This window comes from Varanus komodoensis, unplaced genomic scaffold (genome assembly GCF_004798865.1).
Source record: "Varanus komodoensis strain SLA01 unplaced genomic scaffold, ASM479886v1 scaffold19, whole genome shotgun sequence".
Taxonomy (NCBI): Eukaryota; Metazoa; Chordata; class Lepidosauria; order Squamata; family Varanidae; genus Varanus; species Varanus komodoensis.
Window position 1 is genome coordinate 3,823,558 of NW_025335550.1, and position 142,416 is coordinate 3,965,973.

The window sequence follows — 142,416 nt, forward strand, 5'->3', positions numbered from 1 at the left end:
ATGATGGCAGCCTGGAACCACTCCCCTGTGAGGAAAGGACCACAGCTGGAATGGTCTTGCTTAGAGAAACGGGGAGGTACGAAGCAGGTGTACGAAAATTGCGCATGATGCCGAGAAAGCGAGTCCTAGAATTCAGGGTCCGTCCCATGCAGCTGATTGGTGGGGAAGGCAAGGCAGATAAAAGGAAAGAATTCTTCACACAGCTAGTCTATGGAATTCATTTCCACAAGATGGCACCCGATTTGGTGGTCTTTAAAGGAGGAGTGGATAAAGTCTTGGAAGAGATGGCGAACAATGGATACCAGTCCAGATGGCTGCAGACCACCTGCTGCAACAGACACACTCTGCCTACGCACACCAGTGGCTGGGGACACACCAGCAGGGGGGGGGTGCCCCTGCCCTCTGCTTGTGGGTTTCCCGTGAGCAGCCAGTTGGCCAGCACTGGAGGAGAGGGGGCCTTGGGGTGATCCAGCAGCACATCTCCTGTCCTTGCCTTAGCCATTCTTTTCCCAGTGGCATTGTTTATTCTGCTCTTTGCAAATGGGTGGCACTCTGAGCGAGAGAGAGAGAGAGCGCGAGAGCAAAGAGGACAAGCTCACACATCAGCGCGTGTCCCCATTAGGACATTTGGCAGCCGGACTGGAACAAACCGGGCGTAGCCGGCCTCCTTCCATTAGCAGCTCTAAATAGAGACCTGGAGCGTAAAAGGACTCTCTCGCCCACTGCATCATCTTAAGTGAGGATCATAAAGTTGATCTTCACGAGGCAAGAAGATCACTCCGTGATCACCCAGCTTCCTCTTTGGTAAGCAATACGCCTTCTATTCCTGTTGGCATTTTGCAGATAGAATTCTGAAACGAGCTTGTTGTGAGTGTTGCCACTACTTTGCCTCCAAGGGCAGCTAAAAAATCAGGCAGCTGTCTCTCTCTCTCTCTCTCTCTCTCTCTCTCTCTCTCTCTCTCTCTCTCTGTTTTTTGCAACGGGTCTTCAAAGCCCCACAAAACCAAGGCAACTCAAAATAACCTGCATTACAACAGCGATATCTCCCCACAACTTTCTACTGCTTGGAAAATCTGCCTTATTTTCCCACCCACTGCTGGAACAGTTGCAGCTAGACCCAGAAAGAGGGGCAGCTGTCGGCATCCTCCTCATCCCACCCATACAGCAGTCCCGGGGCTTCGTCCCCCATGCCCTGGCACCCCAATTTTCAGAGCGAGGTAGGAAGCAACTACATTCGGGGTTTCCACATCTCTGCCTCGGTTTGTGCTGAGACTTCCTTCTTGTTTTGCATTAGGAATCTGTCAGCCTCCTTGCTCCCAGGAAATGCTAAGAGTCAGTGTGGCTTCAGTGGCTCATGTGATGAACTCGGAGGCAAGAGCTCTCAGTCTTCATCTGCACGTGGCCGTGAGCCTTGCTCCATGATTTGGGGCCAGTCACTGAGTTGCAGTCTAGCCTACCATAAAGGGTTGTGGCGAGGAAAAGAGGGAGGAGGACTCCCGTGAGAACCATGCTCGGTTCCTTGCAAGATGCAGAAAGGCAGGAGAGATGGTCAGTATTATTATATTAATGATATATTCAATGACTCTCATTATTAGTATTATGCTTATTATAATATTGGAGGTGGGCAATCACAAGAAAAGAGGATTTCTCCAATGTAAAGTTGGGGCACCAATATTAAATTATCACCTTGTTCTACCTCCTGAGCTCTAACAAAGGTAAAGCCCTAGGTGCCACCAACTAGAAGCTCTTGTCGTTCCCTCCAGAGGTTTTGGGCTACTGCTCCCAGGATTCCTGACCATTGCTATGCTGGCTGGGGCTGATGGGAGCTGAAGTCCAAAACATCTGGAGAACAGCTGGTTGGAGCAGGCTGAGCTGCTCTGCCTTTCTCTGCTTAACAGATTTCCTGCAGTATGAGACACAGACAGGGGGAAATGTGGGAAAGGGTTATGAGCATGAGATGAAGTCCTGCAGATGCCTGCAAAAGACGGTACGATAAAATCCTTTTCTGGAAGCAGCCATAAAGGCCATTATTGACCCAGAACAGCTCAGTTCTTAAATATATTTTTATAAAATGCCCTGCTCCCCCATACATATGCTTTGCCATTCTGTTCCGGAGAGCCACCCACATTCTGGAAGAATGGGTCATCACTTCCCCACCCTTGGCAGGAGCAAACAGCACCTATTCTATGAGCAAAGCTCCCCCCATGGGCCTCAGGAGCCAACCCATTGATTTATGGCCCAGATGGGACAAGCAACCACCAGAAAACCAGGACATAATTGGTTACTTGGCGCATAGCATGGGGAATGGGATGTATAAGCCCAGGCCTCCACCCTGACTTGCTCTTATACCTCTAAGCCCACGATGGACAGAAGGTAAATCCACAGGTGTGCCAGAGTTCAGTTCCCAGGAGTCCCTGCCAGCATGTGCAAGACCAGGAAAGCTGGGAGCTGGAGTCTAAAACATCTGATGAATTTGCCTCCTGCCTGCCCTGGCACTAGCGCTGCCCTTTGGCATTCTGGCTGAGCTGAGCCAGCCAAATAATGCAAAACCAGGCTTGCAGAACTGGGCACACACTTCAGTCTTCCCAGCAACTGGCAAGATATGATCGAACAATACGATGCAGTCAAACAAGCCACAGTTGTACTCTAAGGGTGCAACCCAAGGGATTCAAGAGATCGGATTTAAGAAACCTTCTCTCTCATTCTTTCTCTCTCATTTTCTCTCTCTCTCTCTCTCTCTCTCTCTCTCTCTCTCTCTCTCTCTCTCTCTCTCTCACACACACACACACACACACACACACAAACGGTCATGACAGTTCAACATTTATGTCCCCTGCGCCTGTGACCATTCTGGTTTTGTCTTTATCCAGTCCCATTAGGATCAGCTAAAGACAATGCCTAAAGACATGGTCCTTGCTAAACTTCCCAGGATGATCCAATCATTTGTATCCACCATGATTTCATTTGGCTTCATGAGAGGAGGAGGAGGAGGAGGAAGAGGAGGAGAAGGAGAAGGAGAAGGAGAAGGAGAAGGAGAAGGAGAAGGAGAAGGAGTCATCTATTTTTAACACATTTCCTAAATCCATCCTGATTTTGTTTGGAATGTTAATTCTGTGCAAAACATAAAGAAAACTAGGAAAAGGAGAGGATTTCCCATTTCCTTCTTCCCCCATTTCCGTGGCTGCACTTCAAATTGCATTTCATTTCATTCCCAGTTCTGCAAGGCTGTGATGGAACATCCATCCTTCCAAGCAGATTTGCCAGAAAACGCCACAACACCAGAATTCACCTACCTGATCTTTTATCTTCCAGCCAGGAACCAAAGTCGAATTGGATACCAACATATAGCAGTTCCGTAGGAAGGGCTCCAGGAAAAGGAGCTGTAGCATAAACCTGCAAAGAAAGGAGGGTGGGCTAAAATCTGTTTTAAAAGGATGAACAACCAGTAAAAGCTCCGTGCAGAGGGAGAGAGAGAAGGGGAAATTAACACTTCAGGATCTGTGGCCGTCTTCTGCAGGACGGCAGCCGGTGTGTCCCTGGCTGTGCTGCCTTCGCACAAATATATTTCGGTAGGGGCTTCACTCCAAGTGGATTAGAGGAAAAGGTCAGAGTCCGGCAAGTCTCCCCCAGAATTCGTGTATATTTATTTAGTGTACTATGACGCTTAGTCCAAGCAGGGAGGAAATCTCCAGGGCTAGGACGTTCCCAACTTGAAATCTCCCTCAATCTGTTGACAGCTCCCCAATCCCATGAAGATTTTGCTAATTTTTGCTGGCTACTTCTATTTAGGGGCATGGAATGGCTTTCTGGTAAATTCTGTATTCTGCTCATTGGTCGGGAGCCTGTTTCTCCAACATGCAATGGTACAGAAACACACTTACCACTGAAATCCTAGGAGTCACCTCAGTTTCTCCTGCACATTCCTAGTCAGAACCAGCATGGAAAGTCCACGGTCCATTCAAGGGATCCATGCTGCTCCTCTCTCCTTGCTCCACGCAGGCTGGTTGCTGGTGCACAGAAACATGTGGACTAGAACCACGCCTCATCCATAAACATGCATTCAGAGTGAGGTGAAGGCACTCTCTTATTTGTCTGACAGGCTGGCTGAAAGAAGTCAGTCACTCTGGCCAGGAAATGGGTGGAAATTGCAAGGAAGGCAATTCTGGCTGAATATGAGGAAGACCTCTCTGATGGTGGAAGAGGCTTCCAGCATCACACGCAGCCCTCAGGGCCAAAATGGCTGCCCAACCCCGGAGAATATCCGATCAATTTCAGGGTGCCCCTAAGAAGTCCTGATATCAACTGACCCTGCCCAGATGCCTAAACCTGCCACAAAGACATCTTTAATGTTTCCATGTTGATTAAACTATAAAATGCAGCTTGTCAATCCTTGGTAAACCACAGATTAGCTAAATGAAATCAATCACAGCACTGGCTTATATTCAGCGAGTGGTCTTCTCAGACAGTGCAGTCTAAAGTACGCTGTCTCTTAGCTTTGGTGTCTCCATTGCTAGACTGCATAGATTCACAGTCATGTGTAGTCATAAGAGTCCAGTTTTTGCTTGCTTGCTTGCTTGTTTCCATGCTTATTCGCTCTGGTAGAATGAGATTTGGTTCCTTGCACACAATATTTTGTGTAATATAGTTTAAACCAATCTTTCCCTCCAGACACATTGGGCTAGAAGAGTGGGCTAAATGGTAAACAGTGAGATGAAAAGGGTTTTCACAAGGATCATATTTAAAGGTGCTTCACAGCTGCCTTCCACTGCTGCAATTCAGTAGAATCTAACCCACAGATTTCAATACAGATGAATCTCTAATGAATGAGCGGATAATGTAATTATACAGTTTCATCACTAGATGGCACTAGACTTTACCTGGAAGGAATTGTACATTTCCTGTTAGTGTTTGTTCTTCTTGTGGGGAGACAATAACATTCTTGCTACCGTTTCTGGCACGTGTCTCCTTTAAACCTTCCATGAACATTCTTTAGATTTATAACATTTACATGTCATTTTTCCTTTGGGGAGGTATACATTGTTTTCATCTTGCCCCCCATCCCCATTTTTTCCCCAAAAAAACCAACAAAGGATGTTACACTGAGAAACAGATTAGACTGATTACTGAAAAGGTTGCATGGCCAAGAGAAATCTGGGTCTTCTAATCCAGGAACAACGTTTTACCCACTCATGAGCAACCAGATGTTCTCCAGATGTTTAGGCTACAGTTCCCATAATCCCTAGTCACTGGCTATTGTGTGTGTGTGTGTGCGGGGGGGGGGGGTGTAAATCATAGCCCCTGAAACCTGGAGGACAGCAACCCACACTCAACCCATATCAGCCTGAGTGTGGGCTATTGTGTTGTTGGAACCCAGTCGCTGTCCCTCAGTTGGGCATGGAAGGAGAACCTCTTTCAGCCCATGGGCCAAGTTCTTTTCCAGAGAAGCTTTAGGGGCTCGTTCCAACAGTGGGCAGTGCCAAAGACAAAAACGCAAACAAGTCCAGCAGCATCTTTTAGCATAATGTTGCTCCAGCCAGAAGCTAAGCCATAGGAGATATATTTCTGCCTTGTAGAATTGTGTGGGTGGGCAGCTGCATAAAGGGAGTGGAATTGATGGTTGGGGGGAAGAATGCGGCCACAAAAAATGGTGTGAAGCCCACTGGGACTGATGGGACTCTCAAGAGCTGAGCTTCCCCAGCCCTGCAATAGCGGCAAGGGCTGACAATGAAATGCAAAGCGAAGCGTATGGTCCATTTATAGCAGAGAGAACGTCAGCGTAATTGTCTAGACTGTGTGTGTGTGTTTTCAAAAGATCTCATTTCCCCAAACTATATGCAGTGGCTGATCCATTTATATCATAAGCTGAGATTTAGAGACGTTAGAGACCAAGGAATGTGAACACAGTTTTTGATCTGGCTGACATTCTTATCGCGTTACAGTCTCTTCTTGGAAAATAGTAATATAAAAAACCCCATACCGATGCAATTTCTACTTTTCTCCTGCTAGGCTAAGAAGTCCTTTGATAAGCCATCAGCTCATTTCCTCTGCCCTGCATTCACAGGCAGATGTGTCCACAACATGGAAAGAAAGTATAACAGAAAAGTGCCACAGCTGGATTGGCAGCAGAATGTAAAGAAAAGGCTATTTGATAACAAGATCTTGTGGTGATGAAATGACAAACTGCATTTTCATATTAGGCCCATGTCAACATGGACAACGATAAACCCCACGCAGATGGCACCATATTCATCCAAATGTGAAGTGGAAGAAAATATTGCAGGACGCAATGTGCCTGATCAGAGGGGAAGAGGTTGCTGTTAGTTGCAAAGTCATGTCCGACCCATCGCGACCCCATGGACAACATTCCTCCAGGCCTTCCACCATCCCCCAGAGTCCACTCAAGCTCACACCAACTGCCTCAGTGACTCCACCTATCCACCTCATCCTCTGCCGTCCCCTTCTTCTTTTGCCATCAGTTGTTCCCAGCATTAGGCTCTTCTCCAGGGAGTCCTTCCTTCTCACTAGGTGGCCAAAGTATTTGAGTTTCATCTTCAGGATCTGCCTTCTAAAGAGCAGTCAGGGTTGATCTCCTCTAGGACTGACTGGTTTGATCGCCTTGCAGTCCAAGGGACTCACAGGAATCTTCTCCAGCACCACAATTCAAAGGCCTCAGTTCTCTGGCATGCAAGGGGAAGAGGGCCAGGTGTCAATTTCCAGCTTCTCCCAGTAGCACCAGCAAAGAATTCTGCCCGAAACTACGGAAAGCTGCAGATTACTACAGACAATTCTGGGCTAAATAGATAGGGCTGACTCTGCATGGGGAACCTGGGGCTTCTCTACAGGAATTTATTGCATGTTTGTGATTCCTAGCAGCAATTTATGGGTGCTTTATCCAACACCCTCCTCCTCCAGGACCTCTCCCATGCTTTGCAAGCATTTCCGCAGCTTATCTCAGATCAAGGAAAGTCAGGTATTATTTGGAAATTGCATGATGAGAACTTCGCAAGTTGTTGCAAGCATGCTGCACGGCATCGCCACCTTGTGGTTGTGTGATGGAATATGCAAAAAGACCAGGTAAGAAAAATCCAGGGGAAGAAACACGTGCAAAGGACTACATTCCTATGCACGCTCGTTATATTCCCCCTTCGGCCTTCATTTCGGTCTCCCCGCTGTCAGCAAAGATTTCACAGCTACTGCGCATACTGTTTCGGGTGTTGACACTTTTGTGCAGGGGGAGGGATGTTTGGTTCCACCACACCCCTCATCCACAGCCTCTCGTGCACAAATGGTGCCCATTTAACTACGCCAAGATTAGGACTTGGAGAACTAAGCCCTTGTTTAGTATATAGGATAGAGAGAGACCTTTGTAGAGCCAACGCTGGGTTATAGATGTTTTAATAAAATACAAAGCATCACGTGCACAGTATTGTCTGCATTCAATATCAGCATTTATTCTTTGAATATACAGGCTATCATACTGCTGTGGATGGAATCGTGTTGGCAGAAAGCCTCCCAGGTCCAGCAAAAATCACATGCAATAACTCTCAAGCTGCATTCTCCAAAACAAGCCTTTGCTTCTCATTATAGTTGACACGTAAACACACGTGGGTCCAAATGTCCAATGCTCATCACAGAAACTGGCCATTCTTACACTCACCCTTAAAGCCATGCTCAAGCATCATCATATGGCACAGATGCTGTTGGACTGCAATTCCCATCAGCGTAGCAATGGTGAGGGATGATGGGAGGTATGGTCCAACACTTGGAAGGCTTTGTGTTCTCTGTCCCTGTTTGTTTACTGCTAACACTAAAATGAAGTGACTAGACTAAAAGAACTCAACAAACAAGAAGAACCCCCAAACAAATCTAGTTAAACAGATGTTCGAAGAAAAGACAGGTTCTCCAGAAAACGAATAGAAAATTCAAATTTAAGCTGACAGCCTTTGGGGGGTTTTGGCCTCATCAGTATTGTCCTCAAACTCCTCTGAGGGGCAAGGAGTTGAGAAGGAGTTGGGAAACTTCTGTGAACTTTCCCTGATCCAATTTCCTCTGCCCAAGGATGTGTTGAAAAGGATAGCAAAGCAACTGAGCTGCAGTAGGACATGTACTTTGCTCTTCAGAGTAATCACGCCGGATTGCACAGAATATGGGTTTCCATTTCCCTGGGATTGCGGTGCCACCTAGTCCTCAAAGCGGGGATGGCAAACTTGCAGGTTTAGAAGTTGGGGGCTGCCTTGACCGATGACGTCCATCCGACATTTGGGAAAAGAGTGGCAGGAGGGGAGGATTCCAGGCCCTCTTTGGGGTCTCCCATGGGAGATGCTTCCCCCAGAGCACCAGGGGCAGGGCCGGCCTCACCCGAAGCAGCTGGTGGCGTGGTGCGGGCATTTGGGAGCCGGGCCGAAATGGTCTGGTGTGCAGGGGAAGGACAGCACAGCTGGAAGCCTTGCTGCAGCGGTGAGGAGCAGGCAGTGTTTCCCTGCTCCTCGTCTCCTTCTCCTCGTCTCCTTCGCCGCAAGGAAAGAGGAACAGCAGGCTGCAATTTGTGCTTATTTTGCTTCCAGGGAGAAAAAAAGAAGCACATGTTTCAGGGGCACCGAATCAGCTTTCCCAAAGCTTCTACCATCCTCGCCCTCCTACCACTTGGACAGGTCTTTGCATGTTGTTTCTTCTTTCTTTGATCCAAATTCCCTCCTCACTCCCCAGCATGGTCAATTCTACAGAGCTGGTGGTGGGGAGGAAATAAGTGGAATGCCCCACTAGCCTGGAGCAGGGAAAGTTGCACAGGACACCCCTCTGGGAAACCACCTTCTCACCCCCATCCTCCTCCTCCTCCTCCTCCTCGTTGCTTGATTGTTTGGCAAGGAGGAGCCAAGAGACTGGGCATCTCCTGTGGCTTCTCACCTCCCCACTGCCTTCACCAGCCTGAGCTGCAGGTTGGTAAGCAGGGGAGCAATCCGAGCTTGCAGGTGGGTCCCTCATGGGGCTGTGCACCTTTGGCAGGTGACCAACCATCTCCAGCTAAATATCCCATAGGCCCAGAGGAGCTGCTTTGGATCAAAAGGGGAAATAAATAATCAGGGGATTATAGATCTTTGGCATCAGATCCGTGCTGGCCCTTGTCTCTTTTGGCATTGAAAACAAATAGCCCAAATTATATCCTCTTGCATCTTTCCCCTTTTCCTCTGTTAAGGAACAAAAGGAGTGTCTCTACAAGGATTTCCAACTAAACATTATCTGGAAGCAAAGATGACTTGGCAGCAAGCACCCATGAGAGAATCGCTGTCGGCCAAACAAACTGGTATTTCAGAGCCCTGCTTTGAGTCTTGGTCTTGTCCCTAGTTGAAATTCAGGGCTGATCTGGGGCAAAGCAGCTGTTTAAGGCACAGCCCTATGCACGCTTAGACAGAAAGAAGTCCTAGCCAGATTGGCTGGGGAATACTGGGAGTGGATGGATTTCTCATCTCGTTCTAAGCATGCCTTGCATGGTATCCTTACATGACTTAAGGTACACCATCAGACCGATGTAAACCTAACCAGCCCGCCCAGAGGACTGGAAACTATGTGGCACCCGCCTTCAGCATACCACAAACCCTACACATAGTGTGAGACAAAACGGCACACGTGGGACCGCAGCAAAATGTTGTGGTGCACAGTGATCCTGCCAGCACCCCAGCCAGCTATGTATGCCCTTTCCTGAGCCACGCCGCACCATTTCAACACCAGTGTTTTATTTCTCTTCTCAACACTCGATATTCTATGGCTACTGGACTCACTCAGGCCTTGCTGGCCTGCTTTGGGCTCATGTGAGAAATATCCTGAATATTTTGCAAACTGGCTTTCCCCAAGCCCGCCCATGCTGTCTTCTTCTGCATGGGCAGTGCTGCTTTGGCTAACATTTCCAAGGCTGGGTTTGTCACACGCCTGCCTTGCTCCCGGTGGTGTCCTCCAGAGTGGAGGACCACTGTCATGATGCCTGCTGGCTGGGGGTGATGGACATTGCACTCCAAAAACACATCTAGAGTGTGTCAGCCTGGAATGCAATCTGGAGTGGATCCTGTTCTCTTACTTGGGAATAGCAAATTCCCAAGTAAGCAAATTTGCAAGTGTTGGGAAAATGTGGATAAATCCTGCCTGGAAAGCATTACTTCTGTGTCCTTTTGCATTGTGGGATCAAATCCTGTTCTCCTCAAACCAAGCTGTCACTGTTTAAAATGGCCTTCATCCCCCGCTCCTTTCTCTCACCTTTAGCTGTAAACTACAGTAGACAGCCCATTCAGTCCAAATATACATTGTAAATAGTCATTGTTGGAATTCAGTTTACAAGGAATTATCTTTTGATAGCCCAGAGGCTCCAATTCAGAATGTCTAGAGTCTAGATAAGAGTCTTGAGCTTATCATGCATAGTTTCTCAGTAGCTTGAATTTACATGTCTAAGCAGACCTGGAGATGGGTTCAAGCTATTGAACTAAAGTGTCAATACAGGCAATTAGAAATATTGTAATCTCATTGTTACCGTATGATTGACTGACATTCCTTTATCTGTTCTGTATGTGACGACCTCAGAATCTTATTGTAATCTCTGCATTCTGTCATCAATTGCCCTGTACCTGGGAGTGCATAAAAACTCTGTAATGGTATTGAAGCTGCACAGCAGAGTTCAGCTCTGCCTGCCCGGTAATGCATGCATTATCATGAGTACTGTGGGAACCCTGGGTTAACACAATAAAGCCTAGATGGTCTGGACACTTGATCTTTCCCACAAACCCGAGTTTTATTCCCTCTTCTCAAATTGAGATTTCCGGATTCTGACACAAGTAAGTTTGCAGCAAATTATATTCAAAGAACATTTCGATTTCTGCTGATCACAGACCAGAAAATACAGTGGTAATACATCTTGCAGTGCTTGTCCAAGGTTTTCAACGGGGTTCAAGTCTACAGTATTAATGGGGGGGGGCGGGGGAGAGGCAGGGAGAACATGCGCTTCTCAGCCTGCAACATAATTGAAGGTTTTCATTTTTCTTAATTTCCTCTCTCATTCTTGTAAGAAAGAGTCCAGTGGGCAAAGCTCAAACACATGATCCCAGCTTTAAAGGTGTCACATGCAGTTCTCCATAAAGGGTATAAAGAATTAAAAGCACAGGGAATCACAATTAATTTTAGGAGGAAAAATACTGCATAGGAAGGTGAAGGCAGGAAAATAGACCACAGAACAAGACTACCTGATTTCAGACATTCTGAACTACAGTGCCCATAATCCTCAGTCTTGCCAATGGTTGTATATTATGGGATCTGTAGCTCAGCACATCTGGGATACCAGATCACCCTCTTCTGTTCTAAATTACAAGCATTGCTCAAAGAATGCTCAGGGAATTTTTGGTGAAGGCAAAGGTGACTTTAAATCACATTCAAAATCAGAGGCAGCAGCTTCCTTGACTCTAGGAGATCCCCCCCCCCCCCCAGTTTCTTCCTAGGGGAGCTAGGAAGATCCTGTCCTGAAAGCACTGCTGAAAAGCAGGATTTATGTTTACCAAATAAATATTTCCTTATTTTTAAAATTGGAAAGAACAACATTCTGAAAATCAGAACTCTTTTCTCCATACAACTGGCAGCATTTAGTGCAGCTTCTGCTCCTCTTTATTATATAATTCTTCAAGGCACTTGTTTTATTATTCAGTCACAAGAATATTCCCTGCTAGAAAGGCTTCTTGCCTGTTCAGAAAAGCCAAGCATTTCAAAAAAAAAGCTCACTAGCTTTATCAGGAATCGCCAGCAGGTGGCCCATTACCCCAAAGCATCCCACATTTTAACGCTTTTCCAACCTGAATAGACAACTTGCTTCTAAAAGTGCAGGTCTTTTGTAGCCGAAACTCCAGTAGGCAAACCCAGGGAGGTGGTATTGCTCTATAATGCTATTCCTAGGCTGCTTAACCATGTGCTTCTCAATGCTAGGTCATACAAATATTTCTGAGCCTCATCAGTTTTTGATGGACTCCTATTAGGCACGAAAATGCATTTTGTGACCACTGTCTGGAAACACAGGGGCTCTTGTGAACAGGGAAATAAAAAATAAAAAATAAAAAATAAAATAACCACCGTTATTTAAGGGTGTACTAAATTTTCACACTTCTGAATTTTGGAAAACCTTCAAGAGAACCTTGTAATATCACATTTCCCTTAAATTTCCAAACTGTACTGCTGCCTTTTCCCTCACTTCCTTGTCAGCACAAATTGCATGTTCTTGAAGTGAAGAAAGACAGTTATGAGGAAATGACTGCTAGTTTTAGTTTTCAAATATACGAAAGTGCATGGCCTTGTCACATTGAAACTCCCTCTCTAAAAATTTCCTAGCAGAACATCATGGCTTTCCATGTTAAAAACTGAAACAAGACAACAAAATAGAATTGCTAATGGGGAGGGGAGACATAACAGACCTTGGAATCAGTTTTGCTTTTTCTAGTAAACGGCAGGGCAATTATGCTGGGTTCCATTACATGTGAGCTTCTAACACTTGGAGACTGAATTGCTCAGTTCAATTAGTCAGTTATAGATTATGCAAGTTATAGATTATGCAAGGGCTTCTGACAGGGAAAAGCACTTTTTTGCAACAGTAAATCCATCTGTGCGTCATTGCGACCTTGTTCCCCTTCGATTCACATAAAGCAGAAGTGGGTAATCAATAACCCTCTAGATAGAGGGGTTCCAATGAACTTTAGCCCGTAAGTCCAACATGTGGAAGCAACAGGTTCCCCAACCCCTAACAGAGGTTTCGTTTTCCCACCAAGGCAGGGAAATTTTATAAGGCATTTTGCATTTGAAGTCACATACCCAGTTTGCACATCATGGCCAATTACGCATTAAAAGCCCAGCTAGTCAAGGCTGCACGGGCATTACAAAGCGCACTGCCTCCTGCCTGCTTGCCACTTTATTTCCACTTATGCAAACAACTCGAAAGAATTGTGGTGCGCATGCCTGAAGCCTGGACAAACCAGTTTCCATCCTGCAATTCATGGTGGGCAACCCAAGAGCAAACACTGACAAACACGGAAGTGTGAGTGAACGGGAGGCAGTCTTACCATTTACTCCCAACAACCAATTAGTAGTTGTTACATGTGACCCAAGTCCCTGACACGACTAAACCTGTTGACCTGTCACAGGTCTGCATCGCAAGGATAGAAATACACTTCACTCACCTTGATTACTCGTTTTCTTCTTGATGCTGTTTGTAATCCACCCTGAGAACATTGGTCAGTGGGCAGGCTGAATAGGTAACAAGAAATTATCCTCCTTTTGAGGATGAAGGGCATGGTGCTCAAACTACGGCCTGTGGGCTGGATCTGGCCCACCATGCACATTTATCTGGCCCACCTCTGAGGTTTTGGACTCCCCACGCTCGTGCCCACACCCGCCACTGCTGCCTTTCAACTGCCCCCGTTGAAAAAGTTTGAGGACGCCTGATGGTGGATTACCCCAAAACTAGAACAGGACTGGCTAAGGATGGACAAACTGGTCAATTTCAGTTTTGTTCAGCTCCAGTTTTTCCAATTTTAAATTCTGCTCTTCTCAAACTTTGAGGATTTTTTTCACTCAGAGTGAAATTCATATGTATTTTAGTGAATCCATATGAATTCACATCCTTTTTTGACACAACCTTGTTTAGTATAGTTTTGCAAACCATTTTCTAATACATTGTTGAACGTTCTTTTCACTAATAATAGTATCCATATCCACATGTACTATTTCTACTAGAAAATTCTAGTGCAAAATTAAATTCTCCAAATTTTGAAGGATCACTGCTTTCTAGTTGGTTCAAAAGCATGAAGTTGGCAAGTCTGCATTGAAATGTGAACCTTCGGATCTGTTACCCAATGCGAGTCTGACGTACAAAATGCATGTTTCATTCATCCCCACATCTACTGCACACACCGCTTACATGGGCTGCTTCCATCAGTTCACTGTACCACCCACAGGAACATGTCAAATGTCGAATCAAACTCTTCACCCATCCACTCCAGTGTCATCTCCTCGACTTGAGTTTTGCAGAATTCCAGGCTGGTGCATTTCCCACCACTTGCTACCTTCATCTTCCTTGCACAAGGTCTGTGCTTGCCCACTGTTAGGGTCCCAGTAAGCAAGTTACCATTACATATTAAGTGTGCCACTGCATTTTCAATGCTCCTCTGAATGAAATAAGCATTTTATCCAATAAAATTATCAGTTAAATTGATTAAAAATGTTAATAGCCCAAACTGATATTCCCACTTAATCTGGCAACTTTGTAAACAGAATGGATTCAGATTTAGTGTATAATCCTATGCAAGTTTAGAAAGAAAATAATCCTAAATGTCAAGAGTAATCTTTCGCAACAGGAATAGGATTGTGCTTAGAGTAGACCTACTGAAATTAATTTAGTCATGACCAATTTAAGAGTAGATCCACTGAAATAACTGGAATGTTAAGTCATGGCTAACTCAACTCCCATTGATTATATCAGCTTTTTATCTGCTCTGAGTGTGACTAAGTTTGGACTGAACCCATTATTTCAAGTACAAGAACTTACAGTAAGTTTGGAAAACAAAATGTCATCTTAGAAAATAAATCTTCCATTCACTTACATGGAATAGGGCATGGCTCTTCAGACAACCTACGTCAGCCTTCTCACCCTGATGACCTCCAGCTATCCAAGTATCTGGAAGGAGCCAGGTTACAGAAAACTGATGTATACAGAGGCCACCGTAAGCCTCACCAAAAACCGAATATATGTTTTTTCTTTTCTTTCCCTTTGTTCACAATGCAGAAGCATATATATTCACATCACAGTTAGTTTGATTGATCCATTAACCTTTCTTTAAGGCCAAGTACAGTCGTGCTTCTGTGAAAAGACTGTTGCTTCGTTTTATTGCTCACATGTGGTACTGCAAGCACCCTGTACGCTTCCCTGGGAGCAGATCTTATTGAGTTCAACAGGATTTATGCTCTTTTAAGTGCATGTAGGACCACAGTCTTTGTTATATATTTATTGACTCTAGAACAGCATATATACCAACACTTAAGTCAAAAGTGTAAAAAGAACCCTCTCCACCTCCCCTCTCATTCTGTCGCGTTTTGCAATGAGCAGACTGCAACAAAGTAACAGAATATCCATTTATTAAAATGTTAGGTTAACTTATATACACACATAAAAGCTTCAAGATAGCTGAAAAATCTGGAATCTATGTTGTGAAAGACATTTAAATTAAAATATTGCATTTTCATTGCAGAAACGTCCAAAGAAACAGTGTGGTGTGTTTTGTTTTCAAAAACTGGAGTTCTTCGAGAAGCGGTCTTTGCAGGAATAAAGATTTTTTGCTTTTGATTTGTTTCCTCCCCAAAAGCAAAGCGTTGGTCATTTTGCTTCTTGACAATTAACAGTAACAAAGAGTCAGCAGGCTCCAAAAACAGCAACAGTGGCAGAGGATTCAGCCAGTCAAAACATCTGGTCTTCTTTGACACAGGTGGCTAGAACTGCCACTTGAAAGGCCTCCGAACGTTCAAAATCCACTACCTGGCTTAAATAGCATGGCATGCAAAGGTCCCACCCAGTTAATCAAAGAATAAGTCTCTGGTTGATAATTTTTCTGTTTATCTCTGCCAAGGCCACAGAGAATACAAAGGCCTTTTCATCAGACAGGTTTGCGTACATGTCAACTTCTTTGTCTTGTTTTTCTGTAGAAGAAGAAAGGGCACCACATAAACATTTTAGTTCCTTTTAAAGCAGAAAGATGGTGGGGAACAGGTCATGTGGACATAACACACAATAGCCCTGCTGGATCAGTTCCATCTTGCCCAAGCGATGAGCCGAAGAAAACGAAGGCACTGTTAGATTGGACCACATGCCCATTGAGCCCAGCATCTTTCTGCACACCAATCGGACGCCCACTGGAACCCTGCAAGTGGGACACGAGACAAACGCTCCCGTAGAGAGCGTCCCGAGGCCTGGATACAGCAAAGAGGCGCCACTGCTCTCCCTTCCAAGGACAGGTTTCCCCACCCAACTTTTGCTCCCTGCAGGAGCAACCCTGCTTCCGCCACATCTCCACAGTGGCTGCGTTTCAGTTCCAAAACCAATGAAATGGCAGACAGGAGGTTGACGCCATTTTGCTCCTTTGCCTTCTCCATGTTGTCCCAAGTTTTCTTTAAGGGACACTTGCCTTTTCACCTCATTCTCTTTGCCTGCACTTTCTTTCGGAAGTCATGTGGTGTGACCTCATTACATGATTTCGGCAGAAGAGGAAAGCTGATTTCCTAAAACTGAACAACTAGGTTATGTTCCAAGGGACTGCTGGTTGAAAAAAAAATCTAAAGATATCCAAGATGTTTTAATAAGTGGTTTCTGAATGACACAAAGATGACCTATTTGCTTGCCATTTGAGACAGAATGTATAAAGGATGTGGTCTTTATCGGCACAAGCACCGGTTGTTCCATAACACAATACATTATCCTTATCAGTCTGAGTAAGACTATCCCAAAAACAGTCATGCATCCATAGAGACTAGTTAGGTTTGACGCTACATCATCCCTCTGAGATCCTCCATCGCCATTCAGCTGTGCCTTTGGCTGTTTAGGTTTGTGATGAAGATTATACATGATCTAATTTGCTAGTACACAGAAATGCTATTTTGGGGCTCTGCCTTTGGTCCCACCCATCACTGGGCCCTTGGGCTGAAAGGACTTGGCATTCCTGCTATAAAAGAATCAAAGTCAAATGGTAATTAGCAACAATGATCTAGGGTCCTTTCTAGAGATATACGACCTTCTTTCATACAGACAAACAAAACTTAATTTTATTTACAAATATATTTTCTATTAAAATTGAGGCTTTTACCATTAAGAACTGTTAATATGTAACAAATATATAGCAAACTGGAAGGAACCTTGAAATGTTCAGACAAGTATACAAGCACAAAGAAAAACTAGGAGGTCTGGTTTGGGGGGGCGTGTGCACGAGAGAGAGAGAGAGAGCGCACTCAAAAACTCACTCTGGAGTAAAAAGCTTTAAAATACTGGATCTGAACTTTGCTTAACAGTTTTTTAAAAAAATATGCAGCTCACAGAACAGACCACAAATATTCTCAAAGTCCAGTTTCAGATAACGGGGGATGTCCTGATTTTATAATGACTGTACTGTTCAAGTTTAAAAATCAGTGCTCACAATTTTTGTCTGGCCCTGATATTAGGAAAGTCATCGCTCAGATCCTGTGCTGCCCCACATTTGTGCTGTGCCTCTGGACAAGGTTGGGGACAATGCCCCTTCTCTCCCATTCAGGCCTGAAACTGTACAAGCTGTACAGCTTAAGGGTTTGCCCTATTTCATTCACCATACACTCAAACCTCCAACACTGCACAGTCAAAACAAGAGTCTCAGAAACAGATCTTAAAGATCAGTCAATTTTTCCAAGCTAGTTCTTTAAATATAGCTTATAAAAGCAGTTCTAGTTTCCTCAGAGAAATTAAATTTGCCTTTTCCTATCACTATACTCCTCCAGTCAGTCTGACCAGGGCAAGAAGATAATCACAAAAGAAAAATGGAGGTCCTGTTTTCATGCTTAGGCTGGAGGAATCACACACGTGCACACACACACACACAGAATATGAGAGAGAGAGAGAGACAGAGAGAGAGAGACAGAGAGAGAGAGAGAGAGAGAGAGAGAGACAGAGATTCTTCCAAGCTTGCAGACTCTGCATTATACTAAAACCAGCTGTATTTTGTATACCTCTCTCTTCTTCATGCTTTTTGGCTGAGGCAGTCTTTGGTCTCCCTCGTCCTCTTCTGTTGTGATCCGAATGGCTGTTGGATCTGGATCTTCTCCTATTTTCTAAGTCTTTATTTACCACAGAGTTTATCTTCTCTCTTCTGACTCTCTCTGTCCGTCTTCTCTTAGCCTCACTTCTACTTTCTGTTTCAACACATTATCAACATCGTAATTATTTAAGTGCACGTTGTAAGAGATGGTTCTCTGACTGGAGATTTTATTCCATCCCCACCCCCTACCATGCACAAAACAGACTGGTCCCAAAATAAAATTCTCTCTAAAACATTTCCCTCCTTTCCATTAAAGAACCTTCCATTTCCCCAAAGTTGCTGTAATAACCCAAACAGATTCTAAAAAAGAAAAAGGACAACCACCTAGAAGAATCTCCAGACAGCCAAAACCAAGAAAGAAAAAAAAATAAAACACAGGAAAATCCACTCTGGGAGATTTCTATGGCTTCTTCATCTGAGCAGAGGAGAAGAGTCACTTTGTTCAACTAGGAGGGCTGATTTATTGATCAGAAACTACTGATCTACCAACTATCCATACCTGGCTTAAACAAATTCTTAAAATGATATTGCACATGTACAGCCACCTCAACACTTTTTTTTTAAGGAAGGCAGTGGCAGGACATTGTCCTCAAGGATATTGGGGGGAGGGGAGCTCCTAGAGAGAAACTGGGAATTGTAGTCTAACACACCTGGAGAGCACCCCCTGCACTCCTAAAAGGGAGAAAGCAACCTTCATTACAATCTGGAGGTAAAGGAATACCTGCGGAGGATGGAAGTCTTTCAGAACGCTTAGCATGCAAGAGTTTTCGACTAATAAATATATATCCACATGGACAGGATTTGCATGCAACAGGAACCTGAAAGAGATACCAAAAAAACAAAATAAAAAGTGAGCCAAGGATGTTTTGTCAGGCAGTGAACACAGTATCCCATGAGAAAGCAGCGCAAAATGGAAAACACATGCCTGGTCTACACAGACCTCAGATTATGTGATAAAACTGGCCTTCTTCACACACAAGTATGTGTGGCATTTCTGCACACTTTCCTCCCCTCACAGGGCAGCAAAATCCCTCTACATTAAAAGAAAAACACACAAAAAAGGAGGGGGGAAACTGGATTAGAGTCCTTCCCAATAAAATTTCTCTTTTTTTTTTTTTAAATGAGAAGCTGGGGGTGGGTGGTCTGCGGATATATGAGAACACTTACACATTCACCCACATACACACAATTAAGGAAATTTTACCCTGTGCTAAGTTCTGTAGTTCAGGCACTCATCACTCCAGTCCCCATAAACCCCAAGGAACACCCCAAAATTTGGCCAGCTGTGCTGATATATTTGTCATTATATATTATACATGCATTTTGTTATGCATATATGTTATGTTATGCCCATTCAAGATCAAGTCACTCCAAAATACATTGTGGTACAACAGGTAACGCTCACAGCTGTCTCCCGTTGCTTGGAAAGTCCAGTTCCCTCCCAATTATTGTGAGAATAGCAGCAAACGTCAGAGAGAGTCCATGGATGGAGGAATGGCCAACAACATCCTTGCTTCTAATCAAGATCCCTGTGATCTTTGGTTCCACTACACCACTGATTCCACAGTGCCAGCTACTGTTTAACTACTTGGTGATTGCCTTGAAAGCCGGAGATTGCAGCTGAAACCCTGTGACCACTTACTTGGGAGTAAGTCCGAACAAGCTGAATGGGACTTGCTTCCCAGTCAACAAGTACGTAATCACACTCCACGTCATCTGTGCAACCCATGTTGATTTTTAATATTCTTATCATCAGCTGTGTGATGAGGCAGCCTATGCAGATAGCATGAAGTAGAAACAGTAACCACTGCTATTATTTTGACCCGTTATGCACTGATTAAATAAGGAGCCGCAACCATGTTGCAAACCTGTTGGCAGTTCTCAGAACTCTCAGCACTGTAACTGCAGCTAGCTTTAAATCCATATTTAGCAATGCTAGCATAAGCCACAAGAACGGAGTTGTAGCTAATGAAAAGAAGCTTCAGTTCATGAGCCAGTGCTGGCAGGACAAATGCTATTCAACATTCATTTGAAGGAGGGGAAATTCTACCGAGTGTGCATTCTACTGAGTTTGCTGGTGCTAGAGCCCAGAGCTCTACTTCCTGTGCAACACTTTACACAGATGCATTGTTTATGTGTGGCCAACAGCAGATTTGGCTTATCTGCCAAAATCATGTTACTCACAATGCAGCTCATTCATTATGGATCTGAAGGTGATTAACTGGACCAAGACCCAAAAGCAATTTGCATTAGAAATCCTATCTGCACACATATATATTTATATTTAGCCAAAAGGTTTAGAGAGCCATTATTATAGAACATCCCTATTGTAACATTTATTGCTGCCTTTCCCCCTGCAAAAGCAGAAACTGGGAATTCTGCAGCCGGAGAAACACACAGGAAGAGGTATTTCAGAAAGAGCTTCTGGGGCAGCACAGAGCTGCTATTCAAAAAGCAGTAAATTCCTTTGCTCACACACAAATCTGGGTTTGCATGCAAAAGACTCCCTCCATTGGAAATGCCAATGCTTAGTCAACCATAATCTATGCTACCGTTTCTAGGAAAACAGAAGTATTCAGCAACTCCTTAGGTCACATTCCACGGCTTGCTACTTTTGATGATAGCCTAGTCTGTGCTACAGTTTAGCAGTGTGACTAGTATCAGGCCTTAATGGAACAAAATACTGTACATATGTTGCGATGTTTCAGGAGGTTCCTGTGTGTGAACAACCCTCTACATGTTTTGCGGTGTGGGTACACACTAACACTTGGCTTCATCTGCATTTCTTGGATATGACTGTGTTTAAACAATGGTATTTGTGCATTCATACCTGGCTGCGTCAATTCTTACCATGACTGAGGTTACGACCGATTACCTGGGCGGAAGTCCTACTAAACTCAACAAAACTTGCTTTTGAATAGATGCGTATAGGGTTGTTTTAATCCAGCCATGCCTGAAGTCGGATTTGGAGCATTATTTGCCAAGAAAACATCTTATTAATTTTATTGTTGACATTAAATTGGAGTCCAATATAGAACACTGGGCCTTAAAATGTTGCAACTCAGTAGAGGTCTATTTGACCCCAATTACCTAGGGTGTGTCCAGAGGGAGAGTTGCTAGTTCTCGAACACTGAAGGCATTGTCTTTTTTTCCTTTATAAATATTCTCTACTAAGAAAGAAGTCAGAAGAAGTGGTGGGGAAACATGAGGAAGTTAAAAGAGGAAGACAATGGGCCTCCGTTATTTCTGTCAGAGAAACAAAGCGACAGGACAAGAAAAACCTCTGCTGGAGTAGCAAAGTGTTTTGTACATGCATTGGAGGAGTCAAACCAGTTATTACATGTTAAAATTTTCTGATTTGTACATGTTCTCTGATGAAGCCGATGTATTTATGCCAGGGAAAACACCAAGAGATGAAGACACTTCCCACTTTAATAAGTACCCCAAAAGTTTCCACCCAGGCACCTAGAAATCATCTGAAGCCCTCAAGACACTTAAGAACAGCATAAACTGCTTGCAAAAATTAACCTGCAAAGCACAGAACCACATGCCTACTGATTAAGGATAAAGAAAACACCAGCTCAATACCAATGTTATGTCTCAACAAAAGTGTTCCTGTTTTGGTTTTCTTTGGTCATCACCCAAGACCCCAACATCGGCTATTTAGTTTGGGTTGTTGAATTTCATGACCAGCTGAATTTGTCAGCATCAAAAACAGTGTGCACTGTTATAAGCATTAAGGAGCAACCTCAAAGGTTAAATGTACAAAATCAAAAATATAAGCTCCTAACAATGCAGACCAAGCCATGGCTGTTTGGAAGCAAGACTCTCTGTTTTGCACAGCAGCTACTCTCATTTAAAGCAATGTTTAGGACGTGCAGCCTTGAGGATTAGTACTGGATCCATTAACACAAAAATCAAAAGGAAACTTCCACTTAGGTCAAACCTATGCTGAACCCTAGCCTCAACATAAAAATGAACTTACTGGGGATACGAGCCTAACAACTTCCAGACAAGAGTGAAATGTCACGGTTAAAAAGATATGAAGGTCACATTTCTTTCTGGTCACAAATCCAGGTAACCAGTTATACTTTAGCTTAGAATCCTGCACTGAGCAGGACTGGACCTAACAGCCCTATTAGCCTCTCCCAACCCAATCTGGAGTCAGCTCAATCTAATTTCAGACCCTGACTGATGAGTCATACAAGAATGACAGAGCAAATGTGATGTTCATTGTCCTGCAACTGAGACACTTTTGATACTATCAAACATGGCATCCTTTTCTGCAGGTTGGCCAGACTGGAAGCACACCATGATTTCGCAGTTCTACTCCGAGCTGGAGAGCCTGTTACTTCCCGTGACTTTTATGCTACAGGGGCCCACAGCACTGCATTTTTTCCCTTATGCTTGCACCATCTATTCAGGAAAGCCTTTCGGTGGGGTGTCATCCAGGGTTAAACACTGTCAAATATACAGATGACTTTCAGCATTCTTTCATCATATTCTCCTTGCATCAGATGAGGCAGGAGTAAGTAATACACTGAATGAGGACCAACAAATTTGCCAACAAGTGATAAGACAGAAGTTCTGTTGGTAGGTAATACCTCTGCTCAGGGAGATGAAAGTTAACCTGTCCCGCAATGGTTTAAACTTCCCCTAAAGGATAAAAAACACCAAAGCATGTGTTACTTAGTTACTGGAACCCAAAGCATCATATGCCTTTATTAACCATTATCTGAGATTATGCATGTAGCAACTGCAGTAGTGTCTTCTCAGCTGCGGCACCCCACTTCTGAAACTCCCCCAGGTGAGGCTTGACTGGTTTCTATATTGGTTTCCTTGAGTCATTAGACCGAGAGCTCCTTACATTCTTCCAGGTCTTTAATCTCCAACTTTTTAACTTCTTGTGGGACGCTTTTAATATGTTTTTAAATAGTTGTTCACTTTGAACAATGTTATTTTAACATGTGTCCTGTCCTTGCTGTAAATGTCACTATTTTTTAAACTGAAGATAAATACAGACATTTTATAAACAAAATAAACAAGTTTCCAGTAACAGGAAAAATACTAGCACAACCCACAAACCTACACCCCATACCTTAGCATATGTAAACACTTAGCATTCTAACCGATGTTTGGAAGTAGCACAAGAAATTCTCTCCCTGGGCAAAACTGCCAGTCTAGTTTCATTCTCATTATTTCATTGAGCCAAAAATGATTGTCTTACTATTTCTTTTTAAAAACTGCAGTGGCAACATATAAGACATGCCTACATTTCAAATGCTTATGGAATGACTTGCCGTCAACCTTATGGGATCCTCCTTTGACTTTACAATCTGTTGAGATATATACAATCTGTTTTTCCTTTTTCTCCGAAGCGCCCTTAAAGATTGTAGCTCTACCTTGGATCAACCTTAGATAAGGTAGCAGCCCAGATGCTACCAGCTGGAGGCTAATCACATGGTGCCACAAAGGTCACATTAACTTTTATTTACCTGGATTTGTTCTTCCTCTTTCTCCTAGATTCCCTTCAAAATCATGGCTCATTTGTGGCCCATTTTAGATAAAGAAGCAACCAGACACATGCCATTTATTTATTTCAGTTTATAAGCCCCCTGCCCACTAGTCATAGGCTCTCTGGGCAGCTTACAATGTACGCCATAACCTACAAGCTAGTCTATTCTGGTAACTATAATGAAATTCTGATGAAGTGTAAAAAGGTTATATAACCGGATGAGGGCGTAAGTAGAGAAATAAGAAAATAACTATGGGGGACAATTATTAATATCTATCTTAATACTAATATTATACTTTTAAAACCCTAAGGGTTTTTACCAATCCCACAGTAGGGAAATACCCTTTTTCAGGTCCAAATGAAATGGCACAACATAGTGAGTAAATTTTAACACACTCTAGAAGTATTCATCATGATGAAAAACAGAAGGGGCTCAGAAAAAAGCTAGCAAAGTGCCAAAGCCAAAAAGTTTGCATTACTAACAGTCTTGACATGAAATCCAGAAAGAGGTAGCGGAATGAATTGCACTAAGTTGTCCTCTGGATGCCTGCTTTCGGGTAACCTGAAACCTACATAGCACCAAGCAGAGTTTAATCCACCCATGCATCAATGACCTCTCAATGCAGTCCATCTTAAGACCAATCCATACAGACATTATAGCTTCAATTTCTCTCTCTCTCCCCACATCCCCGTCATTCTGCTTTGCTTTACATCCAGTCTAACAAAGAGTTCTGCAGACCTCAAAAGTTTGCTCACTATTTTAGGATGTTTTGCTTGGTCCTGATAAAAAATGTTGCCCTTTGGTGGCTTTTTCTTATGGGTCAACATATGGAATTTTGCTTATGTAACATTAGGATTCCCAATGCTTTCAACTTAATGAATATTTCTATCATGAGAGGAGGGAGGGGAGAAAAGGTTAATTATTGTTGCTGATAGTGGGAGGGGGCTTCAATCAATCAAGATTTCATTTCCTTCCCTCTTTCTTATGTATGCAAGCGCACACACACACACACACAGAGAGAGAGAGAGAGAGAGTTCACTACTGTAGGAACACAAAATACATTTTACATTTCCCAAAACACAAGTTCCTTGCTTCTAGCTCTTTATTAGGCTATTAACAAAGCACAGGAAGTACCAAACATTTTAAAGTTACAACTGTGAAATGACTAAGCAGTAAGTTGACCAGCTGGTATTTTCAAATGCTAAATATTAAACACAGTTCTTTTTTTAAGTTTTCCGACTCTTGCAGCTGTGTGCCAGCAGCCCTCATAAGAGCAGTGATCTATACAAGGCCATCTGCCAACTCCGCAAGACCATTTATCATAAATCCAAGCCTGGAATAGTAAACATTCACCCCTGAAAATATGAAAGTCAACATAGCCTATGTAAGGAAGAGGAGTTTAAGCAGGAACCAGCAGATGCAAAATTCACTGCGTATAAGGCAGGCTCTTCTTGAGCAATAAGAGCAGATGACAGAGAAGGAGTTCTTTTAAAATGCCAGCTTCGGGAGGCAAGAGGAAGCGATCTGGCCTCATTTCACAAGGATCAAGACACAAACACAAGAGGCAGTTCCAAGCTTCAGCTCAGAACAGCCATTTTTGATGCAGGAGCCTTGAAAGATAAACTCTGAACTGATCCTCATTGGGAACAAACGCAACAAGATGTCAGAGGACCACAAGCCAAGACAAAACCAACTCTGTGCCCCCCCCCCCCCAGAATAACTTTATCCATGCTGGGTGAAATAACCAAAAATGGGACACACTCTAGAGTGCATAGTGCTGAGAAGTTATGTAAAGAAAATGCAACAGATAAATAAAAGCTGCACCATGCATTAAATGGAAGAGGCGCATTCAAGAGCAGATACATAAAACTTGGGTGACACACAGCATACAGCCATCCGGGAAATGCGATCGAGACAAGTTTCCCCAAACATGCACATACAGGTGTTTGAAGGTGCATATGAGTCATTCACCCATTTCCTGTAGAAGTGTTTAGCACCAGTGTGCATGCAACAACACACTTGCCACATAAAACGTGGAGGCAAAAGCACTGGAGGTATCATACTTCTACATGGTGAATAGTAAGAGCTCTCTCAGCTAAAGCCATAAAATGCAGCACACTAAAACATGTAAAACCTTTTTAAAAATACAGCAAAAAACTAAAATTAAAAGCAGAGGCAGTAGAAAGGTTTCAAAATAGCAGTATTAAAAACAACAGAAAATAGAAATCAAAGCCTGGAGGACCAAGATCTTCAGCTGGTTCCAAGAAAATAATTTGCCTCTAGGTGAGCTTCCCTAAAAAGGGCATTCCACAAGTGAGGTGCCAAAACTGAAAAGGTTCTCATTTTAGTATCCACTACATTCACTTTGTCTAGCAAGGAAACCCGAGGGCCTGATTTTCCAGTAGGGATATAATCAGAAAGAGATTATCCTTTAGGCAGACATCCATGCTTTTCAAAACTAACTTAAAACATTCAGCACGGTGAGTAAACTACTAAAACCAACAGATCTGAATTTGAGCAGTACTGGCCCTTGGTTTTAAAAATGTTAAATATTGTATCCATCCCATTAACAATGGTTAAGTAAGATGTGGGAGACCTTGCTTCAGTTACTGATCAGTTACTGATTCTCAATCTAGCCTAGTTTGCACAGTTGTTGGAAGGAAGAAATAACAGAACAGAATTGGGTACAACATTCTTAACTCCCTGATGAAAATGAAAGGCAGAAATGGAACATACAAAAACCAGGGCTGAAGCTCTGCTCAAGGATTTTTTTTTTAATGTGACCACTAAAAGCAGTTTCTACCATTGTTTATATACTATTGTAAACAGAAAAGAATGGTAAGGACTCACAAACAAAAAGGGTGAGATTAACTACAAGAGAAAATGACAGTATAATAGATGAGCAACGAGAGGAAAAAGAATACCTTGCGTTCTCAGTATAATAAAGTTTCAACATTATTACAACTTATGAAATACATATTTTGCTGTGAATAAACAGCCAACATGCTGCAGTAGTTGGAACACTGGATTAGGGACCCAGGAGATCTGGATTCAAGTCACCATTTGGCCGTGAAACGCACTGAGTGGCTTTGGGATCCTCTGGCTCTCAGCCTAACCTACCTCACAGGGTTGCTGTGAGGATAAAACAGAGAGGAAGTGTACCACCATGCAAGACCCACTTTGGGTTCCTTGCAAGAGGAAAAGAAAGGTATGATATCAGTGTAAATAAGCTTTTTATGTTAAACATCAGACAGAATAAACAGATTACTTACTCTCAGTGATAGCAAAGACTTTCACATTTAAGTATATTGAATAGCCAGACAGATTTCAGAGGATTTGGGCTATAACACCCATAAGTCCCTGCTCTTTGTGCTGAATTTAGCTATAGTTCAAAATATCTGGAGTTCCATCTGAAGACAAGCAGTCTGATTTGCTCACAGCAATATATTTCCCCTACCTCAAATGCCTGATAAACTGGACAAGGGTGAGCTATGTGCATTTGCAATACCTCAAATGCTGACCTACATCTCTTTAAGGCAATGAAAGGAAATCTGAACTTGATTGCTAGGAGTACAAAAAGTCCTAGCAAAAATCCCCAGCATTTAGAGATTGTGGCAGTAACTATCAAGACACAGAGTGCACAACGTATCAAGCCATAAGTTATTTTAAATTCTAATGATCAGCTACTGAAACTGAAATCCCACACATGCATCTGAAAGCAAGCCCCGCAGACCCCAAGGGGGCTTACTCCTGACTAGAGCAGATCATCCCAAGGCTGTGCTGCTAGCCCATAACCTTGCTCATCTGGAAGTATTAACACTGCAAACTGGGTGGTCTCTTTATTTCCAGCGCTGCTCTTTCAGAGAACACTTCCAAGAGCACACACTGGATGCTTTTATTCGGAATTACTCCCAGTCCTGCAAACCTCTACAGAGCCTGCGCTAACACCAACACACACATATTTGCTCTCCTATATTTAAAGCTTTACGGTCCTCGCTTTCCCCTGCCAGGCAATTGCAACTGTCAGCACTCCAAGACAATGGCGTTCCAACAAAACAAAACAAAACAAAAAGTAAAGCGCACGCACCTTTTAAGTACCCCCTGCAATAAAAACAGCATGTTAGAGTAATTCCGCGCGGGCTTGCGCCGCGAAGCCAGCCCGGGGGGGCTCTGCAAGCCGCCCTCATGCCCGCGCCCCCGGCATGCCCAGGTGAGCGCGCCCGCAGCGCCCCGGGGCAGAGGGGCGGCGGCGAGGGGCGGCGGCGTGCGCCCGGCCGGCCGGGGCGCCCTGCCCTGGGTGAGGGGCTCTCACCTGCTGGTCGCACTCCGGGCAGGACTTGGTGGCCATCTTCACTTTCTTGGCCCTGCCTGCGGACATGCTCCCGCCCTCGGTGCTCGCGCGGCGGCGGCGGCGGCGGCGGAGCGAAGAGCGCGACCCGCCCCTCCCGCCTCGAGGGGAAGCAGCCCTCGCGCCGCCGACAACCGAGAGCCAGAGCCAGAGCCGGACCCGGCGGGCGGGCGAGCGACCGCGCAGGCGCGCGCAGGCAAGAGCCCTCCGAAGCGCGGCCCGCGGCTGGGGCCTCTGAACGCCCGGCCCCGAACACGCGCGCAGGCACGCGCGCACCCCCCGGCTTCCCACAGCGCGCGCCCGCGCGCACCCCGGCTTTCCACGGCCGGACTTAGAAGCAGGAATCCATCTCCGCTGCCAAGCCACACCCCTCTCTCGCCAGCCACAGGGAGCGGGAGCGGGGCGGGGCCAATCCGTGACGAAAGAGGCGTTTCGTGCGGGGATTGGCTGGGTAGATATGAAAGAAGGGTTGGGGAGGGGGGAGCGCCTCAGTGACGGTTGGGCGGGGGGCGGGGGAGGGGGCGTTCGCCGACGGGGAGAAAAAGGCGGGAAGCCGACATGTCAGGGACGAGATGCGAGTCGGGGGCTGTGGATCCCCATTCATTATTCGAGTTGTGCTCCTTTAATATTCGGCTTCTGTTTAAAAAAGCAAATTATTATTCATTGTGTTCCAAGGGATCGTACTTGGACAGTCATTGAAACAGTGGAGGGGGCGCACACTGCATCCTTAGGCAATATTGACAAAGAAGGCGTGGGTATAGATGAGACAGCATACAGTCACGCCGCTTTTCCTTCCTGCGCAAGCCTGCCCCTGTCATTGTTCCCCTATTAGCCCACATCTTCAGCTAACAGTGGAACCTTAGGCTTATTTATCAGAAGTCAGTCCCATAGAGTCCCATGAGACCTAATATATTGAGTCTGATGGGGCATCACTTCTTCCATAAAAACTGTGTACAAGATTGCAGTTTAAGGCTACGAGTCTCTGCATATCCAGATGGGAATGATGGAGAGAAGGACTGCTTAAGCCAGCTTGGGTTCCTTGAAGGAGGAATAAAGTGGGATATAAACCCATTAAGTCCAACAACGCTGAACATCCATCAACCAGCCTTGCTAGCTGGGGAATATTGGGCATTTAAGGCTTTTTTCCCCCCTGTCCATCATGCAGGTTGTGCCTTGCCTTGCAATAATCAAATGAGACCCTGCAGTGAAATACTTCATCCCAAAAAGGAATATTGCCTTGTTTCCAACATTCTGGATTTCCAGTTTCTGCATGGATTCCCCTGCATGCAATTCTCCTAAAACTGGCTTCAGACATAGGTGGACCTTAGAATAAAACACCCCGCTCACTCATTGGCTGGGTTCAGACAGCATAGCAAGCCGTGATGGTCTTTTACCATTATTGGTCTGTTCTGTTGTCTGAATCCACTTGCGGTATTTCTCCATGGTAAATTTAGAACCCATGATTAGAAACAATGGTTTATTCCATGGTTTCTCTGTGCCACTATGGCGTGTCATGTTGTCTGAGCCCAGGATTAAGGTTTCCACAGTCCCGGCATGCAATTATCACTGAGAGGAACACCTTCACTATCCAGCCTCTACCTGCAAACCTATGGAGAAGGAGCAGGTAACACAGAGAGAGAGCAATGTACTTAAGGATTAAATTTCAGGCACCGTGACTGAAATTCCAACAACAAGAGGAACATGCTCCCTTTGGAGAAACCTCACTGGTTTTACTACTAGTTTTGCGATCCTTACATAAACATATGAAGATACATTGAAAGGAGATGGGCAGGGTAGAGGGGGTGAAGTACACTTTTATATTCATCATCATGACTGAGGTTATAGTAGGATAGTTTAAGTATAATAAGGGGTGACTAAACCTTAAACTAATTCCTACTATTGTTGGTTCTACTTATTCCATTTATTCCTTCTGAAATAAATGGCTACATAAAATCTGTAGCACTGGCAAGAATAATAGAAGGACCATTCCTCCCATATAAGTGTCTTCAGAGCATGAAAGAAAAGGGAAGCTATTAATTTGGAGGTACACCAAACACAGATCCATGAGATTTAAATCTTATGGGTTAACCTTTCTCAAATGCAGAGTATGATCTGATGTATTCAGAGGCAGATGCTCACCCCACGCTTCAGAAAATGTTTTAATTCACTCCCACTGCTTCACAGAGCTATTGTGGAATGCAAGCCCACAGCACCAGGAAAAGATGTTATAGAAACTATTTTTGATTTCTACAGAGGATTATACCCACACAAGACATCATAATTGATTCACATAGTACAGGCCCTCCAAGGACTCATGATACAATAGCCCAATTTAGGCATTATGGTAAATAAACATCCCATGTATGTTTACTTAGAAGTAAGTCTCCCAATGTCAGTTGCTGAGAAATGGGATATTTCTCTGGCTTACCAGGGGATTTTTAAGGTATTTCTCACAGGTACACATTTCATCATGTGTGTGAAAAGATTCGAGCAGGCATTGTTTCGCTCAGTGTGTGCTACCTTCACACTTTCTTGCTCCCGCATAGAGCATAGAAATGATGTGGGTAAATGCTAGCAATTGTGAATTCCTTCACTTAAAATAGAAAAGCTGCCCAATCTACCCAATTAAAGCAAGCTTAATCTTGTCTCCTTTGTGCTGCTCCCAAAGTACTTCGTCCTACATGCAGGTAGGATGTACTGGATTTCTGCAAGAGCATGTCTTTCTTTACAAATCTCCCCCGCCCCCCCCAGATCTGTCTTCCTGATGATTCGTCTCTAAAACAACTACTGGGTGTTTTTGAGGACAAAGACTTTTGCACATTAACTACTTTCACAGCTGACTGCTTTAGAAAACTGCATGCGGTGATCACAAGAACAAAGAGAATTACGAGACACTTTGAATTTTAGGACAGAGACTAGGAACATGGATAGATCTTGATAAAATCCTGAGGCACCCGGTTGTTTTTATAAAACAAGCAGACCACCCAGTTAATGTAGCTGAGCAAAGAATTCAGAATTCATCATCACCACATTTCCCACAAGACCTGTAAACAGACGGAAGTGCAAACTGCAAAGCACCCATAAAGGGGATTATAAACTTATGTTTGCTATGTCTCGTATTTATTCCTCATGACACATCCTCCCTCAATTTCACCTTAATTTTTGCTTATTTGTTAAACAACTTCTATAAATCCTATAAATACGGCAGCATCAAGTGTAGGTACGGTCAACCACCCACTGAGAATCCATATCCCAGCAGGGCCCTGAAGAGAGCTCCCCGAACTTGCTTCTTCTCATTACAATCACAACATGCTTGTACAGCTGCGTTTTGCTGTGGAGGGTTCCTTGCGGAGGTCCTCACCATCCCATTTTGATTTAACCACTCTAAATAATTTGGTGACAACCACCTCAGCCAGTTTACTGTTCACTCTGATTCCAGATCATTTATGAATCAGCTGAGAAGCACTGGCCATCTGGATCTGTGTGGGAGCCCACTATTTACATCCTTCCATTGGGAGATGTTACCCTTTATTCATGCTTTCCGCTTTTGTTCTTTAACTGGCTATTGATCCATAAGAGAACCTCTCCTCTTTTTGCATGGCTGCTAAGTTGGCTCAAAAGTCTTTGGTGAGGGAATCTGTCAAAGGCTTCTTGGAAGTCCAAAATGTCTGCTGGATCACCATGTGTGTATTCCGTCTCTCAACATACCCTTTGAGGTTCTCATTCTTTTCTAACTATTTCACTGCATGTATATGCCACTTTTTCCCCCTCTTGGAAGGAATCCATGTAGGCTTATTTAGCTCTGTTTTATCCTCACAACAACAATCCTGCAAGGTAGGTTAGTCTGAGAGTCTGTGACCAACCCCAAATCACTCAGTCAGCGCCATGGCTCAGTGCAGGCTAGAATGCAGATTCAGGTCCTCAACCCACACTGTAACCACACGGGCTCTCCAGTTAGGGAAAGAGGACTTTCCTTTGCAGAAGCCATGTTGATTTTTTTTTCAACAGGGGTTATCATTTAACATACTTAGTAATCCTATTTTTAATACTGCTTTCAACCAATTCTTGATCCCCCTTGATTCCCTTTTTTAAACACTTGATGTTACAATGGCTATTCTTCATCCGCACTTGCACGGCTAAGCCATGGACCATGGACCTGAAGGTGTCGTACATCTTCCACTTGTATACTGCATTCTCAAGCAAGCAGCCCTAACTACAAAAAGGGAGGTCGAAGGGCAGCAGCCTCTGGAGACAATGGCAGTGAGAAGGTAGACTCACCAAGGGGGCTGTCCTATTGAGGCCGCCCTGTCCCAGGTTCCTCCAAAATATGGAGCTGCACATTAGCAAATCACATGTTTTAGCTCTTGCCACACAATGTCTGTTCAAACTTTGTATGATGAAAACACGTCGGTCCAATCTTATCCATGTTGAAGGTCAACTTTAGTAAACCTGGCATTGAAATAACTCCACCCTTGGATGTGAATAGCCTAATTTACGGTTCCGAATTATTCTGTGTTTAGCAAAATCATAGCTTTTGATTCCACCCTCCTCATTCTTTTTGCACACATCCCCACACGCTGATTTCATAATGAAAGGAAGAGAGTGAAGGCAGAGGGTGGGGGAAATTACATTGAAGATTATTGCTGCAGGCATCTCAGAGACCTGCCAAAAATATTACTGAGTGGTATTTGCAATGCTGTCTTTAACGACAGGCAGTGCGCTATGAAATCAGCCACTCTGGCAGTGATGATAAGCATAGTACTTACTTTCAGGGAGAGACTTTAGAAGCCATTAAAGGACATTGCATTATAAACTGTTTAATTATATTTAATAGCTGGTGAGACCTGATTTGGACTGCCTACCTTAGCCACCAAAATAATGTCCATTCTTTACAGGGAGTGTTTTGAATAGCTTCCTTATGCTTCCATCCTTTCCTGATCTTCCACCCAATCTCGTGGCTCACCGTTCAGCATCAGCATCTTGCTTTTTCATCTTTTCATCCTAGTTACTTTTTAGAAACCAATAAGATGGTCAAAGTTTGCAGGATGGATAATGCCAACAACTATTGTCCCTTCCCATTAATTATCTGTTGTATGCATGTGGCTCTGCTATATCCATTCAGTTTATAGTTGTTTATAGACTGTGTCTGAAAAGTCCGGTGTGATATTGACTTTAAGAGTTTATGGTTTGGTTGCTGAGCTGATGTATAAAGCTCTGAACAGCTTGGTGGTCAGCAGTTTACTCCTGTACAGAGCAGTTATTCACTGAGGAAGTTAGACAACACCCTCTTAATCATGCCTTGAACACACCTACATATTATAGCAATTTGAAGGACATGCGTTTTCATGGTGGCTTCCATACTCCTCTTTGAGGTCCAACAAGCACCTCTAATGCAGATATTCTGCCAGTTGGTTGAAATTTATCTAATCATCTGGGCATTCCTAGACACCAATTATTAAAATGAATCTTCTTAATTATTGAAGTTTAGAGAATTGCTATATATTTTGCAATGATGTTATTATATTGATTTTATTGTAAGCACCCGTTTTTATGACAAAAGGCAGCCTATAAATGTTGTCATGAATAAATAAATACCACAGAGCCTTTCTTATTTTTGTCAGAATAATTGCATAGCTCTCTCCATATCAGACAGGGAAGAAAAGAAACAGAAACACAACTCCAGCCACAGCTACAGCATAAGGAATTATTATAATTTTATGATGCATTTCCTTTCAGGGGCTTCCTATGAGTCACAGTACAGAAGAGAGAGATGTGTTTACTGCTGAACATGCTCCTAGAGCAGACTATTGATGTCTGAGAGCAAACTGGGAACATGGAGACTACCATAAAAGTTAACTACTTCATCACTGAACTAAACTCCAGGTATTCGAAAACACCTGTGTGAAAGGATATTGAATACTACTTACAGCATAATTATCCCTCTGTTCAGGAATTACTCTTTGCTTTGTTTTCAGCTACGCAACAACTCAGTCAAGCTTCCCATCCCCAATGCATGAGCATCTTTAAAATTTCTACTGGAAAAAACTAAAGATAGTAAAGAGGGACGAGTAGATTAGAGAAAGTAAGAGAATAAAAGAAAGAAGTACAGAAAAATAAGAGAAAGAAAAATGAAGATGCTTGACAAAGAATGGTTGAGATTGGCTGGGTTCAGATGATACAGCATCCCCATCATGGACTGAGCTGTCAAAAGGAACTGAAGCTGTGAATGATCTTTGCTCATTAAAGGGGCAGCCACGAGATCACCCCCTTTGTGGCAATATACACAAGATTAGATTAGATTTTTACCCCACCCCATTAGCTGTAAAGCTCCCTTACTCAAGTGTCCTCTCTGCACACAAAGAAATCATTATGTATTTCTTTATTAATGTGTTGATGTATTCTTTCTTTTCTATCCTGTCCCCTACAGAACGTCTTGGATGGCTTACAACAAAATGAAAAGAACCAGCGTCAGTCCCTCCAATAAGCTGCCTGGGCAGTTTGAAGGGGCTGCCACTAGAGGCCATACTGCAGATTACTTTTCACTAACAAAAGGAAAAAGAGGGGAAAGGAGGGAAAAGCCCAACGGCCTTGCCATTCTGGCACAGGGCATTGCTCTAGAGGCAGCTAGGCATCCGAGAGACCGCTGGCCCTGGGGCTTTTGCAGCTCTTGCAGAGAAGCTTGCTGCCTACTTCCTGCAAGCCATGACGGGAGCCGTCCCCCAGGCTCAAGCCACACTACCACCCACCGTAAGTCAAAGAACCCCAGTAACAAACCATGGGTCGCTGGGATGGCTTGGTACCCCCAAGCAAGCTGGACCCGGTTTGCATGACACGACGGCCACTGTGGCTTGTCACCCGCGATGGGGTGCCGTGTCATGCAAGCCGGTCACGCAATGGGATGTCAGTGTGCCTATTGACACAGCTACCAGGTCCCATGTAATTGGAAGGGATTTTCTCAGTGGCCTCCAGGCAACGACGTTCATCCCGCCCAGTCCCAGATGCTGACAGTACGATCATTGTTTAAAAAAGGGCAGGAATGTTGATGGGATTGGAATCGTATGAGAAGAAAGAGGCTGCGCGGCAAATTACATAGTCTTCTTTGATTAGTCCTGCTATGCGCTACTGTAGTATAGCTATAAATAGTTGTTATGTACATGAGTTAATACATGTTTTTGACTGGGCAAGTGCTTGGTCCCATTGCAAAATGTGCATTTTAGAATTAGCCCTGCCTTGTTCAGAAGCAGGGACATGGGTGTATACGTGAGAGATATGGCTTACGTTAAGTCACATAGCGAACTCCCAGCCAAAGCCGAGATTCAGTCCAGAGATCTTGCAACTCGTAACTTTTAATAAGTGTGCTACACACCCACTGACTGACATAATTAACTGACTGCTCCCACAGTACCCTCTTTCTTCCTTCTTTTAACATGCATCCAGGGTGCCCTTCTGGCATTCTGGGGACAAGCTACAGCATGCTAGCTGAGCATCCTTCCTGCCTGTCCTATGGATAAAGAAATGTACTAAACTGGGGTTGCCGCCAAAAACATTCAACTAAATTGTGCAAACAAGAAAAATGGCAGTTCAACTCCCAAATCAACATGAGATTCAACGAAAGAGAACTCTTTGGACATTAGTTCCAAGAGCCCTGGAATGTTCTTAAGGGTGTGATCTTATCCTCAACTTTGGAGGATTACCGGCACTCAGTGCAGAGTAGGAAGAAAGCCAGAGAGGATCTTTGGCTCCCTGTTCCTCCTGATCTGCATTTTTGCTATGCATTCGCTTCCTCTTCCTCTTCTTGGCGGTCTAGCAACAGTGTCTTGGAGCAGGTGGGAAAGGGGTTGGAATAGTTTAGGGATACCTCTTACCCTGGCAACTCCAATTTCTTCCCAGAAATATTTAATCCCTCTCTGAGGTCACTTTTCCAACTTTGGAAAAGAAAGTGTTGCAGTTGTTTCCCACTGGCTGAGAGAAGGGGAGGGATCAGAGATATGAATCCCACCTCCAAGGCTGGAGCTCTGACCCTCCCCCAAGACCGTCAGTCCATTCCCTATAGGAATTTCCAAAAACCCATAACTCAAGAACTATTTCATCATATTAAATTTCTTCTAATACCTACATTAACTCTGGGGAAGCAAAGACCCAAATGGAAATAAAACTTGCAGCCCAACCCTACGTTGGCTAAATCTTGCTCTGAGAGAAGAATACGTAGGATTATAGCTTTAAAAATAAGACAAACTATTAAACCTTGTTTCATCAATATTGTTTGGGTTATAGATCAAGTTACACATTCATTTTAAAATAGGTGTTCTATTTTGTAATATACATTGAAAAAAATATATTTAGATAAATCAACCTGCATTAAGGCCTACTAAATAGTATAAATACACTGCCAAGTTTTCTCTAGTGGTCTGTGTTGTTTCTAATTGCATTCATTTCCTCCTCCATCTGCTTAACATTCAAAAGCAGAAAAAATCCCTTTTACACATATTTTGCATATGAAAGAGGGATGCTGAAAAGTCAAATAGTGTGCTCAAATTGCAGCAGAATCCATTCAGGCAGACCTGGCATCTTCAAACACAAACTGTGGTTCTCATCTTACACCAGCCCCACCCCCCCAACCGCACTTCTGCTAACCAGTCTGTTGCTTGTTCCCAGTGATGCTCCATTCTCTCTCTCCCAGCTTTGCCTAACCAAGTCCTTTCCAGATGTTTTGAACTACAGCCTCCATTTCCCCTGACCATTAGGCATGCTGGTTCAGCCTGATTGGAGAGTTGCAACCCCCAAAAGGTAAAAAACACCCAATGGCTGTATCCACATTAGTCCTACTTAGAGCAGAACCACTGAAATGATGATTAGGACTTCAATAAGTTTCACACTGAATTCAGCCCGTGGGACTGAACTCCAGGAAAAGCTTCTTCCTTTGAAGGCTACAGGTTCAACGCACTTACTGGGATAGGGTGGCAGAACCTCGTCTGACCAGTGCGGTTCCTGTTAGGTGCTAAAGAAATGTGTGCCAAACCTCTGTATGTTCCAGGATGTTCTATTCAACGCCTGCCCCATCTCCCCAGTCCGTCAGCAAAGCTACGAGAGCAACGTCAATTCTGTGATGACTGGCACGCTCACTTATGTATCACACTGCCAACCTAAACAAGTATTAAGCAATAATGCAACATTCTATCGATCATGTCTCTTAATAGATCCATTGTTCTCAGAATCACACAGAGCTAGTGCTACATATTTTTTATTTTCTTTATTTTCCCAGTATTTTAATAATTAACTGGTTTTACCCTTGTTATTATTATTATTTTAGATGCAGTGTACTTTTTTTTAAGATGTGTGTTGTCATTGTTATGGGTTGGGGGTTTTTTTTGGTTCACTCTCTGTAAGCCATCCAGAGACTGTTTTATTAATTGGGACAGCATTCTAAAACCTTAAATAAATGAATAAATACATATCTTCAAGCTTCTGAACTCCAGGGATCTACAACAGTGGGGGGAGAATGACGGCTATAAAGAAGGCAGATGTTTAAAAGGTCAAATGTTTCTTTACTGAACTCGACACAAGCAAGCTCCTTGTGTAGCATTCCACAATTACTTAAATTTCAAAACAAGGGAACTCATGATTTGCATCAGAGTTTTGCAAAGGACACAGTGCCGCCTGCGAACAGTACTGATGAAATATAAGAAAAGCTCAACCTACTGAGCAAGGCAAGATAATGCAGGCAGCTTTTTGTTAATGGATGACAACAGTGTCTTGCGTCACCAAGTTCGTATCCTAAAACTGGCTGCAGTAAACAAGAACTGGTTGCTTTCAGTCTTCTGTTATGCAATTGCATTACCTCATTCCTGGAACTTTCTGATGGGTCCAAAATACGGCATTTTTCATCTGTCACCCTCCTGTATTTTCCCACCACTACCATCTTTTTTCTTTCCACCAAAAGAAACTATTGAAAAGGGAAAAATGGAATAGACATGTAGCATCTTTTCACTGGCCATGCTAGGATTACTGGATAAACACTGGGCTGAAAGCAACAGAATGAGATTCAATAAGGACAAGTGCCAAGTCTTCCACCTAGAAAAAGAAACCAAATGCATCAATACAAGATGGGGAATACGTGGCTCAACAGAACGGAAAAAGATCTTGGCGTAACAGTGGACAACAGGCTAAACATGAGCCTACAATGTGATGCAGCTGCTAAAAGGGAAAATGCTATTTTGGGATTCATTATCAGACGTATTACTTCCAAATCAAGAGAAGTAGTAGATCCCCTATACCCCTCACTAGTCAGACCTCATCTGGAATACTGTGTCCAGTTCTGGGCACCAAGATTTAAGAAAGATGCAGAAAAATTAGAAAGGATGCACAGGAGGGCACCAAAAGGTTTGTAAACAGTGCCCTATAAGGAGAGACTGAAAGAACTGAGCATGTTCAGCCTTGAGTAGAGAAAACTGAGGGAGACATGATATCCCTGTATAAGGACCTCAAAGGCTGTCACAAAGAGGAAGGTCAAGATCTCTTCTCACTGATACCAGAGTGTAGGACATGGAATAACCAAGTCAAGTTGCAACAACCCATAATCTTGGAAGCTAAGCAGGGTCAGGCCTGGGCAGAAGCGGGATGGGTGACTTGAGGGTATGATTCTGTGATTACTGCTGTCAACTGCCTAGAGAGCTTTGGCTATGGGCAGTATAAAAAAAATGTAATAATAATATCAGGAAAAGTTTCCTCACTGTCAGAGCAATGCGACAGTAGAAAGGTTGTGGGCTCCCCCACATTAGAGACATTCCAAAAGAAACTGGACAGCCATCTGAGTGGGATGGTGTAACGTGGTGTCCTGCAACAGCAGGGGGTTGAACCTAATGGCCTTCATGGCCCCTTGCAATGCTACTATTTTATAGAGAAACAAGCACACACATCCTAGAATATCTGGAAAATCCCCTTTAAACCTAATTACTCCAGTTTAACCTGTTTATGAATAAAGTTTCAGGTAGCACTGGGGTTTGTAGCACTGATTATTAGACCAGCAAGCCTATTGATGCTCACCTGGGAAAAAGGCACATTGAGCTCAATGAGAGTTATTTTTTATTTTATTTATTTATATATTTATTTTTCGATTTATATCCTGCCTTTCTCCTACAAAGGGCTCAAGGCAGCTTACATCATTCTCCTCCTCCATCTTATCCCCACAACAAGAACCCTGTGAGGTGGGTTGGGCTGAGAGTCTGTGACTGGCCCAAAGTCACCCAGTGGGCTCCATGGCTGAGCGGAGACTAGAACCCAGATCGTCTGAGTCCCAGTCCCAGGCTCTTAACCACTGCACCACACTGGCTCTTAAGTAAACACACTGTAAGTAAACACGCACGTGATTGCACTGTGCACCCTGGAGAGGGATTCCTTGTCAGGTCTCGGATGGGGTTGTATTCCCTTCAACACAGCAGGGTCATGACCTTGTAGGTCCACTGTTTCCTCTGGAGTCTCAAAAGTGTACTAGTGTATAAAGCTCTAAACAACTAGGATACTTGACACAGAGAGATGGCAATCCGGATAACTAGACAGTCAACATTTGCAGTGCAGAAAAAGAATTTCTGTTTAATAAAACACACACACACACACACACACACACACACACACAGACACACACACACTGCTTCAACTGTGGGCTCATTGCATGCCACCTATAATTACATCTGGAAGGACTTTTCTATGCAAGCATGTGCTAGTCTTCCTCTTAACTAATTATTCTCTTAACTCTTTATAGATGGAGCAGCATGAAATTCACACACCTGCATCCGGACTCAGTCGTGCTTAGGGTACACCCATAAAGTCAGCAGGACTTCAGTCAATCATGACTAACTCATCCCATAACAGAGTCTGAATCCCACCCCGTGTTCAGCCCTTCATGTCACATGCTCTGGATCAGTCCCCATTCAGGGCAAATGGAAATCCATCACTACAATATTTTCTGGTTTGGTCACAAGGACACGCACTGCTGCACAAGTCTCTCAAACGGGGGTCTAAGTTGATCAGACAGAGTGCCCAGTTATTTTCCATTTCCAAAAAAAACAAAAAAGGCAACTCCACTGGAAAAACACAAGGCTGAATAAACCCAGTTTACTGTGCAAACAGTTCAGCAATGTTTTCTTATTGCTGGTAGCAGCCCAGACCGAGTTATGAACACTCATCATAGTACAGCGATAGCTTTTCCCCATCTAGCCTTAAGCCTTGATGCTAAACGCCGTTGCCTAAGTCCTTGGACAAGCCTTTGCAAGAAGAGAAACCAGTCAGGTACAATCTGTGCAAGTTTGAAACCAGTCCACTTGGATATACTCATGGAGAAGTGACCTGCAGATTGACCCTGGGCGTGCCCAATTGCACGTTCCTAATTGGACTTAATGGTCATGGGAGGATGCCCGTTTTGCTTCTGTCACCCTGCTTCATCGTCACATGTTGCTCTTGGATGGTCATCTGACGGAGGGCTGGCTGGGCTGTGCGCCCTGGACTTTGGCCCCAAGATCCCGTTCAAGCTGCACCATCATGGGGTCTTCCTCCTGCCCCTGCTGCACGTCTGTAAACCTTACAATTTTCTTAAGTCTGGTGCACTTTTGGCTACAGTAAGGATCCACAAAGCACTCAGAGTAAGTTTGCTGCTAGTATGTAGGCCAGGATTCCAGTTTACTGCACAACCTTTACCCGCACATACTCAGAAGCAGTTCTTTCTATATTCAATGAGGCCTACATCCAAGAATTTATGCTTATTTATTTTATGTATTTCTTAGCTGCCTTTCAAGACCGTGGTAGCCCCAAGGCTTCTGACATTCTCAGAACACGCATGTTGCTGGAATGCCTTTATTAAACCTGGTATTTTTGGCCCAATAAAGTAGAGCAGCATGGATTTTGGAAATGTTCTTCTCCATACAGCAACTTGTTTTGTAAAAATTGGAAGTTTAGGACTGCAACCTTAAAATCACCAGCTTTGGAGCTGACTACATATACTTTCCTACTGAAAAATAACTTAGTACTAGAAAATACCTTTAAAACTAACCTATTTAGCACGCAATCCTAAACTTTTTTTTTTTTAAGTCCTACAACTTTCAGTATTCCTCAGCCAGCTCACTGGGGCTCGCTAGGGGTGGCAGGAGTTTTGTCTGTCTAAACCCTCACAGGTATCCACCTATATTCTGGCATAAACTTTCGTGGACGTGTCCGCTTCATGAGACGTCTCGGCTTCCTGGGCTGACAGCCTCCGCCAAGATAAACGCGTTCGGCTTTTCAGGTGCCACACGCTCTTTCCGTTGCGTTTGCTGTGACAGAGAAGGGCGATCCTTTCCCAAAACGTTTCGGAAAGTCTCACCCAAGGCTGGCCCCCTTGCGCAAGCGTACGCGTGCGCCGCAAAGCAGTCGCGATGCCCTTTCCTCGCCAGAGCCTCGTTTAACAACGGGGGCGACTAACGCGCTTCCACCTTCAGTTTTGCCACAGAGCGGGGCGGGGGGGGGGGCAAATAAGCGCCATCTCGGGCAAAGCCATCTGCGTCTGGTCTTAGGAAACGAACACCGAAGCCAGCCCCCTTCGGCGCGACCCGAGGTGTGGCGTGATGTCGCCTCACCGGCAGCCCGCCCGCCGCCGCCGCCGCTGCTTCCCACGCTCAAGCCCGGGCTCCCCAGTTGCGCTTAAGACGAGGGGATGCCGGGCGTGGTAGTTCTCTCTCCCGCCCCCTGGCGCTGCCGGACGGGCGTAGCCTTCGGCGAGAGAGCACTACAAATCCCACCAGGCAGCGCGGCGGGCTGCCTCGGCTGGTGCAATCTGCTACACCTTCAGAGAGGGGCGGTGGAAAGAGGGGACTTGGGGGCGTGAAGTTGTCCGGGGGATGTGCAGCCGAGAGGGCTTTTCTGGGACGTGGTTCCTCGGCAAAGGCCAGATTCGGAGGAGAGCACGGGTGCCAGACGGCCGGGAGCCTGCGTCCTCCCTGCGCGCAGCCATCAGCACGGATCTGTCTCCCTGCTGGGGAGATTCGGCTCCGACCTCCTCCCTCCCCGGCTAAAGTTGCTCGCCCTGCGAAGCCGAGCGTGCCTTCGTAGCATCCATTCCGTTTCCTGGGCTTGCTCATGAGGACCGAGCGCATCGCCTGCGCGCCAGCGGAGATCTCTCTTCGGGGACCTCGCGGGGGGCACTGATTCCTTTTGTTCGCTTCCCCCGCGTGCAGAAGGGCCCTCCGAGGCGGAGCAGCATGCATCGCTTTTCGGGGCTCGCCGCTCGCCCGGGCTACCCCAAGGACAGGCGAGAGGCGGCCGTGCGCTTCGTCGCCTCGCTGGTGGCCGGCAAGGAGCCGCGGCGAGCGCCGCATCAGCGCCCCGCGGCCCGGCCCCCCCGGCTGCAGGCGGTGCCGGTGCGCCGGAGCAGCGCCGCCAATGCCTCCGCCGTGCAGGTCAAGGAGAAGCCGGTCCGCGAGAAGATCCTCACGCTGGAGTCCATGAACCCGCAGGTGAAGGCGGTGGAGTACGCCGTGCGGGGGCCCATCGTGCTGAAGGCGGGCGAGATCGAGAAGGAGCTACGGAAGGTAACGGGGCGGGGCGGGGGGGCGCCTGGGCTGGCCGTGCGGAGCACGACTGATAACGGGCGTGTGTGGTTCTTTCGCGCAGGGTGCAAGGAGCCGCGGAGCCCGCTGGAAGCGCAGGCGCGCACGCCCGTTTGCAGCCGCGGACCCGGCGCGCCCGAGGGGCGGCGGGGGGCGGCCGGCGGGCCTTGGCCGCGGGGCTCCGGCGGCCCGCGCCGCGCTTCGCCGCGCTTCCCTCTCCAGGCTCGCCCGCTGCCGCCCGGCAGCCCCGCCGCGCCCCCGGGCCACTCCTCCGCCGCGGCAGCTCTTGATTGGGGCAGGCGAGGAGGCCCGCCGGCCGGGCGGCGAAGGAGGCGCGGCCGCGGGGCTCTTGCATCAACCGCCCCAGCGGCGGCGGCGGCGGCGGCGGGCGGGAGGGGCGCGGCGCCTCCCCATGGGGCGCGCACTCCTCTCCGCGCCTCGGAAGGGCCCGCGCGCTCCAGCCGTTCCCGTGGGGTCCCCCTCGCACACTACAACGCCCAGCATCCCTGAGCCAGCAGGATGCCGGGAGTTGTGGTCCCGCGCGTCGGGGGAGCGGGGTGCCGGGCGGCGCGAAATCCGTCGCGGTCAACGGGGCAGGGTCGCGGCCAGTCTGAACGGCGTTAGCTGGCTCACCTAGCGCTGGGCGGGGTGCGTTCGCCGGCCGCTGCGCTGAATGATGGCTTCGTGCTGTGATCTGACGCTTTCTCCTCCTGGTTTTCTCCAGGCCTCACTGTGTGTAGTTCTTTCTTGCCCCGCAAATGTATCAGCCATAGTACTACTTTGCACTTATATCCCACCTTTTTTCTTCTGGAGCAAAATTGCCCCAAGTTTGCGGGGGGGGGCAGCTCAGCATGGTTACCACTGGCACACCACATTATTTTTATCACATTACGCCGCTCCCCGTCCCAGGGGGGCTTTTAAACATCTCTTCCACCGCATTTTATCCTCTCAACAACAGCCCTATGAGGTAGGACGGACTGAGAGACAATGACTGGCCAAAAATCGGCTGTGCTAGCGGACTGAATCTGAATCTCCCAGGCTGGCGCTCAAATCGCCACGCTCCACCTGGATTTCTGAGTAAAACGGTCTGTCTGATGATATGAGTGACAGTGGAAATAAATGCCAGAATGAATGCATTGGGGCCCAGTGCTGTCTATACAGATGCCGCCAGACTCCTGCCTCTTCTTGCTGCACAGCATTAGGAAGGATGCCCTGTAAGGGCGGTATCCTGTTCCTCTGAATGGAAGCGCTTTAGGTAGGACTGATTCTCTAGATCCAGCTGCTCTCCTCCACCATGCAGCTGTTTTCTTTTTCCTGTTGCCCTAAAAGGCTTGAAAATGGCACTGTGAGTCTTCAGGCTTCTGCTACATCTAATTAGAAGGCAGATACCAATGTATATGGGGCCACACAGTGGGAGAAGCGCACAAGGCCCTCGCTCCCTCTGCATGCGCTGCTGAACTCCCGTGGTTACTTCAAGGCGCTATTCAAATGCAAATTAGAACTCATCATACACTGCAGAAAAAATACACAAGCCCGCTTTCAGTGCAAATTAATAGGATTTCAGAGAAAATATGTTTTTCTGGTGTAAATGCATTCAAAATCTAACAAGTGGGGGCAACGCTCACTCTCAAGGTGCATTTCAACCTTTCTGTGCCCCATCCCATCCACCAAGAAAATATTTTTAATTTTTGGTGCATCTGTTACTTCCATAGGAATTGAAGATTGGTGCAACATACCCTTGGCTCTCTTTATGAGTCGCCAAACAACATGGCCCAGTGAGTTAAGGCGCTGCACACTCAAGCGTGGTTAGGACATTTAAGGTCCGTTCTTTCGTTCAGGGCAATCCTAACCTTGTACATTCAGAAGAAAGTTTTTCCAAAAACAATTAGGCTTGATTACATATCTATCTTTCTGTAGTCTAGATGTAGCCAAATGTAGCCAAAAGTACATTTAGATCTTCCTGTTCAGATAAAGCCCATATATGATCAAAGAAAGCTTCAGCTTTCTTAAAATCAGCGAGGAGCATTCATGTTATCAAACTCCCCCCAGTAATTATTTTAAAGATAATTTTCCTGTCTCCCCCCTCCCTCCTTTTATAGCACTAACAATGTTTTCTGGCTTTTAAAAAAATGAGCCCCCAGGCATTTCATGTTGAACTCAGGAAGGAACAGTAAATGGTTTTTGGAGATGTAAGGTTCAGTCTTACTCATGTTTATACAAGTGTGAAAACTGTAGCAACTCCTAATCCAGCAGGCTGGGCACTGCTGGAATTTTTAACGACATTTTTCTTGTCTAAACATGCATAGGATTGCTCTTTCATTATTTTAAGCACCCAAACAAACCAAAGAAACTAGACGGGTACTCTTCAAACTTCATAATGTAATCATTTATATTTTCTACATATGCTTTTCTTAGACTTAATCAGAACTCCATAAAAACACATACAGTGAAAAACAAACCACCACCTTCCACCTTCTGTGCCATTCTCTTGCATATGATTGTGATAGTATATTTCATAAAATAATATTTACTTTTCTCCTGCCTCTTTTGCAATCTGATGTAACCAAGGATCCGTGTGCCTTATATAACAGGGTAATAGACAACTGTTCAGCTCTTCAGTCCGTTCCAGCCACAGCTTATGACACAGTTAATCTATTCATCTCTAAGGTGCCATAAGGACTTAAGAATCCATAGCTAATTTGCAGGCACTGATGCTTGGATCTTTTATTCCTTTGACTAGGAAGAAGTTAAACTAGGTGGGACTAATCTCAGAGTAGTGGGGTGGGGGGCAAAGGATTTAAGCTATAGGAATCAATTCTTGTTGGTGTAAGAAACCTCTACTAAAGAAATATATCTCTTAAAATATAATTATTCAGATTGTTTAAATCAGACTTCCTTGACTTCGTGCCCTCTGGACAGGTTGTGAGTCGCTGCACTATCCCAAGGATCACATCTTGTTCAACAGGATTGTTATAGGTCAGTTTTATACCTCATACCACTTATGGGGCTCAGGCTAAGAGAGAGTGACTTGCCGTAAGCCCACTGAGTAAGTTCTTGGCAGAAGTGAGACTTGAATCAGGGGCGTCCTGGTTTGCAGTGAGCTTCCTTGGCTGACTGATTTTGCTTCCTTGGATCCCCATAGCAAGAGAAGCTGAATCCTTGACTTGTTCCTGGTTACAAAGAGCACTAAAGTTAATCTTTCACCAGTGGAATATTTCAAGGATTCCCTGTGGAATCCATGCATCTGTTTGCATCACAGGTGTCTGGTCTGGCCACAGCTGTGCTTGCTCACTTACATTCTTTGGGGACTTCTGTAATGTGCTCTGTGTGGGTCAGCCTTTGAAAACTGCTAGAAACTTCAACTGGTCTAGAACCCTGTGGCTGGTCAGCTGACTGAAGCCCATTACAGCAGCTACAGCGGCTACCTGCCTGTTTCTGAGCAGAGTTCAATCTCCTGGCAATGGCCTATAAGCCCTGAATGGCTTGTGGCCGGGCTACCCAAAAGACCATCTTCTCCCATGTGGGTCTGCCTAGGTCATAAGAACTTCAGCGGCAGCATTTCTTGCAAGACCGCTGCCTTCGGAAGCACCTTTGGAGGCAATGTGAGAAGCGGCCTTCTTGGTGGCTGCTCCCAGGCCGTGGAACTCCTTGCCACGGGGAACAAGAGGAAAGCACATTTTGAACAGGCCTTCGGTGTGTGGGAAGGTCTGCTGGACTGGATGCTGTTTTTATTCTGATGCGTTTTAACATCTGCTTTAATGCATTTTCTTTTATTAATCCAGCTTCATTTGTGGCTGTACATTCTCTTGCTTTCCCTTTTTCTCAGTTAAAAGGAAGGACAAAATAGTACAGAAAAGGGCCACAAAATGATTAGGGGGTGGGGCAGCTTCCCTGTGAGAGCAGTCCCAACACCACTGGGACTGTTCCACTCCCAAGAAGGGCGAGTGCGAGGAACGTGATAGAAGTGTTCAGAATAATGTATGGTGCGGAGAAAGTGGAGAGGAGGAGATTTGTCTGTCTCTTCCAGAACACGCAAACCCGGGGTCACCCCATGAAGCTGATTGGTGGGAGGTTTAGGACAAATGAAAGGAAGGACCTCTTCACACAGCATATGGTTGAACTGTGGAATTCACTGTTATGGGAAGTGGTGATGGTCGCTGATCTGAATGGCTCTAAAAGCCACCAGAGGTGGCTTGCCTGCATGCACCAGTGGCCGAGGAGCTTGGGCAGATGGAGGCCTTGCACCCATCCTGCTTGGGGATCCTGCAGGCAGCTGGTTTGCCACTGTGTGTACGGAGTGCTGGACCTGAAGGTACCATCGGGCTGATCCAGCACGGCCTTGCTTATGTTCTTACGAGTGCGTTGGTGGAATGCACAGAGTCCCAGGAATCTCAAGTAGGGCCGGGAAAGACTCTTCCCCAGAGAGTTGCCGCAGCATCGAGGATTCTAAGCTAGGTGGACCTTCAGCTCCTGTGTTTCTCTTGGACCCTCCCCTCTCACCCAGCATCTGAAGTTGGTGCTTCGTTCCACTGCTTAGTAAGCCTGGCCTGACCCTTCACCTCAGCAATCTAGTTCTCTTTGTGGAAGGATCTGGAGAGGCGGGTCCGGAGGAACATTCAATCATGCGAATCTCAAACTGGGCAATCATAACCCTTGGATTGCAGACTTTACTTCAGTTTACTTTAGTTCGCCTGAGTTTACACACACCCATGAAATGATGAGGCATTTACTAGGAGAAATTTGAGAAGGCTTTTTTCCTTTTGTGGTTTCAAAGTTTTCTACTCACTAAAGAAATAATTACTCCAAAGGCTTCAAACATACGGTGTACAAAGTTTTATTTCTCTCTACAAATGCTATGTATTTCAGCCCAAATTAGAGTTCTGATTCTGTAGCCACTGATAGAAAAAGTCCCATGTTTGGTAGTAAACTGTATCTTCTTTTCCTTAAGAGATAAAGTCAGTCTATCCATGTCTGCACAGTCCAATATCTTGTTCAAGATCAAGAAGGATTTTTTTTTAAGATCACATCCAATTATCTTCTTTTTATAAAAGCTGATTTGTAAACTGACCAAGGAGCTTTCGCTACAGATGGCATAGAAATGTAATAAATAATATAATTAATGATAACACCTTAAATAATAACAACATTTATCTGTTATTCAGATAAGTGTGGGGTACAAGTCCACAGGCATCCCTTTAAACTGGTGCAGGAAAAGGTGAATTTCCAGCAATCTGCAATTGGGATTTCTTTGCATAAAGGCACGATTCTGTGCATTTTAGATGGGACTGGGGGATATTAGAAGCCATAGGACTTTTCCCCTCTGCACGTGTGCAAGAATGGGGCCGATCCCATCCCTGGAACAGCACGTCAGAAAAGTGAGTAAAAGTACAATCCTGTGCTTGTTGAGTCAGAAAAAAGGGCACAATTCCCAGGGTGCCCCAACCAGCCATGCATGCTGGAAGTAGTGAGTCTTTTACTACCCCTTTACACGACTCTGGTGCGCCCGCAACTGGAGTATTGTGTTCAGTTTCGGGCCCCTCGTTACAGAAAGGATATAGCCAGGTTAGAGTCAGTGCAGTGCTGGGCCACAAGGCTGGTGGCCGGTTTGCAGGGGAAGATGTACGAGGAGAGATTGAAGGAAGTGGGCCTTTTCAGCCTGGAGAGGAGGAGACTCAGAGGGGATCTGTTGGTGACATACAGGTATGTGAGGGGATGTCACATGGAGGTGGGTAGAGACTTGTTCTTCCCTGCAGAGGAAGGAAGGGCGCGCTCCAACGGAGCAAAGCTCAGGGAACCAAGGTTCCATTTGGATGCCAGGAAGCACTTCCTGACAGTCAGGACCACAAGGGTGTGGAATGGGCTTCCACGAGAGGTCGTTGAGGCCCCATCAGTGAGGGTGTTCAAGGATAGGCTGGACGTGCACATGGTGGACATGTCATAAGCAGAGCCAGCTGGAGCCAGGGGTCAGACTAGATGGCCCGGGAGATCCCTTCTGACTCAGTCTGTTTCTATGTATCTATGTTTTTTCTGTGTAGGTTATGTCTGTAGTGCATCACCAGCAACACAATGACATTCCCCAAATGATAATTCCTTCATTGTCCTTTCAAGCTCCCAATCGGAAAGTCTGTATGGCACAATTTCTAAATGTTGCTTTCCTTTATCGCTGTTGCAGTGAGTGGAATCATTTCTTATCCAGTTGTGTACACACTTCTGTCCTTCAGCTCAGAAATTAGTCATTCCTAGCAGCAATATAACCTACTTTTTTCAAAGACCTGTGCTGGATCTGGAACTTGTCTCTGGAGCAGACTTTCCCAACATGGTGCCCGGCAAATGAGGACCACAACCCTAACCCTTCTACCCAGCAGGCCATTAGCGGTGTCAGCTTGGGGTGATGGGAGATGTTGTCCAGAGCTGCCTTCCCCCGATGCTGCCCTCAGGATGTTTGGAATAGTGCTGCCCATAATGGCTGCTACTGAAGGGAGCTGAAGTCTGAAACATCTGGAGAGCTTCTGGTTGGAGAAAGCTGATCAGGGAGGTGGACTCCAAGTGGCGCCCAGTGTCGATTCTGCTAGGGTTTGACATCCTAAATTGTGAATGGCGAGGGTCCAAAAAGCTGTGACTGGATTCTTTTACCCAGGGCAGCTTTGAGTTTGTTGTTACAAACTGGCAACTGAGATGCAAAGACCTGTAAAAAGCAAAACAAAACTTGGAGGGAAAAAAACAATTGGAAAATACCACTGCAGAAGTCTATTTTTTCTACAGGGAGTTGTTTTGTTTGAATGGAAGGGGGCTGTTGCTGACATTTTCTGCGTTTCCCCCCCTAAGCTTTCCTGTGTACCCCTACTTGTCATGCACAAAACTGATGCTGAATCAAGTGGAAGGGTTTTTAATGGCTTATAGTTATTGTTTTTCAACCAATATGCAAGTAATGAAAGAGATATAATGCAAGTCAAGGTTTGGCCTTGTTCCTGATTAGTCCTGGCCTAGCTTTTAAGTGGTACCATGAGATACTCCTGTTTGTAAATGAAGTAGATGCATTATACTGAAACATGTCATATTTTTAAATCTGTTTTTATATATACAGTCTATATATTTTAAAATAACTTTTAATCTTTAATTTTTTAAAAGTCTATGCATGTTATTTTACTTTTTAAACTTTTTCAATTGATAAAAACCTTTTTTTTTTTTTTTTGGTTGTTATCATATTTGCATCCCAGCTGCTTTTCTCTTGCAAGCAGTCGGCACGATCTTTATCCTCTCCATTTCACCCTTACACCAACCCTGTGAGGTAGGCTAGGCTGAGAGTCTGTGACTGGGCCAGAGTCATGGCCGAGCGGGGACTAGAAAACAGAACCGACTGTTTCCGCCGGCTCCTTGCTCTAACAATGCCACGGCACTGGTTACACTGCACTGTTCCAGTTTATGTCACAGGCTTGGCTTTTCAAAGGAGGACAGTTTTGGCAGACACCGTCTAAGCCGTTGTGCAGCTGTACATGGTTTCGTGTTCTACCCAGTTAAATGCAGACAAAAAGGACTTCACTGAATCCTTGTAGGTGACAAATAGGTGCAAGGAACACGTGTGAGGTGCACGTTCAACGGAGCCCCTGAAGAGCATCCTTAGCAAGCTCTTTGGATCTTCTCCAGCGCAGAGAAAAATGAGATGTGTTCCGTGTTCTGTAATGGGGATTTTTCGATTTGTTTACAAAGCCACTGATGTGCCTCCTCAGGCTGGATAAAAGACAGAATTGTTCAATGAAAGCTGTAAGGACTTTCTGTAGCTATAAGGCGCTATAAGAATGAAAGCCAGCCATGATGACTTCCCCAGCAAAATGGCTTGCATTATGTAGCTTGCTCTTTCATCCTGTTTGTGAAGCCCTTCAAGGACCTCCCTGGAAATGTGCTGAGGAGACCACTCATCAAGAGAACGGGATCCTGTTCCTTCATCCAGATCAGGAAAACTAAGTGAATATCCTTTTCGGGTCTGTTTTAGAATTCACTATTCATGGGTTCACCTTAAAAGTCAGTCCACGATCAGAAAAACTTCATGTGCGGGAAAGATTGTTCAGGCAATGTCAGTTAGAATAAGCAACTGACATTACGTGTTGATATAAAGAGGCCATATCTCCTTCCCTACTCTTTCCCCAGGAGTGCGTGAAGAATGGCTTTTTCCTGGAGATTTCCTCGGTACACAGCTGAGAAGTAAATCCATCCTGCTCATTTCTCCTGATGTTGCAATGCAACAGCCTAGCCCTTCCTTTCAGCTCAATAGATGGCATAGTTAGAGCACTCCATATCTTGCGTGGTAGCCAGGGCTAGGGAAATGGATTCATTCTGTGTTTCTTTCCCCAAGGATGCTGAGGTCCCCCGGATGCAAAAGAGTTGTGAAGGTAGACACACACATTTGCTTCTGAACCCGAGAATTTGTGGTCAGGAGCGGAAGCAGCCCCGCAGGTCCTTGCCCACAACAACCCACTCCTGCTCCTACAGCCCAAATGTTCTTTTCCGGCAGCCTAATTTGGTGGTGGTGGGACTCCTTTTATTTTTTCTCTTGCATCAGCTGGGAGTCAGTTGCTGTGACTGAGGACAGAACAAACTGCCCATGAAAAGATTGCAGTATGACTCCCCCTCCCCACTTTTTTTCAACCAGTGAAGGTTGTAATGATGGTGGAAAGGTATGCCAATGGCAATTCTTGGTGCAAGAGGCTGCCCAGTTTTCCCTTTCTCTGTAGCTTTGCAAGGAAAAGAGAAAAATTTTCCAGGAGGGGAAGAACCTGGATACTTTTCTAGTGATGGGAGCTAGCGGTCTCCTATGGTGCTCTGTGTGTAAAGTATTCCCCATGTGAAGTGCAAGATGGATGCATTGGTTCTACAGGATTGTATGATGACAGCAAGAGATACAGCCCCAGTGAGATTTTAAAAAATTACTTCGTGTGCAAATTATTTGGATTTGATTCATCCACTTCCAGAGTTGTGTTAAGTCAGGGGAGTTATGCACATGGGGTGGACAGAAGGTGAACTGAGAACAACTGGCAGATTTGTGGGTGATCAGCAAAGATTTCAGATTTCTAGTTGTTTAGCAGCAAAATGACTTGCCATTGCTCTTGGTCTCCTGGTTTTTCCAGCTGAAAGACAGTGATGTATAGAGGTTAGAGTCTTAGACTGGGACTCAGGAGATCTGGGACCAGTTCCCACTTGGCTGTAAAGTTCACTGAGCCACATCGGGCCAGTCCCTGACTCATAACCTGACCTACCTTACAAGAGTGTTGTGGAAGGAAGGGGGATTATATAAGCTGCCTTAGTGCACTCGCAGGAAAATTGGCAGAATGTAAATATAATTAATGATAAGAATCAGGAGTGATTTTTGTGCAGGACTGTGAACAGAGTCATGTTCTGTGGCTAGAAACAGAATGCTTGGATCAGAATTCTTAAATTTGTGGTGTGTGTATTTTACACCTGATTGCAAAGACTGGTGGGGAATCTGGTGTACACAAAGAAATAGATTTTGTAAGCCAGGACTCTGCCCACCCATGTTCAGGGTACCCCTGTTTTGAGCATGATATATGTCTAGAAATTAAAATGGTCTTAAAGCTACATTTATAACCAGGATTTTGTTGAGTTGTCTTGTTTCGTTGTTGCAATTTCTCCACACCTTTTCTTGCATGAAGTCATAGCCATCTGCGCTATCTGTCGCATTTGGAACCTCACGTTGGATTTTGTAATAAATTTTCCCTGTTACATCATCCCATCCTAGAGATGATAAGATTGTCAAACTGTTCCAGTGCCGTTTGAGGTTAACATCAAGGCTGCTTCTCCTCTCCCTTTGACCACAGCTCTTGTCAGCTTGAATTTCACGCAAGTTGCACAGGCACAAACTCTTCCAGGGCAGTTGCGTCCTCAGTGAGTCTATTTGATCACAGAATTTTTAGGCTTCAGTTCTTGCAGACTTTCCTAGGTAGGAGTAGAATGAGGCTGAGCAGAGATGACCAGCTTCCAACTTTGCAGATGGCTAATTCTATATGCACTAGAACCAAAGGGCTTTTCCTATGAGTAGAAAGATAAAGCATTTATTATATTATTTATATGATATTACTTATTTAACACTTTTGTATACTGCCTCTTAACTACATGGCTCTCTAGACAGTTTGCATGATAAAAACTAACAATATAAAACATCATAAATGCACACAATTTAGAGAGTTAAAACCAGAATATCAATAATGAATAACATAACATCATAGAAGGAACACCAAATAATAGTCTACCAACAGATTGGAACTATCTCAAATTGTACAGTATTGTCAGGTTTTCAGAAAGCCTTGCAAAGAGATACTGTGTTTATTCTTTTCAGCCATTTTGAAGGCCATTTCATTGTTGAAAAATGGGTATACGTCCAGTACACTAATAAACTGGCTTTCTCTTATGTAGAAAAAGTTTGTTGGTCAGGTGAATACTTTCTTAAGGGCCTCTGAATTCAGCATTCATTCAGTTTACTTCCGACAAAGGATTTTAGCATTTCCAAGCATCATTATTTGGAAATAAATAATGCTGAGATTGCAATTAAAGGCAGTGTTTTAATATTCATAGAAACATAGAAACTGAGTGAGTCAGAAGGGGTCTCCTGGGCCATCTAGTCTGACCCCTGGCTCCACTCATGATATTCACATTCCCAAAGTGCATGTCAGAGGAATTTTTTGTCCTTCCTTCTGACTAAAAACCTCTTTTCTTCCTACTCTTAAATGAGTAAAGTGGCTGCTGGTTTTTTCCCCAGCAGTTCAGCACCCTGCATTTAAATGAGTTTTCCTGACTGAATTCGTGACACTTTATCAATTCATGAAGGCATTCTACGAGGAAGGCAGAAGTTCTGCAGCAGCTGCGGGTGGAGGGGTGGGGTTGCTGACCATGGAAGAAAGCTGCATCAGCTGTAGTTTTGGTCATCGAGTTCAAGAACTTTTGGCACGAGGTCTGCCAGAAGAACACTTGTAAACCTACTGTGGACTCCCTTAGGACTGAGCTCTGTTGCTTTTCTTGGTGGGGAACAGAAATCTTCTCTCCGAGACGACCTCTCTGATGGAAATGAGATTCTTTAATGTTCTTAAGGCTCAGCAGTCGCTTTCTGGATGGCTTTTGTACTTCTGCCAGTGCTCTCAGGGTATCTTCTGACGCAGCATGCATTCACTTCTCCAAGCTGCATGTCACAAAGATCTTTAACCTTGTGTCCCTGGCAGCCAATGCTTTTTGTTTAAATTCTCTCCATTCCACTCTTTGTAACTCTTGATGGGAGATGGAGAATAAATCCAGCCTTTGGCTAATGAATGTCTTTGTATGTGTTGATCTTTGACATACAAAATGGGCTGGTGTTAAATATTACTATGTTTTGTGAGTTGTTATTATTTCTTTAAAAACCAACTGTTTTTGATGGGCAAAAGAAAAATCTTGGAGGAAAAATGGCTAGTAATAAGGCCAACTTATACAGAACACAGTGCAAGCCTTCAAATGCTTGAGAACTCTTGATCCATTTGGGCGATGAGTGGGGCAGGAAGGAAAAAATGTGGCTGATGTTAAGGCCATTGGCTGGATAAACCAGAGACGGGTTGAGTAGAGGTTATTGCTGAGTCATGGTTTGTAATGTGTGAACCCAGCTTTGCTAACAAGCCATGGCTTGCTAACCACAGTGAATCATACCCATGGTTTGTTGTTCAGTTGTGAACTAGGGGCCATTTTTAGTTAGCAAACCACCGTATGCTAGCACAGCTGGGTTCACACGCTAACTCACACTTCGACAAAGACGATCCATACCCTACCTATACTCTGGCATGTTATGTTGTGTGACCCAGGTCATTATTTGCAATAGAAAGAGAGCTTGATTGTGCATGAATGCCCATCAGATGTTATCACTCTAAGATTAGTTCTCATCAAAAAGGTACAATTAAAATATTTTTGCCTTAATTTGCAAAGACTAAGGGGTGAGCAGGACCTCCCGAGTGTATTTTAAGACAGTGCTTCCCAGAAGTGCCCATTCTAGCAAGGACGGTGTGGCATTGCAACTCGGTGCCTGCCGACTACGTTGGACTTCAGCTTCTGGCACCCCTCCACCAGCAGCCCTACAAAACTGTCAGAAACAGACGGCCGGACTCAGTGGACCTTTGCCCCAGCAAGGCTCCTCTCATGCTTTGATGCAGCCCAGATGTTGTTCATTAATCCAGCTGTGCAAGTGGAGGACTTGCCGTGTGATGCCTTGACACACCAAGGATGTGTCCGCTGGACGCTCAGCTCCCTGCATGGGCAACCAGGCCTTGGAAACCCAGCATCCCCAGTCCAAATCCTTGACCTTAGCCTCACCCATGCATGTTTCAGGGCACGGGGCCAGAGTAGGACCCCTAGAGCTCCTCCCAGCAGACACTTGCCCTACCAGTAAGATCCTCTCAGTGTGAGAAGACTCAACGATGGACTGTCCTATTTTGTTCCAGCTGCACAGCAGTAAGAAACAAAGGCTTCTTTACACCAAAACCATTTCCCAGAGGACCAGATGGTCATTTCTCACTGCCCACCCACACACCCACAATTTTTCATCCCCACCCATACCAGTCCAATCCTCCAGCATCTTTTTTTAATTCTCTGGGGATCCTGCTTGCTTGGCAGATGTTTCTTAGCATCATAGTCCTTAGGAAACAGGGAAGGGTGCCCAAGTGAGTCATTGTTTGTTTCTGATTTGCTCTTCTCTATCAAGTTTGATCAGCTCCTCATGTGCTTTCTTCCCTCCCTTCCCCCAGGGCATCAAAAAGCCTTTCACGGAGGTCATCAAAGCCAATATTGGTGATGCTCATGCCATGGGACAGCAGCCCATTACTTTTCTTCGCCAGGTAAGATGGGGCTTGGGGCACAGACTCTCCAGTTCTCCATGCTTCAGGAGTGAAGAGTCTCAGGCGTTTGGGGGAGGGGGCTGGCCACACCCCCTAGCCCTACCTTTCCCCCTTAACCACCTCTCATTTGGAGGTCCCCCGGCTTGTGTCTTGTTTTTTCCTCCTTTCTGAAAGTTTGAAATGTCTCTGCTAAGGCTTAGCTACTGGCAGTAAGACAGTAGGTTGAACAGTCCGGCAGCTTCTTCCTTCCTTCTCCATTGGCCTCACTCACTACTTCAATGTGGCCCACGAAAGCCCAACATGGAATGTGGGCCTACAGCTGAGAAAGGTTCGCATCTCTGTTCTATTCAGAGATCAGTTGCAGACAGAGAAAGGCAAACCTTGGTGCCTGCAGCTTGGGCAGAAATGCATCTTTCCCCGCTTGGAAACGACAAATTTGGCCTGATCCAGAAGGGTTCTTCTTAAGCTACAGAAACTCAATTCAGCCTTCTTCAACCCAATGCCTCCCAGTTGCTTTGGATGAGATCCCCAGAATTCCTAACCCTCAGTCATGCTGGCTGGAACTGCCAGGAGTTGATTCAAAATACTGAAGGCCACCAGGTTGACCAAGGTCACAGTGTTTGATGCAATGCCAGGGAAATGCTCAGTTTCCAATGGGCGTACTCAACACTGGCTTCTTTCTGTGCTTTTTCTGGCAATGCAGGTGGTTGCCCTCTGTACCTACCCAAACCTCTTGGACAGCCCAAGCTTCCCAGAAGATTCTAAGAAGAGAGCGAGACGGATCCTGCAAGGTTGCGGTGGAAACAGCTTAGGTAGTGTCCTAATAATAATTTTTAACGATCCGCTTCTATTGTACGGCCAGTAATTTTGGAATGTTAGCATACAAGTAACATAGCCTGGTTTCTGTAGGCTTTTAAAGACAGCCAGGAAAATATTTGGATCCTTTTATTTACAGAGGCAGTGTGGGTTCAGACAACAAGATGGCTTTGGACATTCCTATCTTACCTAAAGCAGGAGACTCCTAGAACTCATGTCTTTCAACTGCACTTCTGCAGAGTTACTCCTGAAAGCTTTGCTTGCCACTGCAGGGCGTTTCTTTGATGCAGCCTGTTCTTCTTTTCCTTCCTGCAAAAGCCAAAGAAGCCTGATGGGAACCCTTGCAGAGTCATGCCCAGGCGTAATTAATTTCCTGCCGACCGTACGGTGCTCCTTCTCCCTTTGGATTTGCTCAAGCCCATTCTCTTTTGGAGTGCAGTTTCCAGGCAGCCGAGGAGCAACACAATCCTACTGTGCCAATTTAGAAGCTGGCCCTATTGTGTTCACTGGGACTCGTTCCCAGGTAAACATGTAAGATGGCTACCTGGGAGACAATCTACTTGCAGCCCAGCTCCGTCCAGTTGCCTTGCTCTCCAGCTGCCTGTGTTGGAAAAAGGGAGTTTCAGGATACAGTTCCAAACACTCTGTGGCTGGAAGTTAGAGAGCAATTTTCTGTCTAAGCACGCATAGGATTCCATCCTTTGCAGTCGGTAGATGCCGCTTTTGCTGCAGGGAAAGAACAGGCAAATCTGACAGTCTTGATTTCGTTCTTTCCAGACAGCAAAACTGAGTTAATGTGACGTTTCTAAAGGGGGTGTGAGCGCTACATTATTCGTTGCGTCACCTAATGCTACTTCGGGGGCCCTTTCTCTGGGGTGAAACCAGGTGGTGTTGTGCTTTCAGGATATGATCGGATTTGCTAGATTGTGCTTGGTCCATCTACTTTAACGGATTCTTGCTTTTCAGACCGTCACCCACAGGCCTTGCTGTATTTGGGACCAATGCAAAACAAGAGTTTTAACTGTCACAAGTGCTGGAACTCCTGATACTCATGTGGCCAGCTGCAAATTGCTTATTTGCACCAAAGGCCCCAAGGGCTCAACCGGTTTTCTGGGGGCACATGTGCCTGCAGTCACGCTTGGTCCCTCCAAACTATCCTTGCCTGGGCTGATTTTATTTCTGAAACTGCTGCGAAGTGAAGGGCTGCCTCAAAGCACGATCTTGTTTGGGTTCTGAAGAGTAGCGTCGTGTTCTGGAGCTCAGTGGCCAACTCTGCTTTGTCCTGCAGTTGCTGGGCAAGCTGCTTTTCTTGGGTCTTACTTGTCTGTCTTCTGGAAAAGGAGTGGGGTTGTGTTAAGCCATGCCCACCATCGCAGCCATTTTGTGAGAGTGCCCACAACACTGCCCTCTCCCAAAATTGCACATGTGCTTCCTGACCCAAAAGGTTTGGGGACTTCTCCCATAGCTTCTTCTTTTCTGCTCTTTTTATTCTGCAAGCTCTCTGCCAGGGAAGCTCAAACAACCTGGCTTAGATTCTGTTTTAGACCGGTAGTTTCCAAATTTGAACTGGCCTTTAATTTTTCAGATCCAGAATTAAAAGTCATGACAGCTGCTTCCTCTCTTTCCTTCGAACACTCTTCCCTCCCCCCCCACCATTTGTGATGTGTTGTGATCCCACAATGCTGTGGTGTGCATATAAATATGGGAACCCGGGTTTTCCCCTCGGATCATTGGAGAGAAGGAGCACAAAGATGGGGTGGGGAAAATTGATCCCACAAATATTTCTCCATTATTCACATGTGCGTGCGCGCGCGCACACACACACACACTATAGGCACATGGGAGCAAACTCCTGGGAAGTTATTTCTGCACCACGGTGGAGTCTAGATTCAGAATTCATAGAGTCATAGAATGGCTGAGTGGGAAGGGGCCATGAAGGCCATGGGTCCAACCCCCTGCTGCTGCAGGACACCACATCACACCATCCCACCCAGGTGGCTGTCCAGGTTCTTTTTGTTTCTAGTGTGGGAGAGCCCACCAGCTCTCTAGGTAGCTGGTCCAACGTCATGTTGCTCTGACAGTGAGGAAGCTTTTCCTGATGTCCAGCCTGAATCTGGGTTGTTGCAACTTGACTTGATTATTCCGTGTCCTACACTCTGGAGCCACCAAGGAGAGATCTTGCCCTTCCTCTTTGTGACAGCCTTTGAGGTACTTACAGAGGGATATCATCCCCCCTCAGTCTCTTCTCAAGGCTGAACATGCCCAGTTCTCTCAAAGTGTAGTGAACTAGTAGCAATTGGGTACTCTATTACCTTATACATGTTCTTACCTTTCCTAGATCCTTGCATGTCCTTCAGTGCAGAAGAACTTTTTAAAATCAGTTCCATGGGTTGGAGTAACATCAGCAGTGTACAGCAGTCTTGCTTGTAATGGTTTGACATCTGTTTCTATTGTACAGTGTTATGCAGGTGGCGCAGTGGGTTAAACTGCTGTGCTGCTGGGCTGGTTGACTGAAAGGTCGCCGGTTCGAATCTGCACAGCGGGGTGAGCTCCCGTTGCTCTGTGCCAGCTCCTGCCAACCTTGCAGTTCGAAAGCATGCAAATGCAAGTAGATAAAAAGGTGCCACTTCAGTGGGCAGGCAACAGCGTTCCGTGCACCTCGGTGTTTAGTCATGCCGGCCACATGACCACGGAGACTGTCTGTGGACAAATGCTGGCTCCCTCGGCCAGGAAACGGAGATGAGCACTGCTCCCTAGAGTCCGGCATGACTGGACGTAACGTCAAGGGGAAACCTTTACCTTTGCCTTTATGCATTTTAAGAGGGGGCATTTCAAAGATATAAATAGCCACAATTGTGCCACTTCTATTAGGAGACAGATGCTGACTTATATTATTTGCGAAAGCTCCACGAAGCAGGCCTAGCCATTTCTATTGAATACAGTGAGGCGGAATCCTGCAACAATATTGGCAGAGTTGCCCAGCCATTTCAGCCAAGATTTCGCAAGGATCACAGGAAGGGGATCGGCAGAATTTACTCCTCTTTCTGATTTCATTGCATTGGTGAAGTAGAAACGGCAGTCTAACCAGCTGCATTTCCCTTTGTTTGCCGTAAACGTTTTTTCCATGTGCGAATCTACTTCCAAGGAAATTCTCTGTGACCTAAAGTGTGAGCATGCAGCGTTTTTCAGAAATGTGTGTGCACACACTGGCTTTGGTGACTGAGACCTGCTGGAAAAATGCTCGTGCTTGGATAAGCAGTGAGTGTCCATAAGCTGCAAGCTTTGGTAGTTTTTCCCCAAGAGGGATAGGAGTAGACCGCTCCCTTTATCTGGAGGAGGAATTCAAAGAGCTGCCTTTGGCCTGTCACTAAACGTTAAATCTCAACTGGGATGACCCCAGCCAGTTCATAGAGAAAGGCCTCGCTAGCAGTCTTAAATACCCACATGGCAAATGCAGCTGTGGGTCTTTGGAGTTTTAGAGTCTTTTGGAGTCTTCCCGTATCCTCCTCCTCAGCCCCGTGCTTGATTCTTACTTAGCCCATAAAGGTGTGTCTGATAATGACTGAATGTCAAAACCAGTCTAACCAGAGCAATAAGGTAGTATAATTCCTTGCTTTAGTTATTCTGTAAGAGGCAGGTCCACATAGGTACTGCACGTCTCACTGTCTGGAACGAAAACAGTCATATAAGCATCTTTGCTACGTTTTCTTTCCAAGTGAGCTTCTGTCTACCTACCTGCCTACCTACCTACCTATCTAAAACTTTTCTATACCATCCCATCCTTAAAAGTCTCGGGAAGGTTTACAGCAGATTAATCAAAAAACAAAACAAAAACAAGAATAACAACAACAATTGCCCAGCATCTAATGATGCTAAAATGTGCGCCCTCCCCTCAAACAAATTAGCAATTAAAATACTGGGAGAATAAAAAGGTTTTCATCTGACTCTGAAAAGATAGAAGCGTTGGCACCCGGTGAACCTCTCTGGGGAGCATGTTCCACAATCGGGCACCACCGCAGAGAAGGCCCTCCTCTGAGCAGTCACCCTCCTGATCTCTTTCAAGGACGGCTCCTGGAGGAGGGCCTCTGACTCGGATCTCAAGCTGTTTAGGGCTTTATAGGTCATCACCATCACCTTAAATTGGTGATGCTGCAAGCACGGTTTGGACAGAAGTCAGGAGAATAAGAAGCTACTTTATAATGAGCTGGACTGTTCCTCTACTGCTGGTTTACAGTGGACCAGGGTTTCAGGAAGGAGAAGCAGGGAATCAAACCAAAGACCCTCAGTACACAACACATGCTTATCCTTGCTAAGATAAATTGCTTCTCCTAATCTTACAGAGGAACCACTGGCATGGTTTTATTTGGGGACATGCAATTAATTAACTTCGTCATCTGGCTTTGGGGGGGTGGTATTCAGTTTTTTGGGGGTTGGGTTTTTTTTGTTGATTTGTTTTTCAGGCCCATTTGCTCAGTGTCTCCTCACTTTCACTAGGCATTAGAAAGTTATTGTGAAATAAACTCATGGGTTTCCAAGAATTCAGCAACCAAACCTTTCTCTACAAGCAAAAATGAGGAAACTGGGGCTGTCATACTTTGGCCACATCATGTGAGGGCAAGACTCACTGGAGAAGACAGTCAGGCTGAGGAAAGTTCAAGGCAGACGAAGACAAGGAGGACTAAATACAAGATGGATGGACTTAATGAAGGGTGCCACAGCCTCAGATTCAGAGCCACTAAGCAGGGGTGTCATAGATAAGGACATCGCAGAGGGCTTTCCTTCATAGGGTCACCAAAAGTCAGAGATGACTTGATGGCACATAGCGGCCGGTTGCACAAAACCAACTTGTGTGCGTTCCCTTTGACCCCAAAATGCAAGGTGCAGACACATGAATCCGACTTCCACAGAAGGCATCCTGGAACTTGCAAGGACTGGGTGTGGTTGTGGGCCCATTTCGCATAACAGGTCCAGTCTTTTTTATAGGACTGTGTGTACTCACAGAAGGAGCAAACTTTCTTGAAGATTAATGGAGGGATTAATCTGGGGCTGATGGAAACAGACCTCTAGCAAATCCAGGGCTTTCTGGTGACAGACTGTAGGATCGTCTTATCTTTATGAAGGCTGCTGGATGGCTGGAGATTCAACTTGCATCTCTCAGATGTCCATTGATCTTTTAACGGATAGCATATTTCATATGCAGAGGTGATGTACAGAAAAGGACAACCTGCTTTCCTACTCTCCCATCCCCAAAGACGGATAGATGCATTTTAGGTGTGCAAGCGTGTTTATGCTTGCATTCAGCTTCGCAGAACGGTACCGCCCAGAATGAGCCTGGGCAGGCTGGCGTTGCGAGAGGAGAACATCTTGAATGAAAATAGGAGGAAATTATGCCAGCTTGGTCGCCAGTCCATACATTGGTCATTTATGAAATGTATAACTATCTTTTTGCTGTAAAATAATCCCAAAGCAGGGTATAAAACCACTAACACTTTATTCATACAAACATCATTTAATAAAACTAGTTTTATCCCTTTCCTAGATAGTAATCTTGGGGTGGTTGTTGTTGTTTTGTCACAATCTACTATTGCAGGTTGAGGTGATAATTAAAATATTTTTTTCCATAATCTGTCAGCGGTACATCGCCATGGCCTAATTTCTTGCCTTGGTTCTTAAGATCAGTGCTTCATCCTTGTCTCCTCTTCCCTAACCAGCTAAAGCGGCTTTTTATTTTTGCTGTTCTGTGATGGAGCTGCCTAGAATACCATCTCTGACTTACGGTGTCCACTCCAAGGGCAAAATACCCACCGCGTTTCAAAAAGTTTAAATTTCCTGGGCTTGTGTAACAAACTTGGCATAAAAAGCAAGGCATTTTCTGCAGAGCTAGGTGGAAAGTTTTGGACTACTGCTCCTCGCATTCCTGACCCTGGCCATGCTGATGGACTCCCAAGAGTCAAAGTCCAAAACTCTGGGTCCGTGACCACCTGCCTGGCCCATGCTCAGCTAGCATCTTAAGGCTTCCCCTCGTTTCGGGGTCTGATGACCGTTCCTGCTCTTTTCAGGTGCCTACAGCGCCAGCCAAGGAGTGAACTGCATCCGGGAAGATGTTGCCGCGTACATCGAACGGCGAGATGGAGGGGTTCCCGCGGACCCGGACAACATCTACCTGACAACGGGGGCGAGCGACGGCATTGCTGTAGGTGTCCTTCTCCGAGCTTGCTGCAGGGCTTCTCTTTGCACCTTAGGGAAAACTGATCTGTGTCTCCTTCAGACCGACTAAACCTGAGCCACCAGCTTGGAACAAACTTAAACCAGTGCATAGAAATGGATTTGGCCCACCCTGATGATTGTCCTGGCAGCATCTGGGGGCTTGGCAGGGTGGGAGCCTTTGTTTTCACAACAGAAAGGAGCCGGCTAAGACGAGGCATCTAGAAGTGGTGATAGAAGGGGATGTCAGCGCAAGAAAACAGAACCCCAATTTCTGCATCCCGGCGGAGGGGTGAAATTGAATAACTCCCTCGTTTATTTATCTTGATGGTTGCTATATGCTTGTTTCACTGCTTGTCCCTTCCGCAGTGTATTCATAGCAGCCTCAGAGCCATGTCAAATCCATGGCTGCCCTTTGTACGTTCTGCTTCCATAATTTCTCCTCTGCTTCACGAGGGGTTCCCCGAGGCAGCCTGGCTTGCCCCTTCCCAGAAGCAGAGGAGCCAGGGCTCAGAGGACAGAGACCCTGGCTCCCACCACCCCAGTGTTTTTGACACTGACCGGCAGCAGTGGCTTGGCAGGGCTTCGGGCAGGAATATTTCCGGCCACACCTGGAACTCGACACCTTCTGCTTGCCAAGCAGGGGCTCTTCTTCCAAGCCACGGCCCCTTCCCAGGGACTGAGGATGGGCAGGCCTGGGATTGTAGCCCCTCTTGGAGGGCCGCAGGTTCCTCGCCCCGGAATATGGGACAAGCCAACACTTGCTCTTCCCATTTACCAGCCGCCATTGGAGTGCTGACGACACCAGCGCTTTCTTAGCTGCATGGGCGGCCCAAACCATTAGCATCCCTGGCCTTCGCTCGTGCAAGCTGGACACAAGGCACCCAGCCTGACACGGGACCAGAAGCTGCCTCCAGCAGGTTTTCCAGCCTACCTAGGACTGAATCATGCACCTTCCCACTAAGCTATCGCCCTGCCCTGACATTGGGCCGCAGGTCTTCTCCAGTCTTCTTCCAGTGCTGCTCCAGTCTTCTCCAGGCTAGTGAATTCCATGTTTTTTGGTGCCCGGCCTCTCTATATACTGATCTGGCTCACAAATGGGGGCATGGGAGAATCTTTCGGTGGAAAAAGTGCTTTTGTCCAGTACATTGAGGGATGGTAGGGCAGGAAAGGGGGAGTGAAGCCTGTTGCTCTCTGACCCGGAACCAGCCCTCCCAGCTCTCGCCCCTTGTCCTCCCGCTTGGACTGGGTCACCCCGCAGGCAGGGCTGCCAAGAGGCAGCATTGGTTGACCTTCAGCAGCAAACCCGTCTGCGCTCCAATGCACACGGTTTCTCGTGGGGTTGCTTTGAAGCGAGTCCATCAGCACTTGCTGTGCTGTCCCTGCTCCTTTCCTCCACCCCATTTTTTTTATCCATACCAGGACGTTTTTGCTGCCTTGCAAAAACTTCATTAAAATGCCATCCGCTGGCGCGGCTTGGTATTGCAGCCTTCTGGGTCCTGCAGTTCTGGCGATCCTTCCAGCGCACGCAGCCTCTGGGCTGGCTGCCGGGCAAGGGCTGGATGTGCAAACCTTGGTCGGCTGCAGTCGGACGTGCTCACACAATGCGCACCTCGCCACAGTGGGCCGGGCTTGTTCTTCCTTTTCTGCCCGATGAAGCAAAATCCCTTCTCCAGAACGTATAGCAGGAAAAGGCAGACACGAAGCGCACGTATCCGCAGCTGTCAGCTGCTGCCAAGATTCAGTTGTGGGCTAGGATGTACCTGGCATGTGATATTTATTAAAAGAAGAGCCCTGCTGGATCAGAGCAAAGACCCATCTAAACCCAGCATCCTGTTTCCAACAGTGGACAGCCTCATGCTTTGCAGAAGCTCTGAAGAAAGGAGTTTCCACTCTGTTGTTGTGCACTCCCCTCTGCATAACTGGTATTCACAGACATCCTGTTCCTGAACATGGAGGTTCTACATAACTGCCCTAGTTCCTCCTTCATTAATTAGTCTAATCCCCTTTTAAAAGCCATTTAAGCCCATGGCCATCCACTGTGAGAGTCACAAAAGCTTTTAGCCCACAAATTTGCTTGCCAGCCTGCTTAATCCCAGTTGCCCATGTTAGCAGCACATGGCCTTGAAAATTTTGCATGCAAACGATTCATAGCACAGAGAAAACCAGTCGGGTGCTGGTGTTCTCCCTCTCATAAGTGTGAAACCCTGGGGTCACCCACTGAAGATGAGGGGTGGGAGATTCAAAGCAAGGGAAAGCACGTACGTGTAGAATTCAGTATTGCAAGAAGGCCGTCAGTTTGGAAGAGGGTTAGGCAGGCAAGACCAGGAATGGCTGTCATATCAATGGCTATGCATTAGCGTCACTTTTAGATGCATTAACCCTTTGGCTGCCCCTTGCTGGGTACATGAGTATAAGTGAAGATTTAGAAACTACAGTCCCTCCCTTTAAGGGGAAACTGACCTTCAAAACAGTGCTGGCGAGGGGCTTTAAAACTTCCAGTCAAGCCACTCTTCTTTTAGTACCTCAGGGAGATGTTTAGCTCTGGGTCCCAGTAAAGGATGTGAATGTGAAAGTATGTGAGATATGGACAGGGCCAAGAATAGGGCTGTGGAAGGAACCCTGTCAAAGCACATATTTTGGTTACTTCTTAAAGTAGCTGCTTCTAATGTTATTGTGTAAACCATCCAGAGAGCCCTGTGGCTATTGTGACGGTAAACAAAGTTGTTAAATAGTAAATAAATAAGTGGAAATGTGATAAGGAATGTTCAGAATTACGCAGTGCAGAGAAATTGAATAAGGAGACCTTTCTGCTTCCTGCATAATTCTGGAACTCGAAGGAGGCGTGAGGCTGAAAGGTCTCAGGCAGGCAGAAGGACAGACTTTGCTCTGCACATGGCACATGGTTCAGCTGTGTGATTTATGACCCCGAGATGGAGCGATGGCTATTAACTTGGATGGATTTAAAAGGGGATTGGGCAAATTCATGGAGGACCAGGGTTAGCCACCTGGCATTCTTTAAAAAAAGAAAAGAAAAGGTGGGATATAAATCTAATAATAAATACTTGTGGGTTTTCTACTAGCAGTTAGCTGGCTACTGGACGAACAAAATGCTGGACTACTTGGATGCATAGTCTGATCCAACATGGCTCTTCTTATGCTTTGGTGGGCATGTCGTGAGCGGAGCTGGCTGGAGCCGAGGGTCAGACTAGATGGCCCGGGAGACCCCTTCTGACTCGCTCTGTTTCTCTGTTTCTGTGCTTTAAAGAACATTGCAAAATCTTACTGGAACAGATCAGTGCTTTTCATTTGTAGTGGGGAAGGAAAAGAAGATTGAAACTTGCCAAATACAATAAATTATCCTCCTTGCTTCCCCAGACTATTCTAAAACTCCTGGTGTCCGGAGGGGGAAGATCTCGAACCGGTGTGATGATCCCAATCCCCCAGTATCCCTTGTATTCGGCAGTCATTTCAGAGCTGGATGCTGTTCAGATGAGCTACTACCTTGACGAAGAAAACTGCTGGGCCCTGGACGTGAATGAGCTTCGCCGGTCCTTGAACGAGGCCAAGGCGTACTGCAGTCCAAAGGTCCTGTGCATCATTAATCCAGGAAATCCCACAGGTATGCAGAACACCCACCCCGCTGCTTCCCTGGGCGCCACTCTTCTGTAAGTGTTCTTCTAGAGATGCCTTTCATCCTGAGATCCCACTACCTTCAACCCAAGAGTTTTTGAAGGCCCAAGCAATATCTATTATTTAGTTATTTAGTTATTTAGTTATTTGTTTTTCAGTTTATATCCTGCCTTTTTCCTACAAAGTGCTCAAGGCAGCTTACATCATTCTCCTCCTCCATCTTATCCCCACAACAACAACCCTGTGAAGTGGGTTGGGCTGAGAGACTGTGACTGGCCCGAAGTCACCCAGCTGGCTCCGTGGCTGAGCAGGGACTAGAACCCAGATTGTCTGAGTCCCAGTTGCATGCTCTTAACCACTACACCACACTGGCTCAGTACAACTGGCTCACACACCACACTGGCTCACTATACCACACTGGCTACATACAAAAATGTAATATCTGTAACATTTTACATATCTGTAAAATCTGTAATATCTGTAACATTTCCATCTTCCATCTTTCCTTTCAAAGGAACCATTCTAAATATACAGAGGTAGAAAACGTGTTAGGAATAAGACACAAATGTACTGCCAAATGTATAGGCATAGATAATAATTCTGAACAACTACCCTCCACCGGTCCTTCTGAGAACACAAACCCACACAAGGTTAGACAAGCAGAAGTTCAGCTAGGAAAAGCTGGGAACTGGAAGACCGGGCCGTCTCAAAATGTGGAATTCCAGCCCAAGTCTTCCCAACTTTCTCAGCTTTCCTAATGGAGTCATAATGAACCAGTGTCCACATCCACCAATTACATGGATAATGCAAAAGGTCTATATTTATCCATGTTCCAATTGAATTCTCTTTTCGAATGAGGGATAAATGCCTTCCAGATTTGTTCAAACGTTTAATTTTGTTCTTGCAGCTGAATAAATTCTGTTAATGGCACCTTTGAGGTAACGGATGCAGCCTTAGGAATCCATGTCTAGGTAGGAAAGGAGGAAGGAAAGCTGGTCTCCATTTAGCAACTGTGCTTACTTTGCAGTACTAAAGGACTTTCTACCAAGCCCACATGCTCACAACTCTGTTAAGATACCTAAGCAAGGTGTTCATAGGGTTTATAAGCATAGAATATCCATATTATGCTTGTATCTAAGGAACAATCCTTCACCCAAGTTGCTTTCCCCAAAGAAATTAGTATTCATTTTAAATTCTTGCTTCTGTTCAATAAACTTCCTCAAAGCAACTGCTCGCGCGCGCTCTCTCTCTCTCTCTCTCTCTCTCTCTCTCTCTCTCTCTCTCTCTCTCTGTGTGTGTGTGTGTGTGTGTGTGTGTGTGTAAATGCACAGCTTGAGAATGTGTACATTTGCTAGCAGTTCTATAACCCCTCCCCAGAAATGTCTGGGGTTTGGTTTTGCAAATGCAACATGTGTGAAGCTTTTTTGTTACCAGAAAAAAATCTGGTAAGAAGGAATGCTTTTTGATTGTACTGTTAGAAGTCTTCCATCTTTAAGTACTTTGGGAAATCTAGCTCATATAATTGTAACAATGTTGATAAATTAGAGCTCTTTGTTTCCTCTTCCACATTTAGGTCAGGTTCAAAGCAGAAAATGCATTGAAGATGTGATACATTTTGCCTGGGAGGAGAAACTCTTTCTTCTGGCTGATGAGGTAATAAAAGCATTAAACGAAGCCATCTGCATATTTTCTTTATGTCCTTTGTTTAAGCATACAAGCTGTTGGTTGCTCATAGACAAAGACTTGTGTTCTCTGATAATCCAGGTATATCAAGACAACATCTATTCAAAAAACTGTCAGTTTCATTCTTTCAAAAAGATCCTTTACGAGATGGGACCAGATTACTATAACAATGTGGAACTTGCGTCTTTTCACTCCACCTCCAAAGGATACATGGGCGAGTAAGTCTCCTAGTCTTCTTCTTCGTGTTAGTCACAAGGGTGTACAGCTGACTATTCTCATTCTTTTCTATAAAGGAAGGGATGGCAGAAATTAAATCTCTAGAAGTCTTGGACTTCAGCCCCCAACATTCACCGCTGCACATGCTGGCAAAGGCTTGTGGGAGTTGAAGTCCAGAACATTGTTCCATCTACTCCGATTCTGAAGGTCATCACGGTCACTTGTTATTACGCTCCATTCATCTCCAGTCTCCTTTCCTCTTTGCAAGGAGCCCAAGTTCTCCTCACTATTTTCACCCTCACAACAACAACCCTGTTGGGTAGGTTACACTGGGAGTGAGTGGCTGGCCCAAAGTCACCCAGTGAGCTTCATGGGCCAAGTGAATCCGAATTAGAACCCGGATCCAGACCCAGACCCGGATTAGAACCGAGTCTAATCCAGATTAGAACCGGATCTCCCAGCTACCCAGTCCAACAGACATCACCAAACCACACTAAATAAACTACTACTCTAGATGTTTTGGACTGTAACTCCCAGAATTCATGTGCATTGGCCATGCTGGCTTGAACTGGTGGTCATTGAAGTCCAAAGCATCTGTCCTCATAGCCTCTTCCTTTTGGTTAAAAAAAGAAAAAGGAATTTAGGGTGGCCACTAGCACAAAAAGCCTACATAATGCAAATATGTTCTGTTATTATAGCACTTGACATAAGGATTCGCCTCCAAATCTGGTGGAAAACAGTACCTAAACTGGGAAACATACAGAAAGTTTACCTGTGCTTGAAAGAATAGATTTACTTAAAATCCCTGGAAGAATAAAAATGTGTTAACCTGGTGTCTAAAGAATAACTAGAAAGTGTAGCATTTCCCGACTTGGTGTGCTCCAGATATGTTGGACTCCATTTCTGTCCTGAGAATCTCAGAGTTCGCATGGAAACCCCCCACCTGCATGAAAGCTGCTCTGCAGAAATACTGTGCTTTGGTTTGCCATTATTGCAAGAAGTTCAGACTGCATTTTCCCCTCTTCTCCCCTCTTTTCATGCCTTTCTGCTGCTGCACCACCCCCTTGCTCTCAGGTGTGGTTACAGAGGGGGCTACATGGAGGTGATTAACTTGCATCCAGACATTAAAGGGCAACTTGTGAAGCTCCTGTCGGTCCGTCTGTGTCCGCCAGTCTCGGGCCAAGCAGCTATGGACATTGTAGTGAACCCGCCAGTACCTGGGGAGGAATCGTATGCACAGTTCATCAAGGTGGGCTGCTTTCTGCACGTACTTGGGTGGGTGTGTTTGAGAGAGGGAGTCTCTTTCTCCTGCCTCCTGAAAGCATCAGTGAACCTTTTTCAGCAGATACCCAATTGCTCAATATTGGAGCTGAAATGGAAAACCTAGAAAGTGGGTGAAAAAACATGGACGCACTTGAAATGTGTGTAGATTAAAATACCAAGTCACCTGACTCTTCGAAAAGAGTGCTTTCCCTTTGACTTGCCAGCCAAGATGATGCAGAGTAGGAGATACGATGCGAAGGACAGTAAATTTGGAAAGCCGTCCCAGGATGCTAGTGGTGGACGGGTTAGAAAAGCTTTTAGTTAATAAAAAACTAAATAAAGGGGGAAAGAGCCACAAGAAAGGCTCCCTGGAGGGTCACAGCACCTTGTGCAGGCTTGGGGGATGTGTTGGCTTTCTGTGTGAGGTCATTGTGTTTCCCGTCCCCTTGCCCTCAACATAGGAAAAGGAGTCCGTCTTGAGCAACCTTGCCAAAAAAGCCAAACTGGCAGAAGACACGTTCAACCAGGTTCCAGGGATGCACTGCAACCCCCTTCAAGGAGCCATGTATGCTTTTCCACAGATCTTTATCCCTTCCAAGGCCATTGAGACGGCAAAGGTGAGACTTCTTCCGGCATTACTTTTTCTGCTTTCCCTTTCACCATTATTGTTTTCTTAATGACCAAAGCTCTCCGGAGCTTCTGTACTGGCTTAAAGGAAGAGTTGGCTGCTTTTTCACAGAAGCAGTTCTGGATTTTCAGGAACAGTCACAAGTCCCCTTTCACTGCCTTAAAGGAATTCTTCACAGGGTGGGTGTGCTCAGCCTAATTGTCTCAAAGTGTTAAGAGCCAACTTTTGCTGAGAATTTGGGTACCTTTTTCTGCCTAGACATATGTAGGATTGAGCCACAAACCCCATAAAGTTGCAGAGAGTCTCTGCCAGGAAGATGTCCAAATTAGACGCATTTGGGAATAAACAGACTAAGATGCTGGAAGAAATACGTTGCTTCTTTTGCACTGAACATGCAACAGGTCATTCTGATATTTTATCCCTCCAGGCTCATAAAATGGCTCCTGACATGTTCTACTGTATGAAACTTCTGGAGGAAACAGGGATTTGTGTCGTTCCTGGAAGTGGGTTTGGCCAAAGAGAAGGAACTTACCACTTTCGGTGGGTACTGTGTGGCTTGGTAGTCAAGCCGGTTTCCAGCAGCTGCAGCAAGCTGAGCTATTGCCTTCATTTTCCTTTCTAATGCCACAGTCTCTTTGCACCCTGTTCTAAAAGTTTCTGCTCTTTTCACAGGATGACCATTCTCCCTCCAGTAGAGAAGCTGAAGATCTTGCTGGAAAAAGTGAAAGACTTCCACATAAAATTTCTGAAAGAATATTCTTAAACCAAACAAAGACTGTGTTTCTCTTTCTCCCTTTCTGGAGTCAATCTGGAAAGCCAGACAAAGCTGTGAAAGAAAAAATGATTTTTAAAAATCTCCTTTAATCACATCCACAGTGGAATAGCTAAAGACCCAGCTGTAAAACTGAGTTCATCTGGCTCAAGCATCTACTGTGGACTATCACACGCTGTTTTGATTTTATGGAAAGAAATGGAAATAAGGGCAGGAATTGGGTGTGGGGGGAGGATGATTTTGTGCCTTGATCCAAACTTGCATTCTCGGCAGGCTGGCCTGGTGAAGGAAGAAAAGGGAGGCCTTAGTAAGAACAGTTGACTCGGTTACCGCTTGAAAACAGTGAGATAGCAAAAATCTACCTTTGTTCTTAAAATAATGGAAGCAAAGCTTGCCTTAGCTGGCAGTTTAGTGTCAATGAGCACCCTTCTATGGGGTCAAAAACAACAATACACATCTAGAAAAAATCCCTTTTTACCAGAACTGTTTTAAAAACTGCAGGATTTGGAGGGACTAGAGCAGCATAGCGTTTGTCCACGTTCTTCTGCAACTCCTGCCTCTTATATTTGATGAGGCTGCACAGAGATGTTGCTTTTCTGGATTGCAACTGCTTTTCTGGATTGCTGCAGATGTTTAGATGCATTATTTGAGCATTACACCCAACTATAGGCCGGGGACAGATACTGATGGCCCTCCTGCCCTTCCGGCCTGCTTCCATCCCGAAGAATGTGCATTGTAGCAGAATGCCAGCCAGCTCCCAGCCTGCAGGCAAGAGGCATGCGTCAAGATTTTCCATTTCAGTATTAAGAAAAGGCCAAAACGTTGCCCAGGAGAACCAAATGAGTATTGCTGGCCCAGCATGTAGACTGTAGCACCAGAGTCTTTGCATGGAAAAGAATAATGGGAATCTTTTTGTTTACGAGCACGAGCTTAAAAAAAGCAAGACGAAAACAAGGGGTGCGTAGAAACAAGGGGAAGTACAGATCCTGTTAGAATAGTGCAGCCCTATCTGCATTTGGCTAGATCCTGCTTCAGAAATACTGCGGTCGTTAGACAGAGAAGCGAGCATTCTTCACTCTCCTCTGAAGGCCAGCTTAGCAGGACCGAAAATGCTGATGTTGGAGGAAGCTTGCCAGTATGTCCGATGGACTGCCATTTTGTTTCGCTTTGTTTTTAGCAGAGAGCTGTCCTTCGCTTCAGTATCCTGGGGGACTGATGATGCTTTGCCCTGCCGGGCAAGCTGGCATCCTTGTCCAAATTTTGAGCCCCCTTTCAGGACCGCAGCTTTAATCCAGCTGGAGGTTCTGTGAAAAACATTCCATTCCATTCCATTCCATTGCAGTGGGTTATATTTCTAGCTTCCAAAAGGCTAGAAATGGTTTGCCCAGGATGTTTGCAATGAGTCTGAATAATAAGCAGCTGTAGCATTTGATTTGTCGCAGAAGTCATCACGCATTTTGGTCTCCTTCGGTAAGTCTAGCTTTGCACTGTAACATCGTCCCATTGCGTTGCTCATTTTGACTTCAGTCGAAACAAAACTGACAAGCACCCCCAACTGCTACTCTGTCCCCCATTCATTGCGCTTCGTAGTAAGCCCTTCCGTGTTGGTCCATCTGGGAGAGGTTACGATATGTTGGAAGGACATTTCTCCGCTGATCATATTTCAGTCTTATTTATCAACTTGGCTTAATGTTTTGCCCAAGTTCCAGAAAGGGGGAGAAGATTAAAACGGGTGGGTCCATTGGTTGGAGACTAGATGCTTGACTAGGACCACAATCCTGGACACCCTGACAGGGAGTGAATCCTAGTGAGCTTCCATTTAACAGCCTGGTGCTCTCCCAGAATGTTTTGGCCTGCAACACCTGACCTTGGGCCATGCTGGCTGAAGCTGATGGGCCCTGACGTCCTAAGCATCTCACGGAACCAGGCTGGTCATCACCTTGAAAAATGCAGAGAGGAATTTGAAAGAGGCAAATAGCTGTCTTACTGATGAATTCTTAGTAGCCACACAAGCCCATTGTCCAACACCGGCTCTGAGAACATCCGGACCAGGGCTGCTTTTTAATCCTTTTGTCCCCTAACTATGCCATCCTGTCGGCCCCACAGGAGGACAGGAGGCCGAAACAGGACGAAGCCTTCTGTCGCCCTGTTCCTGGCATGGCTTCCTAAGCGCTGATGGAGCAGAGGGAGGCTAAGCTGTGGTCGGTTTTACTTGCAGAGCATGTTGGTCGAAAATTAATCCCAAAGCGATTGAGCTTTTCCCTCTGACCTAGAGGCCCACTGCTTAGGAGGGACTGCCATACCTGAACCTGTAGCAAGAGAACTCTGTGCTCGTGGCAATTACAAGATCTTTTAAAAATATTTTTGTAAGTGCAGATTTTTTTCATGGGTTTTGGGAAGGGGTAGGTGGGTGTGTTTGTGTGGGGGGTAATATTAGTAGTCTTAATGGGTTTTATATTTACCTTGTGTTTATACCCAGTGTTCCTGAAAACAATGCAAGGTTTACATGTTTCTAAACAACTCATTTGCAGGTGTATTCTTAAGGTTTGATTCCCCCCACGTGTCTTTTAAAAAGAGGGACAGCAATCCTAATAGTTTATTTCTAAAATCAAGGATACTGACCTGCCTTCCACTGCATTTTCTAAACGATCTTCTTATGGTGCCTTTTGATTTTTGGTACTGCAAGAGAGAATGTATGGTTTTTTCCTGCACCTTGGAGAATGACGTGTCAATTCAGTTGTAATAGTGTTGATCTGTCATGTCTGTATGTTCTACAGTGAGATAAAGCTTAACTTGATTGTGCTGGAAACCTGTCACGGAGTTGAGCTCAGTGGATAATATTTCCCAAAAAAGGGTTTGGGGATTGCAGCCGAAGAAACAGGAGAATTGCTACACTGATGTTCTTCTCATTTTTATTTGTCCTTAAAATAATGGGCAACTATTAAACACTCTGACGCATGCTCGTAGGTTTCTTTCCTACAGGTGCTCCTCAGATAACTTTTTAAATGTACCTACAACTTCAAGAACTAAATAAAAACTATTGAAAAGCAATTTATTATATCTTTTGAGAACTGATGTTTTCACTGAGAACATGGGCACCTGGCAGTGGTCAGCAACCTGGTCTTTTCCACATGTTTTGGACTTCAACTCCCATTGGCTCTACCTAGCATGGTCAATTCTGATTATGGAAACTGTAGTCATCTGGAGGCCACAGGGTTACTCACCGGCTGAGCCTTGCACTGCTTGAAACTTTCTAGATCATTTCTCCAATGGTCATTTTGTGTCCTACCTGTTCATGGAGTAACCAAGGCTGCGGTTCTCTTTGAGTATGGCCTTGTTGCATCCACGGAAGTACCGGTACCTCTGCTCAAGTCTGCTCAGGGGAAAACTATTCCCTTAAGGTGTGTGTGTGTCTTGGCCAGTTCGCCCTTACTACAAATCTGATTATTTTGGGGTGCCATGACTGCAGAACAGGTGTAGCACTTACACTCGAGGTGACGGATGGCCACATCTACAGAGCGCAGAGGCCTAGAGGAAGAAGAGGAGCTGGAAGAGGATGCATTGGGGGATGGGGAAGAGGGAAAGACTTGACCTGCAAATAGTCTGAACTTCAAGAAGTTAAATTCATACTACCTGGCCATGAATCTCTATGAACTCATCATACAACCACTTGATTCCCTGGCTTTTTTAACAGAGAAAACTAGAGTGTGCATTGTCAGAGTGGCAAAAAAAAAGAAAATCTGTAATGACAGTATCAGGTCTGTAATTTCACTGCATTTTTATTGTTATACTCCACCTTTTTTCCTTCTTGCGAGGAGCCCAAGTCAACGCAGAGGATCCTCTTCCTCCTCTCGACAGCAGCCTCGTGAGGCAGGTCAGGCTGGCTCCCAGCCTCCCAGGGATCACAGAGCATAGAACCCAGGCCTCCACAGTCCCAGTTCAGCCCTCTAACCACTCTACCTCCCTGGCTCTCAACAAGATAGCAAAAACCTCCAACACGGAAGCGATCTTCACTTGCTGAAGAAGCAGACTTTCAACATGCAAAAGTGTGGCACGGTCACCCACACGCACAGCACGGGTGCCCTTTCCTGGTCGGAGTTTTGTCCTATGGCAAGGAGCCCTGGCCAAGCTCTTCCTTTTTGCAAGAATCATTCTGCTGTCCCTTTAAAAAAGTGCATGAGGATGCCCTAGATGAGGCTGGAGATCCCAAATTCACACTGGAGAGTCCCAAGGCAGGGCTTCCACTGAAGTAAACACCTGGGGTTTGCCGCAGAGGCAACTTTGAAGATGCAGCCTAGGCCACCTTTCTGCAGCCTGAAGACACTTGTCCAACAGCAATTTTCCCTGCGGAACAAATTCCAAAATGGCAAAGGGATCTGAGAGAGAGCCCACACCAAGTCCTGTCCACACTTTGCTCAAAAGAACATATTTCATGTCTACTCAGAAGTAGGCCCCACTGAGTTCAGTTAGACTTATACCCAGGGAAAGGACATGAAGGATGATGTCTTCATCGTTTTATTGTTTTTAAGATTTGTGTTTTTGATTAAGGGATGCAGGTGGCGCAGTGGGTTAAACCGCTGAGCCTCTGGACTGGTTGATCGAAAGGTTGACAGTTCAAGTCCGCAGACGGGGTGAGCGCCTGTCGCTCCATCCCAGCTCCTGCCAACCTTGCAGCTCAAAAGCACACACATGCAAGTAGATAGAAAGGTAAGCCACCTAGAGGTTCCTTTTGGGTTAGTTGGCAGCATGTGAGTGCAAAAATAAATAAAATAAGTAAATAAAAGGAGTGCGGCATAAGATAATTGGATTCCAGCAATGCACCTCACAGCATTCGTGCTTCCAAACACTGGCATGAGGCACTTGGAAAGCTATTCTGTGTTAGCCTTTCACAGCCAAATGCTCTCCAGATGTTTTGCCACAACACCCATCAGCCCAACTACTGCATGTGCTGGCTGAAGCTGATGGGAATTGTAGTCACATCCCAAGTTCACTGATATCATGCCATGCAACAGCTGTTCCTACCTGACCTGCTTGGTCTTGTGCAATATGTTAAAGGCAATTTTTACTCACCATGCAAATGATTACTACCAACCGATGCTGCCTGCAAACATGGAGAGCCCATGGAATTAACAGAACCAATAACTCTTGCCAGTCCCACCCTATTTACGGACCCCTTTAAAGCTTAGGTCTCTTAGGACAGGCTCTCCTGAGAATACCCTTAGCCCTGGGGCCACGCGGACAGGGCACCTATGCCTTTAACCACTGCTCGTGTTTGCCTTTCCATCTTTTCAGCTCGGCCTTCCACACACGGGGCCTTCGCCACTCCATTGCTTTTACTGGCCTTATTCGCCCTGTTCGAAGTCGCGCTAAGGCACCTGGATGCCTGGTTAACAGCCCCGAGGTCAATAAATTGTGATGCTCAGCCAATCCATCCATCAAGGTGCACCTGCCCAAAGGCTCGGATGCCGTGCCAGGAATAAAGGGGACACCCTGGCCGGGATGGCTTTGCGGGGAGCTCGTGTCTCAGGGCCGCTCGGCCGAGGACTGCGCCTTCCGCAGCCGCCCCTCCAGGAAGCCGGGCTGCCCCGCTCCGGGCCCCGATCCTGCTCGCCAGACCAGCCCTCCCCAAGGAGAGGTGTGGCCTGTTCCACCAATCGGGCCTCCCCCTACCTGGTTTGGCGTGGGCGCGTCCACAGGCAGGGCGTGGCGCTGCGATAAAGCTCCCCCTTGGCCCCATTGCTGCGCCCCCCACGCTGCGATGGCTCTTAGAAAGCGGTTAGAAGAAGGCAGCGGCGACTCCGGAGTGGAACCGGATCGGAGCCTCTTAAGCAAAGAGCAGAGGGACCAGCGGATCAGCCTGTTTCTGCGGGATTTCGACCACCAAGGTGAGGCTTGGGGAGGGGGCGAAGGGGCTCTTTTCCAGCCCTTCCTAAGAGGAGCCGCTGCTTCCCATCCTGTACCCAAATCTCGAACAGGCAGCTGCTCCTGGGAAAAGCGAGCTGCGGTTGCTCTAGCGCGACGCTTCACTTACGAAGTGTCGCATGTGACGGCGTAACTAGCTTTTTTGAGGTCCTGGATTTAGCCGTCCTGAGACAGCCTTGTGCGCTATTTTAGTTGCGAAGCACTCGGCCAGCGCTCCCCGCTCCCTTGCTGCCTCTTCTCCGCAAGTAAGAGCAAAACCAGCTGAAAACCAAACGCTGATTGCTCGCCAGTCCTGATTTTGAAAACAAGCGAAGCGTGTGTAGTTCTGCATCACACGAAGCCCAAAGCGTTATCATCACAACGGGCTGGAGTAAAACAGTTTGCTTTTAATGCCCCGTTGCTAAAAAGGTGGATTCTCCAAAGAGGGCAGTTTCCTCGCAGGAAGGGATGCTAGAATTGGAGAGATGTGATCCCAGTTTCATCCCCATGAAGCCACCTGTGGCCTTTGAAGTCTTTCTGAAAAACGCAAAGGATGCTGCTGGTGCAAGCAACCTCAACCGGGGTGCCCCCCCCCCCGAGTGGGACTGGTTTGCTTCTGACTCCATCACTCCCCCTTTCGAAGGGGGTCATTTGGAGACGTATGAGTCCCCCCCGTGTCCCCAGCAGTTAACCTTCATTGCAACCTAATCACAATGCCTTTTTCTTGTACTCACTTGAAGCGAAGGAAAACCTGCAAGACTTGAAAAAAGAGCTCGCTTCGCTTCTGCAGGTGGCTGAGAAAGCGTTCAGAGTAGAGCTGCTGGCGATGCCCACGGTCGTGAGAAAAATGCGAAGGAAAGACCTGATTGGTAATTGCACCTGTGCCTTTCGTCTCCCGGGGGCAGCATCCTGCCCTCCTGATGCCTTCCAGATGTGCGGGAGTCTGGCTCCTGCAGCTCCCTAGCCAGCATGGCCAGGCCCCACCATCCTCAGCTCAGTCTGAGAATTTCTGCTCTGTATTTCAGTGGGGCTTATTGTCCTATCATACAAAATGCTGTTTCTTGTCCCTCCTCACACCCCCAGTTTCTTAACTTCTGCAGCCTAAGCAACCTCACAGTCCTGTCCAGGTGTATGTAAGAATATTATTTATTCATTTATTAAAAGCTTTTGTATGCTGTCCTATTATATAAAATCTCAGGACAGCTTACAATATTTAAAATATGACCCATTGGATGCACGGAGGCCTGATGCTACTAAACATGCCTAGAATTGCAAGCTTGCAGTGAGGAACACCTTTAAGTAATTGCTATTTTAAGAAAATATACTATATAAATACACTATAGATTGCCCAGGAATCTGCTGGAAGATTCTGATCTACTTCATGTTGGCCTTGCCTTCAATAATATCTCACCTGTAAGAGGCAAACAGATTCTATCAATTGGCAACAAGCTGTTTCCTAGAACTGGAGTAGTTTAGTGTTTGGCTGTCTCTCCCACATTTTAATTCCCACTCAGCCACGAAGCTTTGGGCCAGTCACTCACTCTCAACCTGGCCTACCTTAAAGGGTTGTTGTGAGGATAAGATGGAGGCTAGGGTGATTATGGAAGCTGCCTTGGGTTCCTTGCAGGAAAAAAAAACAAGACAGGAGGATATAAATATAATTAAATGGTCTGTCCCTGTACCACAGATCTCAAGGAAGAAGCTGTTGCTGCCACAGTTCTGAAGGCCGTAAGTCTCCATCCTGGATTTCAACCCATACAAAAGCTTTAAAAATAAATCACTAACCCTGTTAACTATCTCAGCATGGTTTATTTAATTGATCTCTTTAAGCTTATATTGACACTTAATGAAAAAAAAACTTACCAGAATAGTGTGCTGATGATGACACCCTTGTGGACAGGAATTGGAATAATATCCATTACAGTGAGAGAGAGAGAGAGAGAGTGGTGTAGCAGTTAGAGGCTCAGTTCTAGCCCCTACTTGGGCATGGAGCTGACTGGGTGTCTTCGGACCAGTCACTGATGCTCAGCCTAACCTCCCTCACAGGGTTGTTGTGAAGATCAAACGGAGAGGATTATTTAAGCTTCCTTGTAGGAAAAGAGATGAGATATACATAAAAGCAAGGAACAAAGCATACATATCTGACTCAGAAATCGGCCATAGACTTGATCACTAAAAACCATCTTGGGAAAGCTTGGGTGAGAGGGGGAGACATTTTCTCATGAGGGCCAAACTCACGATCGCTGCCCGTGCTTTAGTCTCGGTGCTCCGCTCTGCAAGATAGGAGCAGCTCCACAAAGGGTTCAGCCCATTGCACGCTGGGACGAGGGGAAAGGCTTCTGTCCCCAGCAGCCTCGCCCATGCTGGCTGGGCTGCACGGAGAGCGGAAGGCCTTCGTCTGTCTAACTGGGCTCAGGGTGGCCCCTGAGTGGTCGCCAAATGCATCCATGCAGAGCTACCCCTAAAGGTCAAAGGGAGCAGGCAGAAATGCAAATCGGAGAAAGCTCGTGATTGGCCAGGTGGATTTCCCTCTCTGCCCACAACACCGGCCGTAACGCATCTGCTGGCCTTGCTTGTCTGCAACTGCGAGATGCATGCAGCCGTTCTCATCCTGGTCGCTTGCTTACAGCCTAGCGATCGATGCCTTGCATCCAGCTAGCGCAAAGCTGGTCCTAACTTCTTTGCTTTTCCCCTACGGCCTCTGGCAGAACGACTGCGGTGTGGGAGACCTTCCCCAGGCCAAGTTAGTGAGGACAAACAGCAAACGAGGTGAGCTGATCTTCAAACCCAGAAATGGCTTTGGTAGTCTGGCAGATACAAGGGGCCACAGCAGAGATGGCCGTAGCAGTGGCTCTCGTGGTCCATGCCTGAGCATCCTGCCATGGCTCTGGGAAGATGGATGCGGCTTGCTCAGGAGTAACTCCCAAATCTTATGCCCAAGTAACACTTGACCAAATACCTTCTTCTAGTCAAGGTCACCACCATTGTGGAGTACAAAGACGAGAAGGAGGGGAACAAAACGCAGGCCAAGAAAGCATCTCAAAAGGTACGTGAGGACAGGTGTTGTGTCATGTCCATCCTGGCTTCTTGGCAGAGAGCTTTTTGCCAGTTGGGAGGCACCGCTGTCTGCTGCAGGCACTGCATCCAAACACTCCGGTGAAGATCCTGCACCCATGCCAAATGCCACACAGTCCAGTATCCTGTCCACGTGGTGGGGAGGCCTGTGAAGAAGAGGAGTGCAGTAGCACCTTCCCCCTTGGGTCCTCCAGCGATGGACCTGTGGGCTTGCTGGAGTTCATCTGCAGCCATTGGTTGGTCGCCATTCCCTCCATCTCCTCTCAGCAGCCGCACTGGGTCACCCAGATGAAATCGGGTGTTCAGAGGAGGAGAGAAGACAGGCAAAAGGCCCTCTGCCCTTGTGGCTCCAGAGTCCTCTCTGCAACCCAGGATGGGCATAAGCATGCCAGAGAGCAGCGCTTTCTCTGTGTGCAGCTTGGAGATCAGGAGAATATGCCCCTGCCCTGCCGGTTGATCTGCACGGATGAGCTGAGCTGGGAGCTGATGCTGTTTGAACGGAGGTGTCTACCTGTGTGGGGGAGTCGGCTGTGACCTCACCTGTCACCTGTGCCCAGCACGTCCCATAGGCTGAAGGTGGCTCCCCACCCAGTTTCAGACCAGCTTTGGTACTGAAACGGATGCTGAGGGAGCGGGTGGACGATTGCTACCAGAGAAGAAGAGTCTTCTCTGTGGTGGCACCAAGAAGACTCTTGGAACACTTTCCCCAAGCTCTCCTATCCAGAGGCTGTTCTGACACTCCTGTGATGTCAGTCCAAGGTCCCCTTTAACTCTCCCCAGGCTTTCCAGTCTTCTGGCTGTTTGTTTCTGTGCAGCTGGGAGATGGCTTTTATTCTGGATTTCCATGTCGTGGCATGCTAAGATATCCTTGTGTGTAACTTACATTTTTGCTTACATTTGTTCTTTTGTAACCTTCAGTACTTAAATGTTTCCAGCTTGCCCAAGGATGCCTGGGGGATAGATAAAATAAGCACACGTGGCTTGATTTTTTGACAGGTATTTAAAGCCAATTCGCTGACCTCCTTGGCTTCCACCACAAAGGGCAAGCAAGGTCCTTTGTCCAGGTAGGAGTAAAGCAATGCCATTGCCTGCTGGCCAGCCTTCTCTGTGGGATGGTGTAAATTGGTGGAGGGAGGTGAACATGTCTGTCCACCAAGAAAGGAGGGGCCTTTAGCAGCAGGAGGTTTCTCAGCAGGAGAAGCCACCAGGGAAAAGTCCCTGCCCGTGGCTGAGCCCCCACTGAGTGTGGAAGATGGAGGCTTCCATCAGCACACCTAAAATCTTCCTGTAAGAAGAGATGTTTGCAAGGGAGGAGGCCAGCCGCAAACTTTACCTGGCCCTTGTGTCCCATCAGGCCTGTGTCTGCGTTCTCCACTCCAAATGCAAGAACTTTGGGGCGATCGGCTTCAATGCGTGAGCAGTCGGTCTCTACCTCCAAGTGCCCCCTGGCAGGCTCAAGAAAGTAAGTCTTGCTGCGGCTCTTCTTTAAAAGCAAAACCGTGGAGACTTTGTTGTACAACGTGATGCTCAAGTGCTTGCACTGGTTTCCAGGGAGATGCGAGATGAATATTTTTCCTGCTGAGCTAAGATGTGCCCACATTGCTGTGCTTCTCTTCCTTGTAAATAGGATCTGATCTGATCTTGCGATTACATCCCTTCTTTTTGCCTCTTGCAAGGTGATTTACAAGTCCTACCTTTTTACCTTCACAGCAACCTGATGAGGCAAGCAAGCGGAGAGTCTGTGATAGCCCCAAAGTCACCAGCCTCATGTCCCAATGGGGACTAGAACCTTTATCTCCTGAGGCCCACTCAAATTGCTGCAATGCACTGGCTCCTTTGTGATTTTGGAACTCGGGGCTGCTCAGGGTGTCAATGCTTGCACACCCTTGGACTCTCAGTGCAATCTGCCCCATCAAACAGGATTAGCTAAGCCCAGTCTACATTGCTCTGATCTTTGTAGGAAGGGGAAGAAATTGGGGGTGTGAGGGAGAGAGAAGTAGGCTTGGGTTCTGGAAGGAAAAGCCTAAATGCCTTCAGCCTCCTCCTTTTAGCTTCCAGCACAGCCATCCCAAAAGTCTGGAGACCCCTTTTTGGATCAACTTCTATTTGCATTTGTTATTACTATAGGGAAGCTGCTTGCAGAGCCAATCTTCCTCCTTGGCTGCAAGGACCTGATAATATTATCTTATTTATTTATATTATTAATTTTAATTTTATAGTTATTTTTGTATTGTATTTTATTGTGTTGTAAGCCGCCCCGAGGCTTCGGCAAGGGGCGGCATAGAAATGTTCTAATAATAACAATAACAATAACAATAACAACAACAATAATAATAATAATAAGCACTTAAGTGAAATCAAGTCCAACTCTTCCCTGGTTTCTTTCCAGGTTTGCACAGAGGGTCCCTTCCAAAAGTGCATCAGCCTCGGGGAGAATTCAGGCTACGTCTGTCCGGAGCACCTCCATGCCCCTTGAAAGACATGTCCCTTTTGTCAACATACCTCTGGCGGATGGGCAGGTATTGTGTCATCCAAGGAAGCCTCTAACAAAGCTATGCTTGATGAAAACAATTTGAAAATAAGGACACTGGGCCCTGCTAGGCAAGTCTTGCATAGCTATTGCGTGTTAGCCATAAATATTTGCATCCTCTGAACAGGAGGAGGGGAAAACTAACCCCAGGAAAGAAGCATGATTTCAAATTCTGGGTTGTTTGTCCCCAAACTCAGTGTTCTGGATTAGAAATATTGCGTGAGCAATCAGGTGCAAAGGGGAACTGTGAATTGGTAGTACAGTGAGTGGTCCTAATGATTCATGAATTTAACAACTAGTGGATTACTATTATATGCGGGACAGGTCATTATTTTGTTATGAGAATATTGAATTTTAACTTAATGCATTTCTAAGTAAGAACATCTTTTATGAGTGAGGTCCAAGAAAGGGAATGCATGGACCCTTGGTCTATGAAGTTTTATGCACATCTATTCCATGTGGCATATATGCCATAATGCTCTGCTCATGTGCAGACTCTCTGTTCAGCTGGCGAGGACCTCCAGAACATCAACGTGGAGCTATTAAATGATGACACCGTCCAACATATCCACACACTTGTCGTGAGTATGCAGAATAAGCAATTCTCGGAGACGGCTGCTCTTTCCTGGTGAAGAAATGGATGCATGTCTCCGGTTTCCTCTTCGGAGCATTTCTTCAAGCCCAGTCCTCTTCAATATGCGTTAAAGCAAAAGAAATACATCCTATTTTAAGGATGAGTCTAATCCATCTAGCAAGCATATGGAATCTTAGACCAAGGGGCGAATTGAAGCTCCTTGGAGTTCCACTTTGGTCCATCAGGTTCTCTAGAGGGTTACAGCCTGACCTCCTCTCCTAGCCACTGATCACGTACTGCATTCTCAGCATTTGTGTAGTTTTTCTGCTAGAAAAGGTTGAAATGTCTTTCTGCATCTCAAGACAGGAACACAGCTTTTGATCTAAATTATGCTGATATTCTGCCCCTGCCCCTCTCCACCCATCACAGGGATAGGGCCCCTGTGAGCTGCTCCGGAGTGGAATTTGGTCCTGAGATGGAGAGAGGCCCCAATTTTTCCCCTCTAGAAGCTCCTTCTTGGAATTACACTGCTTGAACACTCAAGGGGCGGGGGAGGCATTGGAAGGTGAAGGACAAAACCTTTGGCGAAAAAGCCCCAGAACTGCCCAGTGAGGACTGTGCATGACAAAATGCTGAGTGGAGAGAGGGGGCAGGAATGGAAAAGGTGGTCCAGGAAAAGGAGATGGCTGGCTTGGTCCCTTACTAGGCCCCACTTTTATAGGTACAAATGCCAAAGTCGTCTTGGGTTGTTCTCTTGCGCCATCACTCGGGAGCCTTTTATTACAGCCAAACGAAGGGTTCCAACTACAGTGGCTTGGAAAACTACTTGGAATGGATTTTGCCTTGATGCTGCCCCTTAATATGTGAAGCCTAGGACTGATCCCATCCTTTCTGTCCAAGGCATGGAAAAATGACTTGGTGGTTCGAAAGGTTGCAACTTTAAACAACGTAATCTTGTCTCTTTTTCTTTCTTAGAACCAGTTGACGGTCCTTTGTGGAAAAGCAACTGTTAAGTCAAGTTGATGGAGTTGGCAAGCAACTTTCTTGTACCTAAGGAACCTGAAAAGTTGTTTTTAGTAAGAAGCAACTGAATTTTTAACTATTCATATACTGCCTATTAAACTTATTTTTTCTCTGTTAATTTCTCAGTTAAATGTTAATTGTTTTAGTGGGGTTTGTTCTACTGCACATAAAAAGATTTAACCCTGACTTTATTGTTAGGGAAGAAATTTAATCAACTAGCATTGCATGAGTCATTCCCATCCAGTCCACGTTCAGACAAGTATTTTTATCCTTTTCTAAAAACAGTATTTGAAAACCAGTGCAATGGCCTTCAAAGTAACAGTACCTTGGGTGTTATTATTTAGAGGCCAACTATATACTCCCAAAAGATACTGCACTGGATGTATAGTAATAGTCATTCTGGGGAAAAAAACAACTGAAGCCAGTGAATGTCATAATTTTTCCAAAGCTGCCATCTTTCTCGGCTTCACTGATGTACCCGATTTTGGTGATAGGTGAAGGGCATAAAGCAGGTATCTGACCTCTTTATGACGGTTTTTCCGTGCCTCAAGTAATCATTTACTTCCTTGCTTTGCAACCCGGTCCCCTCCATAGGTGCTGGCCAGCTTCTTCCAGTGCACCCAAGTCAGCTGGAGCAGGTGGGTGTTGCAGGGCCACACAACTCAAAGGCACAGGCTAAAACCTGAAACCACCGACACAGTGAGCTCTTCCACCAAATTTCGGCACGAGGGAGACAAAGGTTCATCCAAAGGCAAAGCTTATTTCCAACACTCAAGATTAATTCTGAGTGTGAACTGATAGAAAAAGGAGTTTACAGAGAATATTGTTATACACCAACAGCTTTTATTTCTTTTCCAAAACCTTTCACAAGATGGTAAAAAAAACTTTTACAACCACTCTAATTTGCATCTTCCATGGTTCCCCATCAGTTCTAACCCCGTGTGTGCCAAGCCCCTTTACTTACCATGCATCTAAAGTGATAGATACAGGCTATGAAATTCTTTATTCTATTTGTAGCAGCTTATGTAGGTGCAGCCAAATACCAAGCCTCAGGACAAAGTTGTACACAAAACTTTACAATGTAGAATTTGAATTTAAAATAGAGAACTTAAAATCTACACAAAAACTGGTAAAAATCAAGCACAAGTACAAGGACTGAAACTTAACCCAGGTGAAAAGGAAATAGCCATCTTCCTTTCAAGTGCCTTTATTCTGCTACGGAACAGTCAGTCAAAAAAAGATGTAAGCGTCTTTGTGGTTAGTTTAAATTATACACTCTGTTGATACTATGGACCAATTTAAAAGTTACACATACAGCAACAGATGTCCATCGGGCTCATGTGGATTGTTTACACAATCCAACGGGATTGCTGAAAACAAGTCAGGCAAAACTTGAAGAGAAAAATCCATGTGTAACTTCCCAACCCCCCGTCCCCCTCCCAGACAAAACTTTTACTGATGGGCACACTGCACCCCCGGTCCATGATGGCCACTTTCTTCATCAGAACTATCGTTGTAAGCTTCGCGCCTCTGGCCACCACCTGAGCCACGAGTGGTATCGAATTCCTGAAGATCCACTTCTTCTGCTTCACTGATTATGTTGGGGATGTCTGGTCTGGCAGGTAAAAGATCTTCAAGTTCCTAGGAGAATATTGAACGGACAGTGACACAAGATGCCGTAACTGTGTGCGCGCATCGCTGCGGCACTGCACAGTGCAACCCTCGCCTCCTTTGCCAGGAAGCAGGCCTTGCCCGCACACTGTTCTCTAAGACAGGTAAGCATCCTGGAGTCGGCCGCTGCCAGCAGTCCTGGGAACAGACCTCTCAGCTGCATAGCACAGCCTCCCAGAGGCCGGGGCTGCCCTCCATCAGGGGCCCTGGCCCGTATGTTCACTGCCCTACGGCTGCTGCACGTATCTGGGTTTCAACAGTGTTTCCCCTTGAACGTGAAAGTGTCCATGTCGTATTAGTGACCCCTGGCGGGCCCATGATCCACGAATTTGGCTAATCCCCATTTAAGGCCGCTCTGCTACGGGCCGTGTCTGCCACAGGTGATGCAGAGCGGCTGCTTCTGCATCGATTGCCAACCTTCCTCTCCACCACGGTAACACCATCACAGGGTGAATGTGTCATCGCATTGCTAAGAGGTGGTCTGCTGGGTTGTTAATCTCCCTAAGCAAGCGAGTTTCCTCTTCCTTCCCACTTTTGTTTCTCTTTCTTCCCTTTTAAAAATGGAACACCACCAGAGGCAAACTAGATGTGAAAACACCAGCTGCCAACTGTTCCCTGTGTGTCAAGCAAAGCTTCATGCACACCGGTGACTTGAAGAGCAGGGTGCAGGCTGAGGGGAATGCAGAATGATTGCCATTCTTGCATGATTAATTACACAGTTGGGAAAAGGGTGCGGGACATTTTAAAAAACCCCTCAACTCGCCCTTTCATTAACAAGTAAAGCAAGAAGTGGGATGATGTTCGTGTAACGCCTGATACACAGTCCTGACAGCAAGTGAGGCATGGCAGAGAGGTTAGAGTGCTGGACTAGGATCTGTGAGGTCCGGGTTTAAGTTTCCACTCAGCCATGAAACTTAGTGGGTGACTTTGGGCCAGTCAAAGACTCTCCACCAAACTGACCGTTCAGCAGAGGATACAGTGGAGAAGGAAGTTTATGGGAGCTGCCTTGGGCCCCTTGGACAGAAAACTGATTGGCTGTATTTTTTAAAAAAACTTGTTTGTACTGGTGAGCCCAAGTGTAAATACAAGCGATACAAGTGAGCAACCTGATTTGGGCAGTGGAATTCTGCTGGATTTCCTTGGCTTGGCTGCCCAAACACTAACCCACATTCTCTCTGCTTGATGTCTGCCTTGGACCGAGCGTTTGCCTGGGCACCTGGCAGGAAGGGGCTCTGCGAGGCCAGGTTGCACACACTCTGTCCACATGCCCAAAGTGCAGGACAGTTCTGCTTCTGCACATGTGACTCGTGGCCTGTGCGTACTTTGTGCCACGAAGGGGCCTGCTGAGGCCCACAGACCTGCTCGGCTGGCCTTGCTTCATGGCCAGGGCCACGCATGGGAAAGAGAAACAGATTCTGGCCACATCTCTGAACCCCTAGGAAATGCTCAAATTCACACTGTCTGTGAACAAGTGTAGCAGAGGCATGAAACTCTCATGCCCTCCTGCTGCTGCAACGACACACAAGAGGAGACCGAGCAGAGGGCCGGCTTGGCATACTTACTGTGAGCTTTTCCGGGCTAATCCAGTTATTTTCAGGAAACTGCACATCAAATTTTATATAAAGATCTCCCTTTTCAAAAGGATTGCGATACTGCGGCATTCCTTCCCCTCGAACGACACGGACGCAGCCTACAGTGAAGGACGGGACACACGCAGGGTTATTACGAAGAGGCAGCCGGTGCTGCTCTCCCCCTCTGCAGATGAGGACTTGTCGCTGGCTAAAGGCAGGCTAATCGCCACCTCCCAGGTCATCCCGGGCGCCACCAGTGCTTACCTGGTTCAATTACTTTCCCTGGAGGGTATTTCACCACAATCTGACGTCCGTCAAGGTGCTTAAAAGTGAACTGAAAGCCACACAGTGCTTCGACCAGTCCTATCTTGTGCGTCATGTGCAAGTCGTTTCCATCTCTCTGGAACACCTTGAGAAGGGGGGCGAAAGGAGGAAATAGGGATTGATGGGGGCAGGCCCACCGGCAGGTGTGCTAGCACCTGCACAAAGGGCCCAGACTACTCCACGGTCAGTGATAAGAACTGCTTTGGCTCACTTTGGTTGTTTTATTCCCTCAGTTAACTACTGCCTAATTACTGAATATCTTGAACATAAATCCCCAAGGGAAATGGGCTTGCAGGAAATGCAAAGGCATTGGCGCATGTTTACAGGTACTGGAACATGATACAGGCTGCCCACCTGTAAAGGTGATACATTATCTGTACAAGCCCTTGGAAAAACAGTTACTGAAATTTAGCTCCGCATCTGTTCTCTTGGAAAATGCATCAAACTGGATCCCCTGAGAAGTTTGGAAAGCTACGAGGATCTTTGCACATTTGTGTCGGTTTAAGCACAAACAAGATGCCGTGAAGAGGTTGCATGACTGTAGCAGAAGTGCCAATATCCAAAGAAGATATTCCAATGTCTGTTTCAGAGGTGCGCTTCAAACCAAGTCCGACTACAGTCTAAATACAGACAACACACAAGCTCAACAAGCACTCCCACATGGAGCCGGGGCCTCCCTCCCTCCCCTCTGCAGCAGCCAGGTGACAGCAACTCAACAGGTTCCTGATACATCCAAAGATGTGTCCTTCTGCTCTTGGAAGGGCTGGTTTCACCCTTCATGCTTTTGTGTACAAAACTGAAGATCCACAGTGAAGTTCTGAGTGTGCAATCCTTTGGTAAGCAGGAGCACAAGAGAGTGCAGAGCTCCACTGACAGCTCACAGTTGCCTGGATCAACCCTCCGATCATGCATTTAATGAAACTTCACTATCCCAGCCCTCCAGCGCTCTGGGCCCTCCCGTAAAAGACAGCTCTGTGTCTCGAGTAGCGCGTTACCTCGTGTTCCTTTTCTTGGAGCAGGAGGACTATGTCACCCGGCTCCACACCTGGGGCTTGATCAGCTTCTCCAGTAAAGGTGATTCGCTGCCCATGCTTCATTCCTTTGTCTACATGAACTTCAAGGATCTTCACTTCTTTTATCACCTTCTTCCCTTCGCATTTTTTACAACGATCTTTTTCATTGATGACTTCCCCTGGAAAGAGATGGCATGTTAGAATCTCTAGATCTTGTTCCCGGCCGACCAGCAGGATGCTCATGTCCACAAGCAACGCTTTCCTGGATCACGTCTCATCTCATCTAGTCTGAGAGGCATCATTTAGTGGGGGCATGCTGGCATGGTCCAGGGTCTTCAGATGAGCGACTTCCTAGTCAAATGCTTTTCAAGTTGAAAAGGAGGTTAATGCAGAGTCACCACTGGATGTGTCTGTATCATATAGCTCAGCAGAGAAGAGCCAACTCTCACTTTGCAACAGGGGTTCAGCAGCTCAGGTCCAAAGCGCAGAGCCTTAGGCCTGGCATCCAGATCCAGGCTTCCTGAGGTCCTGCCCCAGGGCTGCCAGACTTTGCACGCCACCTCACCTTCTGGAAGGCCCAGTAATTCTCCTATGGCTTAACTACAAGCAACCCTGTCCTTTTGTGCCACCTTCCCACGGGGTAGAATCTTCTCCCCCCACTGCCTCAAAGAGCTTCTCTGAGAGAGGTCCAGTATCGATGCTTGAAAGCGAATGTTTCAACATTGCTTCCCTAGAGTTCTACCCACACTCGGAAGAGGAATACAGGAACCATGTGAGAGAGAAACAGAAGGCCTATACACTGGAGCAGATTTTTTCTACGAGGTTTTTAAAATTGGTTTGTGTTCTGGATTCCTCCATTACCGGAGCAGCAACTGCACCCCTCCTGCAGGGTAAAGGTTAGGCCTGACGTGGTTCCGTTTCCAACTGAGAATGAATCACCAGGGGAGCTCCCTGCGCTAAGCAATTATGCACGTGGCAAACCTGATCAACCCTGGAATGCTGAACATCAGAGAAGACTCGTCACACCTGTGACAGCGAGGCAAAGCAGGCAGCTAACCTCTCCAAGCAATTCCACCGGAGAATCACAAGCTTTCTGCCCAGTAAGCTGCAGCCCAGCTCTCAAGTCACTGGCATAAAGGTCCTTACAAGATGGGATCACGCCTGCCAAAATACATGGGACCCCTCCCTTTTCCAAAGGTCATGGAAGAACTGGTTGGCCTACCTTCTCCATTGCAGTCAGAGCAGACAGACTGCATCTGCTGAACCATCCCAGGAGCCAGCTGCCGGATCATGATGCGCATACCTCTGCCTCGGCAAGCCGCGCACTTCTGAACTGCTCCAGTTTTACCCCCTTGACTGGATCAAAAGGCACTGATTACACATCAATGTAAAGACAAACATCAAGCAAATATTTGCAACTTTTGAGTTCAACTAGTGGCCCTGGAGTGCCCAACAGCGCAGCAACTGAAAGAAACAAGCTTACAAAACTGACTTATAGAAGGACGTGAGTTTGTTGTATTCAAGCCTTGGTAATATTTAAAACTTCGCTCAGCTTCTTTCAAAGATTGTTATTCATCATTAAAGCATGAATTAAAAAACACAACTCACCCGTTACATGAACTACAAAGGACATTCTTGCTAAGTTGTAGTTTGGTAGTCTTTCCATTATATAGATCTTCTAAAGAAACTCTGCCGAGAAAAAAGATTAGTTCTTTAGATGAAATACAAGTATCAGCAAAGGATTACCAAAGTATCTTGCTTCATACACAACTTTATTTCATCTCTTCTCTATATCAAGGGGCTTGGGGTGATATAGATGGTGGCCCTCCTCATAGCAAACTTGTGAGACAGGTAACCTTCAGGGAGTGCAACAGGCTCAAAGGCACACACGGAGTTTCATGACTGAGAGCACACCTGAACTCAGGTCTAGAGCAGAGACAGGGAACCTCTGCCTAGATATCTAATCCATCCCAATCAGGCCTATGCAGCCTTGGCTCCCTCTCCGAGTCTCACTCTTGGGGGCAGAAAGGTGAAGCAGCCCTTTTTATCGCTGAGTGATGTTCTGATTGAGATACTTGCTGTGGGCTCTCCCACAATCAAGGCATTCAGGATGCAGCTGGACAGCCGTCCACGAGGGAAGGCTTATCTGGGAGTCCTGCACTGAGCACGGGCTGGACCCAATGGCCTCCCCGGCCCCTTCCAAATCTCCTAGTCTAGGATTTTCCAGCAGGGAGAGGGGAGCCTTGCTGGCCTGCATTCTCCCCAGCAGGGGAAGGAGCTGGCTGGTGCAGTGACCCCCAGCTCAGGTGGGGGCCGGACTGCAGCTCTGTTGGGGCAACGGGGGTGCAGGTGGTGCTCCCAGGACTGGCGCAACCGCTGCAGAGGTGCTGCTCTGGCTGCTGCCTGAGCTGAACTGCTCATCCGGCCCTCACCCCACTCCACCACGTGCAGGCCGTCCCACGCTGCGTAATGCCGCCCCCACTTGCTGAACCACCAAGCTGGAGCCACAGCTCACAATCCAACTGAGAACCAGGCGGCACAGGGGGGTGCCCACACCCACTGACATCCTCTGGCCCAAGCAGAGCCAGCTATGGGTCGTCTACCCCCACCCAGGAGTTCCTCACAGGTGCAAGTGCCCAAACACTAAGTTAAGTGGCAAAAATGTCTTCCAGACAATGAAGTTGTGCCAGCTCTGCTTTTACTGCCGAGGCCCAGCAGGCTTGTGCTGGCTGGAGCAGCCGGGGGTGAGGGGGCTCCCTCTCCACCCCCGCCCCAGCCTCCAGCTCTGTGGGGAGTCTTGTCAGAGAAGGTGACTAGGGTGGAAGATCTTGCGGTCCCTCAGCTGATCCCAACATGCCCTTGAAAGCAGGGCAAGCCAACGGGGTAAGGCACTGCCCCCTCCACAGCCACCCAGAAAGGACTTCCCACTGAATTTAGCAGAGAAAGAATTCCATAGCATTCAACACCCTGCCAGCCACTTTCAAGGGAACATGCGATTGCTCCTAAGATACATTAAGCAGTCTCAGAAAATTTAAAACACTGACAAGAGCTAACATTGTTGGCACCACATGGGTCTTCCCAGTGAGTTTAATCTGGCACAACCATCTAGAAGACACCCTCTGCTTGTCCACCATCCACCTTATTTCCAGCAAAATAAAGGAATTTATGCTAGTGCAAGTAGGGGGGAATTTTTCAGCCTAAGGACCCAATTCACTTTCACAAAGCTCTTGGGGGACACATTCTGGTGGGGGGGTGAGAAAAAGGGGGGCAGGAACAAAGCCTGAAGGGATGAGGCCAAAAATCTGTAACTGCCAGTAACCAAGCCTCAGAAGAGGGATTTTAACTTTTAAAAGTGGGGTGTGATTAGCACAGAAAGCAAGAACTAGCAAGTGATCACTCACTGGAGGAGGAGGTTGCTACCAACTGGCCCTGCGTCTGAAGTTCCCCAGCCCTATTCTAGCATTTGCAAATTCATAACATTCATAAGACAGTAGCAATAGCAATTGTTGGTCTAATACAGTCACACTGCTAGAATGCTGTGCTCCAAAGAGAGCAGCCAGCAGCATGTACCTGGCCCCTATTCAAAACACTGCATTGTCTGCCCTCTAGAATGAAAACAAGCGTCTACACCAATGTAACCTACATTTTGCATCCTGTACAAATCAGGACAACAGCAGCAAATGGGCACTTGCTTAATTTTGCTTCATTGATTCTGCTTCTAATGTTATTTAAATGCAGGCCCCAAAAGGCCTGGTCAGGAAGCTACACGGGACATAAAGGACACAGCTGGCTTCCCAGCACCAGCCTCAGAAAGTTAGGCCATGCATGCATTTCCCTTAGCAATTGCACAGGCTAGCTTTTGCTCAGAACGTGGCATTCTTAGGTTGCTCAGCTCTGCATATATTACTGCTTGCTTGGCGCATTTGCAACCTCAGGTCCAAGTAGTTAATACTTCCCCTTCTTCCGATGGACTGGAGCAATTATTCTGGAATGGGAAAATGCCCTTTTTTCTTCCCTTGCTGTTCCAACTTGTCCATTTCTAATTGTAAAGGGGTGCTGAGCAACTTGAACTATGGTGCCTTCCATCACACTGAATTGGCACCATCACAGCTTAAGTCGATCATGGCTTCCTCATTACACTAATAAGTTGTTCTGCCGCAGTGATTAGTTCTCCCCAACCCCTTGTAGACTTACCAAAGCCCTCACATGTGGGTGAGGCTGTAATATTCCACTTACTGACCATCTTATGCCTTATTTACTTCTGTTGTGAACCTTTCTTAGGGACTTTCTTCCACCAGGCAAAGTTAAAGTTCTGGTGGTCTCAAGCTGAGACAGAAGGTGCAGAACCACGGCATGGGTCAGCACCGTATAGTAGGGCTCTAGTAAAATGGGATGCCTCTTTCATCTCTTCCTAAGAGTAACATGTTTGATTGACTCTCTTTTATTCATTAATCAACCAGACATGCAAGTTCAATCATACGTATTGAAAGTACTGTAACTTCCAGCCGTAAAATTTTCAGCACACCTTCAGGTATCACTCTACAGCTCCTTGGATGATTTGCAGTTTGAAGAGGCCCTCTCCTGCTCTTAGTCTATTGCCACAGATCATGTAAAGTGTTATTTTAATCTTTACAGCCATAAACTGCTTGGGATCGGGGTTCCTTAAGGATCACTTTCTCCCCTGTGAACTTGCCCAGTTTCTAAGAACCTCCTTAGATGCTTCTTCCAGTACACCAACCTTCAGAGCTGAAACAGGCGAAATTTCACAAATTGGTGTAGTGCTCCCCCTAGTCACACTTCGATCATGCTCTTATATTCTTTTACGCTAACTCAAGATTGGTTAGTAGATCAAGCTCTATGGACAGATCTCTAGGTGATCTGCAGTAGATTTTAATGAATGCAAATAAAATCATAAAAGCTTTTAAAAACTGCCACAGCTGGCCTTGTGTAGGTTGTTTTTCAGCCTCAGCCGTCCCCATTTGTAGGACTACTGATAGTCACCTTGGATTAGGTCTTCATCCAGCTTTGCTGGCCAGCTCTACAGCAAGGATTTCCCGTAACTCACAGGCGGAATTGCATATAACCCAGTGCTCATGGGGTGCAGTAGATCAGTGCCTCTGCCCTATGAGCTATCACTCTGTGTCAGACTCTGGTTTGTAGACCTCTGGTGCCAGTAAGAAAAATGAAGTCAGCCCCACAAGCCTGAAGTTCCTTCGCTCCTGATCCTGTTCATAATCCTCTGCTGCTTTTATTTATCTAAAGCCTATGCTACCCACTGTAAGAACCAGATATGAATTTCTAAATGAGTACTGTCACGTGCCAGGTATTACCTGGAATGGATGTCTGGTGCAACTCCTGGCTTTTCCATCAACCGACCCACCAAAGGAAGCCCCAATCCAGAATTTTCTTCAAACGGGAGTAAATCCTTGCTAAATTAAAATCTCAGCTGAGCTGGAGTCAGAAATGTTTTGCAGGGCAGCAGGAAGTACACTAGTCTCCTAAGTAGTGGCTGAACACAGAGTTGTGTGTACCCCACAGAACTGTGCCATTGTATCTTACGCCCTTTGCGTCAGCCCAGGCGCATTCATTAGAAGGGATCATTCTATCAGTCAATGAGCACTAAGTCAGTTATGCCCAGGAATTATAGACTCTGAAATTAAAGAGTTCAAGTAATAGCTTAAAGCTCTCAAAAAACATTGTATCAGAAGTGCTGTTTCTGTATTGAGTAACCTTCAGCTTTAAGTCAATTGTACTATAGGTGCTTCTATTTGCTTTGAGAACTTAAGTAAACAGAATTAATTACATGTTCAAGAGCTCTCCTCAGAAACAATTAACCAAGTACTTACTTAAGTGGATGCATCATATCTTCACCTCTTCTTCGCCCATTGCGACTTCTGCTCTGATTGCCCATGAAACTGAACAGCCCCCCACCAAATATGTGGGAGAAAATATCGTCCATTCCTCCACTTCCACCACTACCTTCTCGGAGGCCTTGTTCTCCATATCGGTCATATAATTCACGTTTCTCTGGATTTGAGAGAACTTCATAGGCGAAGCTTATTTCTTTGAACTGAATAGGAAGAAAAAAGCCAGTAGAAACCCCACTATAAGTCTGGCAGTATCACATATCATCAGGGCAGGTACTATAGAACACGGCTACCAGTTTCCCTGGAACTGTTTTATAGGTAGATACAGGGACAATGCCTGGCTTCTAAGAACAGGAAGACTAACTCCATTGGCATCAAACACTTCTACATCCTCTATTAACCCACATTTAACAGAGAGGCTGCTTCCAGGGATGCAAGTTCATCTTGTTATACACAAGGTATCCATGCATGTACTGTAATTTGATTTCAGGCATCTTACTAGCCATCATTCACAAGCCTTCCCCATTAGTCACATTCAGATCCTGCTGGGTCAACAGGCACGTAGTCTTTAACAGCTCAGCTGACAAGACACCGACACCTTTGATGGCTACAGGTACACCTTGCTGTTTCTCCAATGAGCGTATACATATTCGGGGCATCCAGGCATTAGTTCAGGTTATCCTAAAAACAGCTTTGAGATCACAGAAGTTCTCAGTGACCAGACCTGTGGGTTTATGAATGGGCATGGGTACGGGCTGGCAGACCTCAACAATTTAATGTGAACACTATTTGTAACACACCGTGACTCCCTATGGTGTGACTTCATGACCATTTACCTCCACAAATGCTTTTTTCAGCAATTCACAACTTGGAGTACAAGTTCATAAGCCACTTTTCTCATTGTTGCATCAAGGTGCACTATCCATGTTTTAGTAGCAGGTTGGTGAGAGGAAAAGACTTACCTTGTCACCAGCATTGGGATTCTTATCAGGATGGTATTCTTTGGCAAGCTTCCTGTAGGCCTAAATGGAAAAAAAGAAGCCAGTATCACAAATTAGTGGACAACAATGCAGCATTCTGAAATGCAGGCACAACTCCCAGTTACCATGTTAAGCTAAGCCTACTGAAATTGCGAGGCTACTAGGATTGCAAGCATTGTTGGAAACAGAGCCCTATCTAGCCAGCCTGAACAGTTTTCATGACAGACATCACTCTTAGTACAAGTTCAAACAGAACACTTCTCCTGTTATAGTATTCTGACTTCTAGGCAAAACAACACCTTCCTCCATTTTGTAGACTTGAATGAAAAACTGCATAATGAGAAAGCAGCATGACTCTCTCCTGTCTAGGGCGACCAAATATAAAGGCGGAATCCTGGAATGCACAGCTTGCCAGGCTGAAATCCCCTGTGGTATGCCATGACTGAACGTAAGAAAGCTCTGCGTTTCTCTTCAGGTCCCCCTCTGAATATTCACCTCTGCTGGTGAAAAAAACGGTGGCAGGGACTACTCTTGCAATCCTCCCCAACACATTCCCATCACATTATGGTTGAGATACAACTAGGGCAGCCAGATACAGAAGAGGACAGGGGCCACGCACCTTGAATGACTGTGAGAAATCTTATTTATTATATTCTATGTATTAAACAGCTCACATTTCTCTAGGCAGTTTACGATTTAAACTATTCTAACACAAATGAAACTGCAATAAAAACAACAATATATGGGAATATAAAACTAATAAACCTGGTGACCTGACATACAATACAGTATCAGGTGGATAGAAGAGGTAAAACCAAGTTGCAGGTTTATCTTGCATGAATTTCACAGCAAGTATAAGCAGCAGGACAAATCACTGCAACTATCAATAGTTGCATAGTACTCAGAAATATTGATAGCATTAATATCATGATAGCATTAAGGGAACACGGTTCTATCCTCTTTTGCATCTGGCCACTCTAGATGTCACCCCCTTACAGATGTTAGCCTGCTAACTAAGTGTTGCCGTTTTAAGAATTAAATGTGGATTCTTCAGCAATCTATTAAACAAGTGAGCAACAGGTCAAGCTTCAGATATTTGGACTACAAATCCTAGCATCCCCGATTACTAGCTATGCTGGCAGAGGTTTTGGAAAGTTGAAATCCAAAACATCTGGCAATGCACCTTCTGACCACATTTGATGTATTTTCGCCAATTAGCATAGTCCAGAGACCACCTTATAGCAAGTGCCAAGACTTATATATGCAGAGTGGGAATCTTGATCTCTGCTCCCAAACCAGGGCCTTGCATGCCACACTTAACTACCTTTGATACTCCCAGAGCTCAAAAACAGCTCATTATGAAAGGAATGCATGTATGCAAACGCGTGTGAAAAAAGGGGCTCAAACTCAGACCTGGGAGAGCTATGGAGCCATCTGGGTGACACTGGGCAGGCCCAGACTCTCAGCCCAACCTACCTCACAGGGTTCTTGCTATAAGGATAAAATGAGTTATGTAAGCTTCTTGGGTTCTTCACAAGAGGAAAAAAGATGGGATATAAACGCAATGTAATCACAATCAGCATGAGATTAAACATATATGGAGAATGCAATCCCACTGCTTTTCATGAAAGGAAGCTTCATGCAGGTCCACTTAAAACATTCAAACATTTTCCATTTCACCTAACAACAATTTGTCAAATATATAGCGGCCACACTTATTAAGTGCATCCTTTAACTTAACCACAGCCCCAGAGTTTTGTCCATATGAGTGGCTTGAAAAACTCTCATTTCCATGAAATTCTTCCTCATGCACCTTTCCAGCTTTCATATTAGACTCATTTGTTTCAACAGAAAATATATCAAAAGCCAAAATACAGCCCACTTAAAAAATTGTTTAGAAGGGGAAGGCAACTAATGTTACCAACCACTTGCAATTTTAAGTAACACTTTCAGGGGTGTGAGCAGAGAGATAAATAAACAGAACATAGGATTTTTTTTGGTTTCACTCTATCATAAGGGCCTCATTTTGCTGTTGAACTCAAAATCTATCCTCACATGCTTTCTTCCAAGACATCTGCTTCCATAATGAACAATACCCAAGCCAAACAAATTAAGGTATCACATGACTAGATGGAGAGGATCTATTTCCTATCAGCAGGGCCCTTCAGTCAAAAACAGGCTGGACCTGGTGATCGAGCTGCTGAACACTCCAATGTAGAATGACACATTCCAACCGTGGATGAGGGAAAGAAGTAGGTTATGTGTTACAAAGACATAAGACAGTTAAGCTGCTGAAAGGCGCAACCTTACTTAAGGACAAGAATTTCTCCCCCCTTTTAAAAGGCTGTGACACCAGCCCCACCCCAGAATGGGTGAGAAGGGATCATCTACAGAGGAAACAAAGCTGAGACTGAAACCCGAACTTCTGGGAGCAGATATGGTTCATGCTAGAACAGGATGGAATTTAACAAAGTAATAAATAAAGGGGAAAGTATAGGTCCTGGATCATTTTAATGATCATAACTACGAGGTAATCTTCAGGTTCCCAAGTGACATGTGATTGGGGTGGAATAAAAAAGAGAACAACAGTGGGAGAAGAAAAGTGGACAGCAAATGCCCAGGCAGTTCGCACCCTCAAGAGATAACTCTTATGAGACACAGGAAGGCAGGAAAGAGGAAGAAAAGCTGGTGTGATGGGGGGATATAAATGACCTGTTTCACCACAGCGAATACCACAAACAACTCCAGCAAAACACAAATCTGGAAGGAGGGGGAAAAGGGAAAGCTGCCCCTTGCCAGCACAAAGCAACACTTAAATCATAACAAAGTGGAGGAAAAGGAAGAAGGAAATTAGATGGAAATTAGTAGTGCTGAGTTTTGCCTTGCTGTCACCCCACAACAGCTCACAGGATGTAGGGTGGTTAGAAAAGCCCCAGTGGGGAGCTAATGCACAGCACTCCCTTCTGGCCTCAAACAACCAATCGGTGATGCAAACCTGATGCATGTGTATAGGAGAGGAAACAAAAAGAAAAGCAGTGCGGGGAGAGGAAATGCAGCCAATTATTGGGGGGGGGGGGGGGCAAAACCAGCCTGGGAGGGGGGAAGAGAAGCAAGGAGCAGGCAGAAGGAAAAAGCACCACTCTGGGGAGAGGGAAGGACAAGTGCAGAAGGAAGAAAAGGTATGGGGGGCACTAAAGAAAAAACAAGGGAGAAGCGAGAGGGGGAAAATACCAGTGGGGGTGAAAAGAACAAGTGGGGCCATCTGACAAGGAAAGAGCAGCAGGCAGGAAAGAAGGAAATGCAGAGAAACGGTGGGGGAGTCCACCGTTGAGGGGGGCACGAGAGGACGGGAGTAATTAAGAGGGATCTCCCCCACTTTCCTTTTCGGGCCTCCCCGCCCCCCGCTGCGCAGACCAGGGCAACCCCTCCCCCCCCCCGCCAGGCCTACTCACCTTCCACCTACGCAAAGCGCTCCCGCGGGATCACCTCGCGGTGGCCTGCCCGTGCCCCCCCCCCCGGCCGGTGCCCGTGCCCGTGCCCCGTCCCTCCCGCCCGCCCGCGCCGAGGCCTGCCCGGCCTCGGCGAGCGTCTCCAATGACCCCGTCACGACGCGCCCGGGCGGTGCGAGGGCGGAAGCAGGCCGGCGGCCCTCTCGCCCCCCGCCCGGGCTCCGCCTGCCGCCCTCCGCGGGCCCCCCGCCTCCTCGGACCTTCTTCAGCTCGTTGTCGGAGGCGCCCGGCGGCACGCCGAGCAGGTCGTAGAGCTTGGTGTCGACCACATTCGCCATGGCGGGCTGGAGCGGTCCGGGATGGGGAAGGCCGCCGCGCCGGCTCGCTGGGGAGGGAAAGGCCGCGAGGCACCGGGACGGCCGTGAGCGAGGAGGAGGAGGAAGGAGGAGGGGGACGGAGAGAGACCGAGAGGAAGGGGAAGGCCGTCGGCACGCACGGCAACGTCACCACGCCGCGCCGCGCGCGCCGCCCGGAAGGCAACGGGCGCGAGGGGAAAGGCCCCGCCCCTTCCGCCGCCCGCCTCGGGCACAGGCCCCGCCCCCTCGCCGGGGAGACGCGCCCCTTCCTCCCGCCCTCTGGCGGAGGCTGCTGGCTGAGGCCGAGGCTGTGGAGGGAGGAGGGCGAGGGCGGGGAAAGCGCGGCATGGATCGAGCGGAAGGGATCCGGATTCTAATTTAACGGGTTTTTCCTCATCTCAGAGAATCTTGGGATTTGGAGTTCCTGGTGGGAAGCCGAGGCATTCTCCACGCCTTCCACCAAACTGCAGTACCCGGTTCTCTAGGAAAAACCCTGGCGATCCAGCTATCTATCCACCCACACCTGCATAAAATGGGTGATATTATATAAAAACATTATTATTTTCCTTTGATACCGCACCTTTCTTCCTCTTGCAAGCTTACACGTTTCTCCTCTGTTGCAGTTTACTCTCACAACTACCCTGTAAGGTAGACTGCAAGTGGCTCAAAGTGAGTTTAATGGCAGAAACTCCGGCATTCATTCCAGAAACAAACCGGTGGTCAATAACCATGTCTTAGAATGCGTGCAATTTGTTCTCATAAACTTACAATGTGTGGCAGCTGAGTGGAGCACACCCCCACGGAACTGCAGCAGTGTGGAACAGTCACTGCAGACAAACCTGGTTGTTGCGGACAAATTTGCCACCAGGCATCTCTGGGCAACTTTGAACAGAGCATTGCCACAGACTTCTGCAAACTGCCATTCACCATTTCTCTGAATGCAGCATCACTCCTGGACAATTATGCAGGCAACCTTTGTCATTTCCCAGAATGCTCCAGAGCCTAGTAAGCCCATGCCTGGGAACCCACAAACAGAGTAGTGGACCCACCAGAAGCCCCTTTACTGAAGCCTGGAGCTGGCCCCAATCTCAAACCTAGCACTGAAATGTTGCCCCACGACTTCTCAAACACAGCGCTTTTCAATTTGAACTACCTGGCCAGTGCAGCTGCCCGTCTTGCTTGCAGCCAATCCTAGTGCATTTTCAGGGATATGCTTCTGGACTTACTTCCCTGTAATCTTTCTCCTTCTTGGCAGGGCAGGCATGCACGAATTGGCCAGAAAGAGATTAAGGTGTTCTTTGAGGGAGGAAGCCCAGCACAGCATTCTGTGACAACATGCATTCGGTCTTGCGCATCTTTTGCAGCAAAACTAGAAAATGAGTAAGGATGCCCTATTTAGCAAAGCAAAGACTATAAAGGTAGGTTAGCCACCTTTCCTTGCGACCCTTTCCTCTGCTGGGCTCTAACAGCTCCACGACATGCTGAGATTCAACCGTTCAAGGCAAGAGGGACAGATGGCAGGAAACGTTGCTTGCTGAATTTCCACCCATCAGAAATGGACTTCAGTGGGTGCACATGAAAGCATTGTGAATTGAGCCCTGGTTCCACTCACCTGGGAGAACATTATTATTATTATTATTATTATTATTATTATTATTATTATTATTATTATTATTACATTTCTATGCTGCCCCTTGCCGAAGCATCAGGGCGGCTTACAGCACAATAAAATACATTGAAAACATCCTAGAGGAGGGAGCTGGGTTGTGCCTGGCATTCAGCCAGCCTCCCATTCAGCCCCTGGCGTCTCTTGGGAGCCCTTGAAGAACACCTACCTCAAAATGTGGAAAGTGGATGCTGGTCACCGCCAGCTAGACCAACGGCTAAAGCAACCTCCCATGTCCCTTCCGTCCGCTTGAATTCAAGGGGACTTACCTTTCCAGCAGAGAGAAACTGGATTGCAGTGAACCTTTGATATCCTGGGATGCAGAAGAGTTGAAGGTGCTTCTGATGCTTCCGAGGCCTGGAAGGTGCTTAGAAGGGGCAGATTGAAGGAGCTGGGCAGACAAATCTCCAGAAAGTGAGGCTTTTAGAAATCAGTGTGCTGCATGGGGAGTTATGCCAGATTTTAGGGTTACGGGGGAAACCCTAAAATCCAGGGTAGGGTTAATGTTAGCATTACCCTGCATTTATGTCCCACCCTTTCCCCTCTTAATCCTCACAACACCAACCCTGTGAGGTAGGATAGGCTGCAAGTCCGAGACTGGTCTAAAGTCACCCAGTGAGCTTTGTGGCTGAGCAGGGTCCCAGGGCTCCAGCCCAACACTCTCGCAACACCACACTGCACCAGCTCTCCCGAGGACGTGGTGTGGGTACCTGGTGGGTCTGCAGATGACAAAGACCCGTGACCTGCTCCCCCACCCCTTTTTTTGACAGTCACCCGCTTTGCCTTCAAGATTTCTTTCTTCAGCCAAAGGGCTTCCCCCCCTTGACCAGGAACGTTAATTTTCCATCTGGTGCCAGTTGACATTTTCCATTTTTCTCATGCCTCTTCTTATGAAGACCCAGAGGGCAATCAATTACCCCGAAGGCCGTTCTGAGTTCATCTCTCTCTCTCTCTCTTTCGCTTCTCCTAGATTTTTCCACATAGAAATCAAGACTGTTGATAAGCATCCAAAACTCTGGTAATGGGACAGTCTATAAAAGCTTTAAATAAATACATAAACAAATAAATCCCGGGATGGACTTGGGGGGTAGTTTGCACTGGGGGTGGAATGCAGCACCCACACGCTGCCGTCACCTGCCCCAGCCTCAGCTTGCATCACAGGGTATGCAGAAGTGTGTGTGTGCATTGGGGTGGTGGGGGGGGGGGCTGTGCTCAGGCAGAGAAGGGTGTCACCCCCCTTCCTGCTCTTCCTTCAGTGTTCCATCTCTGACCTTCCCAACATGGTACCCACCAAATATGTTGGCCTAGAATTCCCATGGGAAGTTTGCCAGATAAGGAATGCTATCTTTTCAAAGTGGTGCTCTCTCTTGGCAGCTGGTTTTGCCTTGCTCTGGTGTATCATTTCTATATCTCCAAAAAGGCTATTTTATGTGTGTTCCTGAATTTCCACCCTTCTTAAATCTGCTTCAGCGGGTCTGCACGGAGGTGTCACACACCAAGGCTTGCATTCTGTTTCCACACTTGGCTGGGTGCATAGCACGGAGGAGGGGGCCCAGCTCAGTGGCAGAGTTTAGCTTTGCTTGGACAAGCCCCGGGTTCAAGCCTAGGCGGGGATTGGAAAGCACCTGCCTGAAATCTTGGACAGCAGCTGGCTACCTACGAGATCCATCATGCATGGAACTGACACTCTTTTTTCAGAGCTTGCTGTCTCCATCTGAAAGAAAGAACAAGCCCAGGGCATTTGGGCTTCATCATGATCCAGCTTGGCCTTTCAATGTCATGTATTGTGAGTTTAAATGCAGCAGGCAACTCCTGCTGTGTTTGGAAAGCCTCCAGCATCGGGGAACCTGGATTCTGCCCCAGAGTCTTGTCCCAATGTTACCATTGCTTGGGAGAAAGCCTAATGAAATTGAACAGGACTTACATCTGCGTAAACATGTCTACTCTGGCTGTTTGTCTGCCCCCCTCTGTCTGTCTATTTTGTTATTGCTAGTCCTTTAAATAAAATTCTAATAAACATATCTCTTTTAACAGAAGCCCAGAAAAATATGAAAAAGATGGTGCTAACATGTCTGTATATAATATACTTTGAACAAAAGTCCATTTTGACATATGGTATTCATAAAGGCGAAAGCAAAAGGGCTTGCCTGTATCCTTTAATACTCTTCTGTACGATTCCAGCAAATGTGAAGTAGGGAGATGGCTTAAAAGCCAATTTTATTCTTTGACTCGCTGCAAGGAATCACAGTAAAACTCTTTCTAAAAGGTCACATCGGCTATCTGTCTCCTCAAATATTAACACTGTTTGGTTCTCACTGTGTTCTATTCTTGAGTGGTGAGCAGGCAGAAATGGCAAAAGTCTGTGGGTGTCACAGTCCTTTCAAGAAGGATGCTGAAAAAGAATATATTTTGCAGGTAGCTGTGGCAGAAATACAGGTCAAGAAAACTGCCTTTACACAACGCTAGATTGGCTCATTCGTGAAGCTGCAGTGTTGCTCAGGGAGCTATGCTGGGAGGCATTGGGTGTATCCCAGTTTGGACCATTTTGTCCCAGTGGGCTTATCTGTGAGCCCCAGCCTGACTGACTCCAGGCTTGCATGGAAACTGGAGTGGGGAAGTGGGCCCTCAGATGCTGGTATACTGAACACTAGTTTCCTGGATCGGTTGCTCCAGGAAGGGGCAGTAGTGCAGGCCCTGGCTTCACATGCGGTTGGTCCCAGCTCTCCAGGTAAGAAACTCATGACCCTCAGCATCTCCAGGTGGGGCAGGGAACCCTGGAACTGCAGAGAACCACTGCCAGTCAGAACTGGGTCACCTGGCTCAAGGATCTGATTCTGTCTAGGGGCGCTTCCCATGTTCCATCTAGTCCAAACAGACTGGGGGAACAGCTTGTGGCCTTCCAGATGTTGCTGGCTATGCAGGCTAAGACTGATTTGGGTTGCAGTCCAACAACATCTGGAGCAGCATGGCTTCCCCCGCACCTGGGCTAGGCAAATTCATAGGGGCAGAGACAACAGGAAGATGGAGCTCCTGGTCCCTGTCTTCCTAGTAAGTCTCCCAGAAATATTTTTCTGGCAAGTGGAGTGTTGGGCTGGTTGGCGACCAGCAAGGCAATTGTGACGACCTTCAGGAACACAGGCTAAGACTGATGGGAGTTGTAGGCCAGGTCATCTGGAAGGCAGATACCGTCAGGCTCTTTTAAAAATGATAATCATAAAAAAGGTTGTCTGTCTGTCTGCACCATAATGCCAAGACTGTGAAACCTGGACTGCAGAAACTTGGCATGGGCACTGCAGGGAACCCATGCGTGTGGACCTTGGGAATTTTTTGTTATGTGTTTGAAACTGATCTTCATTCATGTAATGTGTCCATTTGGTTGCACCCTGCAATAACATCTTTCAGATGTCCCAAAGGAATCTGAAGCTTTTTGATCAGAACTGTTGGAAGCTATGGAAGACCATTTGGAAGTTCTGAGTACGAGAGGCAATCAGCAACTTCCCCCCAGTGTGGACACCAGGGGGCGCTTGTGCTTGCCGGATGATTGTGCGCTGGCTCCTATCGATGAGAGAAATGAAGAAATTGCAGGAATCACAGGGACGCAAAGTTTCAGTGCTGCTCAGAAAAAGAGGGAGTGCTTGTTATTTATTTATCTATTAGATGTCTATCCCGCCCATTAGTCAAAATGGCTCTCTGGGCAGGTTGCAAAATATAATAATATAATAATAACAGTAAACAAATCAGCAAAGATATTGCAACAAAAAAATCGCAACAATCAAACACAGAAAAAACCCACAATAAACTATAATGATTCAGCTTAACTACTTAACAGCGTATTGAGACACTCGCTTCTGGGGGATGGAGCAAAAGGTGGCTCGTTTTGTTCTAACTCAGCAGGCTTTGCCAGCAAGAGTTTCAAACCCAGCCTCTGCCTGAAATCCCAGATTGCCACACCGTAATGAGCACAGCGAAGTCATTCTAGGATAAAGCCGCTTCCCACACTCAAGAAATGTAACATTTAAAAGTTTCGCCTCCACACCAAAGAAAGCACCAGTGGCATGAATTGCGATGCCCATGGACAGAATGTTAACCTTTCCCTGGAGACCTGCTGAAACTTTCTCAAATCTGGCAGGCTTCCTGCAGTGTTGTTCTGCCCCTCCCATCATCCACAGTCAGCTGGGGATGATGGGAGGGGCACTGCAATGCATCAGGAAGAATGCCAGTGTGGGCAGAACAGAAGTCCATCTCCCGGAAGTACCGGAAGATAAAATTCAGCCCTTCCAGTCCAGAGGCCAAACTGGGTTCTCTTGTCTTCCCCACAAGGCCTTGCTCCCCCACCAACTTAGGGGAGAAACCCCCACTTGTGGTTTCCCGTTTTTTGTGCTGTTTTTACGCATTCTCCCAAGGCCTAGTTACTAGCAGTATGAACTTGAAACTAAAATAGACTGGCATTGTGTTGTGTTGTGTTGTATTGAATCCACCAGTGGAATGCACCGCACCCCCAATTTTTCCGCAGTGGTATTTAGCCCTCCTTTATCCTGGCCTTTGATGGTCAGGGATATGATGGAATAATCAGCACTGGTATCTGCTCAGAGTCCTTGGATGTGCCAGATGAGTAAGAGGCATTTGGCGTCTAATCAGTAAGTACAGAAGATCGAATGAATAACGCTAGACCCTAAACTTCCAAGCCGTTATCTGCGGCTGACAAATGACTTCCATGCTATTATTCTGTTCAGGCTCCCCCCTGCCAAGCAGAGTCTGTTTCCCGTTTTATGTTGAGATATGCAGATCCACAAATGCATCCCATCGTTTGCAAGATCTGCAGTTCACACAGTACATTCTCCTTGCAAATGCATGCAAAAGGACCCTCTTGATGCCCCCCAAAGACTAGGGGTGCCATTTTTCATGGGATTTCTTTTTTAAATTGGGGGGGGGCAGCATCTCCTGCAATGGAGATCTCTCATTGCCCACCACTGCTTTATAGATCACCTAAGATTCTTTTTAAAGCTATTTTTAATGCAGGTTTTAAAACATGGCTCTTGTGTTATCCCTGAGCAGTATTTGTTCTTTGGTTCCCTGAAGTTGGTTCAGGGCAGTCTTCAGGGGGCCAAAAACCTGGAGGATGTGAACAGTGTGCTGGCATTTCAACACATCCTGGGGCTCACACCATCAATCCTATGGCACGGTGGACGGTAAGACGATGGGGAAGGGCCATATGGCAGCCCAAATGGCTGATTCCAAGGCTGTGCTCACTCCCGAAAGAAACAGGTGTGAGCATGTTTGAGCCACAGGCTTGTGTTCCAGGAAGCTGGAGGCAACTACATTTGCCTAGAAACGGCCATTTAGCAAGCAGAGCAAACTTGCTTTAAATGGGTTGCACTCCAAATAAACATGAGGAGTATCTAATCAGCCTGACCTTGAAATGTACCCAATGAGCCAATTCTGTTTTGCAGAAATGCATCAGGATGGGAGCATAGGGGCTTCTCCATCCGTTGCTCTCCTGTTCTCGGAGCAGTTTTTTAAAATGCACTTTTCCCTGTTCGAAATGTTCTCCTTTCCCTATTCTCCCAAACAAACCCGGGAAATGAGGCCAGACATGCTGCAGACTCGTGTCTGGGGAATCTGCCTGGCGTAAAAATGATTGTTTGCCAGTTGCTAGACTGCACCCACGTTTCCAAGTCCAGAGTTTCCCTGCCCTCTTGTCACCCCCTGCCATTCATTCTGAAGTTCATAGGCATCGTAGGCAGTCGCTTGGCTAAGCACGGAAGGAAATATAAAAAGCCAATCAGGTCGGGTTTCCAACAGAATTCTTTGGATTCTCCTATCCAAGGTCAGGAGCACTGTTCTGATTTTGGAGCTGGGGAGTTATGCTGAGCTCTTCACCATGCAGAAAGAACCACATTGGCTGCTATCTTAGGCCATAAGAGCAAACTTGGAAAAGAGGTGAAGGGGTGCCCTGGGGACAGGATGGGGAGGAGTCGGGGCAGCAATATATGACCTATGCTGGCCATCTAGCTTATTTGCAGGGCAAAGAACCCCCCACTGCTCTTCCTGTTCTTAATAGGTTACCCTTAATCCTCTGAGTTCAGAGGCTCCATTGGATCTCCACCATAAAGGAATGAAACTTCAACTACTGCAGAACACAATGAATGCACTAGTCCTTTTATTCACAAGAAACTAAAAGGAAGCTTACTTGGCTTCACCTGGCTGCTAAGCAGCTTGTTTTGTACCCGAGGCTCTGGGTCCATCCAGAACTGTTATTGAGCCATGAGTTAGCCTTGTTACAGCTGCTGTAAAAATGGTAACAAAATTATCCTGAGCTTGCCTCTTTTTGGAATATGTGCCTTTGCCATTGCTGTCTCAACAGGGACTTCCACTTTGTATTTGATCGAGATTTATATCCTCAGATCAATGGCATTAATGGAAGTCAATTTCCCTGCTCCTTCCTTTCCAGAGCAGCAGCTCCAGCCCCACTGAAAAGCAACAGAGAGCATCATCAGACCCTGCTGAATGGGGTGAACTGTGGTGGGGGTGGAGGGGAAGCCCCACAAATTGGGGAGAGTGAGACTTTCCTCTTCAGAAAGGTCCCTTCTTTTTGCAGAAGGCAGATCCTGGACCCAGCCCTGGATGCACGACCTGTGCTAACTGATCCCCCTCTGAGATCCTGGGAAACCCCTGCCTCACAGTGGGAACCAAGCACAGGGCAGGTAGGAATTGCTGGCTTCGTGATTCATCTTTTCTGGGGTATTGGTCCGTCCTTTGCAAAGCATTTCTGCTCCCCGCAGGCAGCACCAAAAAGGAGCCCATGCCATGCACACCCAGCTTGCAAATATATTCAGAGGAAGCTGCATCCATCATGGCGGCTTAGTTCTGCAGGCTCTTCTGGCAGTCAACGGCGCTGTGTTTGGATAGCGCGCTTCCTTGCTACTATTTCAAGGCTGTTTGCCACACAGGCGAGGCTGGAAGCCTCCAGACACCTTGTTTATCGTTATGTGTGAGGCACACGGTCCATAAAAGATCTAAAGATCTAAAGTGCGTGAGCAATAACCTCTCCCCGAGGAGTTTATTATTTTGATGGCATGGTGCATCCCAGCGTATGCTTCTCAGAACTCCTTGGAGAGAGGGAGGCTACAAATGTGATAAATGAAATAGTTAAAGTCAAGAAAGCTCTTCAGCAAGAGACTCCAGGATGCCGAGGGACTTTTGTCAGCCTTGCCAAATGCCACAGGGTGCAAACATTGCATTGCCAATCGATGGAGAAATGACGGGTTTCAAATTCTGTCAAGACAGTCACTCTACACTAATCAAAGCAGAAGACGCCTTGTGCTGAGCCCCTCCACTGGGGCATCTCACCAGGGATCGTCAACACAGACTGGCAGCAGTGACCTCCCGCAGTTTCAGGCAGGAGGTTCTGTCAGTCCTTCCTGGCAGATGGATCCTGGAGCATGCCAGGAGACTGGTGCTGAGCCAAGCTGTCCCAAGGGACACCAGCTCAAGATAAGTTGGACATCCAGAGACTTGTGTTGATTGTTGGTACCTCCTCAGACATTCAGCTGCCTGGGCAGGATCCCAAATCCTCCCTCCATCTCCTTGCTACAGGTCCATCATCGTCGTCGTCGTCGTCGTCGTCATTGAAACAGAAACAGAGCGAGTCAGAAGGGGTCTCCTGGGCCATCTAGTCTGACCCCCGGCTGCAGCCAGCTCCACTCACGGCATGCCTACCAGCACTTTTATAGCAGCCAAAAGCTGAAGCTCTCTGGGCAGTTTGCAACAGCACATAAAGCGCAATGCAAGGACAAGGACAGCCCCTGTGGTGTCGAGGTTAAGGGTGCGGGAGTTGAGCTCAGGCAATCCGGGTCCCAGGCCTCGCTCAGCCGACCACGGACTCTCTGCCCAGGCCACCTCACAGGGTTGCTGCTGGGAGGGCAAGACTGCGAGGAGGAGGAGGATCGTTTATGCTGCCTGGAGTTGCTTGGAAGGAAAAAAGGTTCTTTCCTTTAAATAAATAAAAGGTTATTTATTTATTTATTCATTTATTTATATGAATGAATGAATGAATGGTACAGACAGCAATTAAAATATTATGAAAATGAATGATGAAATCTAACAGCCAAATGTAAAGCCATATTTAAAAAGCCTCTGTAGTTTGCACAAATTAAATCACAAGGCTTGTTGAGCAGTTGACATAATACTCCGGCATCATGCTAAAGGAATTTAAATGCCCTGTCACAGCAGGCAGCCTGAACCAGGCACCAAAACGATATTGGAGTTGGCACCAGGCAGCCGGCTGAAGTGGGAAGTCATCAGAAGCTTAGGATGGCCATACATCAACCACACGGTTATGACTCACAGTTTTCCTTTGTTTTCCACCTGCAAATCCCAGGGAGCCACTCCTGAGCAGGTGTCCGAAGGTGGCTTTGGAATGGATGGGGACAACTAGGTGGAGGTCAATCCAGGCAAGATGGAAGTGCTGTGGGACAGGCAGCCGAACTGGGGAGAGCAGCGGTGGGCACCGTGAGACCCTCCAATGTGAGACCCGCCAAATATGTTAGCTTGTAATCCCCTTTGCAGCCATCTCCTCCGTTTGGGTCCTTGCTGGACCGAAAGCTCTCTGTTGCATCCAGAGCTGCATTTTGGTGCTGCACTGTGAGTTTTCCTTGCTATAGCTGCTGTAAACAGGGCTCCAAATGTGTCCCTCGCTCGCATCTTTTTGGATGTGGGTCCAATGAACAGAAGAGGGCAGGATTCTGGGGGCAGGGGGACATCCCCATCCCAAGAACAGGGGGTTGACTTGGGAACCAAGAGACCCTCTGACCAGCAGGGTGAGACAAAAAGCCTTGCACCATGGAAAGCGCACCGCATTGCTTGCTGTGACCTGTGAACCTATCCTACGATTATAACCCAGAGGACTAGCAACATGTCTGTCTTTCACATGAAGGCTGATATCCTCAGCATGAAGTTCTACATTAGATAACACAATTCATTCGAGCAGCCTATCAGCCTGTGTAGAATGCATCTAAGCTTTGCAAACCTAACCAAATTTATCTAAAAACTTTGTCTCAGAAAACCCTAAACAGAAAAGTCCTGCTTTCATCAAGATCAAAGAATGAGGCACACGAACAAAATTCACTGAAGCTCATAATTTCAAGTCACTCTGTCTTTGAAGCTGGCAACAACAGAATATTATTTTTAACGCTCCCGCGGGAAAGGTCAGTAAATGGTTGCAAATTCTTTGCTTTAGTGTAATTAGAGTAACCTTTGCTGATGTGGCAGAGACTTTCTCCTTTCCCTTTTCTTTTTCCTTTTTTTTTTGGGAGGGGGGGTTGATTTTACTTTGGTCTTTTCTAAAACAAAAGCTTCTCATGGCAGGTTTCCTGCAAAGCAAATGAGAACTGGCCTATGTGATTTCTGTGTGATTTTCTTTAAAGGAAGTGTGAAAGAAAAGAGAACAAGAGAGAAATGGAACATGCCCAAGTGAAATGTTGGAGTAACCCTTGTAGCTGACAGATAGGTGTTGCGTATCAGCGGCGTATCCAGTTTTAGTCATTGAAACTGATGGGGCTTGTTGGTCATTAAGCTTCAGTAAATTACAATATGTCTGTTCCCAGCATGAACAAATCTGAATCCGGCCCTGGATGCTTTTCAGGACTGCACTTTCAAATGTACTCCCTTGTGTTTTAACATTTTGCAAGGAGGAAGTTTGGCTGCTGTGAAAAAGGCAAACTCTCAGTTAGGCATAATTAGGAAAGGAACTGGAAATAAATCAAGAGCATCTTGCCCTTATGCAAATCCGTGATACGCCCACGCTTAGAATACTATGCTCCATCCTGGTCCCTGAACCTTAAAGGGGGCATTATAGAATTGGGAAAAGAAGGGCAGAGAAGGGCAGCTAAACTGAGGAAGGGCTGGAGGGGTTTTCTGGTGAGGAAAGGTCACAACAACTGGGATAGATTAACTGAAGAAAAATGGCCTTAAATCAGGAAAAACAGTGGGGAAGGAGACCTTCCCCCACTTTCCCAAGACACTAGAACCTGGGGGCATCCCGTGAAGCTGATGGGTGGGAAAAATCAAGGCAGGCAAAAGGGAGAATATCGTCATGCAGCACAAGATGGAATTCACTTCCATTTCACATATGGAAGTATGGAATCCATTTCCACAAGATGTAACGATGGCCACCGATTTGGACAACTTTAAAAGGGGACGGAGCCCTTGGAAGTACCGGCCAGCTTACGAAGGGTTAATAAGAGAAGGGCCTTCTCTGCAGTGGCACCCCAATGGTGGAATTTGCTCCCCAGAGAGGCTCACCTGGTGCCATCACTTTATTCTTTTATCTTCCCAATGTTTTAAGACCTGACTGTTTTAATTGGGGTTTTATTGTTAGTTGAATTTTAGGATGCTGTGTTTTATTTTTTTACCTTTTGTATTGTTAAGCCGTCCCAAGACTTTGGTAATGGAACAGTCTAGAAAAGTTTTAAATACATACATACATACATACATACATACATAGGCCTGGTGTGTCTTCAATGGCTTGTAAAGTCAGCTGACTGTCCTTATGCCGCAGGATAAGCTGAGACCAGTCAAGCTATTGCAGCCGGAGAGCAGGGCAGAGAAGTATTGCTTTCCGTGATCCCTCATCACAGGCTAGGCTGGCTAGGGATGAGGGGCACTAGAGCCCAAGCCCCTCCGGCAGGCCACAAGGGCCCAACTGGCCTAAAGTCTTCTAGCATCATGGAGTCCAGCTGGGTGGGAAGGTGGGCTGTCTGGGGGACCAGCGCACTGGTGGTGCCAGAGACGGGCTCAGGATCCCTGGGGTGAAACCTGCTGGATGCCATCCCAGCTGTGTGTGCATTGACAGAAGGACTGATCTGTGGATGTCGATTTCCCCCAATTTCTCATTTTTCCAACTGGAACGTCAGTTCCTCCCAGATTTTGAGAACGTTTCCACTTTTAAATTTGATTTGTCCTCAACCATGAGATCTTCTAAACTCAACTTATGCCAGTCTTTTCAGAATTACCCTTCTGTCCATGGGTGTGGCGGGGAGGAAACATTTGCATGAAAATCCATATACCATGTTTCCCTGAAAATAAGACGCTGTCTTATATTTTTTTGGCTCCCAAAAACACACTAGGTCTTATTTTCAGGGTAGGTCTTATTTTTTTTTATTTTTTCATGTGTACAACAATCCACACTTATTCATGTACAACAGCATGAATACATGTACATTTGGTACATTTGGTATCACTCTGCCTGTGACAGGAGCTGGTGCTACAGAGGAAACATTGGCTTATGCCAATGGCTCTGCTCCCTCTGCAGGGAAGGCAGGTTTCCGCCACACAGTGCGTTAAGTTAAAGTTAAGTTAAAAAAATAAAGTTTAAAAAGGCTCTTTATGTTCCCCACTGGCCCTAGGAATAAACACAGCTAGGTCTTATTTTCAGGGTAGGTCTTATTTTTGGGAAAATGCGGTACATTGCATTTGTGTGAGCAATTTTGCAGGATGCCTACATTTTTGCAAGCAGTTTTCTAAATGGAATTAATTCTTGTTATTTGCATTTTTGTCTACACTTTAGTACACATTCTTTGAGTGTAGAGCCATTGCAAAATTCAGAGAGTGCAAATTTTGAAAGCTAATGGAATAGTGCCTTGAATATTGGCCTGATCAGGAAGTGCAAAACTAGGTGAGTTCACATTTTAATATGAATCAATCAAATTTCTCACCTTTCCCTGTTTATACAGCCTTCCAGTTCTTTGTAAGATAGCAAAGATGTATGTTGGGAAAATTGGAAATACAGAGTGGGCTCGGTCTTATTTTAATCCTTTCATCCAATCTAGATGGATACTCTTTATATTTATTTTCAGAGCTGCTTACTCAAGAAATTATGCTTGATTTAAAAGCATTCCCTAAATTGCCATGGCTCATGTTTCAAGGGTTTATAAATAACATGGAGGAAGTGATCTCCTGGGACTGGAATGACAGGCGACGCTCACTTGGTTTAATTTGTAAGGCGGACTAATTAGCTAATTATAGGGGCTGCATGTGAGCTGGCCTGACAAGAGGTAAATTTGGCTTGAGTGCTGTAGAAACAAAACAGAGAAAGTTGGAGTTGGAGAAGAAGACCTCCCCAAGGAATTTCCCAAGCTGGGAGACAGAATGATCAGGGGGCAGGGGGCCTCCAGGTCACCCAGGCTGGGGACTGCATACCCATGGACCAAACCTGGATCCCCTGGGACCCCAAGCCGCCCACTTCCAGCCGAGCCAACTCCCCTTTTCCAGGAGCAGCTGCTTCCCCCTAACCTACCAAGTGACTCCATCTTGCATGCTCTGGCAGAAAGGTGGCATTACATATGTAGCAAACAAACAGTAGCAGAAAGGAAGACTAGGTGGGCACCAGTCTATGACCACTAGAGGAATCTCAGTGGCCATGGGATGTGCTGGTGTCCCAACTCTGACCTTGGAAACTCGCACTGTGGTCAGAGCTGGGACCGCGAACATGGAGTGCCCTCTTGTCCTTCTCTTACCTGGACAGGAAGAACCACGCCAGCCCGCTGCACCTCCCAGGTGGCAAACTGATCCCGGAACAGACTTTGGGGCAAGCTCTGGCTAGCGCACAGAATACCATGGTGGCACCTCATTACCTGGCTACAAATTCGGCTGCCTGCATGTTTTGCACGGTGGAAAGAAAGGCACAAGATGCCCATCATCCTGTGAGTTTGGCAGGTTATAGATATCTTCATAGAGCTGTGCCCAAAGAAAGCACAAGATTCTAAACCATTGTTTCTCCAACAATGAAAAACAATCTACTCTCTTATTCTTTCCCTCTCAATCTCTTTCTCTTTAAATCCAGTTACATATGAAAATGCTTCATAATGATACCAAATCCTTGACAGCTTGTCAGTGCTTGGAAATGCTACAGTCAATTTGTTTGACAGCTGAGCTACGGTCCAAAATGGGCTTAATCAATATGGCAAACAGCGAGTCCCTTCTGTGTCCTGATATCAATAAAAGAATTACCTTGTCTCACACATTGAGATGTGAGCTAAATGGATGAAAAACGATGATGCTTCGGTTTCTCATTAGCCAGTCTTCATCTATCACATCAGTTCGCCTGTCCCTGGTACAGATGCAATACCGCCTCCTTCCCAGTTGGGTCTGTCTACTGGAGATCACCACATGCCCTCCAAATCAGAAGCCTATGGACCAGATGTGGACCAGCTGGGGCCCAGTCTTGCTCTCCAGAGTGTCCTAGACAGTTTAGTCCTGGTTCTATTCAGCCAGTCGAAATAAGATGCCAAGCGCCAACTGGAGTTCCTCTCTTGGAACCTGGGGGGTTGGCACAATACGCTTCAGATAGTTCAGTCCTGGTTATATTCATACACTTGATGTTATGAACTGTAGATGCTGGGCGCCCACCGTGGACAGTCATGTCACAGCAGTGCTGGCCAAGACTTTTTGCGGCCTGAGGCCACAAGCAAACAGATACCCCCTCCTCTTTCATGTACCAAAGTTAGCTGGACTGGCAGCCGGATCTCTCTTCAACACTAGCAGTGGGATGCCATCCTCCAGCTCGCTGCCACCTCCCAAGAGATGCTGTCTGAGGCAGCTGCATCACTCTGCCTTCCGGGAGGACCAGCCCTGTGCCAGGGGTTAGACTTATGGCACATACTTCCGAACTCTCTAGGTTGCACGTAAGCCTGTGATCTCTGAGGTTTCCATGCCTGCAACGATGAAGCACCAGAGGGGGAAGGAAGGAGGTTGGGGGTGTATTTGGAAATGGTGCAGACTGTCAGCCTCGGCCACTTCATCACCCTGAAATGCCTCTCTCACCGCTCTCTGATTTGCAGCCTTGAAGAGGCTGTTCTGCGGGGTCCTTTCCATGCCAGCGGAAAGGGGGAGCCGGCGTAGGCTCAGTGTTTGGAGACACAGTTCTGAGCAACGAGGCCTCCGATAATACCGTAGCCCCACCAACACTATTAGAAGGCCATGGAATGGCCCCCTCATGAGAGATACAAAAAGATAATGTGCAAGTCTGCATATCTTAATCAGAAAAGAAGCAATGACTCTACTTGATTAGAATTTGATCGCATGTTTGACAGCTTGAACATGGTGAGAAATGCACAGCATCCTGCTAAAAGAGCAAATAGCAAAATTCCTTGTTTGCTACACCCGCTGGGTAAGTTTATACATAAGCATAGGAAGTTGTTTCTGCTTGTAGTTCCAGCCCAAAAAAGACCCCACAGATGGGCAACAGGAGTGTTCCATCACCGGCTTCTAACAAAAAGTAAACTTCTGGGCTTCCAGGTATGAGGAACAGCTTTGCAAAATCAAGGTGAGCCTTGAGAACTGGGCTGAACCACCTTCCAAGCTTTTGTCTACACGCACCACCGATTGAATCGTTGCAGCTGGCTCTGCCTTGGGCCAGGGCTGGGAGAAGCATCCTGTCGATGGGGAGGAGTCTTTGAGAGGAGGAGGCGATGACGGCAACGCAAGGCCCTGCTTGGTCAGCACTCCGGCTGCATCCACAGAGCACCGCAAGATAGAACCTCGGACAGCTCCTTGCAGGGGCTTTGACTGGGATGGTCCCTCGGGGAGGGGCTGCTGTTCCGGCAAAGACGAGCAGCACCAGAAGCCGGAAATATGCCGGTCACCTGAGGTCCTCAGAAGCACCCCCTCCCACTGCTCACCTACTGGAACCCGAAAGGGCCCGCGATCCTTTTTGCAGCCTGAAGTTCCTCTGCCGGACGTGGGTGGATTGTGGCCCTCTAGATGTCCTTGCCTACAACCCCCTTCAACCATTGCTGGCGACATGAGTGGTGAGGCCTGAGGACGTTGTTGCCAAAACATCTGAACATATGAATTGGGTGCAAAGTCACCCAGTTCTAACTCCTGCCTTTCCCAGCTTTTGTTCTGTTGGACCAGCAAAAGCCGAAACCAGGCTCCTAACAGGTGTGCATGGCTTGGCCACCCAGAGTCCCCATGCTGTCTCCCAGCCTGAGGTGTCCTGGATGTTTTGGGCTACAGCTGCCAGCCTGCTCGGCCCACAGCCATGCTGGCTGCAACAGATGGGAACTGGAGTCCCACAAATCTGATGGATGCCAGGTTTTGCATTCTGGATACTCAGACTGCACTTAGCTTTCCCCACTGGTGTAATATCAATAATTCGTGTTTGTGTGTGTCTTGAGTAAGGCCAAAATCCTGTTTAAATTATTATGAAGCAAGACCTCCGGTGGGGTTTACTTCCAAATGTGTTAGGATGGGGTTTCAGGGTTGATCCATGCTTTGCCTGCTAAAAGTCCTGTGTAAACCGAATGGCAAATAGAATGACACAGACATCACTGTGATGTTTCTCTCGCTGTGTTGGTCCAGCCTTATGCATTCAAACTGCTGTGGAATCAGCCCTCAAAATTTCCCTTTAATTTAGCTGCCAACTCTGCTTCCTGATGATTTCTCTGTGAGAAAGTTGGTTTCAATTACTCAAGAGCTATTTCTCTTTTCACTGCAAGTTTAATTTCCTTAATGTTCTTGTAATCATATTATGCCTTACAAAGGTAATGGTATTAGGTAGACTGACTTTGTGTGTGAACGTAATGATATAATTAAGACTGTATGTCCTTAATAATTGCATCCTTCGGGAAGGCAGCTGTCTCAAAGATTTTCAATGAATCAGAAGAAACACGCCTGCTTTTTGGCAGTTCTCCACCTGGGGAAGCCGGCTTCCCAGTGTGTGAAAACGGGGAAACAAAAACAATGGGCAAGCTCCACTTTGATTCTGAAACTGTCGTATTTTTGACCTGCTTTTCCGATCAGCTCACCACCTCCATCAAATGCAGCAAAGCTGTCCCAAATGCAGATCTTCAACCATAAACATAGGCTGGGTGCAGCCCCCGCCGGGGCGGTTTGGGTCATGCCCATTCCTGTTCCTTGCTCCCGCTGCCACAATGCTGGAAGTCTCGAAGTGGACATTTTGCTTTTACACAGGGGTGCAGAACTTCCGGTCCAATGGACCAATCTAGTCCTCCAAAGAGGACAGTCCAGCTTCCCAAAAGGCCACACCCCCTCGCTTGAGCACCCTTCCTCTCTGCCCCTGAGGGGCCCACGGCTTCCAGGCTTTTGTAGAGCTCCACCCCCAATTCAGAAAGGTTGAAATGCTTCTCACAAAGCTTAGTTACTGACAGCAAGACCTCTGGGCCCCACCCCTTTTTTGCCTTTGAACCCCAGGGAGCAGCAGCATGTACCCCCCCCCCCCGATCTTCTGCAAAATAGCGTTGGCTTTTGGACAGCACGCTCGTTTTGAAACAAGGCATGTTTTATGGGATGGGTTTGTAGAGGTCGTCTCACCATCTTGGACCTTCCAGCCTGTGGCTTTGTCAGTGCTGCTTTCAGAGAAAAGATATTTTCCTAACCTTTGGCACCTGTCCATCAACATGCAGGCGGTATCACCATCTCTCTCTTTTCCCCGTCCTCTCTATTCTTCTCCAGCTAGCAAACAGAAAGATGAAATTGGCTTCCATTTCTCTAATTTTCTGCCTAGTGTCCATCAAGGCAAGGCTTTCCCTTTGAAGTCTCAAAGAATCCATTATTCTTCTGCTCTTAGAAATCAGATTAGTAGGAGATTTGTGGGCAAGGGTTGGAGGTTGGTGGAGATTTTTTTCTTTGGAGAAACAGGCTATGCTGGCTTGGTTAAGCAATTCAGTGTTCCTGTGCTGATAACAGCCCATCTCCCCATGACCGGCCTTCTTATATGTCTGTTTATTTGTGTGGTTCATACATTTGCAGCTCTTGTTTACAGGAAGAGATGCTATGTTGGAGCGTGTGCCATTCATCTGGTTTGTCTTCACCGCATTTTGATCCACTAGCCAGCCTAGAAATTCACTTTTGATAAGCGATTCTCATCTCTGGCTTCATAATTTATTTCTTTAGACTTCAATCGCCTGCGAGGCTGAGGGCTTGAGCTAGCTGACAATAGCATTCCTGAAAAAAAATCATCCCTCTGCATGCAACTGTGGCTTGTTGATTCTCCTAGAGATGCAGTGGCCTTACGGGAAAAACACAGGGCCAGGAATCCCATGGAGGGCTCTCCCTGCTCATCTGCTTTTCTCCAGTCCTCCTTGGAGAGGAGAGTCCCTAGAGGTACATACGAGATTGGATTCAACAAACTGCTCTGTGCATGCTCAGAGATTCATTCTGGGTGATTGTGCTTCTGCCTTGGTCAGTCAATAACTTTTTGCAAGAAAGGCCTGTGGCTTTGAATATGCAAAGGGAGGAATCAGAACTCATGACACAGACTTCTGCAAGGTGGCTCCCTCCAGATGTTTTAAGTTTCACTACCCATCATCCCAACCCAGCCAGCATGGCCATCGGCCTGTTGAGGACTGTAGGCCGAAACAGCTGGGGAAGCTGGGGTGACCTTGGCGGACCAAAGTTCTGACATCATCTAAGGCAGCTCCCAGTTGAAACTGAGTGGGAGGGTGATGGTTACGTCCTGCTGGGAATGGAAGAGGCAGTTATTCTTGGCGTGCTTCTAGACCAGGGTGGCACCAACTCTTTGGATGAGGTGTGTGAGGGCTGGGAAATAAGAGCCATGGACATGGAGGTGGCATAGGGGGGAGCGGTTCTCTTAAGGCCACCGTCTCCAGGTGTTCAGGAAGACCATGGGGACCGACAGGGCTTAGAAATGCAGGGATATTAATCTAATAATAAACACATAAATAAATGTACAATCAGACCATCTGCTGTTTAAAGGGGTTATGGGGGAAACCCAGCTCTTGAGAACTCGGGGCACACGGTTTCCAGGAATCTCTCATCAAGGGTTGCTGCTGCCTTGTTGGCTTCACAAAGGTGGCTGCATCATGTGCCTTCATACAGCCTGAAGATGCTGTTTGTTTCTGCACAGATGATGCCCAGACTGATGTTTTGTGTATGTGCATTATCTCTGTGCAGATGTATATGAAAACAACAGTCGTTCTCCAATGCATAGGACAACCTGAGGAGTTCCAGCTAGGAATTAACAGGGGCAAAGCTGTCCCAAAGTAATACAGCAGAGGTGAAGACTTATTCTAAGCCTAACCTACCTCACATGATTGTTGTTGTGAGGAGGAAATGGACCGTCAGACACCCTTGTAAGCTGCTGTGCATTCTTTGCAAAAGGACGAAAGGTGAGATAAAAATGCAATGCAATATTAATAATTCTGTCAGCTCCCCTGGGCCAACTCCCTCAGCATTACAGACCAAGCATGCTCCAAGTCTGATATTTTCTCAACCGTTTCCACACAAGGCAGTAGGCAGGCAAATTTACTATACTGCTTGAATCAAAGCAAAGCGTTGCTACTTGGAACTTACAGTGTGTTTCTTCCCCCATTCTAGAAATCTGCAGGAGTGGAGCTGCTGGTTCCATCTCCCCTGTGCCCCGCCATTAATGTTGCTCTGTCGATCTTGCTTGCTTTGAAGAAGCTCCCAGCTGATCTGGCCCTTGTGTGGTTTGCTAAATTGCTGGCTTTCAAAGTGGTCCGCTTTTCTTGTCTTGCTGCGGTGCCTGCAATGATGCCGACATTGCCATTGGAGGCCTTCTGGTCTTGGTCCAGCTTTGTTGTTGATGGTTAGCTGTTCTGGTCACATGCCCCCCTCCTCATTTGGAAACAAGGATGTGTGCTGATTGTGTAGGGAAATACAATTGTCTTCTTCGATTACTCTCTTGCAAAAAGGATGCAATATATTCCTTTCTCCTTGTCCCAAATGCACACCCTTTTCCTATGAATCGTTTGTCTTGGTGCCAAAACACAGGGCAGCAGGAATCCAAGCAAAGCTCTCCAGCCACCAGCCCAGTCCTCATTTCGCTTTTAGGGAGGGCTGCTTAACTGTTGCCACCTGCCTGGATATAAATCACCCCTACACAACACCCAGCAGCGGAAAAAGAGGCGGGGGAAAGGTCATGTGAGTGGGTCTGTTTTGTTTGCAAAGAGATTGATAGTTGGTCTTTTGTCCCAGGCATTCAAAACAGCTCTGATTGAAATACTTTGCACGATTTAAAGCAGTCTTAATTGGCACACCCTAAAGAGCATGCAAAACTGCCAGGCAGCTGTGTCCATCCATTTCTCTCCTGATTCATATGTGTATTTTGTAAAGCTTTTACAAATGTCTCCTCTTTTTAAACATAGGTCTCTTGTGAAGCTAATGGGTATTAATTGCCCATTCGAGACCAAACCACACCAAAAGGGAAAGCTCAGAACAAGACATGGTTGCGGACAAAATCTATTTTCCCACCAGCTACTGTGAGAATTGCAGCTAAACTCAGAAGGAACCGGCAGGCCTGAGGCGGTTGGGGGGCAGAACATCCCTTCTCGTAAAAAGTCCCACTGAATTGACCCTGTGAGCCCTGGTTCCACTACTCCAGATGTGATCCTGGGGCAATGTTTTCCAAACATTGCATGGTTAAGGGCCAGCCCAGCGCTTTCTGTTCCCTCCTTCGCTAAAACTGGAGCCATTTTAACCTTACACATACAAGCAAACCTCAGAAGCTTTAGGAGGAATGACCTATCCCAGGAGAAGCCCCCCTCTTTCCTTTCTGCAAGACTCTTAGCCATATATAGAAGGAACTACAACCAAGGTTTAACCATCAATTCCTCCAACAGGGAGGGTAATTCAGAAGATAAAGGTTTTTCAGTGTTTCCTCCTGCAATGTGGAATCCGTCATCTTTAAAAATGACTGGTTGGAATAATGTACCCCTTCTGAAAGGAGTAAACTCACCCGGAGGGGTCCGTCACACAGATATTCACACAAAATTTGGGTACTGCTACTCTGGAATTATCTGGGAAGGTGAGGCAAGAGACATCTTTGCTGGGCTTCCAAAAGAAAGGAGCTTCAAGGCTCTTCTAATTTTCACAGGCTTCTGGATGGTCACCAAGGCTGGGAAAAGATACGACCGAAAGAAGAGGACAACAGATTGCATGACATTTGCACATGCTGATTTATGTGTATAGGTTTAAATTCTGAAATAATAAATCTATTGAAATACAATACAAACACAGCTTACTGCAGCTGAAGGCAACTTCAAGTCCCCTGTTCTCCCTTCTTATTATGGTTTATTATCTTTGGACCAGCCTTGGACTGAATAGCCCATGGACTAGAGGCCACCTGCAAATAGGAGAGTCCTTCGGCAGCAAGGAAGACTGTTCCCCCTGTGAAGTAGGCCACCCGGCCACCCTTGCTGAACAAGGTCACGTTAGCCCCTGCTAAAATGTAGTCATATTGCAGTCTGGCAGTTTTACTTTCCAAAATAGCAACCTTCCCCTTGGAGTATCTTATGACACCAGAAAGCTCTAGAAACAGATCCCGCAGCATGGTTAGATAGTCGGATAACTCCTAGCATTCCCCAGTCAACAGTGCTTGGGAGTAAGTCCCATTATACTGAATGGGCCTTACTTCTGCATAGACATGCATTGCAGTGCCCTGTGAAACGTGCACCTTTTAAAAACGCTACGAACAGAAGAAGAGCATTTAAATAAGAGCTTTGCTCATACAAGGGCGCTGCCTCCTGCCTGCCCGCCGCTTCCTCCTTGCCTCCATTTTCCAAAAGAGTTCAGGAAAGTCCGGGAATACCCTGGATTGTGAGTAGTGCCATCTGAACCCAGCATTCTGGACCATAGAGGGCAGAACAGCCTAGCCTTTGGACCTATCCTCCGCTGTGGGGTTCTGGCTCTAGGTTGCTTAATAGACAGTGGTTTGCATTATTTATGTGAAAACTACCATAGTTACGCAGGTTATGACCCCTTTTTATTCAAACGTTATTTTAATTGTTAATATTTATTTATTTTATTCTTTGGCCAGGGCGACTTTATACTGTTAAATTATATTGTTTTATATTATTTATTTATGATTGTGAGCTGCCCTGAGGCTTCAGTGAATGGGGCAGCATAGAAGTTCCCTAAATAAATAAATAAATAAATAAATAAATAAATAAATAAATAAAGTGCTGTGTCTTTAGGGCCTGTTTTGCTATTGTTTCCTTTGTCATCTTTGTTGTCGTTGCTTTATTGCATTTTCAGTGTAATTGTGCAGTACTTGGGGGTTTAATGCTAAAGCAATATAGGAAATGTCATGTGTAGATGTTCAAAGCTGGCCTTGTACTGAGACAGACCACTGGCACATCTAGTTTGATTTGGCCTAATTCAGCATCTTTAGAAGGCCAGATCCTGAAGCTGAAACTCAAATACTTCGGCCACCTAATGAGAGGGAAGGACTCCCTGGAGAAGAGCCTAATGCTGGGAACAATAGACGGCAAGAGAAGGAGACGGCAGAGAATGAGGTGGCTGCATGGAGTCACTGGGGCAGTGGGTGTGAGCTTGGGTGGACTCCGGGAGATGGTGGAGGACAGGAGAGCCCGAAGGAATGTTGTCCATGGGATTGCGATGGGTTGGGCATCTTTCCGGGTACTCAAAAGACAAAAGAATGCTTACCAACTTTCCTGGGGATGCCAACCTTTGCACCAGGGACAGCAATGCCAGTGAGGTGGTGTATCCACTCTGGGCTTCAGTCCAAACATTAAGGAGCATCCACAGGGCTGAAACAAAACAGCTCTCAAATCAGCACCATAGCTCCTTCAAAGTCCAGACTGAAACCTGGAGTGGATACACTGCCCCACGGACACAGAAGTCACCTTCCATTGCAAAAATAGGGCTGAAGCTATAAAGGAGACCATTGATACAACTCCCACACTGCTTAACATAAACAGGTGTAACCTGTTATTCTTACTTAAATCTCATTAATTTCAATGAGTCTATTCTTCATAGGACTAAAATTAGAAATTAAGGACCCTAGAAGTAAGGGCAACATGCGTTAAGTAAAATATTACTTCTAAACTGCCTTTGATTGACTATGTAAGAAAACAATGCTTGGATCTGAAGAATGGTGAAATAAAAGGGTTGCTACTCAATAAGCATTTGAACAAGAGTTGTAAAGGATTTATAACTGCTATAAATGGGCAGTTATCATGCCTTAGATGTTGAATAAGTCCTCGCGCATCACTGGATGTGAATGTAACTTTTTGCAGGCGACGTGATGCAGCACGGTGTAGAAAATAACCCTTTTATGTGGGTGACCCAACCAAGCACTTCTGCTCCTCACTTTCTAACCCTTGGATATATTTCAGCGGAAGTAAAGATGGTTTTGGTAAAATACATTTCAGCTGGTCTGCACTGTAATTGGTAATTATCTTCAAAGCCCTTCAGATTAGCACCTCTAATGGCAATATAGCTGGCTCTTGGATCCTTCAGAGAACATTTGACGGCATCTTTAGGCCATTTAAGTGGAAATGGAACAATTGCCTGCATCCGAAGATGAGCACTTTTACTGATGCCTGAAGAGGTTAAGCAAGCATTGTGGCAGCTGTAAAATTAATGGGTTGAGGTTCTTTGTGAAATCAACCTCCCCAAAGATGTAGTTGCCATTTTATTTCCATGCCACATCGGTGTACTAGTGTCTCAGCAGACAAACCATGAACTAAGCTTCATCTGGGTGGTGGTGACTCTTCAGCGGTGGGTTAGGCCAACTGCAAAAATGCTTCCCCTCCAGTTGATAAATGTCTAAACAGATCTTAACTAGTTAATCGATTATACAGACACATAGAAACACATGGGGGCAACACAGTATGGCGTGTATGAAAGAAAACATGAGCAAATACACGGAAAGAGGCAAAACAGCAAATATAACATGTCTGAATAGAGGATATACCATTAAAAAAGACACCTGTCAAGCAGTAAAGGTATGAATCTTTCCTTAGATGTTTTCATCCTAGAGGCTAATTTTGCTAATATGCTAGATGAGGTCATTCCTTCATAATAGACCGGGATGCTTTATCTAATATTCTAAATGGGAAGAAATAATTTGGACAAGTGAGAGTGTAGTGGGAAGAGGCCTAGAATTATGTGACATCTGAGGGCTTCCGCTTCTCCTCCAAGACAACCTAAAATAATGGTTAATATCCTCCGATACCCAGGCCTCATTTGTTTTTGAGGCTTAACTTGATCTTGGAAGCCTCTTTCTGCCACAACACGGCATCGGCTATGAACTTATCCCACCCGAAGCCATGGATAAGTTGGTTTCAAAGCGGCTGTACTGGTGCTACAGGATTTTGCTGCCATGGAGCGGTTGCCTGCTTTTGCTCCTTTGCCCCCCATAAAAGCCAAGCACATTGGTAAGCTCATAGATCTCTTGAGCAGTTTCCTTTAGGCCAACCCCTTTTGCCATCATAAATGTCCAAACAGGCTGAGAAGTGTTTTGTGGATGGGCTCCTATCACGAAATGTTCCTCAGAGCATCTCTTAAGACTTGGAATCCTGAAGCTTCCTGCCTCCCTCAAAAATGCATAGAGTAATAAGCTTACCCATTACTCAGATCACGCAGGGCAGGGGATTTAGAGCAACTAGGAGTGGGGAGATGGGAGCGCCCGGCAGTCCTCAGCACCAAACCTTCTGAAGAGGCTCATTTTGATGCTGCAGTGCAAGTTTGTGCCACCTGTTCTCCTCCAAACATTTTGGCTTCCAGTGATCACTCGCCATTGGTGATGCTGGTTAAGGGTGATGGGATTGTAGGCCAAAGCACCCAGAAGCCCAAAAGTTTGCAGAACCCCACTTCAGTGGACAGATAGTTAATCCTAGCTAACTCCAGGGAAGTACGTATCTTTTCCGTGATGCAGAAAGCTTAAATATAGGCTGAGCTACTTCAACTTCAGATCCCATAGACCTTTTTCATAACTGACCTCTATTCTCTTGGGAACCTTCCAAGGTCTCTTTCTAGGCAGCAGTAAAAGCAAAGGAAAATAACTAAAAATATCCTCGTTACGTTTTGATCCCACCATTATAGATGAAAAGTCTTTGCTCCATTTTCTTTACTGTTTTCTCCAGCAGTGGCCAAGGTATGTAAACCCCTGAATTCTACAAGCAAACAACCTCTCTGCAGAAAGCCCTGCATGCAATGGGGTAACATATCCCCATCTTTATAAAGATAAAAGAGCAGCTTAGGAGACTAATTGAAGAACAGTGCATCTCCTCCGATGCAAGTTTCAGCGAGCTTAATGGGGCTTACTAAAGCTACAATTCTATACACATGTAAGGGACGTAAACTCCTGAAGCTTTCTGAATGAAATGTAAAGCACTGCACTGTGCAAGAACTATTTTAGTTCGTGCTCTACAAGCTTGCTATTCATTGCTGCTACATGCAACCCCATGAACACATGTCCTTCACTTGCCCTTGACAGCCTTGCTTAACTCTTACAAGCTCAAAGGCTCTGGCCTCCTTTAGGGAATTAAGCCACATCCTATTTGGTCTTTCTCTTTTTCTGCCTTCAACTTTCCCAGCATCGTCTTCTCCAGTAAGTCTTTCCTTCTCAAGCTGTGCCCAAAGTATGACAGCCTCGGTTCCTTAATTTTTGCTTCCGAGGAAAGTTCTGGCTTTATTTGATCTAGGACCCTGTTGTTCATTTTTCTGTTTGTCCAGAGTACTCACAAAGCTCTCCTCTAGCACCATGTTTCCAATGCATGTTTTCTTCCTGTCAGCTTTCCTCACTATCCAGTTTTCACACATGTACATTGTAATCAGGAATACAATAAGAGTGGATGATCTTGGCTTTGGTCTGCAGTGCAACATCCTAACACTTACCTTTTCTAGCTCCTTTTTTGCTGCCCTTCTCAGTCTTTGAATTTCTTTGCTGCTATGAACTTGTTATGCTTTTGTTCCGTTTGTCCCAGGAAGACAACAAATCAAGTATTATGCTGTATAATCATTAGTGAACCATGAATTATCAGTTCCTAATCTAGACAGCGTAATAAAAAGCAGAGACATCACCCTGCCAACAAAAGGGTGTAAGGGTTATGGTTTTCCCAGTTGCAATGTATGGCTGTGAAAGCTGGACCATAAGGAAGGCTGAGCGCCAAAGGATTGAGGCCTTTGAATTGTGGTGCTGGAGGAGACTTCTGCGAGTCCCTTGGACCGCAAGGCGATCAAACCGGTCAGTCCTACAGGAGATCAACCCTGACTGCTCTTTAGAAGGCCAGAAACTGAAGATGAAACTCAAATGCTTTGGCCACCTAATGAGAAGGACTCCCTGGCGAAGACCCTGATGCTGGGACGGATTCATGGCAAAAGAAGAAGGGGACGGCAGAGGATGAGGTGGCTGGATGGAGTCACTGAAGCAGTTGGTGTGAGCTTGAGTGGACTCCAGGGGATGGTGGAGGACAGGAAGGCCTGGAGGAATGTTGTCTATGGGGTTGCGATGAGCCGGACACGGCTCTGTGACTAACACCACCACCACCACCAACTGCAGTTTTGAATCCCATATTCATCTAGCAACACGGGGGCTGTTACCATGTCTGGAGAAGTAAAAATCTTTTTCTTTAAGCTTCAAGAATAGCTTTCTTAAAGCTATTTCTTTAGCTTCAGCTTTTCTGAAGATGCTGATCATCTATAAATTGACATCCTTGCAGAGATTTATAATATGGCCAAGTGAGAAAGGATTGTTCTTGGTCATTGTGGTTTAGGTAACACCTGTTTGCTCCCTTCTAAAAGGACCCAAGCTCCACGGAATAAAATCCTCAGCTTGTAGTTGAGGCCGGACTTCCTGCATTCCATTTACAGGTGGGGTGAGCTGTAAACAACCTGGTGGTGACATGATTCATGAATAAAGAGATTATTCAGTTTATCTAGCATAAACACTGATATAGTAACTGACTGCCACTTATTTCTCTTTCCAACAAACATGATTAGGGAGTAACTCATTATTGCATGCACTTTGAAATTAAACATTTGCAATATATTATGCACAAAATATTTTCAAATGTTTGCACAAGGAACTACAGAAAGCACGATGTATTTCCCACTCGGCCAAAACTCACTTCAGACTCACCTCCCTCCTTGGCAAAGTTTAGCAATATCTTAACTAGCCCAGCAGAGTAAAATTTAGATCAGATGGTAGAGAGTGAGGATGCACAATTTAAGAGCAAATGATTTGAAGAGTATGGAAAGAGACAAGAAGCGAAGGGAGAAAAAAGAACAATGGCTTTCCTGAGGAAAACAGCGCCATGCAAGAACTAGTTCAAATAGCTCAAAACACATCAGGTTTTCTTAATAGAATCACTTTTATATGCCTCTGATGCTTTGCAAATGCCAAAGCAGTAAATACAGAATGTGTGAAATAGTTTGTGAAGGCAAAGGCAGCCCCTTTAAAATGAATATGGAATTGCTTCTCATCAACCGAGATCTGTACACTGGGTGCATCAGCTTCATTTTACAACGCAAGCGTGCAGACTAATTGAAAAGGAATGCAAGTGAAGAAATCTTCCTTGGCTGCGCTAGTTTTCTGGCTGGCTGAAGGGCTGAAATGAGACCGTCTACCTCCAGATGGCAACATAAAAGGTCTCAAGGACTGAGTGCAGGGGAGGGGTAGCTGGCAAAGATACTCTGCTCTCTGCTTTGCCAGGATCCCAGTTTGAAAAGGCACCATTCTTCCTCCGCCATGTCCGAACATGTCCCATGCACCTTTCCAGCTTAAAGGTGCTGTTGGAAGCATGAACAAGCTATGATTCCCAGCACGCCACTTTCCAGAGTCAGGATCCTAAGAGAATTTTCACAAGCCTTCCTGAGTCCTTATTATCTGAATGCTGGATTAATGACAACATCTACATGCAACATAAAATAAATTGAATTTGCACCACTTGTATACATAAAACAGATGGGAAATTGATTTAGCTGGCACACCATTTTTGTAGCCTCTATTTTCTGTGAATTCCTGTTTTTTCCTCTTTCCTCATTAAGATCTGTATAAAAGCAGCACTGGGACGAGAGCAACTGAGCAGGGTGGGCTTTCAGCTTCTGGATGGCGACTCCTATCAGCTCAGCCATTTGCTATGTGGAGTAGGGGGCCATGGGAGGTGGCGATTAACACCTCGAGGGCTACAGGTTCACCACTCCTGAATTGGGAAAGGAGAAAAAGTTCATGTTGCAGTGTGACTCTAATGTTCCCAAAACAGGCCTTTTAAAATGTTACACAGAATAGCTTCCTTCTAAAGGACTTGAAGGATTCAGCATTGGCTTTCATTGTCCTGACAGATATCAAAAGATTGGTGCATCTTCTGTACAAAAATGTTCTACATACCAAAGGACTGGAAATTCCAGCAACTAATAATGTATACAAAGTGTTCCCATTTGTTTACTTTCCTTTCTGTTTTAAAGATATCTCTTTACTACCCATTTGGAGCTGAATTGTACTGTTTTTAATGGACTTGCAGGTTTTCCTTTTTGGAGGTGGTATGACGGAGCTTCAACTTGCTCAGATGAAGTGGGGAATATGTGGATGTCCTTTTTGTAAGGCACCTGAATTTTAGTTGTGAGTAGAAACAAACTACAGAAGAAGAAAGGAAAGAGTAAAAACAGAACAGAAGCTTGTGATTTGGGCCACAAATCAAATAGGTAGGATGTTTGGTTAAGCTTTCCCATATTGGGCCAAAGAAATCAGTAAGCAGCAATGCCAATTTTAAGTCAATCCAGATACAATACGGGAGATCTACATTTCCTGACACATTTTCTTTGTTTAAAGCGGGGGGGGGGGGGACTGTGTGCGCATGTGCTTGATCAGTCACAGGGAATGCAGCTTTTTAAACCCCTTTTTCCTACACCGTTTTTCTGATTAAACCTCTCACCAGCAGCTACAACAGGAGGACACACAAAACTATTCCAGGACCCAGTGATGTATTTTGTGGGAGGAGAGAAATACATTTTGGGAGATGGTTTCTAGATCTTCGGTTAGCATCAGAATTAGCAGAAACATTCCTACTTTTTCTCTTGTGCCCAGGAAAACGTTGGAGTCAGATCATTGAAGTGCACTTGTGTAGCCCTATTTCTGGGTATTTTATGATAGACAACATTGCTGGCCAGTTTTAAAACAATGCTCTATTCAGGGCCATGCTGTACTACACAGAAATTGGGTCTTAAAAACAAACCAACAACTCAAAGAGACACTCATATCACGCTTGTTTTCTGTAAAAATGCAGGAGCATACTTTCCCAAGCTGAGGACTCGTGTTTGTGCTTTGCTTAATGCCACTTGCTGATGTTTTTTTATCCAATCTAGATTTCCCTTTAGTCTTTAAACCCAAGCACTGGAAATGCAAACCTTTACCAGTTACATGGCAGTCTGTAATCAATACAATGTATAATACGTAAGTTTCTTTTATGTACATTTCTTAATACAGGGTATTGCCCATTGGCTCAGAGTTGTAAGGTCACATATAGTGAAAACAGACATGTAAACAAACAAAGCTTAAGAACCCGTGAATTTAAGAAAGGCTAAACATGGCAAGGGAGCGAGGTGCTCTTCACAAACGGCAACCGTGCCATTCACAGCTGCTAACATGCCCACGGACGATCAGCTTCCTGCACAGGAGCTGGAATTGTGCTCTATGCATGTCATACAGTGTCAAGTTCTATCACAGCTAGTTCTGTTTATAAACTGTCTGACTTTAAAGGTATGGTGTCCACACCTGTAGAATTACTATTAGAAAGTGTGAAGTGAGATTTTTCTACTGTCTGCTAACACGAGAACCTTTGTCAGAGGCTGGGAAACTATTGGCTTTACAGGAGAGGTGGAGGTTGCTTCAGGTCCAGCCCCTAGCTAAATATTTCTGCCCAGAAACTACTTCCTGGAGGACAGAGGGAGCTCCTGGAAGCCAACGAGTAGAGAGCGTTGTCTCACCTCAAGTCACCAGTTCTACAAAAATGGGCTTTGACGACCTGGGTTAACAAGCTGCCCTTGCTTGCTGGGAGATTGGAAAGTGTCACTTAATCTCAGGTTAATCCTATTTTGCCCAGAATGATAATAAGACTTCCCAGGCCCAGCCAGCACTGGGGAATCCCCCGTACCAGGCCCTTTTGGCTCTGCCATGGTGCTGCTGCTGCTGCAGATGTGGGTGTCATTCTAGAAATATCCCAGGGCCTACAATGCAGGCAAGGAAGTGCCTTTTCCAACAAGAGGTGAAAAGGGCACAAGACTCTGGCCAGGTTAAAAAAAAACCCAGCAGGAAAGGCTCACAAAGATACTTCAAGTGTTGGAGATACAAACTGGATTTCAAACAGGCATGCCACACAATCTTGAATAACTTTAATAGCATTCATGTAGTACACTTCATTTGAGAAAGGGCCCTGGGCTCTGCTCCGCTCTCCTTGGCAATCTGGATTCTTGCAGGACAGGGAAAATGGCACCCCTCGACAGCCTGCATCACCAGGGTGAAGCGTGAAGTATCAATCCCGACAGCAGTGCTAGAGGGAAGAATGCCAAGATGGCTGTAGGACAGCCACCAAGAATGCAGCAACTCTTTTGAAAGACACAGACCAGAATTTTTCCACAGTTAGGTACCTGCAACAATAATGTCTTGCACCATGTAAAATATGGCAGAAATTGCCTACCAGAGGTTTAAAAAATCCCTGATGTTTTGTCGGAAGAAGAAAATACAAGTCATGAGCTCAACCTTGAAACACATTTTTGCAAACTAGAAGATAAGCACTGAGAACATGTTTCGCCTTTGCTTCACACAATGTGCTGTCCGGACATGGGACAAAGTAATGCAGCCAGATCAACAAAGCAGATACGGCAATGTTACTGCTGAACTAACCTGTGGAGCCTGCCTGGCAAAAGCAAGAGCCGTCATTTCCCAAAACGAAATGCTTTTTAAAAGGCAAGAAAAGCATTTTGCTTGCCCCCTGCCCCAACAGAACCTGGAAATCCTGAATATTCATTCCAGTATAATGTCCTTACAACACTGAGTTCACAATCACCAGCACAAGGAGTCAACATACTGCTCCTCAGCTGGCATAGGAAGCTTTAGGACTGGCCTATAAGAGTCAGGAAATGAAAAGGCAGCAGTATAAAAATTAACCCAGATGAATCTGATGGATGCGTTTTAACTCACTTGAGTCTTGATTGGCACTTACCACAGTAACTCTAGCTACAATTTGACAAATAGGAGACATGTGTCCCATGTTAAAACTACACGGTGTTTTCCCACTTAATGAATTAAGCTTCTGAATTGAAAACCAGGTACCTGAAGGCAGGAAAACAGAATGAAGCCATGTCTAGTGTATATGCAGTCAGAGACCAGCTTGTTTGATAGGTCGTGTAGTTGAAGCCCCATGCAAAACGTACCGTTTAGGTTTTCAACCAGAAGGGCAGTTCAAGGGGAAACTAAAAAGAGCGTTCCTTCAGGGTGAAAAAATAATTAAGCGAGCTTTAAAAAAGTATGAACACTTATGTTTCCAACAAATTCCGTATGTTACATTTCTGTATACACACAAATTGTACACACATTATTTACATGTGCCCATTTGGGCTGTGAAAGGAGATTAGAAGTCCATTGATAAGGAGCCCTGAGCGGTGTCCTCTCGCCCGCGCACGTAGATCTCGCAGGGGATCTCCTCCATCACCCGGTCCTCTATCACCTGCTCAGGACACTCATGCGCCTGTTTGAAGGTGTAGCTGCTTTTTTTGAAGGTGCTATTAAAGGTCTTCATGGGCTGAGGCTGTGCAAAGTCGTTGCGAAAGGGGAGCTCCATTGAACTGAGGTTGGTCCTGCTTTGCTTTACTGCAGCAGCTTGGGACCCACAGTGGTGATCGTGAATGCACCTGGAAGCCGTCGACGAGCGCCTCATTTTCTGGTAGTTCTCAAGTTCTTCGGACAGGTCAGCCAAGTCGGCGGAAATCTCTTTGTCTCTCAGCGAGAAGAGTTCATAATGAGGAGGATCAAAAACCTCCTGGAAGCCAGTCTTGTTGAAAGTGGCTTTGCAAGCAATGACCTTCTTACGAGGCTGCTTGACCTGGACCAGGATTGAGATGATGAGAAGAACCAAGACGATCCCTGAAGTAATCCCAATGATTGTCCCATGAGTTTTGGTGATTTGCTCAAACAGTCCTGTTTTCTTCTTCTCTAAAAGAGGGACAAAGAGGAAGCATGCCGATTTAAGTCTGTCTGATTAAGTTAAGCAATATCTGAAATGTGTTAAAGCAGTGTTGGAAACCTCTTTGAGCCGGAGGGCCAAAAGCAGTGTTGGAGAAGCTCTTGAGGTCTGGGCCTCAGTGGTGAATAGGACCAAAAGGGATAAGGCCCAAGATAACACAAATACCAGTGCAGTTTAGCTTACAGCTCTTACTGCTGGCAAATAAGCCTTAGGAAAAGCATTTCAACTCTTAAAAATGCAAATAACTGTGAAAAAGCTGGAGAAACACCAAAATCAGCAGTTGGAGAAAGGGTGTGTGGATTTCCCAGCAGAACCCTAGAGGGCCAAGGTGGAGAGCTCAGGAACACTAGATTGGGCCATGGGCCAGAAGCTTCACATCCATGTTTTAAAAAGTGTGAAATTTCTCAAATTCCCCAAAGACATGCACAGAGGTAAAAGAAAAGTCTGATGCTTTGGGACATGAAATGTGAGAAGTATGAATCAAGGCAAACTGGAAATCGTACAAGAAAGGGAAAGAATGAACATCACAGTACTTGGTGTGAGCGAACTAAAGTGGACTAGAACGGGACATTTTAGTCCAGAAATGACAAAATCAGAAGAAATGGAGTGGCTCTAATACTGAGGCAAGATGGAACAGGAAGAGGTTATAATGCAAAATCCAACCAATAATACAGATGCCCTTATTCTACCCGTGATGAATCTGTTCCCTGCATCTTATACATGACCGACCCCTGGATGGTTTTGGAAAGAGATATGGCGCACCTCTGCTACCGACTGAAAAGTAACAGTGCGTACAGGAGATCTGAACACTTCATATGAAAGCACACAAGATGGCACTATTAGATTACAGCAATTTTCTGTGTTTTACAACTATTAAAAATGCAAGCTTCAAAAGAAAAGGTCATTGTTCTGGCTGGCAAGAGGTATGAGTACGGATAAAATAGGACTTTCAGAGGGAAATGAGGGAATATTACTATTCCTTGGATATAAAGAAACTAATCTATTCCTACCACAAGTTAAAATAAGGTCTCTCTCAGTATCTCCCTAAAGCTGGGACAATGGGTTTCAGCCAACTCGTTATGTACCAACGCTGAACAGATTTCTAAACTGAAGGGATGTGAGAAACACACACAGATCTATCAGAATTGTCGTCTAGAAAATTAGCTTCGGTAAAAGACCATTTTGACGAGGCGTGATTAATGCCAGTGAAACAGAGACTGCCAAAGGCAGCTCAGTGAAATGATCTACAGCCGGTTTGCAACTGAGCTATTTCTGCGAAGCTGTAAAACAAGAAAGGATGATATTGTTACCAGAGAGATACAGGGTGGCACGGTAAGTGCATCTGTACCCTTCTCTGACTCAAACAAAGGAGCTACAAGGTGAAGAAACAAACAGTGCTTGGTATTTTATCAGCTGGCAAGTGAAGCACCTATAAAACAGGCTAGAATTCTTCCACAAGTCCCCCCTGTGCCACTCCTTGTATATAATTCGGCTGCAAAGGGGGAATTATTATCTGTGCATGGTCTTGGTCCTCGGAATCCTGATGAACTTTTCGCTTGTTCGGGGGGGAACGAAAGCGCATGCCAGGCATCCCGAGGTCACGGCTCCCTCAACGACTCACCTTTGCAGTGGTTTTCATCCCAGGGATAGGCACAGTTCTGAATACCGTTGCACACTAAAGAATTGTTGATACACATGTTGCTATGGCAAAAGTAAGTGCCGCCTGAGCAGGGGGCTGTGAAGGAGGAGGGGAAGGAAGGAAAGCAGGTAAGAAGCGGGGCTTACACTTGGACTGCTATTTAAATTATACTTTCATCGTTACGTGCATGACCTGGGATTTTAAATAAGAAGACATCTTCTGCATGCCAGATAATGGCGCATTTAGAATTTTCCCACCGCTGCGGCTGCTATTGTGTATCCACACTACATACCTGTTTAAAATAGCAAGGCGGTGCTGGGTTTCCCCTCAGCTGTGCTAACTGGTGGCAGTTCTTTTTAAGAGTAATACACTGGAGATGCGCCACCATTGTCCTCTTTTCCTTCCAAGCTAGCTAATTGCTTCAATAGTCAAATGTTTTCATTATGAACTATGGTCTTAAAGTTGTGATAATCTGTGCTTTGTTAAATATTGTGATTTAAAATATAGTAATCTGATGCTTAGGTCACCAATTATCTGATAACTAATCCCATCTGAGGTTTAATTATATTCCTTGTTATTTTCCAACTATCCTTACCCATGGGGCTTTATTTAAGAAAGGCGGTGTCTCTTAGGGAGTGCAGGAATGAATAGTTACAGATATAAATGGTCGACTGTTTGGGAAAGTAATCCAATTCTTAAACATCCAATTAATTACAGAAGAAACCCACATTACCACTATATTCTGAAAACCAACCATTCAGTATGTTGCTCTGCATTGAATAAAGCAGAAAACTTTCCAAACGGAAAGGAAATTAGCTCTAAGACAGCAGTACAGAACCTTAAGCACAACACCATAGCCTGGCCCTCTGGAGACTTTTGTGTAGCTTTTCTGCCATATGAAGTGTTGAGAGGCCTCTCCCAAGACTTTAGCTGCAGATAGTGAAAGCTTTACGTTAAACTATGCCAATATTTTTGGCATTTGACTCGCATCCCCTTCTGCCTTTTATGCCTGCCTTGCAGTGGAATGTGGCCTTCCTGAGAGCTTTGGCCCTTGGTTGGAAAAATGTTGCGCACCCATGCACTGAGAGATCACATAGCGCCATAGAAGTGTAGCAGATGTATTGCAAAGATTGGCAGTGAAAGATACAACAGTATCTCATAACCTCCTCTGCTGTAATTTTTGACTGATGAATCATGCAACCAACAAATCCCCCCACCCCAACACACCCCAAAATCATGACATGAAGCTTTGTATAGTCTGGAATTACCGTATTTTTTGCTCTATAAGATGCACTTTTTTCCCCCTCAAAAGTAAGGGGAAATGTCTGTGCATCTTATAGAGCGAATGTGGGTGTGCCTGATGCCCGGGACGCTGCTGGCCCACCTGCACCATGTGGCACCACCTGGCCGGCACGCGCTCGGCACGCTCTGCTCTGCCCCCCAGTGCAGATGAGAGCTGTGCCACTCAGGGGGAGGCATGCGGAGGAGGAGGAGCCGTGGGCTTGAACCCGCCGGCCACACGGAGAGACGGACTGCTCACCCCCACCGCCCGGGAAGATCTGCAGTGGAGGAGGAGGAGCCGCGGGCTTGAACCCGCCGGCCACACGGAGAGACAGACTGCTCACCCCCACCGCCTGGGAAGACCTGCCGCCACCACCGCGCCGCCCAGAAGACCACCGCCGGCATGCTGCTGGCCCGGCTGCACCACACCTGGCTGGCACGCACTTGGCGCGCCCTGCTCCGCCCCCCTCCTCCGGTGCAGGTGAGAGCTGTTAATCACAGGTCGGTGTGTGTTTTCAAATGGCAACTCGTCTTTTAATGAAGCCCATGGGGAAGTGATGGGGAATGTGCCTGTGATTATCAGGAAGCTTTCCATGGATCCCTCCTCTAAAAACTAGGTGCGTCTTATGATCAGGTGCATCTTATAGAGCAAAAAATACGGTATATGTTAAGATACTCCTAATTTAAAATAAAAGCAGTATCTCTAAGTAGTAGTTATGCAATTCATGCACCTTGGAAAAAGGTTCAGAATTAAGTTTCACACAATCTTGCCATCTTTTCTAAAAGTGTGCATCACAATATACTCACGATCCACAAATGATGTGAAGAGCATTCTGAACCTGCTTAATCTACTGCCTTCATCTGCCCACATTCGCACCACTCCGATACCTGTCTGCAGCATCACATCGTTGGCCACAGTGCTACAAAACTTTGCCTTCAAATTCTCGATAGAGCTGCTTCCATCATACACGGCCACAAAGTTTCTCTTGCATTCATTCGAATGTTCCATCTGGTAGTCCAGAAATCTCAGATAGATCTGCTCAGTATGGGACATAAAAGAATCGCTTTGAAAGGAGCAAACTAGCTAAGTTGCATTAAGACGTAGCACACACATAAAATTTATGAACTCAATTCACACAAAAGGAATAGATTGCTTATTTGTAAAACATATATGTTCTAGGCAGATATAAATGTAAGCTTGCAATATCTAAGTGCAAACTCCGTACTCCTTCACTCTTTTAAGCCTTAAAAAACATTGAAATATCCTAAGAGAAATTCCTTCTTGAAGTATGTGCAGTCCTCTTCCAGGACAAACAGGAAAAAAGTAGTTTTCCACCACAAGGTAGAATTCAGGAAACAGCTCCTTATTTCTGAAGTCTTTTTTCCAATCACAGAGCGACTGGTTTTTCCAAGCAGGATAAATTCATTTCCTAGTTGGTATAATTGAGGAAGCGGGAAGGGAAATTACATAATACTTTTGCTTATTAAGAAAGATTCTCACTTTCCTGATCTCTAAAATAATTAAAGGGGAAACTAAAAATAAAAAAAAAATCAGGAGGAACTCTGAAGCAGGAAAGAAGTTCACATTACAGAGTTTCTAAAGGGGTGTAAATCTTCACTCACACATGTACAAGAATTCTTTCCTCCAGAAAGCTGTCATTACGTACAGTTCATGTACTTATGTCTTGGCAAGAATATTCAACATTGTTTGGCAACCATTTCTTCATATAGGCATTCCTTTCCAGCGTAAGCGGGTAGTGAGTTTTCCTCTGGATTCCTGTTACGGTGTGCTTCACTAGGCTCAGAGAAGGATGATGTCCAGACAAAGCTAAGTTCAGGGAGTGATTCAGTTTGGCTTGGACAGAAGACTTAATAACCCACCAGCGCATTTCCAGAAGCTAGAATTCAGTCCAAAAAGGAACAGCAATGCCAAACCGTATTTAACAACATAGATATGAGAGAAGAAGGGAAAATAGTTGCCTTAAGCGACCCCACACACTGCAGTCCCTTGTTCCTTGTCTCAGTACCGTAGTGTATCGAGAGTTTTGCTTGTGCTTCTGTTCCCTCAAGCCATCTGGTCCAGCCCTTATAAAGCTAGTTGCCATGGGAGGAGACATATCCACATGGAATACTTATGGTGTTTCTATTTAGGGTAGTATTTATTTTATTTATTTGGAATTCTTGTATGCCGTCCCATTCGCATAAGCCTTGGGACGGCTTCCAACATATAAATAAGTATCTATACAAAGACATATAAAAACTGGAAACATCCTGGCATAATAATTTAAAACCAATAAATAAAATCAGCAATTATTAAAATAACATTTAAATAAAAAGGTCTTGGCCTGGCGCTGAAAAAGAAATAATGACGGCGCCAGGCGGGCCTCTCTGGGGAGCGCATTCCATAGGCGGGGCGCCACCGCAGAGAAGGCCCTCCTCTGGGTACTCGCCCTCCTAATATCCTTCACGGAGGGTTCCCGGAGAAGGGCCTCTGCTGCCGATCTCAAGGGGCGGGAGGGCAATTATGGACGCAGGCGCTCCTTTAGGTATCCAGGTCCCAAGTCGTAGAGGTTGGGCAACACAGTGGTACAGAAACAAGCACATACGTCAGACTGCTCCATTACCACTCCTTAACCCAAGTCCAGATCTACTTTCTGTGTTCAAGACCTGTTCAGCTTCCTTTATACATCCACTGTTCCTGCAGGCCAAAGTCCAGACTGACTTTCAGCCTTCACTGCAGTAGGTGGGTATGACCTCCATTACTTGATGCTTTGGATAGTAGACAACCAAGATGCACGGCAATCTCCATCACTGCTGAACAAGCCACGCCAAACTCAAGGGTTCTTCCACTGAAGGACATAATGTTAAGAAGCATAGCCTTTGGGCTTGGTCTCAGCTTGTTACTTATTTTCTCTGTTAGGCTTTTCAAGTCCTGAACTCCAATATCCAAAAAATAATTCAGTTAGTAGGGCTCTTCTCTAAATATGAAAGGATACTATTGGTTCATGTAATCTATATGAATAACTTGCAGCACACTCTTGCAAGTAAATACTGACCTGTCAACAGTAATAATTATAAGGAGGAACTGAATTTCAAGACAAGATGTATTGTACCTATTTGTGCTGGAAGCCATAGATAGGGAAACTGTGAAACTCTGCAGGACAAGTGAGAGAGCGGTGTGTGTGTGTGTGTGTTTGCCAGGCTCCCTTCCTGTACACTTGACTATTCTCTGTTGCGCCTGCTATAGGGAGAAGATGATATAACAGGTGAGAAGAGCAAACCTCGCTTACGAATCTGAGCCAGCTGTCCTTGATTCTGGGGTGGAGGATGTAACCAAACACAGGTTGAGCGGCTGCAATCCAGTGTATTTAGGGGCAGTGAAGACAGCCCCCAATCCCAGTCACCCTGCTTCTATCACGCCCTCTGTGTGCTGCCCAATGGAACTTTTCAGGGTTCCTCAGGCATTATTTTGTGCTGGCTTTAAGAATATTGCAGGCCTATCAGAGGCCTGCCGTGATAGGTTTGTGATATGTTGATCACTTCCAAGATAAAATCTTTTGCATCACCAGGACTCAGACTCCTGTATTATGACTGATGTATCAGATAAGGTATCCAGAGCACAGTCTTATGCCGTTTTGTTGGATGAGTTCCAGCTGGTACAGCTTGAGGATGTTGACAAGCTTCGAGCAACTGTTTCCATACTGGATTGCTGCCCCTTTTGGCTTATGAAGAAGGAAGGCTCCAATATGGGAAGGCTCCAATATCCACCTGGCAGAGAAGGAAGAGCAGGCTGGGCCAGGAAGGTGATGAATGAATGCCTCCTTGGAAAGAGGAGTCATCCTGGGTTGCATGGAGGAGGTGGCTGTGAGAACACTCCTCCCTAGACCCAGAAGAGGTTAACTACTGTAGGCTGGTGGGAAATGTTCCTCTCCTGGACAAAGTGCTTAAGCAACTGCTGCCAACCGACTCCAGGTGCTCTTCGATGGGATCAATGATCTGGATCCATTTCCGTCAGGGAGCAGGCTGTTTTGGCACTGAATCAGCCTTGATCTCCATCCTATATGTTGGGAGAGAGGCAGATGGAGTGTGATCCTGTCAATTCCTCTCGATGCCTTTCAATACTATTGACTATGGTATCTTTCTGAGGTGACTACCTGAGCTGGGAGTGGAAGGTAATGTTCTGCAGTGGCTCTGCTCCTACGTGGAACGCTAACTTCCGAAGGCTAAGCCCCATGGACTCTCTAGCAGGTGGTTCCACAGGGGACAGTTGTGTCCTCCATGTTATTTAACACCTGTGTGAAACCACTGACTGGGGCAGTCCAGAGTTTGGAGTGCACTACTATCTGTCTATTGATTTAGCAGCTTTATTTCTCTTTGACTCCACATCAGGTGAGCCTATATATATGCTAAATCACAGTCCAATGGATTGGATGAGGACTGAAGCTCAGTACAGATAATGCTGTTGGTGGGCGTGTCTTCTGATCAAATGGAGGATGCTTGTTCTGGATGGGGTCGTGAGCTCCCTGAGAAAGCAGCTTCAAAGCGTGAGGTTTCTTCTCCAGTCATCATTATCATTGAGGCTCTGGTGGCCCCAGTAGCATGGAATCCCTTTTACCAGCTTCAGCTGGTGGGCCACCTATGCCCATATCTGGACAGGGAGAACTTGGCTTCAGTAGATTAGATTACTACAAGACACTCTGTGGAGGGCTGCCCTTGAAGACTGTTCAGGAGCTATAGCTTGTGTGAATTGTGGCAGCTGGACTAACTGTGAAGAGTGACCAGAAGGTATGAACACAGAATACAAACTCTGGGGCCCCAGCATCGGTGGCCTGTATGTTCCTGAATCTGATTCAAGGTACTGGCTTTAACCGATAAAGCATTTCATGGTTCAGGGCTGCAGCAACTGAAAGAACACCAAGCCTGTCATGGACATACCCAGATACCACAAGCAACATCTCAGACTTCCCCCTGAATAGCTCCTACAAGGGAGACTTGGAAGGTGGCACCCAAAGAGAGGGCCTTCTCAGCGGTGGCCCCCCGATTATGGAATGTTCTCCCCACAGAGTTCTGCATAGCAACAACATTGTCATCCTTCTGCAGCCAGATTAAGCCTGTTCTCTACTCCCAGGCATTTGATAGGGTATTTATAGTAGTCATTTTTATCAGATCAAGCATCTTATTGTAATTTTTAGCTGTTTAAAATAGTTCTTAAATGTTGTTTGTTAAAGATTATATATTTATTTATATTGTTATTCTATTCTATTTGTAGTTTGTAATTTTTTGTCAGCTGCCCAGAGAGCTTTGGCTATTGGGCAGTATAGAAATGATTGGAATAAATACTTTTACAACTAATGATGATTATGCTTAAGCTATAAAGTTCTAAAACAAATGGGGTTACATTCAATGTTAGTCCCAGCATAGAATAGACCAATTAAAACGCCTGAGACTTAAGACAGACTAAGACTGGATAAAATGCATGGTCCTAAACCATAGCAAGTTAAGTCCACAAGCATAAATAATCCAATCAAGACATTACGATTTAGGAAGATAAAATCCAATAAGAATACAACTGACGATGTCTCTCCCAGCAATATTCCATGACATTTCTAAATAAGCATCTCTTTTCAAATATAAATGGGTCAGGATGGAGATTACTTTGGGTATGCAAACTGGTGTTTATATATCGCTGCTCTTTATGTTCAACAACTCATACTGTACACAAGTATACCCACTGCATTCCCTTGTTAGACTGAAATAGCGAAAACAAAAACAGAGGATCTGTATTACGTTGCTTCCTAGAAAGGAATCCCTATTTCTGTTGACAGAATCATCCTTTATACTTCTGATACCTAGTTTGTGAGCACTCGCTTGTTTACGTGAGACAGTCAGCATCAAACCCTTTTCAAATCAATATTTTTGTTGCACTGCAGACTATACAGAGAGGGAATCTGAACCAAGAAAAGTATTTCTCTGTTCATAAGCATGGCTAGAAAAATGCGTCATCAGAAAAAGATGTCAAAATATGAGCAGACAGATTTTAAACCCCACTGGACTGATTATCTCCTTAAACCTGGCATTATACGACAAGTCATCCAATGTTGTAAAGGTGTAGACTATTCTGCAGTATACTCAGAAACTGTCCACCTAAGCAGCCACGCAGACCTGAAATATTCAAACAGGGCCTTGAATCAAAGAACCAATTAAAACCATATAAAACCACCCCACAACCAAATTCCACGAGATGGCTCCTGTTCAATTCCCTGACATGTAATTGATAAAAATCTCTATTTCTGATCTGAAAATGTAATAGGTGACTTTATTTTCCCATCAGCATTTAATCTGAGAGATAATATCATCTAGACAATAGACAGCAAAGTTAACTAGAGTTGTCTTTTCAAACTTGGAAATACAAGATTAGATACATAACTATATCAGCAAGGTTCACAGAATCATATACTAGTAGTTTCCAATAAACTGGGCAGCTTGTGCCTGAATTTGAGTGCCAGATCTTGAAACCAGCTCAAGCCACATAATAAATGGATTTTTTTTGGTTCACAATACCTGGGTTGGACCACGGTTAATATAAAGAACAGTCACAATGAGGTGGGGAAAAAATCCAGGTTGGAAGGAGCCTTCCCAAAATCAATAATCCATCTTTTAATCTCTCAGAAAGTTTCAGGTATAGTGCTTATGAGTGCAGTTTTTATAAGTAGCTGAAGTGTGCAGGGCGCAAGACAGAAAGTAACACTACTCCTGGGCACCAGAAGCAGTCTATGAAAGCAGCATCTATCTTGATTTCCCACAACCACCAACAGGTAATTAATTTCAATGAGAGAGGCACAGTATGCAAATCATTACTAATGGCCAACCATTCCCAGCTATTAATGAACTGAAAGCTTCTTGCACTGAAGTGATTCAGTGGACTCACCTTGGCATTCGGTGTAGCTTTAATTGTCCATATGCAATCCACCGCCTGCTCTGGCGTTGTTTTCTCTTCTTGTTCTACCTGACTGGAACGCACTATCCCATCAGCTCCGGAGAGCTCAAATTGGCAATCTAGAATAAGGCAGACACACTGTGCTGTCAAACCAAAGGCAGGAGTGACTTAAAATCTAATGAACAAAAGAGATTTGTACTGCAATACTAGACCTGGGATGGGATTTAAAATACCTCCTAGGTATGTGAAGTCAGGATCTATAAGAGAGAAGAAAAATATGAATGGTTGGGAAAGGAAACTTTGAATTTTCTCAAGGTATAAACAGATAGGAAGATACTGAATACACCAGAAAAATACAGTATACTAGGAAACTGAACAGGGAATGTAAGTTTCCAGATCTCCTGCAAGAATCAACAGCAGAGGCGGCAATGCCTCGTTGCGTACAACTCCATGCTTGTGTGTCTGAGAATAGGGGGTTATGCCCATTTTCCTATTTAAAAATAAAATCACTCCTAGATGAACCTGGTTAAGTTCAAGTTCTGTCACTTAGAATCCTGGGTTGATTTCTGCTTATTATGCCATGTTTACTCTGCTGCAGTCAAGAGCATCATCCTGTGAAATGGTAAAATATGTCGCATGTTCTACTTGCAGCCCTCAACAAGGCACAGATGTGCACAGAATACATTGGAATGATTTTGATTTGGCACACTGATAGATGAATTCAGCATAATTTTGACACATTATTAGGCAAAGAAAGAAAAACTGGAAGGTCTTTTTTACCTGGTATAAATGAATACTTTGCTTTAAATCCCTGTCCTTCTAGTTCTTCATCTGAAGTGAACTTTATCCACATAAATCTCCCTGTTGATCTAATTAGGGTAGGACTTTTGAGACCACAGTAACGATCAATGAGCGGGGAGAAACCGAAAGGTCCATCTCGAACTTCCAGGTGATCAAACCGGCATTCAAAAGACGGCTCTATGTAGTATGGTTCATCAAAGGTCAATTCTATTCTTTGGCGAGGGGCAGCTATGGCAAAACCAAAAAGAATCCAACTCAATACAGCTTTCAGCAGCAAGGAAGGAAAGCAATTCTTAAAACAACATAGCAATTCATAAGACTAGATTTAGAGTTAATTACCACCAATTATTTGACTATAAATAGACTTCTTTGCGAACCGCATAATCTCATGTAGGTCTACTCAGAAGCATGTCCCAT

General features: G+C 45.9%; 5 protein-coding genes across 5 annotated transcripts in view; 2 read left to right on the forward strand and 3 right to left on the reverse strand.

The window, feature by feature from the left end:
* Nucleotides 1-15,130: 15,130 nt before the first annotated feature.
* Nucleotides 15,131-27,838, reverse strand: CUNH16orf87 (chromosome unknown C16orf87 homolog). Its single transcript, XM_044427884.1, has 4 exons — nucleotides 27,672-27,838; nucleotides 18,565-18,661; nucleotides 17,755-17,937; nucleotides 15,131-15,705 (listed from the first exon to the last, which is right to left on the reverse strand). Exons 1-4 carry the CDS (start codon nucleotides 27,735-27,737, stop codon nucleotides 15,587-15,589), a joined length of 465 nt encoding a protein of 154 aa, XP_044283819.1. The 5' UTR covers nucleotides 27,738-27,838; the 3' UTR covers nucleotides 15,131-15,586.
* Nucleotides 27,839-41,636: 13,798 nt separating this feature from the next.
* Nucleotides 41,637-73,406, forward strand: GPT2 (glutamic--pyruvic transaminase 2). Its single transcript, XM_044428005.1, has 11 exons — nucleotides 41,637-42,262; nucleotides 55,051-55,140; nucleotides 55,844-55,952; nucleotides 62,016-62,149; nucleotides 65,539-65,782; nucleotides 67,367-67,446; nucleotides 67,558-67,694; nucleotides 68,767-68,941; nucleotides 69,417-69,572; nucleotides 70,011-70,123; nucleotides 70,256-73,406. Exons 1-11 carry the CDS (start codon nucleotides 41,933-41,935, stop codon nucleotides 70,344-70,346), a joined length of 1,659 nt encoding a protein of 552 aa, XP_044283940.1. The 5' UTR covers nucleotides 41,637-41,932; the 3' UTR covers nucleotides 70,347-73,406.
* Nucleotides 73,407-76,113: 2,707 nt separating this feature from the next.
* On the forward strand, nucleotides 76,114-83,458 carry LOC123022256 (borealin-2-like). Its single transcript, XM_044427862.1, has 10 exons — nucleotides 76,114-76,240; nucleotides 76,997-77,125; nucleotides 77,944-77,984; nucleotides 78,965-79,025; nucleotides 79,226-79,302; nucleotides 80,328-80,395; nucleotides 80,686-80,793; nucleotides 81,721-81,850; nucleotides 82,356-82,442; nucleotides 83,411-83,458. Exons 1-10 carry the CDS (start codon nucleotides 76,114-76,116, stop codon nucleotides 83,456-83,458), a joined length of 876 nt encoding a protein of 291 aa, XP_044283797.1.
* An 821-nt stretch (nucleotides 83,459-84,279) lies between these two features.
* Nucleotides 84,280-98,820, reverse strand: DNAJA2 (DnaJ heat shock protein family (Hsp40) member A2). The gene is made up of 9 exons (XM_044427861.1): nucleotides 98,594-98,820; nucleotides 94,867-94,926; nucleotides 93,884-94,107; nucleotides 89,646-89,726; nucleotides 89,260-89,393; nucleotides 88,020-88,216; nucleotides 86,965-87,109; nucleotides 86,692-86,819; nucleotides 84,280-85,099 (listed from the first exon to the last, which is right to left on the reverse strand). The coding sequence occupies exons 1-9, from the start codon at nucleotides 98,669-98,671 to the stop codon at nucleotides 84,911-84,913; spliced, it is 1,236 nt and encodes a 411-aa protein (XP_044283796.1). The 5' UTR covers nucleotides 98,672-98,820; the 3' UTR covers nucleotides 84,280-84,910.
* Nucleotides 98,821-130,539: 31,719 nt separating this feature from the next.
* NETO2 (neuropilin and tolloid like 2) overlaps nucleotides 130,540-142,416 on the reverse strand; it is a 13,302-nt gene continuing 1,425 nt past the window's right edge. Inside the window, exons 2-7 of the mRNA XM_044427859.1 lie at nucleotides 141,979-142,227; nucleotides 141,432-141,455; nucleotides 141,190-141,317; nucleotides 135,069-135,297; nucleotides 132,963-133,076; nucleotides 130,540-131,310 (exon numbers count right to left, since the gene is read on the reverse strand). Of these exons, the coding sequence (XP_044283794.1) occupies nucleotides 130,730-131,310; nucleotides 132,963-133,076; nucleotides 135,069-135,297; nucleotides 141,190-141,317; nucleotides 141,432-141,455; nucleotides 141,979-142,227 (1,325 nt within the window). The 3' untranslated portion in view covers nucleotides 130,540-130,729. The remainder of the gene's footprint in view (nucleotides 131,311-132,962; nucleotides 133,077-135,068; nucleotides 135,298-141,189; nucleotides 141,318-141,431; nucleotides 141,456-141,978; nucleotides 142,228-142,416) is intronic.

Bases quoted from the DNA above. Each gene is read 5' to 3' on its own strand.
- DNAJA2 (XM_044427861.1), bottom strand. From the start codon at position 98,671: ATGGCGAATGTGGTCGACACCAAGCTCTACGACCTGCTCGGCGTGCCG. The intron at 94,927-98,593 runs GTCCGAGGAGGC...TTTTCCATTTAG, and splicing joins CCGACAACGAGCTGAAGAAG to GCCTACAGGAAGCTTGCCAA. The intron at 94,108-94,866 runs GTAAGTCTTTTC...CTTCCTATTCAG, and splicing joins ATCCCAATGCTGGTGACAAG to TTCAAAGAAATAAGCTTCGC.
- CUNH16orf87 (XM_044427884.1), bottom strand. From the start codon at position 27,737: ATGTCCGCAGGCAGGGCCAAGAAAGTGAAGATGGCCACCAAGTCCTGC. The intron at 18,662-27,671 runs GTGAGAGCCCCT...TATCTCTTTCAG, and splicing joins GCCCGGAGTGCGACCAGCAG to GTTCCTGTTGCATGCAAATC. The intron at 17,938-18,564 runs GTATTCCTTTAC...GTGTTGAAACAG, and splicing joins AAGACTTCCATCCTCCGCAG to AAAGTAGAAGTGAGGCTAAG.
- GPT2 (XM_044428005.1), top strand. From the start codon at position 41,933: ATGCATCGCTTTTCGGGGCTCGCCGCTCGCCCGGGCTACCCCAAGGAC. The intron at 55,141-55,843 runs GTAAGATGGGGC...CTGGCAATGCAG, and splicing joins CCATTACTTTTCTTCGCCAG to GTGGTTGCCCTCTGTACCTA. The intron at 67,447-67,557 runs GTAATAAAAGCA...CTGATAATCCAG, and splicing joins TCTTTCTTCTGGCTGATGAG to GTATATCAAGACAACATCTA.
- LOC123022256 (XM_044427862.1), top strand. From the start codon at position 76,114: ATGGCTCTTAGAAAGCGGTTAGAAGAAGGCAGCGGCGACTCCGGAGTG. The intron at 77,126-77,943 runs GTAATTGCACCT...CCTGTACCACAG, and splicing joins GCGAAGGAAAGACCTGATTG to ATCTCAAGGAAGAAGCTGTT. The intron at 77,985-78,964 runs GTAAGTCTCCAT...GGCCTCTGGCAG, and splicing joins CTGCCACAGTTCTGAAGGCC to AACGACTGCGGTGTGGGAGA.